The sequence below is a fragment of the Bos taurus genome, chromosome 3 (genome assembly GCF_002263795.3).
Source record: "Bos taurus isolate L1 Dominette 01449 registration number 42190680 breed Hereford chromosome 3, ARS-UCD2.0, whole genome shotgun sequence".
NCBI classification, from domain to species: Eukaryota; Metazoa; Chordata; class Mammalia; order Artiodactyla; family Bovidae; genus Bos; species Bos taurus.
The window spans coordinates 12,258,626-12,391,082 of record NC_037330.1 but is presented as its reverse complement, the minus strand read 5'-3'; the positions used below and the strand labels follow the sequence as shown (position 1 = coordinate 12,391,082).

Below are 132,457 nucleotides of genomic sequence, written 5' to 3'. Positions count from 1 at the left end.
GACCTGGGTTCTATCCCTGGGTTGGGAAGTTCCCTAGAGAAGGATATGGCAACCCACCCCAGTACTCTTGCCTAGAAAATCCCATGGACGGAGGAGCCTGGTGTCCATGGGGTCGCAAAGAGTCAGACACGACTGAGCGACTTCACATTACCCTATTCCAGCTTCATCCCTTTCTTTCTGCCCAGACTTCTGACCTACAGAACTGTAAGCAAATAAATTCATGTTGTTTAGAACTGCTAAGTCTGTGGTATTTGATTACACAGCAATATATCACTAATCTAAGGGATCTTGAGTCAGCAATGTAGCATCAGAGAAATGTGTGCAGGGTGAGCTTCTGAGAGTCTTTTTCATAAAGAAGACTCCACAGAGAAGAACAACTACAGCTCTCCTAGTTCAAAACATCCCCAAAGGCAGAGACCACATCTCCTGCCACCTGCGGATCCTTTCTGCCCACCCCACTGCCTTACCTCCAGGCCCCTACATTTCTCAGGTATTACAAAACTGTAAATTGGTTAAGGTTTTCAAGGCTCTCCTCTCCAGAGAACAGGCACTGGAAACAACCCAAGGGTGTCTCTTTAGAGGATTTGTTGAATAAATCATGTTATATCCACATAAGGAAGTACTATTAAAGTGGGGGGGAAAGGCAGCCACCTTTAGAGATATGAGGAAAATCTCCCGGCTATATTGTTAGGTGAAAAAAGAGAGGGGCAGAACACTGAACACCAGTGTCTAAGAAAAAGTGAAAGTGAAAGTCGCTCACTCGTGTCCGACTTTGAGACCCCATGGACTATATAGTCCATGGAATTCTCCAGGCCAGAATACTGGAGTGGGTAGCCTTTTCCTTCTCCAGGGGATCTTCCCAACGCAGGGATCGAACCCAGGCCTCCCACATTACAGGCGGATTCTTTACCAGCTGAGCCACAAGGGAAGCTGTCTAAGAAAAGAAGACTCTAAACTCATGCATTTGTATGGGCTTGTGAAGGCACTGGAAAGCAAATTAATCCAGTTCCCTATAAGAGATGGAATGCGGGGGGGGGTGGGGGGGGCGGCGGTTGGAGAGCAGGGATGATGAAGATGGTAAAAATGAGACTTCTCAATACATTCCTTTTTATATCATTCTTTAAACCTTTGAACTTATTCAAAATAAATTATTTAAAGGTACTGACAAGGAAAAAATATTTTTTTCTACTTCCTTAATGCTGTATCTATATGAGACGATGGATGTTCACTAGAACTCTTGTGGTAATCATTTCACGATGTACGTAAGTCAAATCATTATGTTGTACACCTTAAACTTATACAGTGCTGTATGTCAATTATATCTCAACAAAACTGTGAAATAAATGAATAAATTAAGGTACTGAAACATTTTGAGGGGAAGAGATTCCTAGAGGACCAAACAAACTGAAGAGCTGTGATTCTATGACAGGCAGCCTCCAAATTGAACAGAAAGAAGACTAGCCAGATATGATTTTGCAACCAGGAAGGTGATATTCCTGTGTGCTAGATTATATTAACTAGGATCTGTGTGACCAGGTACTTCTGTGAGGTCCTGAATGTGTTAGAGTAAAGTGAGGGAGGTGTTAGGATGTGTTTGTGGGGCTGTGTGTGGGAATGTTACAGGGTCCAGTCAGTCTAGGGCAACCTAGACAATCCTGATATCTGCAAAATTTGGTGGTAGACTGGTCTGGACAAGGAGGGTGGTAAGAGCTAGATTGTGTTCCCCAAAATCCATGTTTGAGGGTCCTCAGAATGAGACTATATATGGAAATTAGGCCTTTGAAGAAGCAAATAGGACTTCCCTGGTTGTCCAGTGGTTAAGAGTCCACCTGCCAATGCAGGGGACACAGGTTCAATCCCTAGTCCGGGAAGATTCCACATGCTTCAGGGCAACTACTTAAGCCTGCGCCCTAGCGCCCATGCTATGCAACAAGATTAGTCACTGCAATGAGAAGCCAGAGCACTGCAACTAGAGAGAGGTCCTGGATGTAACCAGAGAAAGCCAGGAAGACCCTGTGTGGCCAAAAATAAATATTTTAAAGATGTAATTAAATTAAAATAAGATCTTTACGTGAAAGTGAAGTTGCTCAGTCGTGTCCGACTCTGCGACCCCATGGACTGTAGCCTACCAGGCTCTTCTGTCCATGGGATTTTCCAGGCAAGAATACTGGAGTGGGTTGCCATTGCTTTCTCCAGGAGATCTTTCCAACCCAGGGATTGAACCCGGGGCTCCCGCATCGTAGGCAGAGGCTTTACCGTCTGAGCCATCAGGAAAGATCGGTATGGTTGGCCTTAATCCAACATGGCCGGTGTCCTTATTTGAAGAGATTAGGACACGCACAAGGACTAAGGGAAACCGTGGGATGGCCCGGGAGAAAAAAGGAGAGCTGCCTCAGAAGAAACCAGTCTTGCTGACACACTGCTTTGGGACTTCTAGCCTCCAGAGCTGGGAGAAAATGTTTACACCACCCGGTCTGCGGCAGCCACAGCAAATAGATACAAAAGGGAACTGGCCTGCGGGCAGGGAGGATAGCTTTGCTAAGGGGTGAGCTCAGAAGAGAAGCAGGGGCAAGGGGGTGAGAGGGGATGGTGCTGAGGGCGGCACAACTTTGGGGGGTCCTGGAAGAAAAGGAAGAGGGGCAGAGCACAGAAGAGAGGAAGGAGAAGTCCTGCGAGCCTGTGTGTGTTTGCGGGGTGGTGGGCAGTGAGCGGAAGGTACAAAGTCTCTCATTTCTCTCTCTTAAAATCCCATTTTCCCCAGAGCCAGCCCTTCCCCAGGGCCACACTCTCAATGTCCCTCTGTTCTGCTCGGGGAGCAGAAGGTTTGGCTCCGAGGAGGGCCCAGTGCAGAGCCGCCCGCCCCTCCCCGCCATCTGACAGCCCATTGTGCCCACGCAGCTTGGAGAGGTGACTCTGAGGGGCACTCTCCCCCAGCCCGGGAAGGTCTATGGCTCCCAGGGCTCCCCCGGTGCCGCTGGGAGCAGAGGGGACCGGCTGCCGGGATGGGGAGGGGACGGCGGGTGGGGGCTGGGCAGCCAGGATTGATTGCAGCCTCAGCTGGCGCGGTCCCCTCCCGCCACCTCCGCCCCTCGCCCCGCGGCAGCTGGGCGCGCGCCCTCTCCTTTCTCCAGGTCTTTGTGGCTCCAGTTTATTTTCCAGTTAATGAAGTGGGGAGGAGGCTGCGTGCTGGCTGCTGCCCCTGGAGACGCCGGAGTTCTGAAGGCATCTCCTCCCCGAGACTGCAGCCTGCGCCCCCACCCCTTTCGCGCCCGCCCCCGCCCCAGGCGGCCTGCGGGTCCCACCTGCCGAGCGTCCGCCGCCCGCGGCCTCACCCCGCCCACCCCGGGCCAAGGCCAAGGCCAAGGCCGGCGTCCGGGGCTGTGGGAGCGTAGGGAAAAGCCTGCGGCCAAAGTTGAACTCTCCTGCCGTCGGTCGGCTGTGTGTCTTCCAGCTTTACACTCAGCCGCTCTGAGTGTAAGACGAGCGGTGGAGTCTGGGAACTTAACTCTCCACTTTGGGGCCAGGGGAGGTGAGGGAACCAGGGTTTAGATCAGCGAATACAGGAAATAAGTTTCTGCGTTGTATCCAGGCTTTGCAGCCTGCCAGCTGAGCAACCTGGGGCAGGTTGCCTTACATCTCTGGGACTTTAGTTCCTTCATCTGTAAAATGGAGAAAACAAGTAGTTTCCAATGGGGGAAACAAGTCGTTATTGAGAGGAGTAAATGAGATAATTTCACAGTAAAGCACTTATAATAATTCGGGCACATAATAAACTTTAGGAAAAGTGTCACCATTCAGCATTATCTTAATAAAATACCAATGCTATAGACATAGATGAATCCTATTTTATGGGGTCAGGAGGTTGATGCTATTTTGCTTTTTTTTGGGGGGGGGCTTCATTAATAAAGGAAAAGAATACAAAATTATAAATGCAAAAGTAGGTAAGAAGTGAACATTTGTTTTAAAAATGAATAAAGGATTCATAAAGTTACAACATTTAAAAAGTTGGCAAATCAAAATCATTAAAATCCAGAAAAAAGCATAATCATTTTTATTCATTAACTGCCTGACACACCCATTAATATTTTTTGCTACTTTTTTGGCTGCATACCCTTTGATTGATTCCCCATAATAATTCTGTAATGTTTTTTATAGAGAGAGCAGAAGGATAATTCGGTTTTCTTCTGGCATGGTTGATCAAAATTTATCTTTTTATTATCAATAGTCTTTATAAATGTCTTTCAACTTTAAAATTGCTATATTAATGTATGCATGCATGCATTCTAAGTTGCTTCAGTCATGTCCAACTCTTTTCCACTTCATGAATTGTACCTACTAGGCTCCTCTGTCCATGGGATTCTCCAGACAGGAATGCTGGAGTGGGTTTCCATGCCCTGCTCCAGAAGATCTTCCCCACCCAGGGATTGAACCCACATCTCTTATGTCTCCTGCATTGGCAGGTGGGTTCTTTACCACTAGCAGCACCTGGGAAGACCATTATATTGATAATACCATTTATAATTTTAGAGTTGTTATTTTTGGAAGACAAAAAAATCTGTACATTAAAAAAAAAAATAATTGAGCTGTAAGATATCAGGACAGTTTGAGTTTCTTTATGTTGTTGTTGTTCAGTCACTAACTCTTGTCCAATGCTTTGCAACCTATGGACTGCAGCACGCCAGGCTTTTCGGTCCTTCACTATCTCCGGGATAGCGATTTGCACAAACAAGTGACCACTGAGTCAACGATGCCATCCAACCATCTCATGTCACCCTCTGTCTCACCCTTCTCCTCCTGCCCTCAATCTTTCCTAGCATCAGGATCTTTTCCGGTAAGTCAGCTCTTCACATCAAGTGGCCAAAGTATTGTAACTAATCTTAAATATTTGTTATAAAGGACACCAGTCATTATTAACCAGCTTGTCCTTATTGTAGCAATCTATTATGTTATCTTTATCAAATCACCAAGAAATTGAAAATTTCTCCACTGTAATCGTATGTGTTACTCTCTTTATTAATTGGGATATTGAAGAATCCCAGAGCCTTTAGAAAACTATTCTCTTCCTCTTAGCACAATATCTCTTTGGGGATAAACTGAGTTTTGTGTTACAATTCTCTTTCTAATGTCAGAATAATTTCTATCTAATCATTTCATATAAAATACACAGGAAGCATTTTTGTATGGCTTATTTATAATTTATATGCTACATCATTAGGCATATTCCTGACAGGAAAGAACTTCCATTTTGACAGAGCATCAATGAGAACCAAACCCCTCACTTGCCACGTTACATGTCAGGTGATTAGAAAAACTTTCTGTGGACTAGCTTTCCACGCCTCCAGGTCTGGGTACTAGAGGACACGTTCTCGCCACCACGACCCTCTTGTTCTGCATCTACATGTCCCGATGCTGCCTGAGTCAGCTTGGTGACCACAGGAGCATTCCTGGAATCTACCCTTATACCAGAGGGTTAACATAACCATACATGCAAGTGATTATGAGCTGTATTGCGTAAATACTTTCATCCAACCTAAATGGACTTCCTACTCAATCTCCCCTTAGCCAGGCCCACAGAATGTCCATGACCTCCTGACCTGAGGGAAAGTGGGGTGGAGGAAAGTAATAATGAAAAGAAAACAGCAGACGTAATCAACTGTGATTACAGTATCTTACTCTTGCATTTTTTATGCAGAACCACATGAAAGTACTGGAGCATAGACGGGGTGCCACCCGGGGCCTTAGAAGGTCCTGAGCAACCGAGCTTCATTAACTTCATGGGAATTCTCCCTCTGCTTGTAGACTATTGGGTGAGTTGTCATTTCATAGGCTCTAGAGGGTTTCTCTATAGTACCCCCAAAATGCCTCCTTACCAAGTATACACTGTCAGACATACGTTTCCTTGGTTAAAACATTGCCCCAGGAACTGCCCTGGTGGTCCAGTGGTTACAATTTATATATATTATATAATATCTGGGGTGTCAGGGGGAGGATATGGAGTCCTTCACATTTTAGCATAAGCTCATTCGCCAGGGAAAGTTTAGAGCAGAAAGAGAGCTCTCAAGATTGTGGAATAATGCTTCAAGAAAGATACCTGATCATCAAAGACAAACTTCTTTCACTTCACACTTTGTGTGAGGAATGAATGTGCTGGATTCTGCAGCCAAATATGGGGTTGCAAATAGCCTATGTGAGAAAGTGGAGCTGGGGGAAACACTTATAGGAACTCAGCATCATTTGTAATCACTTTTGGATTCTGAGCAATAATAGAAAAGATAAGAATTATTTGTAATATTAATAGAAATTTTTTAGCAAAATCACATTGCTCGGTAAATATTTTTTATTTTATTCAGTGCCTTAAGCCACATGCTGGTGACCTAGCTGAGCATGAGTTGGGAAGACACATACTTTTTCTGATTTGCTCTGGCTTGCTTCCCCCACAATCACCTGCCCAGACTTCCCAGTCTCTGCTTCCCAACCTCCGCTTGTCTAAGGTCATGACTCAGATCCCAGCCTATCTGAACTACACCACCAACACCCTACTCCCCACCCACCTTGGGTAATTTCTAGTTCCCACTTTCCCTGAGGTAAACATTTGATGGTTTATTTGGGAGAAAGAGAATCTCAGTTCACCATTGCTTTTCTTTCCTTTTTTTTGGCCCTTCTGCTAAGAATGTGGGATCTTAATTCCCCACCCTGAAATCAAGCCCATGCCCCCTGCATTGGAAGCACAGTCTTAACCGCTGGACCCCCAGGAAAGTCCCTGTTTCCATTTAGACTCTGAATAGAGGTGGTGGTAAAATCATCCAAGAAGATCCAGAAGCAGAGGAGGGGAGATGCAGAGGAAAGCCAGGGTCCTGGGCAGTGGGTGGTTTGGCTGCCAGGTGACTGTTTTTCTCACATTCTCTCTCCCTCTTAGTTTTCCTTCCCCCCACGTAAATGAGGTAGGGGAGGGGTAGGTCCCCAGGACACAAAAAGGCCCTGGGGCTTCTTCTTTCAAAGCAGTGATTTCCTGACAAGCCCCTTCAAAAGAACACTTCATTTGGTGGTCCAGTGGTTAAGAATCTGCCTCCCAACAGAGGGGACACAGCTTCGATCCCCTGTACAGGAACTAAGATCCCACATGCCAAGGGGCAACTAAGCCCCAGGGCAGCAACCAGAGAGGCCATAAGCAGCAAGTCTCAACTAGAGAAAGCCTGTGTGCGGAAATGAAGACTCAATGCAGCCCCCCAAAAAATAAACTTCATTCTGATGACTCCAGCACCTGAGTAAGTGACCCTGGAACCAGTTGTGAAGAGGCAGGTTATTAGCTGGCTGTGTGCAGTGCTTTTAAGAAGAGAATGCATATCCTGGGATATTAGATAGAAACCAGACTATAGACCAGACAGCCCAAGGTCTCCAGGAATAGGAAAAACGTGGTAGATTTTGACAAACTGATTGAGAATCCTATGGTCACACTACTTGCTGTATACCTTGGGTAAGCTACTTCACCTCTCTCTGCCCCAACCATCTTACACAGAAGAGGGGATGTTGACACCTTCCTAGTCATGTGAGGATTGAAAATTGTGCCAGTAGAGCTTCTAACTGGACATGGCTGCAGATGTTCAAGGGGGACTAGGTTCACAGAAGGAACAGATATTTGATAGAACAAACATTCTCTGTTTCTGCCATGTGGCAGGACCTGGAGCAGACCTTGAGAAAGGAACTAAGATGTGTAGGGCAGGGACTCACCATTTGAGTTGGAAACAAGTCATGTCTGGGTGCACATTTATCATGGTGAACAGGTGACCTCAAGGAGCAGAGAATGCAGAGTCAGTGGTGTTGGGAGGAGAGAACCGAATGGAAAGAATCTTGCACTGGACATCTCAGTGAAAATGCTGCATCTGCGTTGGGCCTAATAAAGGCGCAGTTTTGACTGGAGATTTCTAGTCAAAAAACACAACACATGGAGGGGAAAGCGTGAGCAAATACTTGGAGGGATGAACACCTAGGAGCTATTTGGGGAAACTCAATGAAGACTGGGAACCACATGGCGAATGTGGATAAAGCTGTGCTGTGCTCAGTCACGTTCAACTCTTTGTGACCCCATGGACTATAGTCCTCCAGGCTCCTCTGTCCATGGGATTCTCCAGGCAAGAATACTGGAGTGGGTTGTCATGCACTCCTCCAAGGGTTCTTCCCCACCCAGGGCCATACATGGAGCCCAAAGATAAGCAAAGGCCAAGGCGGCTTTGCATGTCTTAAGTGTCCACAGTTCATCAGTAAATGGGGAACCGCGGCAGATTTTTGAATGCATGGTTTTGGAGAGAACTCCCCACGCCTCAGTGCCCCCGGTACCCCCAAAACAGGGGCCTGGCCCAGCCATGCTGTTTCATGAGAAGAGCAGGACTTTGGCCACCATCGAACAGGAGGACGAGGGAGGGCAGGCAGGCAGGGAGAAGTACTAGTGAGTTACACCGTTATAAATACACTTTAGGGCCGTGTGACTTGCCCATAAATCGCCGCACTGTGCTCAGGTGATGTCACTCGACGCTCAGCTGTATTTATAGCTTTGTTCACTGCTCCCTGGGTTTGGTTTGTTTTTTTTTTTTTTTTTTTTGCACATCCGAGGTAATATGTGTCTCCCACACACACACTCACTCTGAACAAGAGAAGATAAACTAACATGCCATTTTTGCTTTTCTTCTGGTACCTTGCATAGATGATTTCCTGGAACTTGCTAAATGCCTACTTAGTGGGGAAGTTCCTCCTGGAGTCTAACTGCTGGCCCTCTGGCTCTACTTTGTTAAGTGGAAACTAGCCTCCTCTCTACTCCAAGAAATCCTTTCCAGAATTCAAAATAGGGAACACATCTCTTTCTCAGTCCTAACAGCCTACTATGTGCCAGGCACTATGGTGGCAGCAGTGAACAGTACTGGCAGGCTCTACCTGTACAGGGCTTAGGATCCAACGAGGGAAACAGACACTGAATACCTAATTACAAATGTGATTAATGCTGCCAGTGAAAATAGAGGGTGCTTGACGGCAATAATGAGCTGATCTAACCTGTTTGGAGGAATTAGAGAGGCTTCCATGCAGAAGTGACATTCAGTGTGAGGTCTGAGAGATGAGCAGGACTTAGTCTAGGGGAGAGGTAGGGGCAAGGGCCAGGGAGGAAAAAATATTGCAGGCAAGGGAACAGGACACGTGGAGGCCCCGATGATGACCCATATGTGGCCAGTTCCAAAAACTCGGAGAAGCCTGTCTTTAAAGGGGGAAGAGGGAGTGTCAGAGCAGAGAGGCTGGGAGGCAAGGCAGAGCCATCCCAGGCAGGGTCTGGTAGCTGATGGGAAGATTCTGGGTCTGATCCATGGGGCTGTAGAGTTACCAGTGAGTTTTAAGCAGGAGAATGAGGTGATCCAGTTTAAGCTTGAGTAAGACCACTGGGGATGCAGACATACAGAACTGCAGAGAACAGAACTGAGCGGACACCGAGAGGCTGTTGCTAGCGGTCCAGGCAGGAGTGGACCAAGGCAGTGACAGTGGAGGTGGAAGGAAGTGGATATAGCAGCCGAGAGGAATTGGAGACTGACTGGGGGTGGATGGGGAGAAAGAAGAAACAGTCAAGTGCAGCAGGTCTTTGGTTTAAACAACAGGATGGAAGCTGGTACCCATCCTTTTTCTTTTTTAATCACATTATGGAGGATGATTAACATACAAAAGCTGCACACATTTAATGGATACAACTTGTTGAGTTTGCAAATAAGTATACACCCAGGAAACCATCACCGTATCTGTGCCATAAACATATCTACCACCTCCAAAATTTCCTTCTGCCTCTTTTTTTAAAAACCTTTAATTAATTTGACTCTGCCAGGTCTTAGCTGTGGTATGGGGATCTTCGATCTTCATAGCAACATTCAGGATCTTTAGTCATGGCATGTGAACCCTTAGTTGTGGCTACGGGATCTAGTTCCCTGACCATGGTTTGAACCCAGGCTGCCTGCATTGGGAGTGCAGAGTCTTAGCCACTGGACCACCAGAAGGAAGTTCCCTTCTGCCTCTTTTTATGTATTATTATTATTTTGAGATAAGAACACTTAACGTAAGATTTACTGTCCTAGCAAATGCTTGAGTACAATATAGCATTGTTAACTCTAGGTACTAAGCTGTACAGCAGCTCTCTAGGATCACCTCCTTTTGTATCTGAAACTGTACCTTTTGACTAATGCCTCTCCTTTCCCCATTCTCATCCCCTGACGACAGCATCCTGCTCTCAGGTGGTACCTCTTGAAACACCACTAACGCAGGAGCCAGGTTTCCATTGTTTTGTTCTTTTTCATCGGTGGCAAACTTTTCATAGGGATTTGCTTTCCCCTAGACCGTGGGGCTTCCCAGGTGGGTCAGTGGTAAAGAATCTGCCTGCAATGCAGGTGACTCAGGTTTGATCCCTAGGTCGGGAACATCCCCTGGAGGTAGAAATAGCAACCCATTCCAGTATTCTTGCCTGGGAAATCCCATGGACAGAGGAGCCTTGCAGGCTTCAGTGCAAGGAATCACAAAAGAGTCAGCCACGATTTAGCAACTCAACAGCAACAACAAAAGACCTATTCCCAGAGCCTGGACTCAGGCTCTATGTTGAGAGGACTTGGGGATGGGGCTGGAGGAAGCTGAAGGCTCAGGGATGAAGGCTGTTGGAGGAGGGGCACTGCCATGCCTGCCAGAGGAAGACTAGGTGCCAGGGCCTTATTGCTGGCTGTGTCTGGGAAGCTGGAATAGAGGCACTGGAGGGACATTAAATCAACATTCTCCATCTGTCCATTTAGGAAATACCACCAAAACCAGCAGCCAGACCCTCCCTGGCAGCCACTGCTAGGCCTGTTCATTGGCAGAAGCTGGGAAGCTAGTGGGATCAGGGAGGAATACTTTGGCCTGGAGCATGGCTGTCTCACATAGGAAGGCCCACTGTGTTGTATGCAGGGAGTTAGGAGATGGGTCCCTGACCCTGGATCTCAGGAGGAATAGAAGCAGTTCTCAAACAGGGAGCATTTCTAGAACAACTTTATAGATGTCCCGATGGAACCTCTCAGCAGGCATCTCTAGGGAACAGCCTTTGCCTCCTTAGTATAAACAAACATTTAACTGTACTGCAGGGCTGTCAGAGCTACAGGCCCAGAGGCCCAGAGAGGGAAACTATCTTATTTAAGGCCCTATTTCAGACTTTGAAGATCCTAATTCTCAACTCTAGGAAACTTTACTTGGCATCTCCAAGTTAAGTTCAATGATTTATGCTTTGTACTCTTAAGGAAATGGGCATGTTTCTATCTCTGCACCTCCCAACTCAGTTGTGGTTATCTGTTGGTCTTTCCCACTAGACTGTGGCTTCAACAAGGGGTGCATTTTATTCATCTTTGTGTCCTAAGTGTTTAGCCTAGTACCTGGGCATAGAGTAAGCTTTTAATACATGTTTATGAGATGAAGAGATGGATGAATGGGTGAACAAACTAATTACTAATTAATTAATCTTAACCCAAACCCTTTGCAAGCATCTATTGGGGTTATGAGGGCTGGAGTGACTTTTTTTTTAGTGTTTTAAAATTTTTATTAGTTAAGATTAAATTGTTTAGCACTATTAATTTTCCCTTCAAGCACAGCTTTGGCTACATCCTGTCAGTTTTTGGGTTTTTTTGGCTGTGTTTGGTCTTTGTTGCTTTGCTTGGGCTTTCTCTAGTTGCAAGTGGAGGTTACTCTTCACTGCAGTGAGTGGGCTTGTCACTGTGGTGGTTTCTCTTGTTATGGAGCGCAGGTTCTAGGGCACTTGGGCTTCAGTAGTTGTGGCACACAGGGTCACTAGTCTCAGCAAGCTCGGGCTCAGTAGTTGTGGTGCATGGGCTTAGCTGCTCCAAGGCACGTGAAATCTTCCCTGACGAGGGATGTCCCCTACATTACCAGATGGATTCTTACCCACTGTGCTACCAGGGAAGTCCAACTTTGTTTTCTTTTTTAATTGAAGTATAGTTTATACACAATGTTAATTTCTGCTATACAGCAAAGTGATTCAGTTATACATATTATATATATATATATGCACTCTTTTTCATATTCTTTTCCATTCTGGTTTATTACAGGGTATTGAATATAGTTCCCTGTGCTATATGGTAGGATCTTGTTATTTATCCATTCTATATATAATAGTTTGTGTCAGCTAATCTCCAACTCCTAATCCTTCCTTCCTGGAGTGACATAGTTAAAAAAGTGAAAGTGAAGTCGCTCTGTCCTGTCCGACTCTTTGTGACCCTATGGACTGTAGCCTACCAGGCTTCTCCGTCCATGGGATTTTCCAGACAAGAGTCCCAGAGTGGCTTGCCTTTTCCTTCTCCAGGGGATCTTCCCGAACCAGGGATCGAACCCAGGTCTCCCGCATTGCAGGCAGACGCTTTACCCTCGGAGCCACCAGGGAAGCCCAACATAGTTAAGGGTTGTGCTTTAAAGTAATGAGTCCTCTTATAATAAGGGTAGGGCTTCCTTGATAGCTCAGTTCGTAAAGACTCTGCCTGCAATGCTGGAGACTTGGGTTCTATCCCTGGTTTGGGAAGATTCCCTGGAGAAGGGAACAGCTACCCACTCTGGTATTCTGGCCTGAAGAATTCCATGGACTGTATAGTCCCTGGGGTTGCAAATAGTTGGACATGACTGAGTGACTTTCACACACACATAATAAGGGTTGGGGCTTCCCTGGTGGCTCAGATGGTAAAGAATCCACCTACAATGCGGGAGACCTGGGTTAGATTCCTGTGGGCTACAGTCCATGGGGTCACAAAGAGTTGGACATGACTAAGTGACTAAGCACATAATGAGGGTTAAGTAAGCCTAACTGTATATTTCCGCTCGTGTGAACCTTATTCAACGTCACTCTTAAACCTACTATGTCGTTCAGTGACCTTAATATAACTTCTGACCATAATCTTAGCTGCCAGCTTGATCTCATGTCTAGCTTGAATGTAAACATAAACCATAACTCTCACAGCCAATCCTGATGCTAAATAGATCTAATGATGGGAAGTTTTAGGTCTTTGAAGAAGCACCAAGGAATGCTAAAAATGGGGAGACTGTGAACTTGGGGATAGGATCCAAGGAACTAAAAGCAAGGGCCAAAGGTAGACGAGAGAGACACTTCCTTTCTCCTTCATAACTCCCCCTTCTGCTTAGTTGAGTCTCTGATTTTCAGATACCGACAGGAGACCAGAGCTACGGAGCTATGATCAGAGTTGTTTGGACTTATGGGTTGACTTTACTGATAAAAGCACTGGAATGGATCTGGGGTGCAGGGATGGGGAGCTGAAGTTAACAAGATATGCACGCAAGTCAATCCTGGCCTAAGAGGCAAGAGACCTGGCTTCTGATCCCAGTCTTATCTTCCTCTACTATAATTTGTTTTGTCATTTCACCATTTCAAGGGAGAATGGGCCTCATGTTTTTTGAGGCTTCATATAGTTCTGGAGCTTGACATTTGAGTCATTAGTTGACATTTCTTTCCATTTTTTCCTAATTAAATCTATTTCCCACTCTCCCCTCCTCAATACCCACACCCCCACCCACTCCCCTCCTTCTGTGCCCCTGCCCAGGGCCCCTGAGCCCTGGCTCTCTCCTCTTTCTCTGAGCTGATCTCCTCAACTGGGCTGCTCATTTGAAGCAGGAATCTTCCAATCCCTGTGAGCTGAGGCAATGAAATCCTCATTAAACCTAATAAGAGATAACTGGTCCATTTAGCACAAATTGTCTCCCCATGTTGGAGCTGGGATGTGATGCAGTGAGAAAGAGGGGGCTGAAGTGGGTGGGAAGGAATGGATCACAGTCGCTCACAGGCAAGGCTGGTGCGTGGTAAACACACCCTGGGAGCCTGTCTTTGCCAAGGTCATTCTTTCTATGTCCCTGCCTCAGAGCAGCTTCAGCCTATCCAAATCGCCCCTCAAATATTTTAGACACTCCTCCTTAGTAGATGGTCCCTTCTGAAGTCTAGTCTTTAGCCCTTTGCTTCCGTAGCAGCAGTGCCCCCTCAGATAACCTCTGACACCCATGCCTTATCTAAGTAGCCCGATTCCTTGGTGCACCCTCCCCCAAGGGACCACTAAGAGTCGGTCAGAACACTTCAGCTGCTGTTGCTCTTCCTCACGCCCCCAGCCCCCTCCCACATCCCTCACAGTGCAGATCTGAATCTCTCCCCATCACCATTAAGCCTGTCCTCTGTCTCTGCTCCGATTTTCATACATCTCAAAGCAGGGTGACTGTAGCCGTGAAATTAAAAGACCCTTACTCCTTGGAAGGAAAGCTATGACCAACCTAGACAGTATATTAAGAAGAAGACACATTACTTTGCCAGCAAAAGTCCATCTAGTCAAACCACATGGTTTCTCCAGTGGTCATGGATGGATGTGAGAGTTGGACCATAAAGAAAACTGAGCACCAAAAAATTGATGCTTTTGAACTGTGGTGTTGGAGAAGACTCTTGAGAGTTCCTTGGACTGCAAGGAGATCCAACCAGTCAATCCTAAAGGAAATAAGTCCTAAATGTTCACTGGAAGGCCTGATGCTGAAGGTGAAGCTCTAATACTTTGGCCACCTGATTCAAAGAGCCAACTCATTGGAAAAGACCCTGATGCTGGGAAAGATTGAAGGCAGGAGGAGAAGGGGATGACAGAACATGAGATCATTGGATGGCATCATCGACTCGATGGACATGATTTTGAGCAAGCTCTGGGAGATGGTGATGGACAGGGAAGCCTGGTGTGCTCCAGTCCATGGGGTCACAGAGTCGGACACAACCGAGCGACTGAACTGAACAAGGCTGGGCATCGTAACGAAAAGGAGAACAAGAGAAAACAGACTGGTATAGCAGCAGGAAAGCCCAAGGCCTGGTATCTGGAAGAACTTACACTATTACCTAGGTTCTAAGACACAAAACAGGAGCAGGAGTGAAAGCAAGCCCCTTTGCTGGGGGGTACTTTGGAAGAAGAGGTGCTTCTCTCACTGTTCTGGGCTGTAGTCTCTATAGCAGCGGGAGAGACACGGAGACCTCCAGCAGCTCCTCACTCTTAGGGACTCAGGGTTTCCCTTACAGTCAGGATTACTTTCCAGGCTGAAAATCAGGATCTTGGCCTTTCCCTTTTGAGTTTCTGATAAGCAGCAGGAACACAATCCTCCACCCACTCTGGGGGGAAAGAGGACAATTTATAGAATTGTTCTGTTGTTCTTAGCCCTCATTGAAACAAAGAATTCATTTCCGTCTCTCAGGGTGGCTTCTGCTGCTGATGGTCATAATTTGCCTTCCTCTCACTCCATGACCTCTTGATCTCTTTGCTTTTGTGCTCAAAAAATTATTAATATTTCTCTTCACTCCATATACAACCTCTGGCTGCTTCTCTCCTTTTTTTCAGGGTGAAGTTGCATCCTTAGGGATTACTTCCTCCACCTCCACACCTGCACACTTCTCTGTGGGCAGGGCCCCTGGGCATGGGGATAAAGACTAATCCAGCAGGAGGAAGACTGGAAAGGTCCCTGCTTTGGGGACCTCCCAAATTGAAATTAATCACAGCTAGCATTTACTTCTCACTCGGTGCTCTGCACTGTTGTAAGAGCTATGTGGATATTGACCCATTTAATCCTCCCAATCACTCCATAAAGTAAGTACTATTATTATCTCTGCTTTCAGATGAAGAAATCAAGGATTAGAAGGGGGGGGGGTAAATAAGCTACCCAAGGTAACACGGAAAGTAAGGGGCAGAACCTGGATTAGGATCGCCTTGGGTGGTTTCTATGCTCATGTGTCTTGCTTTCAAATATTCTGCTGCATCTCTGCTGTGGAGAGGGGTTCCCAGCTTCTTCCTTGCCCCTGGGGAGCTCCAGACTGAGAGGACATGCTTAGGTCTTGCCCCAAAGGCCCGAAGTTTGATGGGGAGGCAGATATCCTGACCTGGGGAGGTTATGTCTAGTCTGATGGAAAAGACACAGGCTTTGCTTCCAGGACCATCCATCAGATACTGGAGACTCAACCCCACGATGTCCCCAGTTTGATGAAAGTTATGTGATTAAATTCCAGTAGACTCAGTTAATCCAATTAGAATTGTGAATATTAAAGAGAGATTAGAATGGAAGAAAGTTGTGAGAGCTTGACTGGGGTCCTCCCTACAAGGAGGAGAGGAAGAAGCAGGATTAGCAGGAAGCAAAACTGCTGGTGGAGGGAAGAGGGTACAGCACCCCATGGTGTGTGGCCTTGCTGAGGTCAATGCCTGGAAAGCAGGGGCTTGCTTCCTGGTTCTCAACCCTGGCTGCCCATCAGAATTCCCTGGGGAGGTTAAATCCTGATGCTTGGGATTCACTACAGAACAATTAATCTTTGGGAGTGAGGCCAAAGCACTGGTGTTTTTTAAAGGTCCCTCAGGAGATCTAATACACAGCTGATGTTGAAGACCCTTGGTTGGAGATGGGGTCTTAAACTTTGGCATCTGGAATGTTGACTGGCTTTTGTGGAGGGGAGTCTGCAGAATTGTGTTTGCTGTGAACAGAGCTTGTAAGAATCAGAGATTAAAGGGAGCAGGCAGGGTGGGAAGTTAAGGGACCAGGAGAGGGGAGTGAGATTACTATTTGGCTGTTAAGGACCTAGAGAAATTTAGCTTCTCTGTTGCTGGGGTTTCGAAGTGAGATAAAAAGCCAAGGGAAGGGTAAAGCTCTGATAACCTAGTCCCTCGTCACATTGAGAATCACCATCAAACCTGAATAGCAGAAGGTAGACAGGAAGCACTCACTAAGCGAAGAATATTCTCTTCCTTGGCTCTGGATTTTTTTCTTCAAAAATTTTCCTAAATAGTATTGCCGCGGGCCTCCTTTCCATGCAGAATAAAAAGGAGAAAAGGCTGTCTCACAGATGATATTCCAAGAGCATCCCTTCCTCAGGGCCCTTCTATTATACTTGCTGTTTCTACCTACCTGCTACAGTCTCCACTTAGATGCCTGCCTGACCACCTGTATCTCTCAGTTTCTTCAGGTATCTGCTTAGATGTTATTTTAGCAGAGCAGCTTTCCCTGACTCTGGAAAGAGTAGCAATTGCTCCTTTCCTTCCACTCCCTATTCATTGTATCCTGCTTTATTTGTCTCTCATAGCATTTACTACAACCTTGTGTTTTCTATTATTTTTCTATTGCCTCTTCCTGGTCTCCAGTATAGAATATTCTGAGGGAGGGACTTTGTAAAAAAAAAAAAAAAATTTTTTTTTGTTTGTTTTTTTCATTGCTATAGCTCCAGGGCCTAAAATTATGACTGGAACATAAACAAACATTGAAGAATGCAAGATGCAAGAATATCTGCAAAATGCAAGATTAATGATGAGTAAATTAAAAGCCCTTGTGTCTGCATGCTGATGTGCGGCTGTTTGTATGTATTTGTGATAATATTTATTCCTATTTCTCTGGGCTAGGTATACTCTTTATTTTTAAACTGTGTGTTTGACCGTACACATGTGTTTTAGAACATATGAAGGACCCTCTGGTCTGTGCATAGAATGCTTCTGAATGTGAGTTTGTGTTTCTGTGTCCTCCTATGTGGATGTACCTGGACCATTCAGCCTAGAGTCAGTTATCTGTGGAAGAAAGAGGCATCATAACTGCCTCAAACCAGCAGAGGGCACCAAAGAGCCATGAACCTTGGCTCCGGGGGCTGAAATCCAGAATCTTGGCGGGTAATGAGGGACCCAGGAGACTTAAGATCTGGGAGGAAAGAAGTGGAGACCTCTCTAGACCAATTTTGTAAAGTTGTGCAATTCCTGTGCGATTTCTGTTATGTATCCTCAACTCATTGCCTAGGACCCAGAGGTTCAGGCACCCCCGGACCTGTGAGCAGAAGCATCTAGTTAGGGGTTGGGAGAGAGGTTGGCTGTTAAGAAAGAGGAGACCCCTATTGAATGCCTTCATCAATCTCACCAGGAATTCCTTCTCCCCAGCACCCAGAACCCTCAACCCCAAAGGATCTCAAACTCTGTGCCTCCTGTGGCTGTTCTCCTCTTCGCTATTTGAAGCCCTCCAGTTGAGTACTTCTCTTTCCGGAGGGGAAGATAAGATGAACAAAGGAAGGAGTCATTTACTCCTGCCCTCCACCAGCTGAGGACTCCAACACAGCCTGGCCCCACTGTGTGCTGGGTGAGGCCCCCTGGCGGGGGCCTCAGACCAATCCAGGAAGCAGCTGGAATTCTCCAGCTTTTGCCTTTAGTAGGTGGGAAGAGGAGTGATTCCTTCCCCACCCCCAGCATTCCTAAGTCAATTGAGAATTCCCAATTTGAGAATCCAGAGGTTAGATTCTGGGTGTGGAATTAACAAGAGAGAGAGAAAGGAAAAAAAGGATTTTAAGCATTTTGATTCCATGAACCACCGCCTGCCCACCCCCTCCTCTCCCAAACACGCTTACACACACCCAAACACACACAAACACTCACACACCCTTCCCCACCACAGTCATCCCCTGGGCTAGAAGCTGATCCTCAGCCCATGCCCCGCCTCCCCAATCCACTGCCTAGTTCGGTAGCCTGGGACCAGGGCTGTGTATATAGATGGGAGGGAGGTGCGGGTGGGCAGGGGTCCCGCCGTCTCTGCCCCAGCGCCTGCGACTCTCACGTTGTTACCCGCTTTGCCCTCCACCGCTTTCTCTCTTGGCGCTCCGTCCATCTCAGTTGCAGCGAGGGGTGTGAGTGTGTGTGTGCGCGCGCACTGGGGGGGGCAAGGGGAGGGCTGTGGAGGGAGGCGCCGTCGGAGGGAGAGTAGACGTCAGGAGGAGGGACGGAGGGAGAGAGGGAAGGAAGACAAGGGGGGAGAAAGGGAGAGCAGAGAGCGAAAGAGACCCGGAGAGATAAAGCTCCAGGCGAGAAATAATAAAAGGGCGAGGGGGAAGGAAAGGGGGGCGAGAGAGAGGGAGAGAGAGAGAGAGACGGGACCGTGAGGAAGGAGAGATAAAAGAGAAGCGGAGGGAAGGGAAGTGAGTTTGTGCGCGCGAGTGAGTGTGCGTGTGAGTGTGCAGGGGCGGGCGCGGGCGGGCGGGGGGCGGGCTCCCGGGCTCCCCTCCTCCCCAGCCCGCTCCTCTCGCTCCCTCGCCAACTCCGGGCCCCAGCCGCGGGCGGGCGCACGGCGGAAGGACAGCATGCTGAGCCTCCTCGTCTGGATCCTCACTCTCTCCGACACTTTCTCCCAAGGTAAGCTCCCCTACCCCCCCCGCTCCGCCCGCTCCTGCCCTTGCTCCCCTTCACGCTTCCCCCGGGGGCCGGAGTGTGCGCCCCGACCCGGGGAACGCCGAGGGGCTCGGCAGCCAGCGGCCGGTCCCCGGGGGTCGGGACGCCACGAGGTGGGGGCTGGGTCCCCGCGCGGAGTAACGGGGGCTGCGGGGAGGAGTTTTCCGTTGATTTGCCCAAGTTGTTTCCTCTGGCTGCGCGGGAGAACCGAGAATCGGGGCCGCGAGGGCCGGGGGTCGGGGTGAAAAAGGGATCCGACCGCTCAAAGTCTTTTCCGGAGCCTCTGGCAGCTCTACTCACCTCCACCCTCTGAGACCCGGAGTCCGGACGCCTGGGTCCCGGCGGGAGGGAAGGCTGGGAAGAGGGTGGGATCTCAGATTCGGGGGACGGAGGTGCGCGGAAAGCGGGGGACCCAGGCTGCCGAAGATGTAGCTGAGGGAATCCCGGCCCTCCTTCAGCCTAGCCCCTGGCGTGGCTGAGTCTGAGCCGCGGCTCCAGACTGCCTGGGGCTGCCCCCTCCAGAGGAAGGGAGGGGTGCCTCGGGGCCTCTGGTGGGGATTTGAACCCTTGCCCGCGGAGGCTCCCTGTCTGGAGTGGAGTTCCAAAGGCAGCTTCGGGCCCGCTGGGTATGGAAGTGGCCATTCGCTGGGGCGGCGGGAGTCGGGGGCGGCTAACACCTTCGGGTCAGAAAAGTACCGATGTAGCTTTATTTGGGATCGGCTGGGAAGAGCCTGGGAGATGGAGGAGAGGTTGAGAGATGCGGGAGAGGTTGAAAGAGATGAGGATGTTAGTGTATCCCAAGGCTGGGCTGGCGGGGCGGCAGGGGAACTGAAGAAACCGAGGGCCCAGACTTCAGCCCCTACTGGGCTCTGTTTGAGTGGATTCTTGTCTCTTGGATCTGACTCTAAGGAAGACTTAACCCTGCTGAGCTAGCCGCCCCCCCCCCCCACTCCACCCCCGCCCCCAAGATGGAGCTGACACAGAGAGATTGACATACAAACACCAAAATCCAGTCCTAGACACCGAGACAGACTATTCACCTACGGAGACAGACATACCCGCGAGCATTCCCCACACGGAGACAGACACATATACACAAAGACACTGACACATCCGAGGAAGACAGATTCCTCCCCCATAGCAGCGTATTCGAGCACCCAAACACACCATAACTCACAGACACAGTACATGTATGCAGTTGGGCGTTTGCGAGGACACAATATGGACCCACACACAGAAACCCTTCTGTGAATCCCAACCCTCCAGCAAACAAAGAAACTTGAACTGGCATTCCTATAGGCAGATACCTATGGAGATGTTCAGGCAACAAAATGGAGGAGGTGGGCTCCTCTTGGGTGGTGGTGGGAGGGTGGATCTGGGAAGAGGAAAGTTACTGGGCACCGAGCACCCTCAGGCGAGGCCCTGCTACCGGTTCCCTTCCTGGCCTAGTGGGTGTGTGTTTAGGGGTGGGATGTTGTATTGGACCCCTCCCCTCTCCTCCCGGCGGGGCCCTCCTGCCTCTGAAGGCAAAGCCTGGCAGAGTTGGTGGGGGCGGGCCTCCCATCATGTCCCCTAAGGCTCCCACCCCCCTGGGTCACACACATGCATACTTAGCATTTGGGTAGGGCCCACGTTCATAGTGTGAGTGGGGTGGAAGTGGTGCTGGGGGAAAGGAGGCCTGGTCCTGAGGTTGGCAGGCCAAGCCAGCCACTTGGCAGAAAGTTGGGAGGATGACTTAAGTTCTGACTTTGTTCAGCCAGGCTGCTGGAGGAGGGGGAGGGGAGGAGGGCCCACCGCGGTGGGGGAGGGGTCAGCTGGGTCAGTACTGGTATGTGCTGGGGGCCAGCGTCTGTCTGCCCCTTTCCTGCAGCCTTAATGTGTCAGCAACATGGATACGAACAAGCTTCAAGGAACAAAAGCTGCAGTTCGCAAACAGGAGAGGCATGTGGACTGAGGCAGGATGGAAGGCTCCAAGAGAAGAGTGTTGGGTGCCTTTCTGTCTTGGCGGGGGAGGGGTCAGGGGTTAGCTGAGCTTCCGTCGCCCATCATCCTGCAAGGGTGAAAGCAAGACCTGATGAAAGTGTACACAAGTATTTGGGGGTGGGAGGGGGGATACCAAAGGGAGCAAAAGGGAGAGGATAGAGCAGAGGGGAGAGGAAGTCACTCCTGAGTGTTCCTGGGAGGCTGAACAGGGACTGGAGAGCAGGCAGGGTTGGAAGGAGTAGGGACCTGGGAAGACGGGGATGCTCACGGGACTGGGCAGGAGAGGAGGGGGGCGGTGGCAGGACCTCTCTCCTCAGCCTCCATCCTTAGAAAGAAGGAGTTGTAGGCAGGGACTGGGGCAGTGAGAGGAGAAACTGAGGGGGGTCGCCAGGCTTTTGAGGGAGGGTGATGGGCAAGTGCGGAGAAGGTGGGAGGAGAAGGCAGTTGAATTGAGGGGAGCGGAGAGGAGAGAGGAAGGGAACGTTCAGCCTAGGCAGAGAAATAAAAATCGCGTTTTAAAGAATTTCAATGGGCTTCATCAATCTTCATTTTTCACTAAATAATTTTCTGTATCTTATCTAAATGAAAACCATTATCCTTCCCCCCGTTTCCATCATGCGCTGGCTCCTCAGACTGATTGCGCCGAAAATTGAAATATTTATTCATTTTCTGGGAGATTTTCTCGCTCCCCAGTCTCAGGGAGGAGAAATTGAAAAAGAAAGATTATAGCTAATCAGAGCAATGTGGGATGACAGGCCGGCTCGGGGCGGGAGCTGCCTCCAGGGGAGGGTGGAGGTTGGGGTAGGGGAAAAATGTGTCCCTCCAGCCCCTAGACGTCCCCTGGGCATCCCTGCCACCACTTGGCAGGGTGGCGAGGAGTAATGGGAAGAGGCCCCAGGGCCTCCTAAATTCCCAGTATTCAACTGCCTGAGTACAGCTACATCCAGACAGAGAACAAGAGTCTGGAAAAAAGAGTAGCTGGGAATGGACTCCCTTCTCACCGTGCCCCCCGACCCCACACACACACACACACTTCAGATGGCCCACATTTCTGACCCAAAGCAGGATCTTGAGATTGGGGAAGAGCAGCGGGAGACACGGCAGAAATCAGGATACCTGGTCCCTCTCCTTGACCTTGATTGGACTTCTGCTCAGACCCCAAGAGAAGGGTGTAGACCCAGTTTTCAGGGCCTAGCACTACCTCCAGCTATCGCTCTGGACCCCAGAAGCTCCTGGATCAGGAAGAGGAGGAGAAGCTGTCTAGGCCTCCCACCTTCCGCTGGCTCCCATGGTTGCATGGTTGGTTGTCTCCTCTGCCTGTGGCTCTCTGGTGGGGTAGGGATGAGGCAGCCCAGCCTTGTCCCTGCTGTCTCCTCTGCCCGTGGCTCTCTGGTGGGGTAGGGATGAAGCAGCCCAGCCTTGTCCTTGGCTCTCACCCCATGTTGACCTGAGAACCAAGTGCTCTGATGAAAACTCCTTTAGAGCTTTATATCCTCTGGGACTAAGTCTTCATTTCTCTTTTATCCTTTCACTTTCTGACACAGTGCTAAGCGTGCAATGAGTGCCCTTAAATATCTGATCAATTGATTGACTCGATGAGAGCGCTACGGTGTTGGAAGGAGGCAGTATTAAATGGTCTTAAATCACAGACTCCTGTCCAGCTCCCTGGCTAAACCCCTTTCCCCCCAGGCCACTGGATAGTTGTGTCAGCTTGAACAAGCTGTGTGCTTTCTCTGTGACTCAGTTTGCTCGTCTGTACAGTCAGGATAGAAATAACATTTCATACGGTGGCAATGGCGTGTTAATCCACATAAGGTGCATGGAGCAATGTCTGGAAAGACATGCCCTGCCAGTGCTTCTATTAGGACTTCGTGGCTGGACACGGGCAGCCCAGTTGCTTGCTTCCTTTCCAGCTCCTCCTTCTCTTTTTGTTTTCTCACTCCAGCAGCCCAGATTCTTGGTCCTGGGCTCCAGCACCTCTGCCTTGTATCTTTTGTGGAGAGAACTGGGTTGTGGAGGACCCAGAAGGGGAGGCTAACCAGCCTTGGTTGGAGACCTCAGGAAGGGTTTGGGGAAGAACAGGACCAAGTGGAAGAGGGTGGCATTCTAGTGAGAAGGAGCCAAAGCTCTTATGAGAAATGAGGAACGCTAGCCCCGAGGTGGCAGCGTTTCAGAGTCTGGAAATCATACGGATCATTTATGGAGCCCTTGTGCTAACTACTTTATTTGCATTATCTAATTTAATCTGTACAACAGCCCCCTGAGATCGGCTCTGTAATTATCCCCATTTCATGGCTGAGAAATCGAGGTTTAGACAGGTTGGGTATCTTGATGGTGTTAATGGCTGGGGAATCAGCTCCTCTCAAATACTTCCCCCACCTTCCTTTGACTGGGATCCCACATGCCAGCAGGGATAGATGCTGAGCCAGGACAGGGTCCTTCCTGATCCAGAGCTGAAGGAAAACTCAGAGGAAAAAGGAGAGAGTGCTCATAAATGGAAATTCATTCGAATTCCTAAAACCATCTTTTATTCTGAGATTCTGTCCTACATTTTTGGGTGTTTAACGGGTTTTTCTTTGGTAATATAACAGTGACCATAAATGACTTTTAATTTTTTGCTTGTTTATTTATATTTTGTATTTATTTGACTGCTGCGGGTCTTAGTTACAACAAGTAGGATCTAGTTCCCTGATCTGGGATTGAACTTCGGTCCCTTTCATTGGGAGCATGAAGCCTTAGTCACCGGACCTCCAGGGAAGTCCCGTAAAAAGCGCTTTACTTGGCGAATGGAAAGGTTTGCAGCTTTGTGTTTGTTTCTAAAATTACACACAGCCTTTACAGGTCTGTGAGCCGCAAACTTGGAAACTACCCCTGCAACGTGCAAGACTGACTTGTGGAGAGTCAGGGGGTGGGGGCCCCACTGAGTGGGGGCCTGGGGAGAAAACCAAGACCATGAGCTTCTAACTCAGCCCCGTCCCTGGCAGACACAGAGGCTGGGGTCTGGTGTTCTCATCTGCTTTGGGAAGCCCTGCCTGCCCTAGGGTAGGGAAAAGTGACTGTAGAAGAGGTGGTCTCCCAACCAAAGCATCAAAATGACTTCTTGTCAAATCCCTACTGTGCGCTCTTCACACTCATTGTTTATTCCTTTTAACAATGCCCTTGTGAAGGAAGTGTTACCCCCATTTTAAGGATGAGGAAACCAAAGCCAATTTTAATTAACTTGCTCAGGGCCATCCCGGGAGTATTAGATCCCAACAGATTCAAACTCTTTGCTTTACTACAAAGCCCATGGTCCCCTGGGCACCCTTCACCGCAGAGGCACCTGTGCGGTGGCCTCCCTTCGGTTGAGGTGGCTTTGGAGGGCAAAAGAGGGCGCCTTCCTGCTCTTCTTCCCCACAGTGACACCGTGCTCCTCCTGGTGCCTGGCTCAGCCTGCTCCCCCAGGGCTCAGCCGAGATGCCTAGACCACCAGCATCTTGCTGTCTTGCTTGGATGACCATCTGTTTTATTTAGTAGGGATGGGAACTCCTTGTCTGTCAGGAGCAGGAGGTTTGTAATGCCGCAGATCTCGTCTTCCCACTTGTAGAGTCTTTTTAACTTTGTGTTGTTTAGTCACTAAGTAAGTTGCATCGGATACTTTTGTGACTCCATGGACTGTAAGCTGCCAGGCTCCTTTGTCCGTGAGATTTCCCAATCAAGAATACTGGAGTGGGTAGCCATTTCCTTCTCCAGGGGATCTTCCCCATCCAGGGTTCAAAGCTGCATCTACTGCATTGGCAGGTGGATTTTTTTTTTTCAGCCACTGAGCCACCTGGGAAGTCCTGTATTTATATAGTGCGTTCCAATTTTAGCAACTTTTTCACATGTACAATCTCATTTGGTAGATATATTACAACTGTCCTATGATACGAGCAGTGTAGTTATTATTTCCCCCATTTAATACATAATATAATAGTCTTAGAGAGCTGAAATGACTTGCTAAGGGGAGGTTGGACTGGAGGGAGGGGATAGGGGCAAATGCCTCCATCATCCCAATTTTGGGGATGGTTTCCAACCAAGGATAGGGACATCCCTGTCCATGCATCCAGAGCTGGGAAGGCTATGTCCCTTCCCCACCTATCAGCTCCTGCCTGGTTTCTTCTCAAGGCCTCCAGGCCACTTTACTTGGCCCTGTCCTGGAAGATGCTTTGACCTGGAAAGGGCTGGGATTGGGAGCGGGGGAGCGGCAGGCAGTGGTCAGCAGGAAAGAACAAAGAGGCTGCCATGTCCTCAATTCTGAAATGTTATGTCAAAGAGAGGCTGTCTCAGGAGTCAGGAAAGAAAATGAGTCCATTCTAAGTGAGAGAGAAGGCGGTTCTCTTCTGTGGAGAGCTTGCTTTGTGTTTTGCTTGCATTAGTAACTCATTTAATACCAACAGTAAGGACTTGCCAGGCAGTCTAGTGGTTAAGACCCTGTGCTCCCAATACAGGGGCCATGAGTTCAATCCCTGATCGGGGAACTGGGATCCCACATGCCTCCCAGTGCAGCCAAAAATAAAAATAAATTAAAAAAAATTTTTTTTAAGTACCAACAGTAACCTGTTAGGAGTTATCCCCATTTTGTGAGTGGACAAAGAAAAACAAAGAAGTTAAGCAGATTGGCCAACATGATATATTTAAGTAGTACAGAGCCAGGACCAGATCCCAAGCAGGGAAGTGGGAGTGGGAGGCAGGAATGATTCCAGAGGGAAGCCCCTGAAGATGGATGGGCACACCCACCCGTTCCACATTGCCGCCGCATGCAAGTCTCACTGTGCAGTGTGTGTGTCCACGTGCACACGTGTAGATTCCCTCGTGGTCGCCTGTGCACTTGCATACACAGCCGCTTCTCACCCCCATACGCCTATGAATAGATCTCTCTCCCTTTCCCCCGGCCCACCCATTCACCAGAGAATACAGGGGAATGTGTCCCATTCCCCTGCCAGCCATGGCAGCCATCCTCTGAAGAGTCTTTGAAGGCACGAGTTTTTGTCTTGTCTTGCTCTGAAGACGCACACACTACAAGGTTGTGAAAGTTGGAACCCTCAGGTTCCCCATTGTGTGATTCTGGTCTCTCTCCGTCCTGCAGCCCCTGCTCGTACACCTTCCCACCCACTGATTCACAGAGAGTGCAACCTGACCGAGTTCTTTGAGCTCCTGGGATGAAAGCTGACTTTCTTTTTTGCTGAAGATCGCATTTTTCTTTCTCCATCCTGCTCTCCCCCACGCTGCATCAACTTTCTCCAAGCTCCCAATTTCTCCCCCTCCACATTTAATTTCTCCAGCAACTTTTATTAACCTCTGTAGTCTCAGGGAGCTGAAGCCTCATTCCTCTCTGCCCTCCTTGAGTCCATTTAACAAAATTGGGATCATATTGAAATAAATGGGCCTTGTAGCCAGCCAGCTTCCTCAGGATTCAGGGTCTTAAATCCAGGGTGGAACTCTGTAGTACTCCCTAGCAAATTCCATTAGTTTCCCAGGAGATGCTGCTGCTGCTTCATTCCTCCAGGGGCCTGACTCTGGGAAGGTGATGGAAGAATCTCCCAGAAGGCCATGGGGACTGGGTTTGAGGCAGCAAGGGACAGCAGGTATCAGTGCTCTGCGCTGGCAGGGCTGTCCCGGTAGCCTGCCCTACTCCAGGCCAGATTAGAGTCATACATCCCTCTTCCCAACTGGCCATGTGATGCTTTTCTTCTCTGCCTCTTTTTTCCTTCTAAAGCAGTTGAGGGAGTCCATCCTCACTGTGTGGGAAGAGAATCCGGACTTGGTTCCTTTATCTCACAGAAATGTGTTATGTGCTTACACTATGTTCCAGGCACCAGTGTTGCCAAAAGAATAAAATACTACCTTTGCCTTTAAGGGTCTCGCTTTGTGATTTAGATGCAAATAACTTAGCTTCTGAAGGTGTCAGTTTACTCTTCCATAAAATGGGGAGAGTTAGTTTTTTTCAAGTCAGCAAATGTATATTACTATGTATGAAACGTACATTATGAGCTACCAGGGAAGCCCTGTGTAGGCATTATGGGGAATAAAAAAACCCCACGATATCATATGGTCCCTTCCCTTTCAGAAACTAAGATGTACAAATATATGCAAAGGTTCCAGGTAATGCTAGGCTTGGGTGTATTTGGCGCCAGGAGAGCAGTGAGCACAGTCAGAGCTGGGGAGCTTGCTGTGGGCTGAAGAGGCCAGGAAAGGCTCCATGGAGGAAGCGGGTCTAAGGATGGACAGGATGTGGATGTGGCAGGAAGAGGGAGAGCATTACCAGGCCGCCTGAACTTCCCGAGTCAAGGTGTGGCTGCTGGAATGCGCAAGGCCCATGGAGGCTGGTGGCAGTTGAGGATTTGGGTTAGGGAGAAATAATGGAGGTGATCCAGAACAGTAGTCTGGGGCCTGACCCAAAAAAAGCCTGGAAATGCCAGGCCTGAGACCTCCTGTAAGAAGGAAGAAACAGGGATTTCTGTTTTTAAAGCAAAGGAAGTGTTAAAAACGTTGTGATCCCTACTTCATTCTTCACCAAACCCTCCTCTTGTCTTAAACTCCTCATCTGTTGGAGCCACTATAGAGGTTTGTGTGCGTGTGTGCTCAGTCCCTCAGTCATGTCCAACTCTTTGTGATCCCCATGGACTGTAGCCCGCCAGGCTCCTCTGTCCGTGGAATTCTCCAGGCAAGAATACTGGAGTGAGTTGCCATGCCCTCCTTCAGGGGTTCTTCCCGATCCAGGGCTCAAACACCCATCTCTTGCGTCTCCTGCAAGGGCAGGTGGATTCTAGTGCCACCTGGGAAGCCCACTGTTGGGGTTTACCCACTGTTGAGGTTTACAGCCCCTTAAGTTGGCAAAAAAAAAAAAAAAAAGAAATGGGCAGATGGTCGGGCTTGACTGGGTAGAAGTGAGCAGAAAAACTTAAGAGAAAATCAGTTCGCCTTGGGAAGTCTCAGATCTGTGACCAGAGTTGGGGAGGCTTGAAATGATGAGACCTTTTTTCTCTTCGAATCCTCAGGTCTAATAAGATAAAGATGCCCGGAGGCAGAGTTCAGTGGTAAGCGCTGCAGCTTGGTGGATACCTAGGTTCTTTGTCCTATGTTCTCTGGGAACCTGGGCTGGGTCTGCATTCCCAGAATCTAGGGGATCCACCTGGTTTCATCAGAGGGCCAATCTGGGTTTATTTAGTCCCTGCAGGGTCAATCCTGGGCCATTTCCTCTGGTCAGTGGCCAGAGATGTGTGTGCATTTGGGAGCTGAGCCTAGGAGATTCTTCAAACGTCTTCAAGGAAGCCGGCTCTGGCTTTTCAAATGGAAACCTTTGAAGGAGAGTCCCACCATGGGAGTGAGCCATAGGGGTGCATGCCAGTGTCCCACTAAACTGGTGTGTTTTTAATGGCTGGGCTGGGCTGGGCATGCATGTAGGCACCAGAGATCCAAAGGTAAGTGAGATTTGGTCCTTGTCCTTGAGCCACTCTGGGGCGGGTGTGGGAGATGGATGCATAAACACATATTGACAATACTGTAAGATAAACGCTGGAAGAGAGGTATGTGAAAAATGCTGAAGTCTGGCTATCGGAGAGGGGGGAGTGGAAGAGGCCGCCTGGCAGGGGGAGGGCACAGCCACAGATGTGAGGCCGGGGCTGCGGCTGGAGCCTCTGGAATGCAGCGCTGTTCAAGATATCCCGGCTCGGACAATCCCTGATTGTGCCCCCTGCTCCGGATGGAAGGAGCTGAGGAATCCGAAGGAGTGAGCGAGGTCCCTCCCAAGGATTATGATTTCCAGGAACAAAGGCAGTTTATATAAAGCGTGCTTTCCCCAGATCTCCCAACCTCTTGTGTCCAGTTCCCTCTCCCCTATCTGTACTCCTACCCTACTGAGCTGATTTCTAAATTAACTTTGTCCTTGGTTGAGTTTTTTTTTTCTTCTTCCCCCCCCCACCTTCCTAAATTCTCCCAGGAACAGCCTGGGGCCCTGCTCGCTCCATTACCCAGCATTGTCAAGCCATGAGGTGCTTTTAACTGCTTCTTCCCATTCGATTCACTTAACTGGGAGGTTATTAAAAGGAAAGAAGCTGAGATGGGCAGATGGGGGCAGAGAGAGAGAGAGAGAGAGAGAGACAAGGGAGCGCGAGCAGGCAGACGGGTTAGGTGAAGCCCCAGAGAGAAGTTGGGGTTTTCTTCATTGGGATTCCCTGGTCGTCCAGTGGACTCCTGGGTTTTAATCCCAGACCCTGAGCAATTGATCTCAAACCCTGTGTGCTGCTCTGAGCCTCAGCCCCCACCTCCTTGGAAAGCTATCCGCTTGACCGCACTGTGGGGATGATTTGAGGGGACTCCCAGAAGCCCCTGAAGCCCGCTCCATCTTTGTCCACCACCTCTCCCACGCTCTCCTGCTGCCAGCGCTGACAGCTCTCCAGCCTCCATCCCCAGTCGGCTACTGCCTGGATGATGTTTGAGTCTACACTGATGTGCCTATCACCCTGCACACATCTGGGACTTCTTCCCTTACCAGGCCGTCGGTGAAGTGAGAATACAAATTCATTTTAATGTCAGTTTGAGCCAAATATAATTAGAAGGGGAAATCTGACTTGGCAAAAAAAAAAAAAAAGCATTGCAAAGCAAGTTGAAATGACTTCTGGATTATCTGCACTGCTGCTGCTCTCCATTTGTGCAGAAAATTGAGAGAGGAGCCCATATCTAAGGGATTTGGTTTGTGCATGTTGCCTTTGGTTTCATACCAGGGTCGTGTCCTAAGCCTGGTCTCTTTCAACACACCCTTGGAACTGGATAACCCCTCAAGTGCCCTGGGACCTCCTGACCAGAGGGCCAATGGGAAAGCCAGAGAGGCTGCCACCCGCGTGAGCAGGACCAGGTCATGTCACTGGAGCCTCAGTTTTCTCATCTATAAAATGGAGACAATAAGACCTACGTTAGAAGGTTGCTGTGAGGACTGAATGAAGGAATCGATGTTAAGGAACAGTATTTGGAACACAGTTGGTTTTCAGTAAATCATATTGCACAGTGCCTGCTGTTTTTTTACAGCTCATAGTCCAAGGCAGATCAGTAGGATGAGTGAAGAACAAATAATGGTGCAAATACAGATAAGTCTATGTGAACCATGCCAGTGATGTTGGTAATCCCTGAATTTATGGTCTCTGGAGTGCCGTGTGGCGGGAGCTTTGAGATGGCAGCAAATAGAAAGCACCCTGCTTTAGAATTAGGTCTAATCCTGGCTCTGAAGATTCAGCAGGCTCTTCATCTTTGTGAGCCTTAGTTTCCTCATCTGTTAAATGGAGTGATAGCAACCATTTACCTCTACTTTAAGCCCTGGGAAAGCACTCCTTGGGCAATGCACAGTAAGCAGGACCAGAAGGTTTAGGTTTAAATCCCTCTCTCTCCACAAGGTTTCAACTCAGGATGTTAGAACAGTGATTCTCAAACTTGAACATGCTTGTGAAGCACCTGGGGAATCTGGTTAAAAAGTGCAGATTCTGATTCAGAAGATCTGGGGTCAGACGGGATTTCTGTGTTGGCACCAGGCTCCCAGGTGATGCCAATGCTGCTTGTCCTTGGACCACACTCTGAAGTGTTAGAGGATGTGTTTCCTCTAGGGAAATAGAGCTTCAGCGTTCTAATGGGAAGCAAGAAAAAATAGAATTCATTTACCTGAATTCACTTTTCAGCTGGCTTGGTTGTGTAACGGAGCCTGGATGGGTCATTGATTCAGGACCATCGATGTGTTTGTTTTAGAGAAGCAGGTTGTGCGACAGGAGAAGGGGCAGTGCACGCTGGCCTGCCCATCTTCGGCCCCAAGACTAACCTGCCCAGCCTTATCCCCAGCACCTCCCACGCTCCCAGCCACCTCTACTGTACCCCACCAAGTGTTCACTCATGCCAACAGTTGCCGGCTGCAGAGTTGAAAAGCAACTAGCCAGTATGTTGGTGGAGACATGCCTCCATGCGCGAGCCAGTCAGTCCTCTCCTTTCTTTTTTTAAATGAAAAGAGTAACTCCTCATAACCCAGCTCTCAATTGGTGGGGTTTTGAGGGGAAAAACATGTTGACTGAGCTGCTAGCCAGGGCCTAGGCTTTGTTGGCTTTGGCTTGAAGGTATGATCATGAGCAAAGTGAGATCTGGGAAGGAAGGTGGATTGTAGACCTACTTGGGGTCATGGTTTTCAGGGAGGAATGGAGGACCACCCCTGGGCAGATCATTTTCTCACACTCATGTAGACCTAATGGTTTGTCAGGCAACGTGATGAGCTAACTCACTCTCTCCCTTCCTTCGTGATCTGGGTGCAGAGCCTCAGGCTGTCGAGGCAGGTCCACAGGCCAGAGAAGAGCACCTCTGCCCTCAGAGTTTTCTGATAAAACGGGTTGCTCCGTATATCTAGGGAATCCTGTCCACTAGGGGAAAGAAGAACCCCCAGAAAACTGACTACACTTTCAGCCATCTTCAAGTGCAAACTACACACATCCATCCTGAGGAGTTTCAGAGTAAACAAAGAAGGAGGTAGGGTCAGTCAGACCGGGCTTCCTAGAACACAGATCCTAGGGTCAGGAGTGAAGGTGGAGAGACAATTTTGGAAGAATCTGAACACCTTTGGACTCTCAAGATCTCTCTCTTTAGGCAGGACCAACTTGAATCAACCTGGATGCATCCATGTTTGTCCTTTTTCTGAAGAGAAGGGAATTTCATTTGCTCTCTCTGCCTGCTCACCTTCAAGTCAGTTAATCCCTGGCAAGCAGAAAGTTCTTCTTTGTGTCTAACCCCAATCCTTCCTGCTCTTTCTGGAAAAAAAAGAAAAAAGCTGTCTTATTGGAGACTATAACTGAGTAAGAGTCCAGAATTCTTTATGCCTGTAAGAATAACATTTCCCCTAATAGGTTCATTTTTCTCTCAGTGCAAGCCTAGAGAGGTCAGAGGTGACAGTGTCTTTGAGGCCTCAGTTGAGGTTGAGCAGGTTGTCTCTTTAGGGAGCAGGTCTACTTTCCAACAAACCGCCAAGGCTGTCTATCTTCCCAGTGTCCCCAGTCAGGGCCAGAACTGTAGTGTTCCCAGGAACCTGGCTGAGCCACCATGCCCTTCCTTGTCCAGTTTCCCCTTCTCAGTGGCTCAGAGCAGCTGGAGGCTGTCGGGCTCTGGTGTCCTTCACCAGGCCATTGTCTCTGGTGGATGGTTTGAGGGCCCCTCCTACCCCCTCCTCGGGGGCCAGGCTGAGAGAAGCTCTGGCATCTGGGGCAGCACTGGGTACCTGGAGGAGAGTGGGGCCTGCAGGGGAGATGGCAGAGGTGAGCCTAGGCCACAGTCAGGACCTGATCTAGCTTCAGAGCAGGAACATCTTCCTCTTGGAATTACATATTGTGTGTGTGTGCACGCTAAGTTGCTTCAGTCGTGTCTGACTCTTTATGACGCTATGGACTGTAACCATGAGGCTCTCCTATCCATGGGATTCTCCAGGCAAGAACACTGGAATGGGTTGCCATGCCCTCCTCCAGGGCATTTCCCGACTCAGGGATCAAACCCGTGTCTCCTGTATTGCAGGCGGATTCTTTACCACTGAGCTACCAGGAAAGCCACACAGGGATGTCCTCAACTGAGCTATCCATGCCTGGGTGGACAGAGTGGATCCCAAGTGACATCAGTGTGGGCAGAGAAAGAAAGGGATAGGGTGTCTGCCTTTGGAGATCTACTAATCTGATGGAGTGTGGACTAGGATACCAGACTGTATTAGATCAGTGCAAACTTGTAGCCCTAAGCTTGAACTTGAGGGCGGAGGCTTGGTTTCTGCAGCTCACTGTAATAGAGAAGACAGGTTGCCATCTTCCTCAGGGTCTAAACACACAAAGATCATCTAAATAAGCGGGGCATTTTGAACCCTGTTGTACATTTGCACAGGAGAAGATGGAAAGAGATACTGGAGCTGTGGGATCAGTTAGGGAAGGTTTCCAGGAGGGGACAAGAAAAGGAAAATGGACCCCAGTGGGAAGGACTGGTAGGGCAGGACCCAGTGGGAAAGAAGAGACTGTTCTTACAGGAGGGTTGGGTGGGATAAGAGTGGGAGCCGGGTGGGGGAGGGCTATCCAGCTAGGGCCCCGTGGGCTGCTGGCTCCGGGAGCTATGAGCTGTGGTGTCGCCTTGTCAAACTGTGGCCCCTGTAGCATTCGCACCGGCCGCGTGACATACTCCCACATGCCAAGGCGGGGAGAGGAATGGTGTTACAGTAGCTCCTGGTCCCTTGAGGACAGGGGAGAATGTGAGTCCTCGAAGAGGAGGAGCTGACATGTCTGGGGGGAGACAGGCGCCTGGCCCTCTGGTCCTTCTGCAGGAGACAGTGGGGGTGTTCCGAGTTGGCTCTGCTGTGGAGCCTGCCTGGGGGGCAGCCTGTCTTTGTCAGGCTACCCCTGTTTCAAGGGTAGCCACGGCCCGAGGGCCTGGAAGTGCTGCCTGGCGGCCTGGCACGGGACAATCTGTCCAGCAGCACAGACGCGCGCTCCACTGCGCAGGGCCTCTCCCTGCCCCCAGCTGGATGCTCCCTGGGCCCCTTCCTCCCGCTGTCCTTCCCTGTCTGTCGGTCTGTCACTCGGCAGGAGTGAAATGTGCCCTGCTCCTGGAGCATTTGGTGCTTGATAATTTGTGGATTATAGCTAACTCTCGATAAAGATTCCCCTAATTGCTTGGCTCACCTCAGGTTCTATCATCAAAGCAAAGCCGTGAGGCCCCCCTCTCGCCCTCCTTTTCTTTTTATTATCTCTTAATTAATCACTCTGGCTTTCACACTTAGCAGATAATTACAGTCTCCTGGGCACGCAGCTCATTTTCATAACCTCCTGCTCCAAGCCCGCAGCAGAGGGGGGAGGGGAGGAAGCGGGAGAGAAGGGGAGAGTGGGAAGAGAGATGCTGGAGGGAGGTGGGGGCAGCTGGCTGCGGGTGCTGAGACCAAGGGAGGGGAAGAAAGGGACCTGAGCGGGTGCGTGGAATGCTGAGCGGAGCACGGGCCCAGAACCCCTGGTCAGCCCAGCAGGCTGGTGGAGGCTCTGCTGGTGGTAGTCAGGAAGTATGGTCATGCTTCCTGGGGGAGGCTCCACCTGGTCTATCAGAGCTAGCACAGCCAGAGCTGCACATCGCTGGCTCCCTTAGCCTCCCTGGTTGTGGGGTGGGGTGAGGCAGGGTGGGATACAGCAGGAGGTGCGCGTAGGCTGGTGACCAGAACACTTGATGAGGAGCAAGAGATGGTCCCAGTGAAGTTCGTCAATCCTATGCTGGGAAGTGAAGTCTGCAGGGGTGAGAAAGGATGACAGGGAAAGAAAGGGCAGGGCCACCACCCAGTTAGGACCCAGGACTTGGTCTGGGAACATTTTCTGAGGAGAGCGGGACACAGACTCTGGGGCTGAATCCCTAAGTCACTTCAGTTGTGTCCAACTCTTTGCAATGCTATGGACCGTAGCCCATGAGGCTCCTCTGTCCATGGGATTCTCCAGGCGAGAGACTGGAGTGGGTGCCTATGCCCTCCTCCAGGGCATCTTCCTGACCCAGGGATCAAACCTGCTTCCCTTAAGTCTCCCTGGCTGGCAGGTGGGTTCTTTACCAATAGCGCCACCTGGGAAGCCCACTCAGGGAATAACCACTCCATAATGGTGATTGGGTGAAGAGGGGGAAGGCCTAGCACGTAGACTTACACCTTGCAGGCGCTGTGCCAGGAGTTGACAATATGCTCCATTTCACAGATGAGGAAAACTGTGACCCAGGAAGAAGAGGTAAGGGAGGGAGAGAGCACTGTTCCTGATGGGCCCTCAGCCCCGGCATAACCACAAACCTTGGGGCTTTCCTTGGGCTTCCAACCTGAAGATAAATAGCGAGGAGGATGTCCAGATGATGCATTTGAGAAGACTGAGAGACAGTAGAGTTTACTCAGAGGGTTAGACACAGAGCAGGACTGGAACCTAAAGTTCTGGCAACTCACCACTGTTTCCCACTGCTGTTCATCTTGTCTCTGAGGGCAGGGCTGCTGGTCTGCAGGACGTGGTGGAGAATGGGGGACGTCCATTCTTTCGCTCTCTGTATTGAATTTTCTTTCTTCACCCTAGCACAATGCTTGGTCTTGAGAAATAAAAGAATTGGATCCTATGGACTTTTTTGCCATTAACTAGCCATGAGACCTCGGAATTGTCATATAATCTGAGTCTCAGTTTCTTCATTGGTCAATGGGAATCTTGGAAAAACTGCAGATGGTGTATGTAAACAGAGTTCCTGGCATATGACAGGTGCTTAACAAATGGGATCTGTGACTGCTATTGCTATTCCTATTGTTATTACCACTACACATGGAAGCACCTAGCCCATGACCTTAGAAGCCACATCAAACAAGTTAATTTTTTAAAAAGCGGATGAAGGAGGGAGAGTGCTTTTGTTCACCTTCCTCAGGAAGAGACGGCACAAAATTTCTACACTGTGCCACTTCTGGGATGTACTGTTGAGCTGTGACAACCCAGGTCACTCTGTCCCGGTGCAGTTTTTCTTTTCACAAAGAAGTTGTCTGTTTGGGCCAGGGCTACTTCCAGCTCAGAGCTTATTGGCATCCAGCTCCAGGTAGGGTTGACATTCCCCCTTTGCTGACCTCCATGCCTCAGACTGCCCACTGCACCTGCAGCAGAGCCCCTGTGCCAAAGTGTTAAATGTGTCCAGTCTCACTCAGATGGTTTATAGCTTCTGTCTCGGCTCTTGGTTTCCCAGGGACTATGGTAGGAAAGTCGACATTCAGGAGGCAATATGGAAGGGGCACTGGATTGCGAGTCTAGCTGTGAATTTTAGCTCCATTGTGGTTGTTGGGAAGTGTGCCTTATGCGGTGACCTGAGCCTGTTTTCTTATCATAAAAAGAGAAGGGTAATAATCTCCAAGATTCTGGCTGCACCGTTTTCTGACTCTTTGCCATCCGGGGGGAGTTCACATAAAGGACTGCTTCTTCCTGAATGAGGCCCTGACTCTCTCTGATTTGGTTTTTGAGCCAAAACCAGATGTATTGATTTCAGAGAGCCAGCGTTGGGGTGCCCTTGGAGAAGCATTGCTTGATTAGGAACCAGGGTGGAAGCAAACTTTTTATACATTTTTCAGATCTGGTCTGGACTCTGGGTAAGAACAGAAGTACCCTTCTCCCTGCAAACACACACACACACACACACACACACACACACACACACATGCACAGAGTCTGCCGTCCTGGGAATGGAGATGATCCAGCCTACTCTGGGAAGGTTGGGGACCCTGGATCAAGGATGTGGGTGCTTGTGTGTGCCTGTTGATAAGAGTTTGTTCCTTAAGAAACGTGCTCTGATCTCACCCTCAACTTTAGCTTTGGTCTGTGAAAAGGTTTCGCAGAGTCTTGTGGGAACATAAACATTTGGCGGATTTCTTTCCCTGAAAGCTATTTCTTCTTTCTTTTTCTGGGAACTTTCGCCAGCAAGATCAAGGCCCCTCCACCCTCCCCTCCTCCCTCCCCTCTGCCTGAGACACCCTACCCCCTCTCTCCTCCTCTCCGCAATGAAAACAAAGTCATCTGGTGGGTACTGGGGATCATCGCAGAGCAAACTCAGCCAGAAGAAAAGAGTGAGGCAAACAGATAGCTCTCCCAAGAGGAGAAATTATAAGAAGGGAGGGGAGAGAGAGAAAATAAGCAAATGGCATCAGTGGTGAAAAGTGAATTCCAGGCATTTAAAATTCTTTTGGTTTTAATCATCTCAGAGGCCGACCAGAGCTGAGCTGTGGGGGGAAGGGAAAAAATGAAAACCAGGGCCCTCTCCTAGGAGCCAGAGCCCAGGAATTTCGGTCTGTAAAGACCTAAAGCCTGCGCTATGTAAGCTTCTCCATCCTCACCCTCCACCTCCCGCATCTGATTCTCAAAAGGGTTACCTCCTCCAAGGGCCTTTTCTGACGAACCCTCCCTTTATCTCATTTCACAGGCTCAGTTTATACTCAGTTTTAAAGCACTGACCTTTCAGTTTTCTACCAGATTGCAAGTTCCCCAAGGCCCTGGATTCTGTTTTGTTCAAAACAAAACAAAAAATAACAAACAACAAACCCCAGCCTCTTTCATAAGTCATGCCCGGGCCTTCTCGGGGAGGGTCAGGGCCCCCAGAGAAGCTTCTGGGCCTGCTTTCCTCATTTGCAAAATGGATTTGAAGAGAGGCGCTGAGCCTGGAAGAATCTCCAGGAGGAACTGGGAAGCTGGGAGGGAGCCTGGCAGGTCCCGGTGCCCGCTGTGTTGGGTGCTTTGGTCTCGAGGTCTGTCCTTTCTTCTTGCCCCCTCCCTCAAGGCTGGGGCTGGGTGTTAGGAAAAGCAGCAAGTGAAGCCCCTGGACACCGGGGTTGGGGATTTTGGGGGCGGGTCACAGATTCTAAGTTCTTCTTGTTCCCTGGCCAGAGGGACAGGGTTTTTGAAAAGGTCTGGATATCTTGACAGCCTAGCCAGCTGATAGGTGGCAAGGCACAGAGAGAAGCCCACCCGAGGTTTCAGAAAAGTGTTAGTTGCTCATTCGTGTTTGATTCTTTGTGACCCCATGGATTGTAGCCTGCCAGGCTTCCCTGGCCATAGGATTTTCCAAGCAAGAGTACCGGAGTGGGTACCCATTCCCTTCTCCAGGGGGTCTTCCTGACCCAGGGATTGAACCCAGGTCTCCTGCACTGCAGGCAGATTCTTCACCCTCTGAGCCACCGAGGCCTCCTCGTCTCCTAGGCTGGCCCCTCCCTGTGTGCTCAGCATCTTGCTCCTTTCTGAGCGCCCTCCCTCTCCTCTCATCCTCCGCTATCTCCTTCACCATCTGGAGGCAGCTCTTTCCTTTCTCCTGACCACTCACTAGGTGTTTCTCCCACTTTTCCACGTCCTCTTTCCCTTTCCCTTTCCCTTTCTGACTTTGTTTCTTATAATGCACCTCCCACTGCCTTCCCCCAACAGGACTATAGACATTGAGAGCTCGAGGGTATATTTGAGCTGATCTTAGATTGGGTGACCTGGATTTTCATCCTGATTCTTCTTGGGCAAGTGATATGCTATTTTGGAGCCTTGGTTTATTCAACTGTAAAACAAGGAGTCACTAGCTTCCCAGGTGGTACTAGTGGTAAAGAACCCGCCTGCCAATGCAGGAGACATAAGAGACCCAGGTTCAATACCTGGGTCAGGAAGATCCCCTGGAGGAGGGCATGGCAACCCACTCCAGTATTCTTGCCTGGAGAATCCCTATGGACAGAGGAGCCTGGCAGGTTACAGCCCATAGTGTTGCAAAGAGTTGGACATGACTGAAGTGACTTGGCACTCACAGATGATGCAGATGATGCTGCCCCGGAAGTACTCTTGAGCTTCTGAGCAAAAGGGCAGGATCTGGAGTTCAGACTGCTTGGGTTCAGATCCAGAACCTGCTGCCATCATGACCCTGTGCAAGTCCCTTCACTTTGGTATAGAAGAATAGCAGCATCTGCTTCGTAGAGTGATCATAAAGATTGAATTAAATAATCTGTGTAGAATGCTTCGAAGAGGTATCTGAGATGCTTTAAGTGGTATATGATAGCTCTTATTGCTGAATTGAATCCTAATATTTTGTGGTGTGGAGTGATGAGAAGGGCCCTTGGATTTGTAGTCTGAAGACCTGGGTTCAGATTCCAGCTTCCTTCCCGATTTTCTGTGTGACCTTGTGCAATTTCGTTTCAAGTTGTGAAGATAAGTTAATGAAAAGTCTTTGGGGACAAGGGGACCTTCTCTCTTGATCTTGCACCTGCTCCACCCTCTGTGCCTAGAAAGATGTCTGACATGGGCACTCAGGAAATGTGTGTGACCTAAATCATTGAGTATAAGGTACTAATCTATGAACGAGGACATTGAGGCTCTGAATGGGAAAATGAATTGATTGAGATAGATACAGCTAATGTTTGGTGTGTTTGCATGTGTGGGTGTGTTTGTGTGTGCGTGCATGCAGGGAGAGGGGGTGCTGTTGTGTACTGTAGGATGTCTAGCAGCATCCCTGGCTTCTACTCACTAGAGCCAGTAGCAACACACCTTCCATTCACTGGTGTGACAATAAAAGATGTCTCTGGACATTTCCAAGTGCCCCCTGGGATAAAATCGCCCTTAGAAAAAGTGAAAGTGAAAGCCGCTCAGTCGTATCCGACTCTGCGACCCCGTGGACTGTAGCCTGCCAGGCTCCCCTGTCCATGAAATTCTCCAGGCCAGAATACTGGAATGGGTAGCCATTCCCTTCTCCAGGGGATCTTCCCAACCCAGGGATCGAACCCATGTCTCCTGAATTGCAGGCAGACTCTTTACCATCTCAGCCACCGGGGAAACCCAAGAATACTGGAGTGGGTAGCCTATCTCTTCTCCAAGGGATCTTCCTAACCCAGAAATTGAACCGGGGTCTCCTGCATTGCAGGTAGATTCTTTGCCAGCTCAGCTACCAGGGAAGCCCTGGAAATCAAGTCTTCTGACCCCCAATCCATAGTTTTCTCTAAAATGCCAGATTGTTGTTTATTTCTCCCTTTACCCAAGTATTTAACCTTGACCCGTATCATACAATTAAGAGAGAATGGTTTATGTTGTTGAGGAGTAAGTAGAATATTTCAATCTCTAGACCATTTTAGGAATGATTAAGTCTCCACTTAAACCATGACTTACCAACAGAGGGGCCAGGGAATGACTGGGTAGCTGGCAAAGACAGCCACTTGGACAGTCCATTGGTGGGAAGTGAGTGGAGGCCCGGACTTTCTTTAGAAACATGTGATGAGGATTTCTGGGAGGTCTACCTCACCTCTGCCTTGAGCAGATAAAAGGAGGCCCCTGTGGTGCCAGACCGTAGGACTAGCTCTTTTGGGTCTCAGGCACCTGATTCACCTCCCACTTCCCTCAAATCCCCTCCTCCTCACCCTGGCCCCTACCCCCACCAGCTATAGCTGCTGAGACTTCTCTGATGTCCTTGGGCACCTTAAAGTACAGAAAAATCAAAGATTTAATCCAGCCCTTGAAAGTTGCCAATGAAAACCAAGACTCAGGAGTATAAGTGATTCACTGCCCCAGAGCAGATAGGAGAAGTTCCGCCTTCACCCTGCCCTGCCCCCCATCCAACACACACACACACACACACACACACACAGGCCACCCAGCAGTTTGGAAAACTACTGCTTTATCTCCACAGACCTCCCTGTCTCCTCCCCCACCATTCCCAATTGCACAGATCAAAAAGTCCTTTCTTGGTGCCTGGGGGTGGGGTGGGGAATAGATAAGGAATCTATTGCCCATTAATTGCTAGAAGAGTTGAGGTCCAGAGAGGAAGGTGGTGGTCCCCAGAGAATCTTGGGTAACACTGCTTCTGGGACTACCAATAAATCACCTCCCCACCACACACCACCCCCTCCCCAGCCAACTTCCCTTATCCTTCAACCTCTGCCCCCATCCCTCCTAAAGGGCCTTGTCTTGCTGTCATGGCAACCAGGGGATTAGGGCCATCTAGGAAGCCCAATGACAGGGGAGAGGGCTTAGAGGAGAGTCAGGTGGAAGGAGGAAATGAGAGAATGAGGTGATGATAAGGAAACCTAGTCTGGTGGGGGGAGAGCAGGGCAGAGAGGAAGGTGAAAGGAAGGGAGGGGATGAGAGAAACCTCATCCATCCTAAGAGAGAAGGAGGGAGGGGCGGGGAGGGAAGAGAGAGAGAGAAACCTCAACTTTTATTTAAAATCAGAGAGCAGTTGTACGCCTGGAGTCGTTGCCATGGCAACGGCAAAGAAAAGGAGATAGAGAGCTTGTGAAGCCGTGAAAACCCAATAGGGGTAAATGTTTAAAGCCAGGAACAAAAACCATTCAGAGATAATTAAGTAACAGGCTGCAGGTTCCAGACTCCTGCCCATTGTCAGGGGACTTGGCCTGAGATGCCAGCTTGCTCTACCTCTCCTCCCCTGCCTTTATCCTTGTCCTCACTCACCAAGAGGATGTCCAAGCAGCAGCTAGGGAGCCCCGACCCTCCTTCCAACCTTATTCCCTTTAACTGGGGACTGCCCCTCTCACTCCAGTGCCAGCTCCCTGGACCAAGGCTGGACAAGATTTCTGTCCTCCACTATTAGGAAAAATACAGTCTTTGTAGGGGAAACAGCCAAAAAAACGCTTTGGTCAGATAGAAGAACTTGTGGACGCTAAATTGCTAGATGGACAATTAAGTTGCAGACTTTATTCCCTTGGAGGACTTCGAGGTTAAGGGATGCAGATGTCACCGGCAGGCTGACCTCTGTGCTGACTGTCACCCTGTGGGTCTCTGAAATGCTGGAGTGCCTGGGCTCTTCCTTCAGAGGGGGAAGTCTGGGAGCTTTGCTGGGGCTGTTTAACTGTGTTTAATTCTACCTCTAATTCCTCTCTGAATGCTCCTTAGGATTTTTTTTCCCAGCAGGCTTAATCTTCCCAAGCATCAAGATGGCCAAAAGCTAAGCTGATATTTTGAGGGTTAGGTATACTCGGCAGAAATAAAAAAGAAAGAAAATGCCAAAGTACTTTTTTTGTATTTTAAAGGAGTCTCACTCATTCACCTCACTCCCACCCTAGACATCACAACAACTGGCTGTCCCTTTACCCCGTCTCCTCAGGGAAATAATCTTTTGAGTTCTGCCTCCCCCTACCTTCAGATGCCTCCCAAGAAATCCTGGATATCAGAGAAGACTGTGATGTTCTTTCCTTCCTCTCATCTCGGAATGCAGTTCTGAACTGAAGGCCAAAATAGCTAAGTTGCAAGAGTCCTGTTTTATATCGACAGCCTTCCCCCAGCCTGCCACCCACTGTTATCACCCACCTCCAGTCCATTCCTCCAGATACTCTCAATTTTATCCTTAGACCAAGCCAGCCCGTCAGAGAGTGGCAAACCGAGACTGAACGGTTTGGGCTCCTCGAAGAACTGCTTTTACTGAGCTGAGCCTCTGGCACTGTGCCATCAGCCCGCACTGAGGAACGTTCTAAGGGGCAGCCCTGTGCAATTCCTTATTTTATTCATGGTAGGGACGTTACCCAGAACATGGTTCTGCACATCACAGTGAGCCTTGTGTGGGGATCCACAGAAGAGAGTTCTGTAGTGGCACTTTCCTAAGGTACCGGTTAGTGTTTATTTTATGGGTGCTGTACATTGCATCACTAATTTTGAATTTTTTCCTCTGCACATGCTGCTTGGAAGCTCAAGGCTAATCTTGCAGTTCATCTCTGATGAGGGGCTGAGGATCTTGTGGCAAATATTTAATATATAACTCTACCTGCCCCTCAGTTTATTTCTCCAGTGCTTACTCTCTTTCCCTGTTTGCCTAAGTACCACCATCTATGCACAGTGTCTCATGTCACCTCTTCGTTTACTGTTTTTTTTTTTTTTTTTAATATTTATTTATTATTTGGCTGTACCGGATCTTAGTTGTAGTGTAGGAACTCTTAGTTGCGGCATGTGGGATCTAGTTCCCTGACCAGGGATCAAACCTGGGCCCCCTGCATTGGGAATGCTGAGTCTTAGCCACTGGACCACCAGGGAAGTTCCAGTTTATTGTTTACACAATTGACCCTGTGTGTGCTGCCTCAGGTCTTTTTTGTAATGAATAAATGAAATGAGTTAAAATATATAAAACGTATAACATAGTGCCTGGCACACAATAAGCTAGCAGCTACTGAAATGTCAGCTACTATTTTAAGTAACAAATAATATAAGTTGTCTGTAATCTTCCTTTTAGAGGTGCTATGATGATGGAGCAGAGGCTGTGGAGAGCTGAGTCCCCCAGATTAAAGTCTGTCTGTAAATACAGTTAACTCCCAATTGACCCAGTAGAGGGAGAGCCTTGACAGAGATAACACTCAGCCACCGTTTCTTTTTGGTCTTTTTTTTTTTTTTAACTTTGGGATGCATCATGGTGGTGCTCATGATGATAATAATCAGATTTACTTTGCTTATTAGAGTTGACTTGGATGGCTATTTAAATGAGTTTCTAATTCCCTGCTCACACCAAGACTGGCGACCAAGACATTCTGGGTGGCAAAAGGAATCAACCTGCCTGGGATTAAGATTTTTCCATGGATAATCCCCAGAGTGAGAAGCCTATATGCGAGTAATGGAGAGCTGATAGCGTTTCATTGGATGCCTGACGCCCAGCCAGAAGAGGGTGAGGACTAAGCCCAGGGAAGGTAGTAGGGTAAGACAAGGAGAGGTTGACAAAACGTGACCTCTGCTTATGAGCTTGGCGCAACCTGATCTCTGTCATGTGAGGCTGGCCCTTTTTTTCCCCAGTCAACCTTTCATTGAGTCCTGGAGGAAGAAGAAAGCACAGACACAAGCAACAAAAAACAGTCACCCATAACCAATTTGTTTTGTTCAGCCCTGCATTTATTGAGCATTTACTACATGCTAGGCACTGCTAAGTGCGCAGTATGCAAGGAGAGGAGAGTTCTCTTTATGGCCTCAGAGTGGGCTTCTGGCTCTTTCTGTTTCCTATGAGTTGGAGAAACTGTCCAGCGAGTACACAGTCCTGAAATGAGCACCTCCAATCACTCGTCATATTCCTCCTTCCCCCTTTCTGCGCATGCATTGCTTAAGTCCCTTTTAAGCTCTTTCTCATGTTTCTCTCCAGCCCTCCCTCCTTTTCTCTGTTACCGTTCCAGGGTCCTTTTCTCTTCAAAGTTCTTTTCACACTTTTCAAGATCTTTCTCTTTTGTTTCTATTAAAATAATTTATTTTAAGAAAGAAAATAGCTTTATATTGTTTTCCCCCCCTACCTTCTCTTCTTCTTCTTTTTTTTTTTTTTTAAAAAAAAAAAACTCTTTCCCAATTACTTGCAAGAGGAAAAAAAAAAAAAAAACCCAGCAGCCCTCCCAGTCTCTCAGTTCTTTTGCTCAAAAGACAAAAGATCCTTCAGAATTAGAGAGGAAGGGGGGAAAGCAAAAAAAAAGATTCCAGTTAAAAATCTTCATCAGGGTCAAAAACCTGACTGAAAAGCTTTGTTTGAAGGGAATGTGAAGCGGGGGGAGGAGGGAATTGGCAACTAGCAACTCTCAACCTCAAAAGGCAAATATCTTGAGGGTTGGAGGGAATCTGGAGATAGTGAGCATTCCCACTGAAGTATTGGAATAGCTTTGATTTCCTTTTTAACCAGAGAGGCTTCTCCTTCTGAGGCTACTAGAATATGCTGAGAAGAACTAAGGTGGCGGGAAAGAAAGAGAAGCTGGAAACTACCGTTTTAATGTCATCTGGTTGAGAACTGTCAAGAGTCAGAGTCGGGATGAGTGGAAAGAAAATCCAGGCCTTGAAATCTCAGGCCCCAAAGGGCTGCACTGCTGTTCCTGGACTTAATACTTTCTGAGAGCGAGAACAGGAAGAGAGTAAGCAGGGTATAGGCATTGGGGAGGACCAGGGGAACTTACACCGTGACAGCCTAGGAGAGATCTGTGGGCAGGTGGGCGGCCACAGGGAGGATGGAGAGAGACGGCTGCCCACCTGGGAATGAAACCTGAGAGGGCGTGTGCTATACGGAAAGAGATGGAGGTGGGGAAGCAACGTTCCAACTGATCATAACTTCTCCAGGACCTACAGGCATTAAAGATTCAGAAATGTCCTCTGAATTGAGGAACAGTGAAAGGAGGGTGACATGGGGCATTACTGAAGGAGTGTCACGAATGAGAAGACTAGAATGAGGAAGAAACCACAAAGCTGGACACCTAGACAAAAAAGAAGTGCAAAAAACACAGGAACCCATATAAATGCCTACCTTCTCTACGCTGATGCTGGTAGACGGGGCAGCTTGAGAACTATTTGTGGCCAGTGTTTAAATCCCAGGCTGCTTTTGCCTCAGCACCTGGTATCCAGCCATCGATGGATGTGTGACAAGGGAATATGAGCCCATTTTAATATTAGCCTGAACAAAACATGATTAGGAAGAGAAATTTGCTTCAGCAGTTCTGGCTGCTGCAGCAGAGAAGTTACATAAGGTTTACATAAATGACTTGAGACCATATTCCCCATTCCCATTCCCAGGTCTCTGACTTGAACAAAGAAGTAGAGGCCCAGAGCCTCCACCCTTGCCTTCTGAAAGTTCCAGAGACAGACATGCTGTCTGGGAGCAGAGCTAAGACCTTCAGCCTATAAAAGGACATTGAACAAGGGCACAGATCAAATAAGTCAGTACATAATGACATACAGGCAAAGGGGAAAAGGGGGAGAGGAGGGCAGGGAGGGGCAGATTGGAAGGGGAAGGAAAAATTGCTGAGGCAAAGTGTGGCTCCTGACTCCTCTCCTGTGATGGGGGAAAGCAAAAAAAAAAAAAAAAAAAAGAAGGAGCAGAGTTACTCTGGGACAGTTGCAGAAGAACAGGATGGATTTAGGAAGGAATTAACTCTATATGTCCTATGTTATTATGGCTACAATTTAAGGTGGGCCAAGGAAAGGAGGCGGAGCATTTTGGAAGGGACTCTTTAGGTGATTGGGAGGGACTGAGGGAGTCGATGGCAATGGGGATGACTCTCGGGGTGACGTTCCTGTGGTATGGAGACGTCCTAGACTGAGCTCCACGTGGCCCCCTTAGAGCGAGCTCTTCACTCAGGGTACTTCATATGGGTGGAGGAAGGCAGGAGTGGAAACTCCAGGCCTAATTGCTAGGTCTCTCTCAGCTCTTCCAGGGAGCACAGGGCAGGAAATTCCTCAAATTCCAGGCTTGTAGGATCATTGCTGAGCGTAACCGCAGAGCAAGGGAAAGAGGCAGAGAGGCAGAGAGGGCGTCCTCTCCATCTTTTTTCCTCCCCAGTTTTAAAGCAGCAGCAAATTAGAAGGGTTTAGCGGGGCTGATAGCTAAGAGAGAGGTCCCAAACATAACAGTCTCCTGTAAGGAAAGTTCCAGGTCTGGGAATCCCAGAGAAGCTAGACCTGGATTGAGTAAGTCTGAGGTTGAAAATAGATTGCTGTGGACTGGGACAGGAATTTTTCCCAGGGTGATTTTTTTTTTTTTTTTTCAAAGCTCTAAGGAGTAACTAGTGGAAAGGAACTTGCTTTAGTAGGGCATGAGCAAGAACTATCTTGTTGAAATAAATGATGGTGGAGCAGGGAGAACATTGAAAGAGATCTTGGGGATTTACAGAATTTCGTTTTGCTCAAAGGAGGAGGTCAGTCAGGTCTCCTCCCACAGCACTGGGTGGGGAGGGGAGAATCAGTGCTGTTCCTCACACTGTTCCCTGCACTGCTCATACATCTTCTCAGCCTGCGTGCTCATTCAAACCAGTGACCCCTCTTCCCATCCTGTGCCCTCTGAAATCTGGATTTGCCTCCAAGATGTACTTTTAGTGCCTCTCTCTTAAGTAGTCTTCTCTGCGCTCTCCAAAAATCTGTTCTTTCCTTTGAGCTTCTAAAGCAAATTGCTTGAATTTCTTGATGTGGCAGTTATATTCTGTCTTAATCATAGTGAGTTGTTTACCTCCGCCTGTCTCATCAGACTGGAGGATAGAGTGTGTCTTATTGCTGTTTGTAATTTCCCTCTTCTCCCCAGCACCAAACAGAGTGCCTCCTGCACAAGTCCACACACACACACACACACAGCTGTTGAATCAATATTCTGGTCATTGGCAGGTCCCCATAATGAAATTTTAATTCAGAATCTGGTTCCTCTTCCAGCTAGCCACTTCTGTTCCTCCCTATCACTTAATATGTGCTCAGAGAATGCAAACACTTTTTTAATATTATCTTCAGTAGAACATAATTAGGTGCCACTAAAAATTCATTATCATGCTTTCCAAAGCCAAAAAGAAATGACTTTCATTATCCACACCACCGGTCTTCCTCAGTGGTACCAAAAACAGACGCGAGTGTTTACACCAGTGCTGATGGTGGGCCCCCAGCGGAGGGCAGTGGCGCTCACTGGGGTGGCAGAGGCCGGGGCGTGGCCCTGGGCCGCTGTATGCCTGGCTTCTCAGTGGCTGTGTGTTCCGGGATCTGTCCAGGGCGCTTAGGGTTGGTGCTCTCGCCCTCTGCAGCAACCTAAAAATGGCCAAAGTGGGCTGGCGTCAAGGAAGTGGCTCCACCAAAACCTCAAAAATTCAGTCCAAAGTGGTGTACCCTGGATTTCATTCTAGGGCTGTTACATTCTTTCTTGGGACAGAAATAGGGAGCCTTTTTGGTGCTTCTTCAGACCCTCACGTCCCCTTTTGTTATCAGATCTCTTTCCTGGGTAGCAAGTGCAGGGTTTTCACTGCCCTTGAATGTGGATCCTCCACCAAACAGTTCAGCTGGCTGCACGGTGTCAAAATGACCCCTTGGTTTGGATACTTGTGTCAGCTGGTGAAAGGATCGCACTGCACAACGCATTGTGTTGGTCTCCTTCCTGATTGCTGAATGAGCTGTGTGACTTTCAACAAGTTGCTTAACCTCCCTGGGCCTCAGTCTCCCCTAATGTGAAGAAGAAAGAGGAAAGCAGAGGCTCTTTAGCTGTTGCTTTCGTGTCTATATATAAAGTTATTATGTTTTGAACTTTCTTCCCTTACCTGTGGGAAGACTGAGAGAGGGGTCTTTATGAAGGAGTTTTCTTTAGTCCTTTCTGTGCATTTCAGGGGTAAATTATACCTATACTCACCAGGAGATATATATATATATATATATATATATATATATATATATATATAAAAGAAACTACAGATAAATATAACGTAACCTGAGGCGTTAAATACTGAAGGGACTGGACATAATACTGGCTGTGGTTATAGATGGTGTCGTTTGGCCAGCCTTCCTTAAAAAGGTAAGTCTAGAGCAGGGCACAGAAGGAAGAGACAGGCTTGGATTGCAAGGGGAGAAAGAAATCCAGTCCAGGTGTGTGGGCGGGTGCCTTGGGGGTGGGGCTCGGTGGGCAGCTATTAAAGCCTTGTGCACCTGGATTCTCATAGGCAGCTATTGTGGGTTCTTGAGAAGTGGGTCAAGATAATGAAGTTGGAGAGGTTGCAGTCAGATCTCTGGGCAAATGGAAATGGGGAAAGTCAGAAGCAGGGAGGATGCTGAAGGGGCCATTATCATCCAAATGAGATCAGTGGGATGCCTGCAGTGTGGAAAACTTTGTAAGTATCTGGAGGAAGGCAGTCTCAGAATTATATCGGTTCAGTCATTTAGCTTGTGCTAAACACCTCCTGTGTTCTGGCATGTCAGTTCTGGAGGTGCCTAGTCCATGAACCAGGATACTGAAGATCGGATAAGGGATGGAACTAGTCCAGTGCCACAAAGCTGATTCTGCTGAAACCAGGGCTGGAAATCTCAAATGCTGATTCCCATTCCAGTGCTCTTTCTATGACAGCTAAGTACCACCCAAATTCCTTGAACTCAGTTTCCCTATTAACTTTGACATAGCTTCTGAGGAGTTCCTCTGAATTTAGACTATGTGACCTTAACACACCCCAGGAGCTCTGCAAACGATGGGCTGTCCCCAACAGTCAAAAGTCAGGACTTGCCCCAGATGCTTTGCCAGCTGCCAGAATCCCAGGCTCTGAGATTTAAACTCCCCACACAGCTTCCAGCACCGATTGCCCAATAACTTGATCGGAAGGGAGGAAGGGGATCCAAGTGTTCAGGCAAGTACTGCTCTGCTGGGTTCCTCTCCTGCCTGTCCACATCTGTATCCCTTTGAAGAATGTGAGAACATCTGCAAGCCTTCTGCTGAAATTCCATGGGCCCTGTTTCCAGGCTGCTTCTTCCTCCTGTGGATTCTAGTCCGGCTGTACCCGGTGGGGGTGCAAGTGAGGGGAGACCTAGGACTTGGTCCAGGAGGAGCCAGGAGTGACCGCCCTAGATGATGTTAGGGTCCACAGATGTCTTCTGGAGTTCTTTTTTGGAGCCCTGTGTGGCTCCCACAATTTCCTCTCCACAGGTTTGGCCTGCAGCCATGAAGTGGGCCAAGCAATTGCTAAGTTCCTGGCCTGGAAGTCCATGCCTTTCTCTTTTGGCCTTGGAAAACAGTAGAAGGAGCAAGTTGTACCCCTAAGTGATTGTTTTACATCCCCATTGTCTTTTGTGAGTGATAGGGAGTGACAGGAGGGGGCTGACCCCAAATGGACATGGCTGCGCTTTATCATCTTTGTCAACAGAAACCTCGGTCATCTTACTGAGGGTGAGGGCACCGCTGCTTCAGAGGGTCAATAGTGTGTTTTCATTTCAGTTAGTTTCAGTTCGTCAAGCAATTATTGAGTGCCAGGCCCTGTTTGGTGCTGAGGAAACAGAGATAAATACAGTATAGTTGCTTGCCTTCAAGGCACACAGTTGAGTAAATTTTTATTTAAGACCAACAACACATATCTCAGACAGAGCAGAGACTGACTACAGGGAAAGGTATTTGGGGATAGAGAACAAGGGACAGTTATGGAAATCCCCTACTAGCAGACCAGGCCAGCTATTCTGCCTTCTCTGAGGAGCCGGCAGCTTCAGGACAGAGGAAGAACACAAGAGGAGGAGTTAGGAAACGTGGGTGTCTTCTCCTTGCATCGCCATACTGTATGCACCAGGCAAGTCCTTAATTGCTCTGGCACTGTGTCCTCATTCTAAATTGTGTGTGTGTGTTAAGTCTCTTCAGTCATATCAGATTCTTTCGACCCTATGGGCTGTAGCCTGCCAGGCTCCTCTGTCCATTGGATTCTCCAGGCAAGAATACTGGGGTGGGTTGCCATTTCCTCCTCCAGGAATCAAACCCATTCTCTTGTCTCCTGCATTGGCAGGTGAGTTCTTTACCAATTCTAAACTGAAGGGCAATTAAATAATTTCTTAGGTCGCTTCCATCTTTAAGAGTCAATCCAGGAAAACTTCCTGGAAGAAGTGCAATTTCTCTGTTTGAAAAAGGGGGAGGGGGAGAGGAATATTAAGTTACTGTTCTGGAAAAGGTATCCCTGTTGTGTAGTATCATCTGGAAAAAAAAAGGTGGGAAAGGATGGAGGGAGCGAGAGAATGGAGACAACAGATTTTTTTTTTAATATATCTTTAAAAAATATTTATTTATTTGGCTGCACAAGAGACTTAGTTGTGGCATGCAAAGCAAGATCTTCAGTTGAGGCATGTGGGATCTAGTTCCCTGGCCAGGGATTGAACCTGGGCCCCCTGCATTGGGAGTGCAGAATCTTAGCCACTGGACCATCAGGGAAGTCCTGTGACAACATGTTTTGAACAGATACTGTGAATAAGTAGCAAGGGAACTGGCAGATCTGGAGGATGAGTGTGGAAAGGCTTTTGGACCCAGTGCTTAGATCATAAGGGTTTGTAGAGAGAAACTTGAAACAGACCTAGCAGACGAAATCCGGATGTTTTCCTTAAGCAAGTATCCCCTCCAAGGCGCTGCAGGGTCCGCCCTGACCCCAGAATAAAGGCAGCTCACCACCAGCTGTATTTTTAGGAGAGAGGGTGGTGTGGTGAAAACTAAGACAGTGATTCCTCAAAGGCTGGAATGACTTGCCCTCAGCTGAGGAAACAAGACCAAAAAAAGCGGTCCTCCCAGCAGCTGTGGGCAGCCCAGGTGTGGATGGCCGATACCCTGTCACCAAGGCGGCCATGGCAACTCCTCCAGAAAGCCCCTTTGTATCTGCCTCCTCTGAGTGGAGAAGACATCGTGGAGTTTCTTCTCAGTGGTCCTGCCTCCACAAGCTCTTCCCAACTGTGTTTCATGTTGGGAACTCCCTAGTGGGTTGTGAATGGAAAAGAGCACTTAGGATGAGACAGGTCATGAGTGTCCTCCCCCAAGAATCCCCCCATTCTCTCCTGCCCACCAGAAAAAGGACAGAACGTATACAAATTCCTCAAAACGCACCTTTCTTTCAGTGTGCTGGGTGCACTGAGTGGGAAAGGGGAGAGAGTGAGCCAGAATGGAGGGGCCCAGTAAGAAAAGGGGAAAGAGAGAAACAGGAGAAGTAGACCAAGAAAGGTGAGTGAGAAAATAAAGAAAACATGGGCTTCCTTGGTGGTTCAGTGGCTAAGACTCTGCACTCCTAAAGCAGGGGTCCCAGGTTTGGTCCCTGGTCAGGGAACTAGATCCCGCATGCTGCAATGAAGATCAAAGATTCTGAGTACCCCAGCTAAGACCCGATGCAGCCAGATAAATAAAGAAAAGAAAAGAAAGAAAGCAGAAGAAAGAAATGGAGCAAAAGAACAAGTGAAGTGACGTTAAAGTCGCTCAGTTGTGTCCAACTCTTTGTGACCCCATGGACTACACAGTCCATAGAATTCTCCAGGCCAGAATACTAGAGTGGGTTGGTATGCCCTCCTCTAGGGGATATTCCCAACCCAGGGATCGAACCCAGGTCTCCCTCATTACAGGAGAATTCTTTACCAGCTGAGCCACCAGGGAAGCCCACAAGAACAAGAGAGGCAAGGAAATAAGGCTTCTGAGGTTGAGCATGTAGCAGGAAGGGCAGGTGGCCCAGAGAAATCGGCTGAGACCGGAAGCTGGGAGGCCAGAATCAAGAGAAGAGGGTCTTGGGGGATGGGAGGAAGGAAAGGTCAGGGGGCAAAATAGCCAAAGAAAGAAGAGCAGAAACAGTGAGATGAGGAGGGAGAGGTACAGCCAAGAATGGTACAGAAGAGAAAAAGGAGAAAAAAGGTTAATGAGGAGGGGAGGCCAGAGGGGTGAGGGGACCGAAGAGGGACCCAGGAGCAGAGAGGAGAGGGCAGGGAGGGAGTCGCAGAAGAGGCACGCCTGGCTGGGTTAATGAGCCGCTCTGCCTCTCCCACTCCCCAGGAGAAGTGCACTAATTATGCCTCCATCCTCCCAGACAGGAGGAAGTCGGGAGGACTCAAGAAATGCCCTCACCCAGCTGAATGGCTGGTGGAGTGAAGGGTGGGAGGTGGCCAGGCTGGGGTCAGGGGCAGGATGGCAGCTGGTGCCCCTGCCCCGGATTAATCAGGCTTCCCCCGGACTGGTGGTGGGCGGGCACACTGCCAGACGTGGGTGGTGTGGTAGGAGGAGGCACACCTATCTCAATTGGCCTTGTGGACTGCTGTCCTCTTGGGGATGTGCTAAGAAAGCCAAAGAGCTCATGAGAAGAGGGGAGGAAGGAACTGCAGACAGGGGTTTCTTCTCCCCGGCATGGGATATTTTCCCCTGCCCAGGATCACTGCTGGTACTGATGCTCTGCCTCAAATCTCAAAGGCACTAAAGTGAATCACAGGCAGGTGAAACTCTAGCTTCAGGCTGCCCCAGTGTACCCCCTACTTCTGTTCTGCTGGGTATCAGAGGAGCCAAGTTTCATATACTAACACCTGGACTCACTTATCTGCACTCGTGTATTATACGCCCTCTAGGTGCCGTGGAGGACGAGGGGCAAATGGGAGCCTACCAATGTCCCCTGAGTGGTTTATAACCTAAACCAGGGAGAGATGGGGACAGTATACTTAGGGAAATCCAAGGGAGTGAAGCACTCTATGGAATTCCAGCTGTGTAGCTTTTAAGGTCTTGAGCAAATTTCTGAGCATCCATTCCCTTGTGCGTGAACCATGTGCCAGGCACCTTTCTGAGCAACATTAGTACATCTATGCATTAATGATCTTCGGTTGTCCAGGTATTTTGGCATCCCCATTGGACTGAAGGGGCTTCCCTAGTGGCTCAGAGGGTACAGCTTCTGCCTGCAATGCAGGAGACCTGGATTCGATCCCTGGGTCAGGAAGATCCCCTGGAGAGGAAATGGCACCCCACTCCAGTACTCTTGCCTGGAAAATCCCATGGACAGAGAAGCCTGGCAGACTACAGTCCATGGGATGGCAAAGAGTTGGACACAACTGAGCGACTTCACTTTCACTTTCACTTTCACTTTTGGACTGAAGAGGAATCTGAGACACAGAGAAGTTAGGTGACTTGTCCAAAGTCTCGCAGCTAAGACATGACAGAGTAGCTGTGATTGCAGTCCATCTGGCCTAGAGATCGTGCTGCCCACTACCTACCCTGCTCTAAGGCCTTTCTCTGAGATGGAGATAATGAACTGAGTGCAGGGCTGCGGGGAGGAGTGGATCAGTCGGAAGCATCTAGCACACACTAGGTCCTTGATACCTTTGTGTCCTACTGGAGCAAGGCAGTAGATGCTGTATTGCCCTGTGAGTAGCAGAGCCAGAAAGCTCAGAGCAAGGACAACTGACTTCATTTTAGGGTGCTCTGGGAAAGCTTGACCACCAAAGAGAATTAATAGGAGTTCAACCGTAGTGGCAGGGTAGGGGTACCCCCCCGGGAAGGAATGATAATCCGGAGACCACTTAAAAAAGGACCAATACTCCTGCCTTCTCACTCCACCCCCTTGCTGGTTTTACTAATTCAATTTCTTCCTACTCCCCTGCACAACCCCGCCCCCAACTATTGCCAAGTCCGTAACAGAAGGCCAGTTCACTCTTGGCCTCTAGGCTTGGAACAAGCCACCATTGTCACTACCTGGAATGCCCTCTCTCACTCTACTGCCTACCCTTGACCTTCACTGCCTGCAAAACCAGCCACAGCACTCTAGGAAGAACTGTGACTTGATTTGTCTGCTGATCAGAGTCTCTCCCGCCTGGGCCCCTCAGAGTGTCCTGCATGATCATCTGCACTAGTTGGTTTATTTTATTTTATTTTTTTTGTATTTATTCATTTATTTGGCTGTGTCAGACCTTCATTGCATCATGTGAGACCTTTCATGTGGTGAACAGATTGTCTCCTTGGGGTGCGTGGGCTCAGTTGCTCTCAGGCATGTGGGATCTTAGTTCCCCGACCAGGGATTGAACCAGCATCCAGGGAAGTCCGCTAGTTGGCCTATTGCTTGAACAATCCCTCCCTAACACTGGGGAATGTGTAGTTAACTGTGTGTATGTATGTCCCATCCAGAATGAGTAGAAATGGGTTGTTGGTGGTGGTTTTGTCTCTAAGTCATGTCCAGCTTTTGCAACCCACCCCATGGACTGTAGCCCAATGCAGCTTAAATGAATTGAGGGTTAATTTGGGCTATTTCTTTTAGCTGTTGCAAAGGTGGATAAAAGTCCAACTTATCACTGTAGCAACTGGCTATCGCAAAGATCTCTGGTGTATTCCATTTGCCAGTAATGTGCCAGGCCTTCAGCCAGCACAGGGAAGCCAGTGAACAAGAGGGTTTCCATTGCTGGGGGGCAGAAAGCATGGGAGGCGTTTTCTCCTGAGAAACCTCAGGGTCAGCTCAGATGACATTTTTTTCATTAATTTTTCTCTCTTTCTTTCTAAGTAGCAGATATATAACACCTTTCGGTTTACTGTTTCACAAACCCTTCTTTCAGTTCTCATTACAGACCCATGAAGTAGGTATCATCTCCATTTTATAGGTGGAGAAACTTACCAAGAGAGGATATTTACCTTCTCCGGAGCCAGGTAGAGCCGGGATGCAGATGGTGCTCTCTCTCCAGGTACTAGTGCGTGTTCCCCTGCACAGCACCGTCTCATAAAAATTACCCTACCTGGAGGCTTCATTTCTCTGTAAGTTAGAATAAATGACCTTTATCTCTGTGGTCATCTGCTCAAATCTTTATTAAGCACATAATTGTGTCTGGCTCAGGGTGGATGCAGTACAAAGGGGTACGTATGGCCCAGCCCCTGCCCTCTGGGGCCTGCAGTCTAAGCCAAGGCACTGACATGGATAAGCCTGTACAGGGCATGCAGGCAGGAGAATGAAAACAATAACTTAACATGAATCGACAGCAAAGTATTTAAAGGCTGTGCGAGGCAAGGATGAGTACGTTTTAGGGGTGGGACAGGATGAACAACTCTTGCCAAGCTGCCTGGGCAGTACTCCACAGTGCCAGACCATGGGAGTGCCTTTTCAATCCCCATCCTAATTCTCTCTCCTCTTGCTATAACAAAGTGTGTGTGTGTGTGTGTGTGTGTGTGTGTGTGTGTCTGCACATGTATAATTCTTTAGGCTGCCAGTGCACAATTTGGGTTGGTTGTAAGGCAAGTAGTTATGGGAGTCCTATATTTAGATAATGATGGGGAAACTTTTAGCCCTCCTGTAGCAATATAGTAAAATTTACTCTCCTTCAATATACATCAAGTTTATCTCTTCACACGGGCGCTTTTATGAGATGGAGTGAGCACCTGTAATGTAGGGAACAGAGAGAGAGAGAGGGAGGGAGGGAAGGAGGGAAACTGAAATCAGAAAGATATGAATTTTAATCCTCAACCTGCTAATATTTAGTCACATTCATGACACTGGGCAATTTATCTGAGCTGGCTGAGCCTCAGTTGCCTCGTGTGCAATTGGGAAAATTATCTCTGCCTTGCAGGGCTGTGGAGAGAAATAAGTGACATTGTGTGTATAAAGCACTCTATAACCTGAAGGCCAAACATATTTTTGTTAAATTTTTTAATATGTTTTTAGCAGATAATGCACATGGCACAGCATTTTTTTAATGTGAGAAGGTAAACTGAAAATCTCTTTCCCCTTGTTGCCTTCTAGCCACCATTTCCCTCTTCCTTGTGTAGTTTGATCCTCAAAATCTCTGTATAGTTGGCAAGACAGGGTTTTTTATCTGTATTTTTTAGGAATGGAAACTGAAGCCCAGAGAGGTTAAACAGTTTGAAAACGGTGGAATTAGAACCCAGGTCCTCCTGTTAATAACCCAGCTCGTTGTTCTCTATATGTTACACCAGAAGGCTTGGTCAGAGATGCCCCCGCAGGGTGCTGACTCTTGTGATTTGGGGTCAAAGACTCTTTCAAAAATCTTATGAAAATTGTTGACCTCCCCTGCAGTGCCATTCAGATTCTCCCATATAATTTTATGTGATTTCTGTAGAAGCCCTCCCCATAATGCCTTCCTTATACCCTCAACAAGGTGTTAGCTTCATGGAACTTCTCTGGAGAGCAATGGCACATGCCCAGAAACCTGCAAACAGAGACTGCTCCCCACGAAGCCCAGGGTTCTGGAGTCAGAAGATCTGGGTTCAACTCCTGGCTATGTATGCCTTAGTGACCTTAGACAAGTCTGTTAATTTCTCTGAGCTTCACTCTCCTCAACTATTAAATGAGGTTGGTATTCTCTGCTCCCAGTGAGTTGGCTACTGACACTTTAAAGTCATTTTGCAAACTGAAATTATACACAAATCTAAGTATTATTTCTCCTTGCAAGGCCTGGAGGAACTGCCGCAACCAGAAAGTAGAGTCATACTTGGAACTTCACCCACTGACTTGGAAAGTGCCCATTCTGCTTGGTGGAGGCTGTCTAGCTGTACTGCCCCCTATGGAGTTGGCACTCAGAATCGAGGTCCTTAGAACTAGGTGTGAGTGCTGACTCATGTAGCTCTCAGCATCCCATCATCAAATTTCAGCTCCATCTGCTTGTCCTGGTCCAGAATGAATGATAATCCCACTCTTAAGACATGTCTCAGTTAAGACATCTGTAAGATGGAGCCGCAAACAGCCTGGTAGACGCAAGGCTGCTGCCTGGGAAAGCTTCCCCTCCCCTCCCCCGTTCACTAATGATTATGGGAGGTTTTATTCCCCCCAACAAAAGTGTTAATTAGATATCATTCTGAACAGGGATATTACACAAATGGATTAAACTCAAACCAATCAACAAGCCAGTTCTGTGCTTCAGGTCTCCTGACTGTGGAGGGAATTGAAGACGGTGATGGGAAACAAACAGTAGGGTGTCTCCCGTAATACAAAATGATATGCAGGAAGGTTCCCTTGGCTTCCAGCGCCATGCCTTTGACAGCAGATACTTTTCCTCCTGCTTCCTTTGCCTTCATATTCCTTCCTCCTTATTCCTTTCTTTCTCCTCCACTCCATGTGCATATGCACACACACCGTCCTGGACTGCCCAGTGGACTGTGGTACTTCCCAGGTAGCCTAATCTTTAGGCTTGGGGCCAGGGTGGGGATGAGAAGAGACTCTGCTGCTGCTGCTGCTGCTGCTAAGGCGCTTTAGTTGTGTCCGTCTCTGTGCGACCCCATAGATGGCAGCCCACGAGGCTCCGCTGTCCCTGGGATTCTCCAGGCGAGAACACTGGAGTGGGTTGCCATTTCCTTCTCCAAGAAGAGACTCTACCTGACCCCAATCCTAATCCTTTCTGTCACTCATCATGTTTCAATGTGGATTCATTGATAAATCTTTTACAGCCATTAGTTTTCTTATCAGAAGATAGAGTACAGAATTTTTGAGTCCCATGGGTGTGCAGTAGGTACTCAGTAGATAGTCTGCTGAGTTGATAGTCTGCTGAGTTGAAAGGACTCAGCGCCTGGAAGCATTTTGTGGCCTCGCAGTGAATTCCTGGTTACTGGTCACTCCCTGTGGGCAGAGAGTAAAGAACCAGAAGGGAGAGTCCCATTTTGAGCATTCCCATTTGATTAGGCCTCCCTGGTATCTCAGATGGTAAAGAATCTGCCTGAAATTCGGGAGACCTGGGTTCAAGCCCTTGGCTGGGAAGATCCCCTGGAGAAGGGAATGGCAACCCACTCCAGTATTCTTGCCTGGAGAATTCCATGGACAGAGGAGCCTGGCAGGCTACAGTCCACAGGGTCACAAACAATCGAATATGACTGAATGACTTAACACTGATTGGAGGAACGATTAGAGAAGCCTGAAAAGTCTTAAGAACATGCAAATGAGAACAAGACAGGGTAAAAGTAAGTATTAAATACTTGGCTTGTAGTGGCAGCTGGGGAACTAGAGTAGGAAGGAGAAGTCAGGGGAGGGGGCAGGTTTTTTTCACCATGGGAAGAATGAATGAATGAATGTAAGAACCACCCTTACACAAGCCTGGAGAGGATTGGGGTGGAGGCTGGGTCTGTGTGGCTGAAAGCAGGAAGTGGGGACCAGGAACAGGGAGATGAGGTTGGTATAGCCAGGGGGCTGGTTGTGTAGTGGAGACTCTCTGAGGGCACCACTGACTTTCTCCCAGCACCCCAGTGCCTGATGAATAGTAGGTACTCGAATGAGTGTATGAAGTTGGATTTGGTGTGATGAACTGTTAGGGAATTAGGACCCCACCCATTATCTCTGGGATCAGTAGGAGTCAGAAGGGTACTGAAGACAGAATTTTTATATTGCTTTCCTTAGAAATGGGGTGCAAAGGGTATAGTGTGGAAAAGGAAGTCCATTCAGAGCCTTCCCATAATGTCTGAGGAGAGATGAACTCTGGCTATCCCTTGCTCTTTTTTCCCCCCCAATATTTATTTATTTATTTGGCTCCTCTGGGTATTAGTGTGGGATCTGTAGTTGCAACATGAAGTAAGAAAGTGAAAGTGTTAGTTGCTTAGCCCTGTCTGACTCTTTGCAGCTCATGGACTGTAGCCCACCAGGCTCCTCTGTCCATGGAATTCTCCAGGCAAGAATACTGGAGTGGGTTGCCATTCCCTTCTCAGGGGGGATCTTTCTGACCCAGGGATTGAACCCAGGTTTCCTGTATTACAGGCAGATTCTTTACTGTCTGAGCCACCAGGGAAGTCCAGCATGCAAATTCTTAATTGTTCTTAATTGGCATATGAGATCTAGTTCCCTGACCAGAGGTCGAACCCAGGCCCCCTGCATTGGGAGCACAGTCTTAGTCACTGGACCGCCAGGGAAGTCCCTGGATATCTCTTTCTTTAACTCCAGATCCATCTGCTCTACCAAGTGCAAGGGCCCCCCAGCCCCGACCAAGCACCCTTTCACTGGTTGTCCACAATCTTTACAAATCATCCCCGCCAAGGATAGGAGTTGGGGGAGGGGGGGTGGTCTGCTCCCTTTTTGGAGTACCTCATCCCTGTTCCTATAACTCCGCTTTACAGGAAGCATCATGGTTCTTTCTGAATGGTCACCTGCCTTCTTCTCTCACACCACCCCCCGATTCCAGGCCAGATGGTGAGCTTTTTGGTCTCATTATTCTGCCGTACCTTCTCTTTCTTGCTTTGCAGCTCATTTTATTGCTGATCCCTACCACCACCCCAATCAGCAAGTTGTTTGATCGTTGTCTCAAAGCCTGCTGTTGCAGGAAGAATCCATTTTCTCTTGTTTGGCCCTTGAAAAATGGTCATTAGGACTGTGGAGCTGATGCTCCAGGAACAGAATATGAAGTTTTTCTTCATCCTTCTCTTCTCTGCTTCTCGGAGCCTCAGATTCCCATAGATTTTTCCTCTCCCAATTTCCATTCTATTTCATAGCCAAGTGGTTGGCATTCTTCATGTCCATGAACCCCCAGGCTCTAATAGGATCCTGAGCAATGCCTAAAATAGAAGAGTGGTTGTCAGATCTCTGTTATCTAGCTACCTGGGTATTTTACTTTGTGGTACGCATGTGTGTAAGCATGTAAGTGTTATGAGTGCATGTCTTGGGGGTCAGGACATGTGGGTTCAAATTCATAGTCTCCTCTTACTAACTGTAAGACCTCGGGGCATCACCCTCTTGAGCATCAGCTTTCCAAGGCTGAGTTTTTGTGATTCAAAAGTAAAAAGAAAGTGATTTATGGATTATAAAGCTGTTCATCAAATGGAAGGGATTTTTATTTCTTGGTAACTTTACGTTAGTCCTGTTGTCCCTTATCCAGTCCATAGGGGTCAAGAGACCAGAGGCCTTTATGGATCATCCACAAGTTGGATAGTTAAAGAGCAAACATGTTTTAGATAATGCGGGGCTGCTTAGTTATTACTGCAGATCACCCCTTTGTTTCTCATGCTACCAGATATAAATGAGTATAGTTTTTCACTGAAGAAATTGAGGCACGTTAGGGTAAGTCAACATTAGATTCTGTGTTTTCTACCTAGCGAACATCTATATTGAACTGTGTGTGTTTTGTATTTAATTTTGCCTTTGTGTTGTTTTTCTTGCATCCTTTCCTTCTATCCCTTTATGTATTACCTCTTAGAATCTACAAACTGTAGCCATCGCCCCTGCCTCCTGGCTAGGTAGCTATTCAGGCGCCCTCCTTACCTCTTGTAAGGGATCAATTACTTACCATCCAGCAGTTTCTTTTTTCTTATGGAAGGAAATCTGTTTAGAACAGCTCCCTTGAGACAGGGGCCCCGGGCAGCGTGTGTCACAGAGAAGGGAGGTCTGTGTGGCTGATGTCCCGTTGTGTGACTTCATGCACACATGCTGACAGCAAGGACTACAGAGGGTTTGCCCCATCTCTGACATCCCTTGTCCATCAGTGGAGGGCCAAGGTTATCAGGAGGGAGACCAGAAGACCCTGCCCTTCACACTAGGTGGGTAGATACAGAGGAAGGAAGGAAATCAGGAAGAGAGAATTAAGGCATAATGAGTACCTACTCTGCACTAGACAATCTGCTAAATATTCTACTTACCCATTTCATGTAATTCTCATGGAGCCCTGTTAAGTAACTTTATTTTCTGGGTGAGGTGGTAAGGCCCAATTAGGTGAGAGTGGAGCTGGAATTCAAACCCAGACCTATCTGAGCCCAGGGTTCCTAGTTCTTTTGAACCGGTCCATCCTCTCTCAGGGCTTCTCTGATGAAGGAGACAGGTCCTGTCCCTACTAGATGGAGACTGGCTGATAACTGGAATGGGGTGTTTGGATGCTTTAGCCACAATCTGTATCCTGAAGCAATAGTGCTAATAATTTGGTAAGAACACACTTCTAGCCTTCAGACGAGATCGGGTGCGTTCAGGGTGGTATGGCCGTAGACCTAGCCTTCAAAAAGACATTTTACTACCCCAGTGTCCCAGAAATCTACAGAGCCCTACAGAACCACACACCGCCAAGGAGATCTGGTTTCCAGGGATAGATTTATGCTTTTACAGAGTGTACACATACACACACACATACATACACACCCACTGCCAGCCTGTGCAAAAATTTCAGAGACCCAAGGTGTCAGGAGATACTTCCCTGAAAGTGTTAGTTGCTCAGTCATGTCTGACTCTTTGCAACCCCATGGACTGTAACCTGCCAGGCTCCTCTGTCCATGGAATGGCCAAGAATACTGGACTGGGTAGGCATTCCTCTTTTCTAAGGGATCTTTCTGACCCAGGGATCAAACCCAGTTCTCCTACATTTCAGGCGGATTCTTTACCTCCTGAGCCAATAGGGAAGCCCCTTCTCTGTATAACCAAGTATAACCAAGGGATACTGGGATAATCCAAAAATGTTGTGGTTTCTTTGTTTTTATTGAAGTATAGGTGATTTATAGTGTGTTAGTTTCAGGTTTATAGCAAAGTAATTCAGATATATTTATATATTCTTTTTTAGATTCCAAGTTTGTTGGTTTCTTTTTTTTTTTTGATAGAGAAGTCGTCTTGGGCCTTACACTGCAAGACAAGGGGCACCAATAACATAGACTGCAATGCAGAGGGCTCCCCCTGGAGCACAGAATTGGAGTGCAGAATGTCAAAATATGTGTTCACTCGCTTATGAATCATTGTTCCAGACTTATTTTCTGGTTTGACTCATTGAGGCCGATGCAGCGTTGAACTTGTAGTGCTGAGTGTACATATCAGCTGGGGGTGTTGAGGGGCAGTGGCAGATAGTTTAGGCGGTTTGGGGAGCCACGTTAGGATGAAGAACGCACAGCTCCCTTGCAGACCTGGGCACGATGAAACATGCTTCATGCTTAGGTAACAAGGTCATCTGTTGGGTAACCCGTACTTACAAACGGTGAAGGGGTATAATAGTGTGCTAGAGATGCCGTAACAAAATACCTCAGACTGGGTGGCTTTCACAAGAGAAATTCATTTTCTCACAGTTGTGGAGGCTGGGAGTCCAAGGTCAAGGTGTCAGCAGGGTGGGTTTCTCTGCCTGGCTTGCCGAAGGCTGCCTCCTTGCTATGTCCTCACATGGTCCTTCCTTTGCAGGCACATCCCTGGCATAGCTTTTGCATATCCAAATTCCCTCTTCTCATGGGGACAGCAGTCAAACTGGATTAAAGCCCACCCTCATGGTCTCATTTTAACTTAATTACCCTTTTAAAGGCCCTGTCTTCAACAGCAGTCACATTCTGAGGTCCTGTTAGGGCTTCAACAGGAAATTTTGTTGTTGTTGTTCAGTCGCTCAGTCGTGTCTGATTCTTTGCGACCCCATGGACTGCAGCAGTCCGGGCTTCCCTGTTCTTCACCATCTGCTGGGGTTTGCTCAAACTCATGTCCATTGAGTCAGTGGTGCTATCCAACCATCTCGTCTATCGCCTTCTTCTCTTCTTGCCCTCAATCTCTTCCAGCATCAGGGCCTTTTCCAGTGAGTCGGCTCTTCCCATCAGGTGGGGAAATTCGGGGGATACAATTCAGCCGGTAACAGGGGCACAGAGAATGGAAACTTGCAAGAAAGAGAGTAAGAGGGTGCATGGAGCAGAAAATGGTAAGTTCTCCCACAGGAAGTGCAGCTTGTGTGAAGGAGATGAGTTCATGGAGCCTGGTGTGACTGCAAGGGCTGATGTCCTCCAGGTCCAGTGAGGGCTTTGTCTCATGATGCCGAGGACTCCTGATGGCTTTCATGTGCCCTGGTCTAAGGCTGGAAGGGGAGGAGAGAAGGCAATTTGAGGTGGAGAGCAGGCTGACTGGACAAAAAAGACTGGAAGAGCAGACCCATGAAGACAGTCAAATGAGCGCAAGGAGCCGGGGGTGAGGGTGGTGAAGGCCCCCAGGCTAAATGGTTTGGCTTTGATCTGTCATGTGTCTGAGGAGCCTTGGCAGGTCTGCAGGGGACCTCTGTGAGCACTGGACATTAATGGGTCCTGGGGAGGTACAGTCTCAGTTCTGCCCTTGAGAGTTGGCTTTCCTATGATAGAAAAGTCCCAAAAGATTCCATGGGGCCACTGAAGCATAAGAGACCCACTGGGGCCGTGAAGCCTGCTAATGACATGGGGCCTTCTGGTGACATGAGGTCTTCTGATGACAAGAAGCAGTGAATTCACTTCTGAAGTCCCTGGCACCTGGGTTCAAATTCTGGGTTCAAGTTACTTCATTTCTCTAAGCTCTGTTTCTCCACTTGTGAAAGGAGTTAATCATATCTCCTTCTCAGGGTGGTGTGAGCATTAAATGAATCGGTGCCTATAAAGTGGCTAGCAGAGTGCCCAGCATACATCAGTGTTAAAACGGACATTAGTTTAAATTGTTAGCTGTCAAGCCACTTTGCTCCTTCCAAGCCTTGTTTGCAGTATTCCTCCTCCAGGAAAGGCTCTCTGACTAGTTGCATGAGACTCATGTGCTCTTGCAGGCTGAACCTGGCAACTTTGGGTTCCCAGGTAGCTGTTAGCTTGTTGTCCTAAGTGTCCTAGAAACATGGTCTCCAGAGCAAGGGCCTAGCTCCTCTTCTCCCCACCTCTCTCCTCAAGGCCCAGAGCAGATTCCTGCCTGCCTGCGGGATGCAGGGCTGAGCCTGGGGGTGCCTGACTGATTGGCCCCCTGTGACTCACTCCCATTTCCTCTCCAGGAAATCATCCCAAGCTCTGTGTCAGCTAGACACCAGGTCAGACCAGCAAGCCAGCTGCTGGCAGCTCTGCTTGAATTGGGGGCTGACTCTGTGGCTGCAGACCTTCCTGGGAGGCTCTCCTGGGGCTGGCCTCCCCTCTGCCTGGCTGGCTGGGTGGGAGGCCGCTGTTTCTTCCTCAGGAAGGTGATGCTGCCTGAGGAGGTAGAGGTCTGGGCATGAGTCTCTGTTACATGCCTGGCGCTGTTCTGGGCCGTGGTGATCAGCAGTGATGAGGTGAGTGAGGCTCTGCCCTGGTGTGTCTGGAATGAGCTGGTTCATGGCTGTGAGAGTGAGTCCAATAAGTAAATTAACAAGAACATATCAACTAATAATAAACATCATGATGAAGAAAATTAATAGGGTGACACGAAAAAGGCTGACATCTTCCAGTCCTTTTCTGACATTCCTCATTCAAGGAGTGCTTCTTCTTGTGTAATAGGAGAAACTGTTCTCTCTCTCTCTTTTTTTTTTTTTTTGGGCCATAAGTGGCTTGTAGGATCTTAGTTCCCTGACCAGGGATTGAACTGCATGCCCTTTGGTGGAAGCATGGAGTCCTAACTGCCGGAATTCCAAGGAATTCCCAGGAGAAACTGCTCTTAGCTCTCAGAGAACTCACAAACTGAAAACTGAACACAAATAGGGTTCCACAGGGTCTGGGGAGAAGGGAAAAATCCTGTGTCGTGTGGAGCAAACAGTTAACTGGCCCACTTGATTTAAATACTCCAGGGGACTTTGTCTCCTTCATCGCTTTAACTTCACAATCTAGAGAAGTGGGATGCAGTAGGTTCTCAGGAAATACTGTCTGGCTTCAGGGGGCTGAGCCGGGATTAATGGAAGTGGACATTACGGGGAGGAAGAGTTTCATGTTGTTGTTCAGTCGCTATGTCATGTCTGACTCTGCAACCCCGTAAGCTGCAGCCAGGCTTCACTTCACTGTCTCCCAGAGTTTGCTCAAACTCATGTCCATTGAGTCAGTGATGCCATCCAACCATCTCGTCCTCTGTCATCCCCTTGTCCTCCTGCCCTCAATCTTTCCCAGCATCAGGGGCTTTTCCAATGAGTCAGTTCTTTGCATCAGGTGGCCAAAGTGTTGGAGCTTCAGCATCAGTCCTTCCAATGAATATTCAGGGTTGACTTCCTTTAGGATTGACTGGCTTGATCTTGCTGTCCAAAGAACTCTCAAGAACTTCTCAAGAGTCTTCTCCAGCACCACAGTTAGAAAGAGCTTCATAGACTGTTTAAAAAAAAAAAAAAAGTTTATGGCCAGAGCTGTCCAGCAAACAAAAAAAGGCTGCTTCAGGAGGCAGAGAGCCCCGCAACCCAGGAGGGTTCAGGATGAGCCAGGCTGACCACACGCTGGGCATACCAGACTGGGAACTTCTGATTGAGAAACGGTGGGCAGAGCGACCTTCACTGTCCCTTCCAACGCTGAGACTCTGCCATGCTGTCACTACCTCTCTCCAGGCCCAGCCTGCCCTGTCTTGCATCATAAATGTTTGGACTATGGTGACAATGCCTGTACCTTGCTTCAGTAGATTTGCCCACAAAGAGGAGTCCTGACTGCTCCACATGACAAGGGAAAATCACCTGAAAATAGACTTCCCTTCCCTGACCCTGCAGCTCTGTCCCTGTTTTACTTTTTCTGCATCAAACTGCCAGCAGTAAAATTGCTGGACGCACGGCATGTGCTGTTTGCTTCCTTTATGGCCTCTCATTCCCACCAGTTGGCCAGTGGAGAAAACAATTAGTGGCATTGGCCCGAGACACGGGCTGGAGGACAGGAGAGCAGCCAGTGCTGAGCGGGCTGTGGGAGCCAGCCAGGCTGGGGTGGTGAGGGTGGGACGAGCGTGCACTCACATCGCCATATGCCTACAGCCTTCCATCCCATGCCCACACCAAGTCATCAAGCTGTTTTTCCTCTGACCACTCCGATTGTTCCTGAACCCACTGTCTTTGCGCTTGTGCCTGAGTGCCGTGTTCCCTTGCCTCCCCACTCCTTCACGTCTCCTAATGGGCCAGTGATGTAAATACAGTCTGGCTCTGTATTGATTTTCTATTTCTAGGCCTCCTTTCCAAATGGCCTAGATGTTGCTACCTGTGTTGATGTGTCTGTCTCAGAGGGAGGTCCCAGAAGGCAATGGATGTGTCTGTCTTTATCCTTTATAGGGAGCCGTGCTTGTCACCTCTGGGTGTTGTTGTTATGTTTTTTGGTTTGTTTTGATGTGTTTGGTGCTTTGTTTTTTGGCAACCATGCCATCTCCTTGAGAGCTGATGACTCGCTCATAGAGCAGAACTCCAAAGAGAGGAGGCAGGTGATGCACAAGGGGTTCTCCTGATCAGAGCATGAGACTGGGTGTCCCTCGTGTTTCTTATACCCTGGACAGTTCCTCCATTGCTGCTTCTGCCTGGGGGAGTGATGTAATCCTCAGTTCATTCATTCATTCACTTATTTACTTCTTCAGTTAGCCATGGTAATGAAGACCTTCTAGGAAACCACTCCGGGGCTTGCAGAGAGTGAATGTAAATATAAGATCCAACCTCTAACTGCGCGTCTAAAGGGAGAAACAGAATTGTAGACAGTGTATGCTATAAAGCATAGGACGGAGACCCCGACAGCAGAAGTAAGAGGTGGTGAGATGGAGAAGACCAGAGATGGGGACTCAGATCTTGGCTCCAGCTTTTACTGGTTTTGTGACCTTCTTGAGCCCATGTTCAGTGAAGTGATAACGTCTACTTTCTAAGATTGTTGTGAGGGAGAATTAAGCTGAATAAAGAATCTGCCTGCCAATGCAGGAGACATGGGTTCGATCTTTTGGAGAAGGAAGGGAAGCTCTCCTAGAGAAGGGAACGGCAACCTGCCAGGAGCCGGTGAGAGGCACTCCACTCATGACAAAGGTCATGAGGAAGGAAGGAGGCTCGGCTTACGCAAAGGCGGGATCGAGCCTCAGCAACCCACTCCAGTATTCCTGCCTGGAGAATCTCATCCAGGATGAGCCCAGTGGACTACAATCCATGGGGTGGCACAAGAGCTGGGCATGGCTGAGTGACTAAACAACAAACAAATATGTAGTCAGAACCCTGTCATTATGGATCCCTCTTTTCCATGTCTGGGGAGAATATAAAAGGAATGTCTCACTTTGCCTGGGAAGTTAGGAGAGCTTCACAGAGGAGGTGGTTATTGAGCTTCATCTTACAGCACAGAGAGCAGTTGCCCAGGTGGAGATGGAGGGGAAGAACATTCCAGAAAGTGGGAACTGCCATTTCCTTAACTCGACCCTAGTAAGGAAAAGGCCTGGGGAATTCCCTGGCCATCCAGTGGTTAGGATTCTGCACTTTTACTGCCAAGGGCCCACGTTCAGGCCCTGGTCTGAGAACTAAGATCCCACAAGCTGTGTGGCATTCCCCCCTTCTTCCCCTGCCCCCAAAACAAACAAAGGCCTGGCGTCTTCAAAGAAGGAGGGCCAGAGTGTGCTGTGGGATCATAGCAGAGATAAGATGGGGAGGAGAGGAGGGATCTGGATTTGGATGGCCCTGGGTGTCCAGCAAAAGATTTTGGATGATATTGCAAAGAGCAGGGACATGATGGAGGCATTTAAGCAATACGTGGTATGAATTGCATTCATGTCTAGGGTAATAAACTTTAGGGGGCAGTATGGAAGTGGGGTGAGTGTGGGCCTGGGAGAGAATATATTAATAGTCATTCAATAAACATTTACTGAGCAGCTATTACGTGCCAGGCACTCTGTGTGCACTGGGATACAAAGATGGAGAGATTCCTGAAGGTGACAGGTAGATGGTAACACACCTTGTGTTGTGTGGTGTTGTAAGTTGTGGTGAGGGTTTTGCTGGAGAGCAGCCCTGGCCCTGTGGAGGCCTGAAGGAGGGGCAGCTAATCCTAAAGGCTGTGGACAAGGCCCCTCATTCACCTGCATGGATGTGCATGTGTGGCACAGTGCCCAGGGCCATCATGTACACAGACAACCACACCAGGTGGTCCTGGTATTGAGCTTGTCCACGAGAGCGAGAATATGAGTTAGAACCAAGGGAATAACAGCTCAGGAAAGGAGGCGTTTACTTCCAAAACAGTATTCTGGAGTTGGAATTGACCATCAAATTGAGGTAAGGATTGAGGGAGAGGGAGGAACCCAGCCTCTCTAGGGACCAGTCCCTCAGGAAGATCCCGAGGCTCCAATCTAAGGGGCAGGAAGGGTGGTAGAGCCCCTGGTGGGAGTGGCTAGAAAAGACTCCCCTTGGGCAGCAACTGCAATGTGGGGGCTGACATGTCTTCTCTTCATCTTGGAACCTAACCCCGGGGAATGTGGGCTGATTTCTCTCTACCTCCCTCTCCTTCCTCTTCAGATTCCTCATGTTAATCCTCTCCCAGAAGAACCAGATCACCTAACCATGTGCAGGACAGCAAAGAAGTCAACCTCCTACTGTGCTTTCTGTACATTATGAAGCCCTAGGCTGCTGTTAGGATTTTGGCCGTCATCCTTGTGGGTAGTAGACTGAATGGATGGTTGGAGGGAATGGGTTTGGAGAGCTGGAGATGGGATGGTTTAGGCAGTCAGTCAGTTTCAGAGCTTCTTTCGGGGGAAGGAAGGTGAGAACAAAGTTCAAGGGCCTTCACAGAAGCTCAGAGAATTTGCCGTACTACCCAGCACTCCCAGAGCTCCGGCTGCCAGCAGGAAGGTGTGGGGTGAGGACCAGGAAGAGGAAGAAAGCTCTTCAGAAACTCGAGACCAGAGGCAAGCCCAGGGCTGCGAGCGGATGTGTGATGGTGTGGCCCTTCCCCAAGGGACAAGTGTGTGTGTATGTGAACATGAAAAAATAAAAATAGTGAGTAGGGAGGGATAAATTGGGAGATTGGGATTGACATATACCCTCTATATAAAACTGATAACTAATAAGGACCTACTGAATAGCACAGGCAACTGTACTCAGTACTCTGTAATGGACTATATGAGAAAAGAATCTTAAAAAAGAGCAGATATATGTATAACTGACTCATTTTGCTGTACACCTGAAACTAACAGCATTGTAAATCAATCATACTATACTCCAAAAGGATTTCTAAATAAATAAATAAAATAAACATGGGGACACAATTGCAAGGTATCCTAGTAACCAACTGGCATCTCATCTACCCTCTCATAGCAGGAGGAAGAGGAATACTATCTCCAGGCCAGCACTCCCCGACTCCATGCTCCTGTTTACCTCCACCCTTTGCTTGGCCCCTGCTGCATTCCTCCCTTCCCCCAACCTGTGGCCTCCACCCCAGCCGGGATCAGATATGGCCTTTGTCTTTCTGCCTGGCTGCTCCCTTTCAGGGCATAAAGGCCTCTGTGTCTGGGATCTGGGAACACCGATAGTTCAGGGGAGCTCGAGGGGCAGCTTTGGGAAGTCAGACGGGGCTCCCCAAATACACACCTCCCCTCTCCACCCACTGCCCCTTCTCATGCTCTTCCCCTGGCCTGGATACCCCATGGCAGTGCTGTTCCCAAAGCTGTGGAGGAGGCTTCTGCTTTCCTGGGTCCCTGCTTAGGGAGGGGGGAGAGGAGGAAACAGAGCAGAAAATGTGCCTTCTGGAGAGCACTGAGGAGCTGGGGCTGGGAGCCACAGTACGGAGGGGAGGCGTCTTCCCCTGCACCACCCCCTTACTTCTGCCAGTACCACCTCTGGGGGCACCTAGGGGTCTGGGGCTTCTGGCAGCCCATGCTTGTTGGCCAGTGGGGGCTTCCTGTGAGGACCCCTTGTATTCACTCCCAGATAAGGGAAGGTGCCCATGACTAACTAGCTTAAGGTGAATGGAAAGCCACAGTGTGGATGACAAAAGGGCTAAGGCAACTTCATGTCACTGTAGAGTCATAACTGTTCCTAATAGCTACCATCTACATAGCAGTTGTATGGTTAAGCACTTTCTATGCTTTCAGTTCCTCTAATCTTTGCAGTCGTATTTTGCAGATAAAAGAAACTGAGATTCAGAGGGTGGCTTCACTCGTCTCCAGTTACACTGCCATTGAGGCAGTAGAGCACTGAGGTTGGGCTCCTTGCTCTTTGATGCCAAAAAGAGCCAGTGTTTAATTTTATTTTTCCATTCTAGCACTGCAGATTCCTAGACAAGTTAGGAATTAGACAAGTTACTTAATTTCTCTTAGACTCCACATTTCTGTCTGTAAAATGGGGTTAATGATATGTTTCGTAATGGTAGCTGTTGAGGATTCAGTGAGACAATCCACACAAAATGACAAGCTTGATGTCTTGAATATTCATTCATTCATTTAGCAGATGTGAACTGGGTGCCAGTTTGATTCCAGGGATGTGCTACATGCTCGATTTACAAAAGTGAGCAAAGTGGCCATGGACCCTGCCTTTTTGGAAACAAGCAAAGTCTGCAAGGCCTGATAAGTGCCATATATAGGAAGCATGATGTAAAAGGCAGGTATAAAAAAAAGTGGCAGAACAGGAGGTAAACCCACTTCTGCCTGCCTTGAAAGGCAGGGAGGTAATACCCCAGCCTACTGCTTCAGGGCTTACTGTCACATCTTCCGTGGAGGAGGGGACAGTCCTCTGCACCCACTGGGAAGTCCATGCCAGAAGAGCTTCCATCCTTTCTGGACACCCACTTAGTAGGAAGTGGACATACTGGGCTTCCCTAAGGGACAGTGGTAAAGCTTCTAGAAGTCATAACAGATTCATTTATCCATTCAGTATTTTTAAAGTACCAAGCACTTTTTCTAAAGGGTGAGGATACAGCAATGAACAAAACAGAGGCAAAAATTCCTGTCCTCATGGCCTTTATAAGGTTCATACAGGAAGAGACACAATAAATAAGTTAGTAGGTAAAATACATTGCAAGTTAGATATTGATATGTGCCATGGGGATAATAAAGCAAGAGAAAGGGAATCCAGAATGTGCCGGGGTAGTGGTGCAATTTTAAGTAGAATTTTAAGGGAAGAACTTACTCAGAAGGTGATAATTGAGAAAGATCTAAAAGAAGCAGTAGAACGCCCATACTTTTGACCAACTGCCTACAAATTCAGGGGTTCCCACAGCTCCTTCAGTTTCAATAATTTGATAGAGCTCACAGAATTCAAGAAAGTGCCATACTTACTTAGAGTTTGGGGTTTTATTTACTTATTGGCCACAGCAGGAAGGCTCTTAGTTCCCAGACAAGGGATCAAACCTGCACCCCCTGCAGTGGAAGTGTGGAGTCTTAACTACTGGACCATCAGGGAAGTCCCCAGTTTTTAAAGTATACAAATCAGGGCCAACCAAATGAAGAGACACACGGGGCAAGGCCTGAGAGGGTCCCAGGTGCAGACCTGTGTCTTCCACTTGTGGAATGAGGCCCTCACCCTCCTGGCAGAGGATAGGACACCCTCCCATCAAGGTATTCCCCAACCAGGAAGCTCCCCAGTGCCCAGAGTTTTTTTTGTTTGTTTGTTTACTATTGCTCCAGTCTTCAGCCTCATCCTCTCCTTGGAGGTGAGCAGGTCAGGTCTGGCTGATATCAGTGGCCCAAAGCCCCACATGGTTGGTCTTTCCAGCAAAACCAGCCCCATCCAGAATCAGTCACTTCATCAGCATAAAGCCAGTTCAGTTCAGTACAGTCACTCAGTCATGTCCGACTCTGCGAGCCCATGAATCGCAGCACACCAGGCCTCCCTGTTCATCACCAACTCCCGGAGTTCACTCAGACTCACGTCCACTGAGTCAGTGATGCCATCCAGCCATCTCACCCTCTGTCATCCCCTTCTCCTCCTGCCCCCAATCCCTCCCAGCATCAGAGTCTTTTCCAATGAGTCAACTCTTTGCATGAGGTGGCCAAAGTACCGGAGTTACAGCTTTAGCATCATTCCTTCCAAAGAAATCCCAGGGCTGATCTCCTTCAGAATGGACTGGTTGGATCTCCTTGTAGTCCAAGGGACTCTCAAGAGTCTTCTCCTACACCACATTTCAAAAGCATCAATTCTTCGGCGGTCAGCCTTCTTCACAGTCCAACTCTCACATCCATACATGACCACAGGAAAAACCATAGCCTTGACTAGACGGACCTTTGTTGGCAAGGTAGGGTCCAAATGCCCACTATGAATAACAAAGACTCTCCTATTATTTGGGGAAATCCCAAGAAGTTAGAATCCCTGTCCCAGGAACCCAAGACAAAGGCCAGACAGATTATTACAGGACAAGAACCTTGAAAGAATCCCAAGGACTTGGGTTTTTACTTTGAATAAGATGGAAAGTCAGTGGCAGGTTTCGGGCTGAAGTGACATGATATAATTTCTGTTTCAACAGGGTCACTCTGACTGCTATGTTAAGAGTAAACTATGTGAGGAAAGGGTGGAGACAGGAGACTCTTCAGGAGGCTATTGCAGTACTCCAGACACAAGATGATGGCTTGGCCAACAATGGTACCAATGGAGGCCTTGTGGAGTGGTCCTTCTCTGGAATTAGCAGGATTCGTGGCTGGATTGGGTGCAGGGGGAGAGAGAGAGAACAGAGTGCAGGGTGACTCTGAAGTTTGTCTTGAGAACCCAGAGGAATGAAGTTGTCATTTACTGAGAGGATTGGGTTTGGGAGTGGAAGATCAGGAGCTCAGTCTTGGACATGTTAAGTCTGAGATGCCAATTACACATCCAGTTGGAGATGTTAAATAAGCAGATTTGACAGGTGTGGCTGGAGTGTGAAGGAGAGATCAGAGCTGGGCAGAACTGCTAGAATACCAGTGTAGAGATGGTATTTTAAATTATATAACTGGATGAATTCACTGACAGGGGTGAATGGAGAGGGAAGACAGCCAAGGACAGGCCTGTGGGACTTTTGGTGACTCCCAGTGAAAGATGAGGAGTTACTAGCCAAGGAGGCTATGGATGGGACCGGGGAACAGGAAGGGAACCAAGAGAGTGTGGGGTCCTGCAAGCTAAGGGACGGATTACTGACTGTAATAATTGCTGCCGATCAATCAAGCAAGATGAGGGCTAAGAGGAAGATAAATGTTGGATGTAGCAACTTGGAGGTTGCTGGTGACCTTGACCAGAAAAGTTCTGGTGTGAGTTCATGACAGAGTGGGAAAAGTATGCATTACAGGTGCTCTAAAGGAGAGCAGAAAAAGGGAGCTGGGTATGGGATCCAGAGAGTTTTAAAAGGGGAGAAAATGTAGCCCATTTTTATCCTGATGCCCATGGAGAGAAAATAGCAGTTTAAGAAACTGGGGATGTTTGGTCATGAGAAGAGGAGACTCTGGGGGCATGTCATAACTCTTCACGTGCTTAAAGGACTGTCATATGGAAGAGAATTAGATTCATTTTATGTGACTCCAGAGAGAAGAGCTGAGGGTTAGAAGCTGCAAAGAGGATTGTACCATAGCCTCAATAAGAATTCTGTGTCCCCATTTATTTACTCATTCAAGAAATCAATGTTGAGCCTATAAGGGAAGGAAATTCAAAAAAGAGAGGACATACATATATCTGATATAGCTATAGCTGATTTACTTTGCTGTACAGCAAAGTAAACATTTTACTTTGCAACACTGTAAAGCAACTCTACTCCAATACAAATTTTAAAAATTAAAAAATATGAAAAAAAAAAATCAGTGTTGAATGCCCGCTTTGTGACAGGCACTGGCATAGGCACCAGGGAGGGTATGAGGAAGACTCCTTTGGCCAGTGGATGAGAACAACGCAGGCTGACAGTTGTAATAATATGTGTGGAAAGTGCTGACAAGGGCCCCTGTATCTGACTGGGGAGGGGTCCGGGGTAGGGAATGGGGGTTCAGGGAAAGGTCAGGCTGGGCAGGGGAGTCATAAATGATCGCGGAGGATCTTCTGTCTCCTGATAACTGAGAACCTATTTGGCCTAAATAAATGAGGCTTAAAAAGGTACTTGAGCCTCAGTTATCAGGTACATTTTCTGGATGACTAGGCCATGTAGATACAGCCTTAATAAAAATGATGGCTGATAGGTGGGTGGTGCTTTATCATTTACAGAGCACATTTAATCCTCAAAACAGCTCTGCCAACATCGTTCTGTTATCCCTGTTTTATCGTCAGGCTAACTGAGGCTCAGAGATGTGAGCTTTGCCTCAGGTTGCATAATTATTCTAAGGATGGAGTTGGGGCCAGAACCAAGTTCACAAGTCCCCAGTCCAATGTGCACAGCCTTCCCGGGGCTGCCAAAGGCTCAGCCATGCTGATTATAACCTGCTCTGACCCACGCAGGGAAGGGCTTTGGTGCCAGAGTTTGGGTCTCTTGTGAAATGTCTCATAACCCGTGCCCCCTCCCGTGATTTCTTGGAGCTTTCGGCAGTCTGCTTCCCACAGAAAATAATCTGCTCTGATTACACCAGTTTCCTGGCCTCTGCCCAGGACTTTGTCTCCTGTGGCTCCCCCCTGGCACTGACCCGTCCCCTTTTCTTGTTCTTGCATCATCATTCTCTTACTTCCAGGAGATCTCTGGGATGCAAGAGTTTGGCTTAAAGCCAGATTCTTTTGACTTCCTGGATCAGTGTCCTTGGGTTCTCTGGTGTTGAGGAGAACTATAGCATCCAACTCAATGGACTTGAACTTGGGTAAATTCAAGGAGATAATGAGGGACTGTTGTGCTGCAGTCCATAGGGTCACAAAGAGCTGGACACGACTTAACAAATGAACAACAGTAACAATAGCATCCAAACAATTAAAGAGGGTGAGATATCCAAAAAATGTTAGGATGGAAGGAAGAAAGTTAGGGTAAGGATAATAGTAATAATGGTGGTGATGATGATAATAACAACAGCTTACCTCGGGCTTACTACCTATGAGGAAATACTAATATTAATATTATCTCCGTTTTGCAAGTGGGGAAACTGAGGCACAGAGAAGGCAAGCCCGCTGCCCCAGGTTGAGCAGCAGAGTCCGTTACTGAGTCAACTAGTTGAGCAGATGTGCCCTACTGCCTCCCTTAACAGGAAAAAGGAGGAGAGAAATAAAGACTCAAGGACGCTTTCATTCAGCAGGATTTTTTTGAGGCTTCGTGGTGGTGCTGAAGCTACGGGGGAAGAAATAGATCTAGTTCCTTCCCTCAGTCAACTCACAGCTCCAGCCTCACAGAGCATCAGAGTGGGGAGGATCTCAGAGATGCTGTCCAAACTGGGACACGGGGAGGTGAAGCAAAACACTCCGAAGGAACAGGGAGCATGCACCTTTGCCCACATACAAAAATAACATAAAGCATACAAGTTGGCAGTTCAACACAGGCCCTTGACAACTGCAGCCAAGCACCTGTTGTAGGAAATTTGTGGCTGGGTGCTGCCACAGGCAGGGCTCAATGTCCTTGTCACCCTCAGCTGGAGGGGAGTTGCAAGGGTAAGAAATAGTATGATGTTGGCCAAGAGCATGTAAAGTGTTAAACTGTGAGAAAGAACAAGCGGTCCAGTTTGGAAGGGGTAGAGCTTACTTGTAAGGGAGAAGTAGAAGGTAAGGGAAAGATGCTAAAGGATGTGGCCCAAGCTGAGCCCCGAGATACCAAGAGAAGCAGTCAGGTGGGACTCCTCCAGAAAGGCTTCCTAGAGGAGGGGACCTTTGGGTTGCATTTGAGAGGAAGAAACGCTTGGATTAGCAAGGGATGGGGAAGAATGAATAAAATATTTGTAGGACAAGGTGGTGTGGGAAGTGGAAAGGGAGGAGAAACTTGCCTTTTGAATTCAACAGCTGTTAGTTGAGCATCTAAGAGCCAGACTTCCATGATCGTAATTAGGATGAACTAAAAACAAAGCATCCTTGGACTTCCCTGGTGGTTAAGTGGTTAAGAATCCACTTGCCGATGCAGGGATATGGGTTCGATCCGTGGTCCGGGAAGATCTCACATGCTGCGGAGCAAGCCCACAGGCGCTAGGGCTCTGCTCCGCAAGAAGAGAAGCCATCCCAATGAGAAGCCCATGCACCACAATTAGAAAGGAGCCCCCACTCTCCACAAGTAGAAAAAGCCCACACACAGCAACGAAGACTCAGCACAGTCAAAAATAAATAAATAAATAGAGCAGAGAAGATCTGAAAGATAACATCAACCACCCAAGAAACTGACAGTTATGAAACAGTACACCTAATAACTGAAGAATAAAAGTTCATTAAAATAAATAAAAATATAGTATCCTCAAGGAGCTTATAGTTCAGTGCTTCATGGAGTCATATGGTGCACAAGCAATATGGGAGCTCGGGGTGGGGTCTAGGCCCGGTTGAGGAGTTAGGGTAAGTTCCTGGGGGCATGAACCCTGAACCGCCTCCTGAAGGTTGCCGAAGAGTGAGGCAAGTGGTAGAAGGGGAGTGTGCAAAGGTGGAGAGCTGGAAGCAGCTCAGTGTGCAGAAACCTCTGACACCTGAGATTTCTAGATGGTAAAGTGCACATTGGAGAGAGCAGAAGGTGAGGCTAAAGTAAATAGCAGCTAGGTCAGGCAGGACCTAACCTAATTTAAATTTCATCTGAACTCACTGGGGAGTCACTGAAGGGTTTTACACGGGATGATGATACCAGATTTGTCTTCTGGAAAGATCATTCTAGCAACTGTGTGGAGAACGGATTTAAGGGGAGCAAGCTGGAAGCAGAGGAGCCAATTAGGAAGTTATTGCAATAGTCCTGGGGAGCAAAGACAAAGACTTCAACCAAGGGAGTCGGCATGGAGAGGGAGGGATAGGATTGAGACCTATGTAGGAGGAGTGTTCGCTTGTTATGAGCTAAGAGACAAGAAAATGCCTGGGATGAGTGCCTGGTTTAGATGAGGATGGGGAAATTGCAGGTTGGTGACCAGAAGGCCTGAGGAAATGAGACTGATGATGCCGAGATCACAGAGTCACAGCTCGCTTGTGACCCAGGGTCGGAGTCCACGGCTTATGTGGATTGAACTGGTCTCAAGTGCTGGTGAATAATTCCTAGAAATCCCTGGATGAAGACCAAGAGCTTGGCGGTTTTCAGGTTTAAAGCCACAAATCAGTTTCTGGAGGTGGATATTGGGTGGGGGGATTGTCTGTGTGTGTGAATGGTTGGAGAGCGTTTCTAGAACATTCGACCAGTGATTCCTGAGTTTTAAGGACTTCTGCATCTCAGGCAGTAGCACTGCCCTCCAAGGCACTGGCAGCCTCCTAGTGAGAACAGAGGGTCAGTCCCAGCTCCTTCCATCCCAGGCTTCTGCCAGAGGTCAGGAATATCAGATAGAGGACTTGGAGGCCCACAGAAATACAGGAGAATATTGCTTATGAAAGCAAGGAATCACTTAATCTTGAGAGGCCACTCAGCACTGCAGTACAGAGTGTTCAGTGCTCAAGGAATCTTTATGGTGACAGGGAACTGGGGAGGGGAAAGGTGGAGATGGCACCTGATTAGGAGTCTAGAGAGACCGGAGTTTATGTCCTGGCTTTGCTGTTGACTTTGGAGGATTCACTTCACCTCTTCGGGTCTTAGGTTTTTCATCTGTGAAATAAGAGGATTGGATTAGATCAGCTCATATGGTTTTTTCCCAGCTCTAAAATTCTGTGATTCTGAAGAATGCAGTCAGATAACTGCTGCCCATTTGATCCTTCCCTGGTCTCACTATCTACACTTTTTCTGAAATCTTGCCTTTTCTTGACTTTTGAAAACTCAAGAGCAGGAAGTCCTTCACATCTGCCCTCCGTTTCTCCTGCTTCAGCACAAACCTTGTTGGGGAGAATGAACATCTTCTCACTGTTGCTCAGAACCAAGGCTCCCTCCTCTCAGCCTTCAGTGTTGGCTGAAGAGTGTCCTCATCTATTCTGCTGATGGAAGGCCCTGGCGAGTGGAGAGCAAGGAGCATGTGGGCAGCCCCTGGCAGCTGTAAAATTCACTCACACACTAAGTGCCTTCTCGATCCTTCCACCCTGTGCCTGTGCTTATTCTGTTTTCTCCCCTTCCCGCGGCCTTTCCTGAAGCCAGGGGAGGTGTGAGAACCTGGCTCTCAGCTCCTCTTTTCAGCTCTGGTCGTCTACAATCACAGGTGATGAGCTTCTACTGTTTTTCGTTCATGGCCACTCAACAAATATCCATGGATGACAGAGTTGATGTTAACGAAATAATAACAATGACTAATATATTAAAGGATTTACTGTGTGTATATTTCATACAGGGGCTTCCCTGGTGGATCAGCAGTAAAGAATCTGCCTGCAGTGCAGAAGATGCAGGTTTGATCTGGGTCAGGAAGGTCCCCTGGAGGAGGGTATCGCAACCCACTCCAGTATTCTTGCCTAGAGAATCCCAAGGACAGAAAAGCTTGGAGGGCTTCAGTCCAAAGGGTCATAAAGAGTCAGACATGACTGAAGCGACTGAGCATGCACGCATACCTCATATAATCCTCACAATTATTGACACTGCTGCTGCTAAGTCGCTTCAGTTGTGTCCGACTCTGTGCGACCTCAGAGACGGCAGCCCACCAGGCTTCCCCGTCCCAGGCATTCTCCAGGCAAGAACACTGGAGTGGGTTGCCATTTCCTTCTCCAATGCATGAAAGTGAAAAGTGAAAAGTGAAAGTGAAGTCGCTCAGTCGTGTCCGACTCTTAGCGACCCCATGGACTGCAGCCTACCAGGCTCCTCTGTCCATGGGGTTTTCTAGGCAAAAGTACTGGAGTGGGGTGCCATTGCCTTCTCCAATTATTGACACTACCAATAAACAAATCATAGCCACAATAATGCCAACAACTAGGGTGCCTGTCACCCCACTTGACTTCTGCTCATCTCCTCTTTGGAGGGACATACAGAGTGGAGGCCGACTGTCTTCTCCCTCCCTTCTCCTAACTCATTCTCCTCTCTTGCTTACTCTTCCCATGGAGTGGATGCAAGAGTCATTTCCCTAAAATCTACCCTTCAGTGGCTCCCCATCATCAACAGTGTCAGGTTCATTCTCCTTAGAATGACCTTGGAGGTCTGCCAGGCCATCCTCACCACCCCCTGCCTCCACCAGGATTCCCATAATTGCCTTCACCTGCTGTCTGGTTCCCCAAGCTGAACATGGTTTCCCTTCCCCTTCCTTAGTTACCACATTTTCCAACCATTAAGTCCTGTTGATGCTACCTCCTTCATGTATTTCATGTATTTCAAATGTATTTCCAATCTATTCCATTACTCTTTATCCACTGTCTTGGTTTTACATCCTTATAATTTCTCTCCAGGAACAGGGCTGCAGCTCCCTGCTGTGCTACCCTCCCCAATGACTGGCGGAGTATTTTATCTAACTCTTCATTTACTCCTCTCAACCACTGCGTTAAAATCCAAAGTCTTGGTCCCGCAGGTAAATCTCTTTATGATCTGGCCCCAGCCTGCCTCCCTTGCCCCATTTCTCTTTCTCTCTTTGTTTCCCTTCCTCATCAGAACCACTTGCAGAGGGACTTCCCTGGTGGTCCAGTGGTTAAGACTCTATGTCCACTGCAGGGGGGCATGGGTTCGATCCCTCGTCAGGGAACTAAGATCCTTCAGTCACGCAGTGTGGTCAAAAAGAAAAAAAAGGACCACTTGCAGATCAGAGTTCACCAAAAATCCTTGTTTCTGAGCCCTTGCTAACCTCTACATTCTGCCTGGAGGAATTCCTCCACCCTCACCCTAGTGCCCCTCTTATCTGCTTTTAAGTGAATGTCACTCAGTTGTGTCTGACTCTTTGTGACCCCGTGCACTATACAGTCCATGGAAATCTCCAGGCCCAGAATACTGGAATGAGTAGCCTTTCCCTTCTACAAGGGATCTTCCCAACCCAGGGATCGAACCCAGGTCTCTCACATTGCAGGTGGATTCTTTACCAGCTGAGCCACAAGGGAACCCGTGAATACTGGAGTGGGTAGCCTATCCCTTCTCCAGCGGATCCTCAGGATCTGCTTGTAAACACCTCCCATTTTTCAAATCTAAGTGATATCTAAGTGATATCACCTCTGATAGTACTCCTGATAATCAACCTCTACCCCTCCTCATCCAGTCATGTCCAACTCTTTGTGACCCCATGGACTGTCAAAGTGTTGGGAATGGGTTGGAGCTGAGGGTGAATGAGGGTAGACAGCTTCAACTTGCCAGAAATTCTTCCAAGAAGTTATCAACAGGATTTCTCACCAACAAGTTGCCTGTGGATACCTATGGAAGCATCCTTATCGCTTTTATTTAATTTTTGATTATTCCAAACTGCATGCTGAGTGCTGAGCAATGTGCCAATGGCCAACCCAGACCCATGCCAGGAACTCCTCATGACATTTCCTTACGGTGGTTCTCAAGCCCACTCCCCATCCTCCTACCATCTTGGGGTTGGAGGTCTTCTTACAGATCTTCTGTCCAACACCTGCTCTTTGTAGATGAGGATTCGGGGGCCTGGACAGGAGTGCTGGCTCCACCACCATCTCCCTGGTTGTAAATGGCAGAGCTGGAGTTCAAGCCAGTTCTTCTGATTTCCAGCTGATGCACTCTTTGCTACTCCTTCTACTAAAACCTGCTCCCACCAAACTGCTGTGAGAGTTCCTCGTTCATCTATCTTCCTCCATTCTGTTCAATTCAACAAATATTTATTTTATTGAATTTCCATTCCTGCAGAGTAGGCCGTGCCAGGGAATATTGAAACGAGAGAGAGAGAGGGAGAGATGGGGAAGATGAAGTTCCTCATGCTGACAAGTTTACTGCCTAAATGGTGGGTGGAGGTGGGGTGCAAAGGAGGCGGATATACAGGGGGAGCTTCCTGCTGCCCCCTTTCCTGCTCCATCCACTGTCCCTGTTTGACCGCTGATGAAACAGGGGCTCTTATCTGGCACTCAGTGCAACCAAAGCCGCAGCGACTTGCCACTGTGCCATCTGCCTTTCCCTCTGATGAATGAGAAGGAGGGAGTGGGGAGGGGCTGGGAGTCTATTGCTGCCCCACCTGAAGAAGCAGGGAGCTGAGGAACAGACCACACTCAGGGAGAGGAGGGAACCGTTCCTGAACTGTGAGAACCTGACATTTGCTGTCATGCCCAGCAGCTGTTCACAGCACTGCAGCTCCTCTCGCCTCACCCCACCAGGCGCTTGTCCACTTCCTTCTGGAAGAAACACAACTTAAATTCTTTACGTTTGCAGCCCTAACAGAGCTGGGGGGAGTTCCAAGAGAGAGAAACTGGTCAGTCTGGGGGACCTGAAGAGTGGGCAGCTTTGATGAAGGACCGAGGAGGGGGTCTGTGTCAGCAACCTCGGCTCCTCCAACCTTCTAGGCAGGAGCGGCAGCCCCTCCTGGTGCCCTGGCCGTCCAAGCACCGTCTTGGGAATGCCAACATGCCATTAATTTGTGTGCCTTGCAAATACTTTATTAGCATCTCATGGTGTTGAAAGTCATGTAATTATGAGCAGAATTTATATGTCGCCAGGGCTGCCTGGGCACCCTCCCTTCATCTCCTTCCAGGCACTGCAAATATTGAAGGCTGCCTTAGAAAAGAATCAAACCCACCCACCTTTATATCTTTGCACCCCGTAGATAAGGTTTTAATTGAAAATCGGTTTGTCTGTTCCCCGTGCCTAATGACAAGCCGCGTGCATGGCTAATGGAGCACACCGGCAGGAGCCCAGCACCCTCATGGAAGACCAGGGTGGGTCCTGGGATGGGGGAATGGCAGTCACTTTGACATCTTCTCCCCTCCCACACTCACTTTGGGAGGTCCTCTGGTTTCTTACTGATGAGTAGGTGCTGGTCTTTGCAGGCAGGATTCCTCTCATCCCCCTCCTCCCCCCCCATTTCATGGCCCGTGAATCTCCAATAAGGACAGGATGCAGCTCACTGCCTGCTTCCTCCCTTCTGCCCGGGACACGCTCCTCCCACCCCCCATCCTGCCCACTCGTTTCTTCCCAGCCCAATTGGGCGAAACACCTCCCTGTTTGTCATCATGGCTCTCTTTTTCACCTCTGGGACTGCTGGGAGACCTCTCACCCTACCCAGGACACTCGTCCCAAACTCCTCATTGCACTCCTTCCCCCACCTGCCCTGGGCCCTCTTGTTCCATGAAGCCCCTGTAGTGATGACTTAGGGCCTGTCGTCCTTCTAGATCTGCCCCTGTGTGTCCATCCTGAGTACTTGCCTCATCCATTGGACTGGAGCATCCTGCACCCTCTGTAACCCCTCCTGCACCTGACGAGGTGCTCAGCATGTCCTGGGGTGAGGGGCTGGGTCACAGGCTCTGCCTTCTACCAGGGACTCCTGTCAGAGTGGTTGATCTGAAAGGTTGATCAAGTGGGAGAGGGAGGGGTCAGCTTGATTGCCTTGCCTGGGCATGGGTAGAGTGTTTGGTTCGAGGCTCCAGGTGGAAGAAGAGCCCCCAGGACTTGTCGGGCATGGGCGCCCATGGCCTCGACCCCCCACTGCCCTCTCTTGGCCCCTAGTTACATGTCACTGCTGTCACATTTGGCTCCAACGATCATTCCCCTGCCAGAGACCAGGAGGAAGAATTCATTTCCCAGCTTCAGCCAGGCGACTGTGAAATATGATTTCTAAAGTGTTAATAATGCATCACGTTTAGATAGCACTTTACATCTTGCAGAATGGCTGGCTGGGCAGGGGGGCTGGCAGCCTGGGCTTGGGGCTGTGGGGCTGGCTGCCGGCTTTCATTTCAGGACTTCTCATCTGGAATGCATGTCTACTCCTTGGGTGCCTTAGTTTCTCTTTCTAAAAGAGTCTTAGCCTTCTTCAAGGGTGTAGAAGTGCCCTCCCTTTGCCACACCCCACCCCCTGCTTCCAGACCTTTATTTATCATCTCATCAAAAGCCCCCAACACTTCTTTCTTCATTCATCAAACCCTGGTTAAATGAGTGTCGTGTGCCTGGTCTGGGGATGAAGAGATGTTATAGTCCCCAGGGCTCTTGGGATTGGATGGGATAGACATGTGAGTCCCCCACCCCCAGCACTGTGGCCTAAAGTGAAGGCAACTGAGGGTTTGACACCCACCCACCCTTCTGCTGGATTTTAGGGTTGAGGGAAGTGTGGGGTGCTCTCTGCAGACTGCCAGGGCTTCCAGCTTCCAGGGGAGCCCAGCTAGCTCACCACTGTGGACTTGGAGAGGAAACTCTACCTTGTCTCTGGTGGTCTGCTCAGAGCCAATAAACTTTTAGGGTCCTTGAACTCCTAAGGACTGGAACCATTCTGAGCTCTCACACATCAGCCCCTGTGCCTTTCACACGTGTTTAAGTACGCTCATCTTTTCATTCCTTTCCAAGGCATTTTATAGACCTCAAATATTCCCCTCTATCTATGTCACTAAACCCTTTTGTACCTATCACTGCAAGGGCTTGAGAAATCTCTCCATTTCCCAGCCCACATCCATAGCCACTGATTCCAGGAAGACTTCCTAGAATGATCCGAGCAAAAGAGAAGGCATATAATCATTATGATGGGTTACCCCAAGTTCTCCCATGGCTCCCACCTAAAAGGTAGCTTGCCTTGGCACACTGGAGTCCTAGGGTACTACCCTCTCTGTAGCAGTTGGCCCTGGAAAAATATATGGAAATTCTATTTTTATAAAATCATATTTATTTTTTGGAGACCCGGATCTCTCATTTCAAGGAGTCCTGCCCAGCCACCAACTGTCTTTGCAACCTCTTTGGACCTCAGTGTCCTCATCTGAAAAATGAGGGGAAGATGGTCACCAGGGCTTTCTCTAACAGTGTCTTTGATGACAGTCCTACTTCAAACAATTCCTTAATGAATTATTAGGTAAAGAGAAGGAGCCCTTTGATAAGTGTATAATTGCCTTCCAGCTGATTGACTTCAGAAATTAAGCAGGGGGCTGTGTTTTCCTGGAAGGTGGCTTGCCTGTGCTCTGCAGTGACTTCATAGACTGCTCCTGTCCTCAGCCCTGGCCGTGACCCATGGTTCTGGCCTGGAGTGGAAGCTCCCAGAGGGCCAGGCCTGGGGCTCTGTGACTCTGTTTGCACTTCACCCGGCACCACTGGCTGGATGCTAACTCAAAGCTCTGTGCAGCCAGGGATGAGGAGGACGCTTCTCCTCGCCCTCAGCCCTTGTGACTCCTCTCACTTCCCAGGAAGTCAATTCTTCACAAAGTTTTCCCAACGGGTTCTGCTGCCGCTGCTGTTGAGCTGACACCATAGCTGACGAGTTATTAAAAATCCTTCATTATTATTCTGTACCATCGCTCTCCCTCCTCCCTGCCTGCCCTGCCCCAGGCTTCCAAGGCCCATGGCTGTCACTGAGAAATGCCTGGAGGCCCCAGCCGCACAGAGGCAGGCTTTTCCACTCCCTCCCTCAAAGTGGCCCCCGCAGAGGCGGCAGCTGGCCGGAGGCACTGGGTCTCACCCAGGGCCGGGGATTCTCGCACCGGCGTTCCCGACCCGGCTTTCGGCAGAGCCCAGGGAGCTGGTGCAGGTGTTTCAGAGGTCTTTCTGTCAAGAAGTAGTTGGAGACGGATCTTCCAGGAATCTTGGTTAGGGAGACATCTCAGAGGTGTGCGCATCCCAGATGACATCAGGGACTGATGCTTCATCCCCTGGGGAGAGTGACAGGCTAACTCCATCCTCCCACTCCCTGAGCTGGGGGGTCCAAACCCAGCTCATCCGTCACACGTCCCGATAATCAGATTTGGCTGCAACAGGAGCAGAGTACTCAGCTCCTCTCCCAGGCACTGCGGCCACGGGTCCTGAGAGATGGAGAAAGCCTTGCTCCTTGGAGGAAGGATAGCCCAGAGAGAATTGTTCCCTGTTCCAGAGTCAGGGGGCCAATTGGCAAAATCTCTGGAGTGTCCTGGTGCCCTCCCAGCACCTTCCCTGCTGCGGGGCTTCCCATGGACACCCCATGAAGGCTTCCTGTGCCCTGTGTCCAGGCAGGTGACCCCAGGGTTGGAGATGTGAGCAGGAGATAGATGTTGGGTCTCCGCTTCCTGACCTGGAGCCCATTCACTTATTCTCTGCCATATTTCTCTCTGCTCACGCTGCCTCTTCAGATCTGACTCACTCCTCCTGGGGTCTCAAGCATTAGGCTCCTTTGCCCTGAACCTCACAGTTGTGTTCCATCCCACTTTGTAGGACCCTGGGGCAGAAAGTTCCAGGCAGAGAAGAAAACATGCACGGTTAGCCTGAGAATTCAGGGCTAGCTTCCCACCTTGCTTTGGCCTCCAGGTGGAGTTGTTGTCTTTTATTTGTCTCTACCCTTGATTGCCCAGATGAATTTGAACCACCTACCCAGAGGTGTGGAGGGAGAAAAAAAAAAGAAAGCAGATTATAGTTAATGAAGTGAAACTGTAGTTAAGAACATGGCCTTTAGGATTGTGGTAGGAAGAGAGTGAGAGCTGGGGCCTAGAGTTGACCAGTGCACAGCAGGGCACTGGGGTAGGCAGGAGGGGTCAGGCTTGGAACAGGGGTGACTGTTAAGGGCGGGGGTAAAGATTTGGTTTCTGTGTTCCTATATTCAAGAAACATCTGTTGATCACTTCTGCTGACCAGACCCTGAGGGAATCTGAGATGCGTTGGCTTCTAAAAGCTCATGTTCTAGTTCAGATTTGGTGTTAGAATGATTGTTAGGACAGGTTCAGATTGGTATGAATGTTTGGGTTGATGCTGGGTTAGGGGTTCTTGCTTGAGGTTAGTGTGGAAGGAGGAATCAGGAGGGTTGATGTGGGTAGATGTGTAATCGTACAGGTCGGTGTGGGGCTTCCTCCAAGGCTCTGCTCCTTGATTCCCCCCTCCCACTGCTTACCCGAGCCTGTCTCTGCTGTCTAAGGCATCCTGGACTTACTGGAATCCGTTTAATGACAGCAACCATCTGCTCTCCCTCCTGGCGATCAGCCCCTTCCTCCTTCCTCTTCGCCACCTCCTTCCGCCTCTCCTGGCAGGTGTCCTGCATGCTGCCTTCCTGGGGGCGGTGGGCCTGATACTCCTGTCCCCTCGAGGCTCATGTCCTGGGCATCTTCGTCCTTTGCCCCTCCTTCTCCATCTCCCCGCCATATGCGCCCACTCCACTCCTTTCCCCTGCACACTGCCCACCTAGCTCAGGCTCTCTCTCTCACTTCTGTGGGCACAAGTTTGGGACCCTCTGTCTCCAGTGGGTTCTTCTGGTTCTCTGGCCTTCCCTTTTTTCCCCTCTTACCCTGAAGCAATATTTCCTCATGACTCCCCTCCCTGCTTCCCTTTTGATCTATTTTCTAGGGTCCTGTCAGAAGACCCCTGCGGCTCTGATCTCAGCCTGCCCTTCCTTCTCTGTAGATTCCTTTCAGAGAATCTCCCACCCCATCCTTCCAACTCACTGCCTCTTGGGCTGGAGAAATTTCTTTTCATCTCCCCTCATCAGTCATGTGGGGCAGATCCCAACCAGGAGCAAATGGTTTTTGTTCAGGAAAGTCATTTCCATGGGACACAAGGGGTTGAGGAATGCTGGAGTGGGGGGCCTGGGGTCCGGAAGTGACTCATCCTCCCTTGTTTTATTCCAAGGTGAAATAGAGTGACTCCAGGGCATCCTTTTCCTCCCTCCGTTAGCCCCACACCAAGATCTAGAGGGTAGCTGGATGAAATGCCAGGGTCTCAGGTGTGGCTTAGGAAGGAAGTTCCAGAATTATCTGAGTCAAGGTCACACCACTCCCATCCCATCTCAGAAAAGCTGCACATAAGCTGCTGAGAGCCAGGTTTCCAGAGGCTTCTATTTATTCCCCATCATCCTCCTTGTCTTTTTCTTGCTCTTGGAGCTCTCCTGTGCTCCCATGAGAACCTTCTCCCACCCCACCCTTCCATCCTTCCTTCCCAGAGCTGTGAGCTTGATTGACTCTGATACCCAGGCAAGGCATAAGCTACTCGTTGGAATGCACGGCACCCTGTCCCCCTCACAGGGAGATAATCGAGGAGGAATATTGGCTCGTCCAGGAAACGAGGTGCTAAATTTGTTGTGAGATTGGTGTCACAAGCAATCAAAGGGCGCCTCTCCCCATCGAGGGCTAGGCAGCTAAATGAGAAATCATTAGGTTATTGCAGAGACCGGGGACAACAGAGGTGGAGGAAGGAGAGGACTCCCCCCGCTTCCAACTCTCCATTTCCCTGGGGGGCAACACAGGGAGATCAAAAAGGGAAAGAAAGAATCAGAGATGCAGAGAGAAAGCATGAAGGGAGAGGCAGGCTGCTTTCTCCAGGGTTTCTCCTGTATCTGAATGGATGTCTGTGCATCCATCAGGCATGTTCCTGGCTTCTCCTCTGGCATCTGGGCTGTCCTGAGGCTGACACAGAACACAGGACAGAGAGACAAGTGAGAAGGGCTAGGTGTCTCCAGGTCAGTGAAATTCTTACAAAAATTTTGTAGCAGAAAAGTTGAAAAGGGCACGAGCACATGGGAGAAGCTGATGAGGGTCCAGGCCAGAGGGGCTGGTTTGGAAGGGATGAGAGAGGAAGATCAATACTTTCTTCATAACCCCTCTGGGAAGACTACCTGGAGAATAGGAATTTGAAAGATTCATAGCAGACACTGAATGGGAGCAGATGTTGACCTGCTAGATGTTGGGGTGGCTGTACCTGTAGAATGCTCTCCCCTTTCTGCTAAATTCCTGCCTCCTTGTTCGAAATAAGACCAAAGAGCTGCTTTGGCTTTCACATACTTTGGGGAACAGTCCCCGGTGTTCATGGCCTAGAAGAGAAGATCTATCCATGGACTCTTGCCTTGGTCATCAGCACCAGGTCTTCCCATCAGTATTCTGTAAACTTCCAACAGTAGTTAGATGAATGATTTGGCTTTCCTGGGTTTCTCTGTTCTTGGGGCATTTGCGTTTCATTTGGCAGGCAAACTGAGTCAGGCAGAACAAGAAAGATCAGGAGCAGACAGAGAGACCAGTGTTCATCAACACTGAAGACCTACCTGTGGGTGCTCCCTCCCCTGTGCTGGCTGCTGCAATTGAATACCACCATATTGAGACCCTGCTCCTCCAGCTGTTAATTACAGAGCCTCCACTGCTGGGCTCCCTCAGCTCCCCGCAGCAAATTAACATTCCGTGCCCCTTGCACATGTAGGATGAACCAAGTTAGATGGATCGATTGAGCCGCCGGTCGGAGCTGCTTTTACTTTATGCTGGATTGATCCAGATGACCCCAACTTGGGGCCTCTAGAAGCGCCTTTGCGGGAAATCTTTTTAATGGAGATTAATTGGAAAAGCCCCGAATGTCCTAGTTATAGGCAGAAAGTGCCCCATTCTCCGTTTGGGTGGCTACGTACCAACACTGGTACGTAGATGTGCACTAACACACACAAGCTCACTAGGCACGTGAACAAGCACACACCGAGCACCCAGACTCACACACACCATCCACCTTCAAATAGCCACCTTGGTCCTTTTGATCCTTCTAAGCCCATCCCCAGATCTTACCAGGTGGACACAGGGTGAGTCTGCAGCCTGGATTAGCCCCAACTTCTACTTCTGTCTTCCTGAATCTGGACCTCTTTCTATGTCATGCCCCCAGTCTTTCTCAACAGCCTAGAAGTTTCTGGAGGGCAGAGACAGGAATGCCCAGAAGGAGAAACTGTTTAATTTTTAAAGAGATATGACCTTGGTTCTAATTTCTTTATCTGCTTAAATTCCCGCCACTTCCAACTGCTTGCTGGTCTTTTATGTCTCCATGACTTGGCTCATGCTGTTCCTTTTGTCTGGAATGCCCTTCCCCCAGCACTCTGGCTGTTGAAATCCATCCTGTCCTCAAGACTCAAGGCAGTTCTAATCAGTAAATGAGTGTTTACTGGATACTGTGCGCCAAGCAAGGTCTACAATGTTTAACCAGTACGATGTAGAAAGGACTGACGACAAATAAAGGGCAACAAGACAGGGGTCTCAGCCCAAGGGCAGACCGGGGTGGAAGTCAGACTTGGGAAAAATTCATCGATGTAACGCTCTTTCCTTGACATCACTCCATCGGGACCCTCATCGTGCCATCTTGCCCAGATATTTGAGTAGAAGCTAGGTGGTGGCAGGAACAGGTCTGTCGTCTTGTTCACTTTGCATCCCGGAGCCCAGGGCCGGTTGGTAGTAGACACTCCTAAAATGCTTGTTACATGAATGAATGAATGTCGAATTGAGTTGACGTCCTCTGGGTGCGGGTGCTTTATCCATTCATTCAGATCATCGTATGATAAACATTTATTGAGCACCTATTGTGTGCAAAGCACATTCTGGGACAAACACAACCAACATCATATCTGTCACCTCAAGGAGTTTGCAGTCTCTTCATGTGAATAAGGAGCGAGAATAAAATACAATATAGTTAGTTACAGAATAAACTGCAGGTCTCAAACTACACGAAACATTGAAGTTTCATGGTTATTTGCCATGGGACCAAAGTCTTACTTAAGCCTTGACTGTCAGCCTAGATGGTTTTTTGAACTGTTTTTTTTTTTCCCCCTGCAGATGGCTCTGTTCAGAATTCCTTCTTTTAAACTTCAGTTCTGCAAATCATTTCAGTCCACCTTGATCGAACTGTTACAAATTGATTATTTGATAGGTGTGTGTCCAAAGTAAGATATGAGGTGTGTGAATAGAATCATAAAGAGCCAGAATTGAAAGGGATCTTAAATATTATCCAGAGCCCTCTGGAACATTGCTGTCTGGTGGTCATCAACCCTTATCTTGAATACTTCTAGTGACAAGGAGCTCACTGCCAAGTGCTACTAGAAAGTTCTTATGTGAACTAAAAAAATCTGCTCCCCTGGGAGCCACAGTCATTAATGTCCATTCTAGGGGTTTGTAAGGAAGGCTCAGCGATGGAGCCTGGGGATTCGCCTTTGTTATGGGCGTGATGCATGTCTGCCAAGGCAGCCTTTCTCAGAGGCACTAGTGCGGAGCCAGAGCCAAGGTCAAGGCCACTCGTCAGAGCCCCATGCCCTCCCAGGTTAGTTGCTCGCCTGGCTCTCAGAGTCAGGTAGTCCATCTGGAAGTGCTGGAGAATCTGCAGAGTCCCCTGTGCTGAAGGGTTCCTGACTCTAGGAGGCGATTAAGGTCTAACACCTGGATCTGACCTGCTGCTATTTCTTTCTTTCTTTCTTATTCTTTAACTTTGAGGTGGGTGGAGTATGAGTTGATGCAAAAATATAACAAAGCTTATTAAACTTAGCAATGGAGAAGTGTCCGCAAGAGGTCCTGTCTGGTCTCTGTGCTGTGCTTAGTCACTCAGTCATGTCCGACTCTTGGCGACCCCCGGTAGCCCGCCAGGCTCCTCTGTCCATAGGGATTCTCCAGGCAAGAATGCTGGAGTGGGTTGCCATGCCTTCCTCCAGGGGATCTTCCCTACCCAGGGATCAAACCCAGGTCTCCCACATTGCAGGCAGATTCTTTACCATCCAAGCCACAAGGGAACCCATGAATACTGGAGTGGGTAGCCTATCCCTTCTCCAGGAGATCTTCCCAACCCAGGAATTGAACCGGGGCTCAGAAGACCCATATTTCCTTCTGGATCTTTTGGTTTCCGGTTAAAGAGGAGAGTACCCTCCTTTCTGCTGCCCCAGCCCTCATGTTTCTGGATTTCTCAGAGTTAAGGCTATTTATTCTGGCAACTTGTTGGCTCAGATGGTAAAGAATCTGCCTGCAATGCAGGAGACCTGGGTTTGATCCCTGGGTCAGGAAGATCCCCTAAAGAATGGCATGGCAGCTCATTCTAGTATTCTTGTCTGAAGAATCCCATGGACAGAGGAACCTGGGACACTACAGTCCATGGTGGTCACAGTCCATGGTGGTCCCAAAGAGTCGGACACAACTGAGTGACTAGCACTTTCACTGAAAAGTGCCAGAAGACGTCTATGGAGACGGTCTGGGGACCAGCCTGCATTTCTTCCTGGGCTTCGAGCCTGCCAGGGGGCTTCAGGGGTACAGTGCTCGCTACTTTCAGATTGTATTCTGAAGCCGTATTCATAACATGGTAACTAAGAATGTTAAAGCAAGCGAGGGAGCTTTCAGAGTGGAACTTGTAGGGGCCCCTGTGCCTCCCTGCCTGAAGGGGGAGCCAGAGGGAAGTGGTTCAGGGTGGGAAGAGGGAATGGGGTCAGACCCGAGGATGGACTTTCTTGTTTCCTCGGGGTTGGTAGGTGGCTGACAGGTGACACGCTGGCTTCCCTCCTGGTGGGCACACTGCTGCCCAGGACAAGAATGCACTAGCCCTCTGTGGGCTCCTATGGGAGGGGGAGCAATGACTCGGGCCCCCTTTCATTTGTGGGTAGACACCAGGGCCTTCCATGGGCTGCCTTAGGAATTACCGCAGATCCAGCCCACCTCATCCGCTCCTCCTCCCCCACCTTGGCTAATCCTTTCCAAAATCCCTTCCATTTCTCAAGGATTTCACTCCTTTACTTTGACCTAAATGCTCAAGACCTTCAGTTGAGGCCAGAGGGTGGTAATCCGCCCCAGATCTCCCCGCCCATCTGCCTGCACAGCCCCCAAGGGCCTCTGCTGGCCCCACCCCTTCTCCTCCTCGGTTCCCTATCCCAGATGGTCCTGTTCCCTCTCCCAGATGGTCCGTTACACCTTTCCTGACTCTCACTCCCCATTTACAAATGACGTCTTCCCAGCTTCTCCCTTGCTGCTTCCCCAACTTCTTTTAGGGAAGGCAGGGTGCCCAGGTAAAGACTCCTGACCACCCCCCCCCCATCTTGCCCCCATCATCATCGCAGGATGAGGAGATCTGGGGCTGCACCCTGACCCTGGGGGAGAGAAGCCTTCTGTAACTTGGAGGCTGCCACCAGAATTGTGGGGGGGGCATGCTTCCCCCAAATACCTTTTCCCTTTTACCGACCCCAGGGTTCTTCAAAATAAAGGTTCTGAACTGGTGATTAAGGTCCTTTCCAGCACCAGCCTTTAGATTCTCTCTCTAAGTTAACATTCTCTTTCTCTGTTCTGTCTCTTTGTCTTGTCCTCTGTCCCTTCTCTGACTTTGCGACTGTCCTCCTCGGCTGTCTCTTCTGCTTCCCTCTCTCTCCCTGCCTTTTGCTGTCTTTCTCCGTCTTACCCTCTGTCTTCTCTCTGAGCGAAGTCCTTGCCGGCCACCTGCCTCCTCTCTCCTGCACTGCCCTTCCCTCGCCCACTGAAGCCAGGTTGAAATTCAATTTTTTCAGTAGACCATCCACCACCCCTGCCACCCTCCCCACTTTCTCCTCCCGCCTGTCATACCTGCTCCAGCCAACCCCACTTGGGCTTGCAACGCTGTTGTCCTTCCCATAGAACATTCTCAGGGTCCCCTGCCAGGGTGCATTTGCATAAAGTTGTCAAATCAGGTCTGGCCCAGGTGCCTCAGGCTGGCAGGGCAGAGGGGGCTAGACAGCCAAATACAGCAGGGTGGGGGGAGTGTTCCCAGCTGCACCTGCCCATCTTTTTTAATTCAGGAGCTCGGACATCCTTGTGAGTTGGTCTGGGCTGGCAGGTCACTTTGGAGACCCAGGATTGCCTGCCCTCTTATCCTCTCTTTTTTTTTCCACCATGAACCTACTGGAAGGGAACCAAAGACTGGCCTTTCTCAGCTACTGTCTTAATGTCATAAACTTGCAGCCTTCCTTCCACATGCCTGCTGGAAGGAAAGGCCAGGATGGCCCTGGGTGTGCCAACTCTCTCACAGTCTGGAGCACTGGGCTGAGTCCTTAGAAATGTCAGCAAGGTCCACCTGAGGCCCCGGAAGAGCAGCAGATGCAGTAGAATCTTAGAACCTCAGAGCCAGAGAGGTCCTTCAGAGCCTAGCACTTTACCCCCTGCTCGTTACAAAGAGCTGAGACCCAGAGAAGTGAAGTGACCCCTCCTCCCCACCCCGCAAAGTCCTGCTGCTGGGTGGGTTGGAATCAAGACCGGAAAGCCCCTGCCTCCTGACTTCTGGCCCATTGCACTCTGTCCCTCCCGGCAGGCAGTGATGGGCCAGTTCCCCTGGCCTCTTTCAAGGTTCTGTTCTGGCCTCTTGCAGTGACTAACACGCTGGCCCAGACCCTAAACTCCTGTGTCCTGTCACCATGAATACCAGCCCTGCGGCCAGTCGCTCTGGTCTGTTCAATGCAAGGAAACCAGGCCAGATTGTGGCCACTTATAAAAGCCCATCTGGTCCCTGGAAAGATTCCCCTTCAGCTGTCCCTACCAAACCCCAGCCTTGGAGATAGACATCAGGGTGGCTTGGCCAAGCTGGTTGAAGGGAGGGACGGGAAACTGGTTCTTCTGCCTCTGGCTTTGACCTTGTGGGGTGAGAAAGGACCAAACACGGGAAGAGGGTGAAGTTGGAGTTGAGGCGTCTGTTCCTCAGGCCCGTGCTGCCCACTGGGTCTTTTCCACTTCAAACTGTGATGTGCAGGCAAAGTACTTTGGTATGGTAAATGCTGGTGGGTAGCAGGGTCGGGGAAATAATAGTCTTTGAATGCTTAGTAACTTGTCATGGGGGCATCCATCTGATATCTATATCACCAGACCTCTACTCACAGCCAAACCCGAGATTACCTGCTGGAAGCAAGTCAGTGCAGCTTTCTGACTCCTGACCCCTGACTCGTCCAAGAAGAGGCCTTATAGTCACTGGGTCACATCACATTTGGACACTTGAATTCTAGGCTGGGCCCTGTATAAAGCAGAGTCTACAGACCCACAGCCCTCATGCCAGTCAGCTAGATGGAGTGGTACTTTCCTCCTGGCAGCTTCTCTCCCAAGGGTCCTGAACCTGCTTCTCTCTCTGCCTCCATGTCTCCACTGTGGGGCAGCCAGGATCTCTGTCTTTCCTCCTAGGTTCCATGTCTTTGCCCCACCAGCGCTTGCTCTTGCTTTCATTTTCTCTCTCTGCAACCCCCCTTCCTCCCTTCTCCCCCCTGCCTTCTCGCCTCTATCAAAAGTGCAAATCTCTCTTTCTTCTCTCCTCTCCCTTTTGCTGGCCTAGCCCAGAGAATCTCAATCCTCTTTTCTCCATGAGAGAATCCAACCCAGGGGAGGGGCCCTCTCTGGCTGTTGTATTTTTCATAGAGAGGGAGAGGGGATGGCTGGGGAGGGGGAGAGAGCCTGAGGGAGGGTGGGAGAGCAAAGATGTGAGGGCAGAGAGAGAGAGAGGGAGGGTGGCAGGAGGAAGAGTAGAGTGTGCAGAGATTTAGTTCCATCTGAAAGCTGTCGGTGCGAATCAAAGGCTTCCCTTTGAACCAGCAGCGATCTGGAGTGGTGAGCATGGGGACTGCTCCGGCCCAGGGGGTTCATTACTGCTCGTTTGATAAATCCGGGGAGACAGGGCTTGGCCTCCGCCACCCCCATCTCCTGCAGCCCGGCTTCCTTGGAGGCTCCTGTGCTTGGCCCCACTCCCTCTCTGGTTCCCAGCTGGCCTGGCGGGCAAGGCTCCGGGAACATGACCACCAAGGTCCATGTGCCAAGGCACAAGTGCCGAAAGGCGCCTGTGCAGTGTATTTGAATGCAGAGGTGTAAGAGGGTGTGTGTGTTTGTGTGTGTGTGGGCACCAGTGAACATATGTGCTTATATGTACATGTGTGCACAAGAAGTACACAACTGTGTCTGAGGATCTGTCAGCATTTCCAGCCTCTGTATGGTAGATGTAGAGGTCACTTCCTAGTTTTCAGTCAAAAATGGGATTCAGGGACTTCCCTGGTGATCCAGTGGCTAAGACTCTGAGCTCCCAGGGCAGGGGGCCTGGGCTCAACCCCTGGTCAGGGAACTAGATCTCACCAGTGCAGACAGGTAAATATTTTTTTTGAAAAATGGGATTCAAGGACTTCTCCCAGTGGTTCAGACTCCTCGCTCCCAAAGCAGGGGGCACAGAGTTAGATCCTTGGTCAGGCAACCGAGATCTCACAGGCCACATGGGTTGGCCAAAAAGAAAATTTTTTTTTTAAGGGATGGAAATCTCACTGTCTTCACCAGGCTTTTGTGGAAGCCTGGTCCCCAGTCCCGGGAACACACCCCTGGGAGCACATGTGTTCACACGCAGAGGTAGGGACAGGTGGCCTCTTCTGTGCTGTGCGGAGGAGGAGGAAGGTGGAGAGCTAGCTGGGCTGGATAGCAGTGTCGCCCCAGGACACTCAGGGTGGGGAAGGAGGGGTGACGTGGTGCTGAGAGACAGGAGAGAGTGTCCTAGAAAGGGGACCCTGCCAAGGGGAGACAGAGAGGCCCCAGTCTGCACAGTGGCCAGAGTCTGAGCTGAGAGGCCCGGGGGATGGTGAGAGACCAGGATGGAGAGATGGCATTCCAGGGGAGCCGGGTGTCCTGGCCCCTCACTGTGCTTGCTGGCCCAGACTCTTCCCAGCTGTGTGCCTGGAAGGAAGCTGCTTATCTCTTTGAATCTTGTGCCCTTGTCAGGGCTAATAATGGTACCTACCGTATCAAGTTGTCGGGTGCACTGAGTAAACTAGTCTCAGTGCGGTGCCCGGTACAGTGACTGGCACGCCATAAGCAGGGGCTCTACGAGCCCCACGACTCCTACTAGGGTGTTGGTGGCTTAATAGATGGCGTTTTGTGATCGACTGAAACCTCTAGGTGCTGGTAACGGACCTGCCAGGCTTTGGACCCGCTCTCCGTTCATGTAGGAACATTTACCCAAGCCTTCTCTGATGGATGGTGGCTGCATGTGGGGCAAAGCCTGAGCGGTTACAGAGTATAGGCCAGATCTGAGGAGGGGACATTGCCCTTCTGGGAGGTAAACACAGTTAAGATGCAGGTCTGAGTGTAGAGTGGAGATCAGAATAGTACATGAGTGCAGGGGTCGGGGGCACCAGAATTTCTCTGGGGTGGTTGTGGTGGGTGGGAGCGGAGGCGGGGGGGTGGCATGAGTCCCATACATTCAGGAAATGCTTCTTGGATATTGTTACGGCACAGCATGGTACCAAGAGCAGGGTGTGTGTGTGTTAGTCATTCAGTCTTGTCCGACTCTTTGCAATCCCATGGACTGTAGCCCACCAGGCTCCTCTGTCCATGGAATTCTCCAGGTCAAGAGTACTGGAGTAGGTTGCCATTCTCTTCTCCAGGGGATCTTCCTGACCCTGGGCTCAAACCAGGGTCTGCCGCGTTGCAGGCAGATTCTTTACCGTCTGAACCACCAGGGAAGCCCCAGGGAGTATACTGCCTAAAAGTCCTGAGTTCATCCCCATCTCTGCCGCTTCCTTATTTCCCTTTACTCTAACATGGAGACCATAACCACCACTGTGCCGGGAACAGTGTCTCTGAGGCATGGGCAGCAGCGCCCAGTACATAGTCAGCGTCTTCTAATCGGGAGTTAGCATTACTAAGGAACATGGCTAGCTCTGAAGGAAAGGAAAATTCAAGCATCTCTGTTCTCCAGCGGCTCCCAGGAGACAGGGAGAGGCAGAAACGCACACACATGAGTAACTTTTAATCCAAAGCAGGCTGTGATAAGTGCTAAGATGAGAAGCCCAAACAATGGGGAGGAAGAATAGGGAGGAAGCATCCCAAGATGAGGGCCAGAGGTGCTTTGAGCTGTGGGGTAGGGTGGTGAGGCCCAGGGTTAACTCGGAAGGAAGGAGGGCTGGGGGGGCATCAGGGAGGAGCCCAGAGGCCTCTGCCCTATGGCACCCCGGTTTGCTCTTCTCATTTCTCCCCAAGGTCCCTCTGTGCTCCCCTTGCCCTCCCCACCCCGTTCAGCTCTTCACCTGCCTGCAATCCCTGCCTGAGCCTCCTTGGAATCTCCTGTCCTAGTGACAATACTGGGGCGGGGGCACCTGGTGTCTGAGATGCCCCAGCCTCCTGGCAACATGTCTAAAGGATGGAAACAATCTGGAGATGAGGCCCTGGCGCCCTGTGACCACACTCACCATCACCTCCCTGCCCTGCTGTCCTTGTTTTTCTCTGCGTCCCCATCTGCCTGCTATCCTCAGCCTGCCTTGGCCTGGGTTTCTGTGGCTCGCTGGGTTTTTGTATCACTAGATCTTTGCTGGTGCTTGTCTCTCTGTGTCTCTGCCCTGGGCACGTGTCTTCTTTTTTCCTGAGCTCTTTCCAACCAAGATCTTCTCTTCCTCTTCCCTTCCTGCTTCTCCTCCATCCTCTTTTCTCTCCCTCTGCCGGGTGGGTGTCTGTCTTTACCTCTGCTTCCCAGCGTCACCAGCGCCCCTGCCAGGCTCCCTGTTGGTCTGTGAGTGTGCGAGCTCCCGTGCACCCGTGTGCAGCACACTTCCTCTCTGCCTGCCTTCACAATGGCTGCTTGAGCGCTCACCAACATCTGCCAGTGTCTGAAGACAGGGAAGCAGCAGGCTGAAAGCAGAAGGGAATTCACTTAGACACACACATGGGGCTTTGCACTTGCCCCAGACTGGAGCTGCCAGACAGGAGAGGCTGCTTATTCGAGGGCCCTGCTTTTGCTTCCGAGGCTGGTCTGTTGTCAGCATTCTGTTTGTGCTCAGGCCCTTCTTGATTCCCCTCCCACCTGGCTCCCCATCCCACATAAGACCATTCCCCTGCATTTTTAGTATTTCCTGGAAGTAGCGTGTAGATGTGGCAATGGGGCTGACATTTCACCCCCATGCCATGCAGACTCCGTTCTGTGTCACATATGTCACAGCCGGTGGAAGACCCAGGCCACCAGGACTTCCGAGGCATGTGTGTGTTCTCTGATTTGTGTGTGTGCTTGTGAGGCCGCTGGTACCAGTTCCTGGTGCCTTCTTGACACCCAGTACCTCCTTTTCAGTTGTAAAGCGACCTCTGCCCTTCCTATTGTGCCTGTTGCTGCCTATATCTCTCTGCTCACTTTCTAGGCCTTTTTTCTCAGCAGTCCCCATATCCCCTCTTCACTCACCCCCATCATTGCACCAGAACCTTCCAGAGTTCTGTTCCCCTTCCTATCCCAGCTCTGCCCCACATTCCCTGCTTCAGGGAGCCCCCCAGGCCTGCCCCCGGCATTCTTACTCCTCTGCCTGCAGGGAGAACCCTGTCCTGCCCTCCCACTCTCCTGCCCTGCCTGCCTTTGCCGCAGTCCATGAGCCTGACCAGGAGAACGGGGTATCTGCCTCTTTCCCTGATGGGGTTGCACGGGCAGGACTGTTTATTCAGGCATTTGCTCATTCTCACTCCATCAATCAACAGACTTATTCACAACTCCTTTGTGTGCCTGGCAGTCAGGCCCTGTGCTGGGTGATGGGGCAGACGCTCTGAGTGACACAGTCCAGACGCAAGGAGTTCTCCCTGGGCAGGACAGGGGTGGGTAGTGCAGCAAGCTCTCGCCCACTAGCAGAGGTGGGAAGTGGGTACAGAGGGCTCTGACAAGCAGGGAGGACTTCACAGGGGAGGTGATTGTTTGAATTCCAAGGGAAGGGGAGGGAGCAGTGTTCTGCTCAGGAAAGGCCTGTATAAGGACCTGGAGACAAGGACAGAAGCCTAGGGTGTGCAAAGAAGAGTGAGTAGGCCTTGGCCGTGGCACAGCAGGCTTAAGGCTTTCTCCTAATCGCGATCCAGGTCAGGACAACCCACGGGCATCTGGACTGTGCTCAGATACTGTCTTGGCTGCAGAGGCTGTTTGGGGGTCAGCAAACACTGCCTGTCACTTTTGCAGGCTCAGGATCCACAGGACCTTTCCATTGAGTTAAACTCCTGAGACCCTTTGTTTCTACTCCTCTCTGGACTCTCGTGGGAGTCAGTGCTTCCATCCCCCTGTCTCCAGACTAAATTGCTTCAACCAAGCCTATGCCAAGAGGGAACTGTATTTCACAAACCCCAGAATGACAGATGTCGTCTTTGTCATGTCACTGCTCAGGTTTCCATCCGTCCCTCTGATTATCTAACTGCCCAGGATAAATAAGCTCATAGCTACCATTCAGAGAGCACACTCCAGGGAAGGTACCAGGCAAATCATCCACCTCTTCCCATTTAACTCTCCAGCAGTCCAAGGTAGATGTCATTGTCCCCCAGTTCACCAGTAAAGAGTATGAGGCTCAGAATAACTTGGCCACAGTCACACTGGTAGGAAGTGCGTGGCAGAGGCACTATGCAAACCAAAGTGTTTCCTAAACCTCTACTCTTCAAAGGGACTTTGCAGTCCTTGGCCCAGACTTGTCACTGTATAGGTGAGCACACGGAGGAGACCGAGAAGGGGCAGTGACAAGGCCAAGGTCACACCACTCCCTCTGGCGAGACGCCCACCCATCTCTGACTCGAACTCCCAGGGCCTCCCGCCTCCATCCTGCTGCCTCCTTGACCTACCAGTGGACAAGGAACCAGCTTCTCACTGTCCTCAGGAGACTTCAACAGGAGACCAGGGTGTCCAGGCCCCATGCAGGAAAGCTGTGAATATAAATTCCATCTCTGAGCCAGGGTGCACAGGCCACTCTACCCGGGAGCCCTTGACTTGGGCTCCGGGGGCCGTGGGAAGGAGAAACGTGCGTGTGGAGAATTTGCAGCCTGTAGCTGCACTAGAGAAATGTGCAATGATATGAATAAATTTGAATAATAATGAGGGCAATGACTGAATTAATAATACCGGCTGCTCACCTGACCCACCTCTCCCCCAGGATATCAGCACCTGCCACCCTAATCCCAGGAAATATGGGTGAGCCTTTTCCTTTCCCCTTAGAAGACATAGATGGGCTGTCAGATCAGGAGAGTTGGGGAGCTGCTGTTTTAACTTCCTGACACCCTGAAGACCCAAAAAACTGGATTTACACACTTAACCGAGAGAGGCTGCCTGGTCGTAGTAAATCATATGCGGGCCATCAGTCCACTCCTAGCTCTGCCCCTTTCTCACTTGGTCTCCTTGATATGCAACGACCAATGTGGATGCCAAATGTCCAGGGAGATTCAGAGAGAAGAGACAGTGTGGGCCTTGGCCTTGCGGAGAGGTTCCCATTCTAATGGAACAGGTGAGGGGGGCAAAGACTGCCACCCACAGCCGCCCTCTACCCACAAACAAAAGCATGGAAGTAGCCTCTGATAGCTTGGGAGAGGAAATTCCATGGATAGAGCTGTGACAGCAGGGCTGAAAGGTGGGACAAGCTGTGTTTGCCTAGGGAACTAAAAGATCAATCTAGGAGGACTTCCTGGAAGAAGCAGGAAGGTGAGGCAGTTTCGGGAAGGTGAGAAATGGAGCTGGAGGAGGAAAAAGAAGAAGGGAGGGATGAGAAGAGTCCTGTTCCTGGTGAATAAGAGGGAGGTCTTGGAATGGGCAGGGGACCATTCATTTGCATACTCGTAGGAGTGATGGAGGATCAGAGAGATTTTGGAAAGCTGGGTTAGGAAAGAGTTGGATCTGAGGACTGTGGTCTCTAAAAACTTGGAAGCTGGGGAGAGAAAGAGAGGGAGGAGTCCCCAGAGTTCCGGGAGAAAACTGATTTGGGTTACCGAGTGTGACAGATTGGGGACGTGCGTGGGAAGCCCCAGACCTCTCCCTGTGCTGTCCCACAGCCCTTCCATCTCCTGGGGCCCAGCGCGGGAAGCTGACAGTCACAGTGCAGTGCCCAGGACTGCCCACCGCCAGGCCGACCAGCGGTGGCTGGAGTTGGGGGGCGGGCAAGGGGGAGAAGAAACCTGAAATCCAATTCCCTGCTCCATTTAGGCTCTGCAATTAAAGGCAATTACTCTGCAGTTCTCTAATCAAATGCTCCCGGCCGAGCTGCCAGCCGGGCAGCCATGTGTAGCTCCGGCAGCCAGAGGGAGAGTGGAACGAAGTCACGTGGCCCTGTCAGCTCCCACGGGGCGGGAGGCTGGGCGTGTGCTGGTGTGTCCATCGTGTGCATGCACTCATGCCTCCAGAGCTCGGGGGCAAGGGGTGAACACGGGACCGGACAAGCGTACAGGAAGTGGGTTCAGAGCTACTTTGTTTGGGATCTGCCACCAGCCACCCAGGAAGCTTATTTATACACATACAGGTGGATGTGACTGTCCCACAGAATATGTCGTTATGTCCTTGCTGGGTGCATCCCAGGGGGGATTGCAGTTGGTGCAGTTGCACTCGTGTGTCACCTTACTTTGGCTCGTGTACACAGGTCCAAGCGGGGATATGGGAGGATAGTCACCTCTCAGGGGTTTCGGGCAACCGTGCTATCAGCAGCAGCCTGTGTTCTGGATTCATCACCCAGTGATGTGGGTGTGGGGACGGGTGAGCCCTGGTCGCGGTAGCTGAGGAGGAGCCCAGGACCTGAAGTGCTTAGGCTCAGGTTTGCATCCTGCTCTGTCCTTAACTCGCTGGGTGCCCTTGGGAAAGTGACTCTCTCTCCTCAGTGTCCTCGTCTGAACGAGGAGAGGCTTGGACTAGCTTGGTCTCTGAGGCCTTTACATAACACTGCACCACTTTCTATGCTTACTGAGCGCCTCAGCTTCTGAAACCCAGTCCCATGGGCCATGGAAGGAAGGAAGAATCAAGGGCCAGCACATGGCTTCTTGGAGGGAAGGGTTTGGGGCTGACGTGGGGTGGGGACCAGAGGGTCCAGCTTCCTGGCCTGCGTCTCTCTCTCGGGCCACCGCGGGGTGGAAGCGGAAGCCTGGGAGGCACGGCCTCTTGTGCAGCCCTCTCCTCACTCATCTCCTGACCCCGTGCCAACTTTGGCTTTGACAGGGACCCAGACCCGCTTCAGCCAGGAGCCAGCCGACCAGACCGTGGTGGCCGGACAGCGGGCCGTGCTCCCCTGCGTGCTGCTCAACTACTCGGGGATCGTGCAGTGGACCAAGGATGGGCTGGCACTGGGCATGGGGCAGGGCCTCAAAGGTGAGTGGGGCAGCCCAGCACCTAGCCTACCCATCTTGGCCTCCATCCTCCCACCAACAAAGAGTACTGGACTCAACATCCTTTCGTTCCCCACCACATTCCTTCTCTGGGCTGTAGCCTCCCCTCTCCCACTTCTGTGTGAGTCGGTCTCTGTGCCTGTCCCAAGCTCTCTCTCTGCTGATGTCCAAGCTCCACAGCTCTGCCTGTCCTCCTGGGTTGCAGACTGGCTCACAAAGGGCCAACGGGAAGCCCAAGGAATCAAGGGAAACCAATAGACCTTTACGTAGGACAGCTTTAGACAGACAGACACCACGAGAGGAGCCGCAGGCAGCCAGGCCAAGCAGGAGGGGCTGGGAGGCTCCAGAGCCCCCTGCAAGAGCCAAGGGAGCACATAGCAGCTTCTAGGTCCTGCAAGTGTTTCCTGCCAGCTTGGCTTTGCTCCAGCCTCTCTCTTGCCCCCTGCCCAGGCAGTGTCTGTTCTGTGGCCACAAATTCATTGTAATTTCAGCCTAAGCGCTTATTTATTCATTTAACAAGCACTATGGAGCCACTTCGGAAACAAACGTAATGTGCCAAGGTGGGGACAGGGGGAAGCCTCCTTTATTCCAAAGCAAGTAAAGATACTTCTGGAAAGGCCGCCTGGCAGAGTGGATGGGGGAGTCAGAACCCGCCTCTGCTGCCTTCCAGCTAGGTGACCTCAGGAAAGCCACTTCACCTCTCTGGGCCTTAGTTTACCACTGTGTAAAATAGGCATAGTAGTTGCAGTCTGCCAGCTTTATAAAAGTGTTTGTGAGTTTGGAACCAAATGAGAAAATATGTGAAAACACACTGCTCGCTGTCAAGCAGTGTAACGGTAAAAGCATGGGAGGGATTATGCATTTTTATTCTTATTGTTATCCAGGGCTTGAGACTATTTGCTGCGGGTTCCGTGCATTAGAGCAGGTAGGAGAAATTTGTCTGTATGGAGCAATCTCTATGAAGGAAGGAGAGGGGCTGGCGGATCTATTGATGATGGAAAGAGAAAGAAACTGGGAGAGAGAGAGAGATCAATAGATATGGAGTGAGAAGAATCGATAACCTCTGAACAGAGGGAGGCAGTGGGAGGGAGTTGAGGGCAGGGACCGCGAGAGCTGACAGAATGTGAGGGGTGGACGAGAGCCTGGAGGCAGGAGGGAGAAGAAGGCTGGACTGGAGAAGCACAGAGGTATGCCTGCCCACAGCCGGGCGAGGCTCCTGCAGGTGAGGGGCTCCTTGGGGTGCGGGCAGGACCCTGCTTCTCGCATCCCTCCCTTGATGAGTGAGGGTGAGACCTTCGCCCGCCTTGGGCTTCCCTCTGGCCCCAGTGAGCTCATGTCTGAGCTGCAATGGCCTATATTTCCTAGTGCCCACACACCCTCCCCTCTTCCTCTCCTTTTCTCCCTGCTGTCTGCCTTTTTTTTTTTTTTTTTTTTGCCTTTTCTTTCCTATTATTATGAGAGACATTTGTCTGCAAACAGCTTCGGAGATTTCATCTGCTCCTGCTCAGCTCCCCCTTCTGCTCTCCCTCATCTCGTCCTGCTTTGTGGCTCCCCACCTCAGCGGAAGAGGCTGTGACATCGCAGTGTCTGCACAGGGACCTCATCCCTGTCGAGGGCCCCCTGGGCCCCAGGAGAGGGTGGAGGGAGGGGTGCTGGCTCCCAGTGAGACCCCTGGGCCCTGATGTGGGGAGAGGATGCACCCTTGGGGGCAGGGCGGTCCAGGCGAGCCCCAGGCTTGGGCTCGGCTCACCTGGGCTAGCCCTTTCTCTTCCTGCAGCCTGGCCACGGTACCGCGTCGTGGGCTCTGCAGAGGCCGGGCAGTACAACCTGGAGATCACAGACGCCGAGCTCTCTGATGATGCCTCTTACGAGTGCCAGGCCACGGAGGCTGCCCTGCGCTCCCGGCGAGCGAAACTCACCGTGCTCAGTAATAACCCCCAACATCCTGCATGCACCCCCCCTCCACCCTCACCGTCCCGTCACCTCCTACTGTCTCTTTCTCTTGGTGTCCTGGCTGTCCCCCGCTTCCCCAACATCCTCTTGCATTTCCCAGTTCTCTGTCTCTGATCCTGGCCTCATGTACTGTTCTGACTATCTCCCTTGCTTTCCCTCCCCCAATCCTTTAAACTCCTTCCAAAGCCAAGTTCAGATAGAAGAGAAAAAAAATGGGCACGTGGGCACCCATTCTGGACACGTGGGCTGTGTGAGCTCTGGCATCCTCTCTGCCCCTGCCTGTGCCCAGGCCTTGCGGGGACTGGGCTCCGCCTTCAGGACATAAATTGCCCCTGCCAGACTGGGGGCATGGCGGGGCAATGGAGACCAGGCCTCTCCTGGCAGATGGGCTTGTTGGAAGCTTCTCCATTCCTCTCCCTTGCAGCTGCCCCAGAAACTGCTCCCTTCACTCCTTTCCCTCCATTCAGCCCCTCTTCCCTTCTCGGCCTCTGTTCCCGTCCTCAGCACTCACCCCACCTTCTCCACTTCACCTCCAGGCCTCCTCAGGGAACTGGGGAGCAGAACTGGAAGGATCGGGCCTTGAGGGCTGAGAAACGGGGAGGGGGTGGGGCAGGGGTCCTGGCTGAGTCTGCAGGAGTCACTGGAGGGGGGCTTGTCTCTGAAGAAGCCTGCTGGCTGCCGCCCACAGGGCACAGAGCAGATGTCCCTCTATGGTAACACCCGGGGCTATTTGCATAATGAGGGGATCCTCTCCTGCATGCACCAGGCAGGCAGGACCCAGTACCGGAATGAGGCCAGCTCTGACACGCCCTCACCCCCCTGCCCCCCACCTCCCTGGCGGCACCTCCAGCTCCATCCATCTTTCTGTCTCCCTCAAGCTCTGGTGCTCTGCCTGGGCCTCTGACTCTGCTCCACTTGTCTCCGGCTTGGCTCCGTCTGCTTGTGACCCTCTTCCTTCCCTTTTGTCATCTGCTCCATCCCTTTCTCTTTGCTGCTCCCATCTGATCTGTCCTGCCCCCTCTCTTTTCTCTCCCTATCCCCGAAATTGTTGAAGTGGGGGAATCCCCCCAGAAGGGATGGGAGGAAGGAGCGGGGAGCTGAGCTAAGTGAGTCTGGACACAAGGAAGACTCTTAGCTGGGGGAGAAGGGTGAGGACGAGACAAGTCATCCGAGCGTGGCGGGAAGAGGTAGGATGGGAGTCAGGAGACCCAGGCCATTCTGGCACCGTGACCCTGAAGAGGTCGTGACCTCCGGTCATCTGTTTTCTCATCAGTAACATGGCATGATGATGCTGGCCTTTTCTTAGCAACTGCCGCTTTGCTGCTCCCTGAGTGGGGAGTTTTAAACTGTGAAGGTCTGGGCAGATGTGAGATGTCAGAATAAGTGAGCACCAGAGGGACCCAGCAGTCTGTTTCTCTGGATGTAAAGGCCCTGAAGGACTAGGACTACAGGCTGGTAGATGACTCACTTTTCCTCTCTGGTGAAGACACATGGGGAGAATTAGCATCGAGCAGGATGGAGGTTAGGGGGCAGGAGTTAGCTGACCACCAAGGGTAGGTGTGGAGTGCTAAGGCATCAACTTCCCCTCCTCACTGGAGAGGGTATGAGCCCCCATGCTGGACCAGGCATTCCAAGGGAACACGAGATACTTACGAAACTTTATCTCTTCTTTTCTCCTCCCTAACTGCCTCGGCTTAAGTCCTGGAAGATGCTACTTCCAGACTGGAGACTGCCATTTGAATGAAGGGGTCCTGATACTGTTCCTTCCCCCTCCTGCCCCAGCATAGAGAGGGAGAAATATCGAAAGATGGGTAAAGGCCAGCCAAGACCCTAGATATATAACAGGAACTTAGTAATGACATCCTGCAACTTGGTTCAATCAAGGAAGGCTTCCTGGCAGAGGAGAATATCAATGGGAACTGTTGGTGGAGAAGTATCTTGTCTAAAAGCTTTCGAGTCAGTGAGGGAGGTCTACACGAGCAGGGAGCTGGCTGGCTTATCTGGAGGGTGTTGAGGATGTGGATCTCTGTAGCCTATTTGGGTGTTTCAGGTGGATGAGGCCCCAAGAGTAAAAGAGATGGAAGATGCATCCGTCTACTCCTTTCCCCTCACTCTGTCCCTTCCTCGTCTCTCTGGAACTCTCACACCCCCTGCCTCCTGCAGCCACATGGAGGCAATGAGAAGGCAGGAAAGTTTGTGCGGCTTCCTCTGCTCACCTGCCTAGACACAGCTTTTGTTCATTCGGGGCTCAGAGACTGGGCAGGACCGAGTGGAGAGCGTGCTGTGTTCCGTGTGTGGAATCGGCCTCCCTGCACATGGCCAGCCTCGTCACCTCCCCTCTCCTGCAGCTATAACCCTCGGTGGTCAGCCCCCCACCCCAGACCAGCCCAGGCAACAGAATGGCCTTGCAGAACTCTGAGCAGCTGCCTCCCACTCCCTGGCAGACAGACACAGACATAATACAGATCTACAGACCCACGGCTCCCTCATTATTCACAGCAATAACCTCGAGTGCAGTGGTGATGAGCACAGCTCTGGGTCGGCAGGCCTAGAACTCGTTCCAGCCCTGCCGCTGAGCTCTGAGCACACTGGCCTGACCTGTCTGAACCTCAGTGCCTTGTCTATAAATGGGGGTTGGGGGGCAGTCAATGGTATTTACCATGAAAGGATTAATGAAATATACTCTGTGGTGAAGACGCAAAGAAATCCTATGCACGAAGTGCTTGAGCTGACACCTGGTGAGCGGTCAGTGAGTGGTGGAGATGTTGTCGATCATGTTACAATTTACAGTCGGTTTCACACCCTTGATCTCCTTTCATTCTCCCAATAGGAACTGTGGGGAACAGATGTCAATGTGCTTTTTGAAATTTTACAGACAAGGAAACTGAGGCCTCAGACACGTAAATATTGATATACAAATTTAAGTTTCAAATCCTAAAAATGTGCTCATAAACACACTCATGGGAACCTCCCTGGTGGATCAGTGGTTAAGACTCCAAGCTCCCAATGCAGGGGGCCAGGGTCCCAGCCCTGGTCAGGGAACTAGATCCTGCATGCCACAACTAAGGCCTCACTCACTGGAAAAGATGGAAGGCAAAAGGAGAAGGGGGTGGCAGAGATCAGATAGCTGAATGGCATCACCAAGTCAGTGGACATGAATCGGAGCAAACTCCGGGAGATAGTGAAGGACGGGGGAGCCTGGTGTGCTGCAGTCCATGGGATCGAAAAGAGTTGGACATGACATAGAGACTGAAAAACAACAGCCAAATAAAAAAAATAAATAAATAACCACCTGGACACATGCTGTCTAACTAAGCTTAGTAGACACCTCAACGGCCATATTTTCTTCTCCTCAGATACTAAGGTGCGCTAGTGACAAAGGTGGGCGGTCTTTCCCTAAATAAAGGGTGAGGACCAATGTTCCAACGGAAGGGAAAGCTGATGGGAGAAGAAGCTTTCCCCTCTTCTGCCCAACTAGGACTGTCCTCCTGGGGTATGATAGCGCTGTGTGACCTCAGAGGGCCCCCCACAGACCAAGAGAGCCTGAGTGGCAGCTCCATTTCTCTCTGCCTTTCTCTCCTTCCCACCCCGTTTGCCAATCTGCATCCATCTGCCATTGGACCCATGTACACTAGTGAGCAAAGAGGAAGAGCCCGGGATGCAGCAAGCAGATCACTGGCCAGCCAGGAGCTAGAGGCACTGCTGGCTCTTGTCCGAGCACTAACGTGAACACGTTGCGCATGTCACACGTGACGGCCCCTCTTCCGCCCTCGTCTGGCCTGCGTGAGGCACTAAGTGAACACATTGCGCACGTCACACGTGACGGTCCTTCTTTCGCCCTCGTCTGGCCTGCGTGAGGCACTAACGTGAACACATCGCGCACGTCACACGTGACGGCCCTTCTTCCGCCCTCGTCTGGCCTGCATGAGGCACTAACGTGAACACATCGCGCACGTCACACGTGACGGCCCTTCTTCCGCCCTCGTCTGGCCTGCGTGAGGCACTAACGTGAACACATCGCGCACGTCACACGTGACGGCCCTTCTTCCGCCCTCGTCTGGCCTGCATGAGGCACTAACGTGAACACATTGCGCACGTCACACGTGACGGCCTCTCTTCCGCCCTCGTCTGGCCTGCGTGAGAATCCTGGGGATGGGCATCGTATGTCCCTGTCAAAGAAACTGACCTGGCAGCGTCACCCGCGGTCGCTTAACGGATGAATAAAGGCACCAGGACTTGAAACCAGGGCAGCCTGCTTCTAGATCCTGGGCTGGCCCCACCCTCCCACTCTGCGTGCACCAGTTGAGCAAAGTGCTGGGATGGGCTACAAGAGGTTCCTCTCCCTGGAAACCCCAAAAATGGAGACCGTCATCTCATAAATTCCAGAACAGCCCTGCCCAGGACTGGCCTCATGGGTACCCCAGGGTCTCCTCTCAAGGGCTCCCTTGGAAAGAGCCTTCTGCGTTTCTCTGGTCTTCCTGGCAAAAAAGCAAACGATACCCTTTCACATTGCTGGCTGGTGAACATGAGGTATACCAAATACCAAAATTATAATAAAAATCCTTCCATCTTTATCCCATCAACTACTTATTCCGCTAATAGCCCCAAGGATGCGTTATCAACCAGCCTCTGCACTAGATCTTAGGGCTTTAAGAGAAAAAAGTAGCCCCTGCTCCCAGGGAACTTGCAGCCTGGTTCACCTGAGTGTTCCAAAGCCTGTGGGTATAGGACAGGGAACTATTTCCTGTTAATTCAAACATCTGACTGATTCGATTCCTTAAGCATTTAGCCAGAGCCTGCTTTGGTCATGTTCTAGGCACCGGAGACTGTATAAATATTAATGTGATGGAGTTCCTGCTTTTCCAGGGATAACGGTTTTGTTGGAGAGGGGACATGGATAACCCTCACAAGTAACCCAAAGACAAGCTATTGATAGATGGTGCTCAGAGCTTCGAGTGACTGCCTGGGAAGCACAGAGGCGGTGGTTGAGGAGGGGGATGTGGCGGGGAAGGCCCTGTGCAGCAGCTGGGATGTGAACAGTATGGACAGCAGTTCAAGAGAACCTGTGAGGGAAGGGAGCAGAAACAAGAAGAGGAAGTGGGAAAGTGCAGGACTTGACCTGGGGAACATTGGTCGCAGGTCAAAAGGCTTGCAACTCATGCCCGTGGCAGCTGGTAGACATGGAAAGTGGTTGAACAGGGAAGTAGTACAGACTTGGCTGATCTGTAGAGAAAATAACCTGCCAGCCGTGATGGATGGGTTGAGGCCAGCAGGGGCTGGAGGCAGGGAGTCCGTTTGGGAGGTTGCTATGATAGACCCACTCATCCAGCTGCACCAGGGCGGAGGAGCAGACAGGAGGGAATGGATGTAAGAAGCTACGTTGGAAGCAGCCACCTTTCTGTGCCAGGTCCCCCAGACCACAGGAGCAGCAGATTCAGTGATCGTGAGTTAGGGGGTAAGGATGGCACTGCCCCACCAAGGGGTGGACGTTCGGTAGGAGAGATGCCTCCAGGGGCAGGGCTTTCTGTCCTCAGGGCACTGTTGGCCACATCCTGGACTGACTCTGCTCTGCTCTTCCCCACAGTACCCCCAGAGGACACCAGGATTGATGGCGGTCCTGTGATCCTGCTGCAGGCAGGCATCCCCCACAACCTCACATGCCGCGCCTTCAACGCCAAGCCTGCTGCCACCATCCTCTGGTTCCGGGACGGGACACAGCAGGAGGGTGCTGTAGCCAGCACGGTGAGACCCTGCCTGCTCCCCCAGCTCCTCCAAGGCTGCCCTCTAGGTCACCTTCCCTTTCCCACATGAATCTGACCACAGACTAGTGGAGAACACAGATGTGGAAAGCGGCCTTAGAAGTCATGTGGTCCGATCCTCTCATTAAATAGCTGGGCAAATTGAGGTCCAGACAAGAGAATTCTCAGGCCCTTCAGTAGTTAGCAGAGACTAAGAATAACATTGAGAATAGCTACATTAATTAAGCACCTATAGTGTAGCAGGCACTGTGCATGCTAAGGTCTATGGACAGTCTCTCTTAATCCTCACAGGGGTTTCATAAGTTAGCTGTTAACTTCCAATTCAAAAAGAGTGAACTGATGTTTAGAGAGGTTGGGTGACTTGCCCAGGGTAACACACAGCTGACACGCAGCAGAGCTGGGGTTTATACCTGGATCGGACTGTAGTCTCTTGCTAACGGTCCTCTCAACTTTCTTCTCCCAGCTTCTAGTTGGTGCATGTCCCCAGTAGGCACAACTAAGCTTGGGGAAGCAGCGATTATATGGACGTTTTACAGATAAGTAACCTGTTGCGAGAAGGACATCAAATGACTTGCCTAGGATCACGTGGCAAAGTTGCGGTGGAGCTGGAGTTAGAATCCAGATCTCCTATTTGGAGCTCCTCTTGCCAGCTGGGGACAGGCACAGGTGTACCCAGCCACTTGCTAGATGCTGCAGGAGGCACTTCTCATTGAGGGGAGAGACCTTCCACCTGTGCGGCCCCAGGGACTGGCTGGATTTGCTCCGCCCTGGACACTCTGTGTCACCTCGGACAGTTCACATCTCTCTGGCCTTCAGTTCACCATTTGACAAACAGTTTGGCTTCGGTGGTGCTTAACTTTCTCACCACCAAGAACCCTGTCATTTTTCCCCTCTATGGTTACATGTTTTGAAATATTTTGGCAACCATACAAGCCGATTGGTCAATGGCCATTTGTCATCTACTGCCCCTTCTTTTTTTTTTTATATTTATTGAAGATGGAGCTTTGAAGCAGCAGGAGGAAGCCAGTGTTACTGCACTGGGCCGGTACCGCTCCAGTACCGCGTCAGGCCTAGTAAGACGCTTGTACTGCTGTCAAACTGTGGGCCGCCACTTTGCCTAATATTATGGTTTCCCCTAGGCAGTGTGCAAACAGCCTTGGAAAACAGCCCAAGGGTCCTATGATCATGTCTCATGTTGGGTATCATAGAACCATTATGAGACTTTGAGCCTGTGAGTCCCTTCCCTGCCCTCAAGGAGTTTACGTTCTAGCTGGAGAGACCCATGCACAGCACAGTGCCTAAGAGGCAAGGCGGATGTGACCAGAGCAGTGTGGAGGACAGATTGCCTGTGAGGGCCACACGTTCAGTCTTGGAGAGAGTCCTGAGAGCTGGGATTAGCAAAGGAAGACTTTCCAGAAAAGGACAGGCTTGGGTTGGACTCAGGGTATTCCAGGAACGAGACTTAAAACCATGGGGTTAGTAATAGGGTATCAATGTTGGTTCATTACTTGTTTTATGTATCAGGTGTAACATGTATCACACTAGTGCATCATGTTAATAATAGAGGAAACTGGGGTTGGGGAGGAGGATATATGGGAACTCTGTATTTTCTATTCAACTTTTCTGTAAAATTAAAACTTCTCTTAAAAAATAAAGTTTATTAGTTTAAAAAAAAAAAAAAACCTAAACCTGAGGAAGAGGTAGGGGCTGGAGGAAGGGCAGAGCTTCAGGTTGAATGCCCCTCCAGCAAACCTAGCTCTGTGTGGGTCACCCCAAGAGCAGAGGAAGGGGCTTTTAGCTTGACCGTGTCTCCCACCGTTATTCCCCACCTCATCCTCCCGCCCCAGGAACTGCTGAAGGATGGGAAGAGGGAGACCACCATTAGCCAGCTGCTCATCAACCCTACAGACCTGGACATTGGGCGTGTCTTCACCTGCCGTAGCGTGAACGAGGCCATCCCGAGTGGCAAGGAGACGTCCATTGAGCTCGACGTGCACCGTGAGCAGGGTCCCGGGGAGGGCGGTGGGGGGCGGGGGGGGGGGGGGCAACGTGCACCCTGGGGGGCGGCACCCTTTGGAAAGCACAGAAGAATCCCCCAGGGGCCCTGGGACAGATGCTCCATTTCTTTGTCCTCTTCGATTCCCTGCTTTGAACCATAGGCTTTGAGAGCTGGCACAAGAGACATCAGCTGTGAGCCAGGCAGTTCCCGGGTTTAAACCGTGTGACTTTGGGCAATGACGTAATCTCTCTGAGCCGTAGTTTCTAATTCTGAATATGTGCAGAAAATAAAATGCAGGCCTACAGCTCCTTATCGGAAATTCCAAACCAAAAGTGATTGGGTGGCAAAACCTGAACGGAAGCTTTTTGTAGTCTTTTATTTAATAACTCAGTTGGAATAGCCATATATTTCACAGCAGATATATTAATGTGTTTCTATGGGATGTTGCCCAGATTCTTCTGGGGGTCTTACACAATAAATGGTCTGTGGTCACCATAACCTTTCTAACATTTGAAAAATTCCAAATTCTGAAACACATCTCATTCCAGGGGTTTCAGATAAGGGATTGTGATGACCTATACCTGCTTCTCAGGGTTGTGAGCGTTAAGTGAGATATAGTGTAAGAGCATCTCACATGGAGTATGCTACTGGGTAAGTGCTCAATAAATTCCCACTGCCCAGAAGAGTGGAAGTGTGGGCAGCAACTGGAGAAACGCCCCACCCCCATCCTGGCTAGTGAGCCTAGCGAACCCACACTGACGCCTAGTGGTCACAGTTGGTCACTACACCGTCTGATTAATTTGTCCCTTTGGTATCATCCTTGGTCCTCACCCTAGCCGGCCCCTAGAGGCTCCTGGAATAAAGGTGAGGAAAGCTTATTTACTGGAGCTGGTACACTGCAAACTCAAATTCCCAGATCACCACATGGGTGAGGTCTCAGTGTATGTGCTAGACAGAGAAAAAGAAATTTGAGGGACAGAAAAGACCCTGACCCGCCGTCCTCTGCTTTGCAGACCCTCCTACAGTGACCCTGTCTATTGAGCCCCAGACGGTGCAGGAGGGTGAGCGCGTCATCTTTACGTGTCAGGCCACGGCCAACCCGGAGATCCTGGGCTACAGGTAGGAGGGGAGGGGCGGGGCAGGGGCACACCCTGGGGAGGGATACTGGGAGGCCCTTGAGATCCGGAGTGGGGGACTGGGGAAGACAGGCCTCTGGATGTGGGGGAGAGAGCTCCAAGGCCTGACCCTGCTCTGTGTTGCCTCCTCCAGGTGGGCCAAGGGGGGCTTCCTGATTGAAGATGCCCATGAGAGTCGCTATGAAACCAATGTCGATTATTCCTTCTTCACGGAGCCCGTGTCCTGTGAGGTTCACAACAAAGTGGGGAGCACCAATGTCAGCACTTTAGTCAATGTCCACTGTGAGTAGCTGCAGGGGCAAGGGCTTTAAGGGACCTGGGGTGGGATGGGGAAGGCTGTGGGGCTGAGGAGACAAGGCAGGAGGAAGATTGGAATTGCCCCTCCCCTCCCCGCCCCGATGAGAGCAGGACCCTGATGATCTGTTTCTCCCTTTCTACCTCAGTTGCCCCTCGGATTGTAGTTGACCCTAAACCCACGACCACAGACATTGGCTCTGATGTGACCCTCACCTGTGTCTGGGTTGGGAATCCCCCCCTCACCCTCACCTGGACTAAAAAGGACTCAAACATGGTAAGAAGCTCTCCGCCTCTCCTGGACACTGGGCGGTAGGAGCCTGGCCACTGGTTGGGAAGAGGGGGGCGCAGGGGGCACAGCATTCTTTTTCAAGTTGAACCTGAGATATTCCCAAGTTCTCTGGATTTGGAAGAGAAGGACGGTGCTTGCAGTCAACCCCACCCCTCCTTGGCAGACAGCTAGCTGCTTCAGTGGCAGTGAGAGGGACAGTGACCTGTGGGTGGGAGGGGGAAAGGGGGCCGGAGTGGAGCCGCTGCTGTGGCAAGATACCTGGTCAGTGAATGCTGCACAGGAGGGTGGAGTGGCTGGGGTGATGCACTAGAGAAGGCTGAATTCTACAGCTCTGCAGAGACCTATCGGAGAAGGCACTGGCACCCCACTCTAGTACTCTTGCCTGGAAAATCCCATGGACAGAGGAGCCTGATAGGCTATAGTCCATGATGTTGCAAAGAGTCAGACACGGCTAACTTAGCGGCAGCGGCAGCAGCAGCAGCAGAGATCTATATGGGACAGTTTGGGCCAAAGTTGCAGAAAGGGATTTTAGAGCAAAACTTCCTCATTTGGCAAGAGAAGCACTAGGAGAGACCACCAGCAGTGGCTGCATCCTCTTTAAAAATCAGGGCAGCTTCACCTGCCCTCATGCACCTCCACCCAGGTCTGCCCACTCTCACAGAAATGCTGTGTCTAAATGCTAACCTCTTTAGAGTCAAGGGATGGACCAGATAAGATTCGGGACTCTGCTTCCCTTCTGGGAATTCACTTGTGGCCCTTCCTGCTTTCTTTCCAACGCCTCCAATGTGGGGGCCCACATGGATCTAGGGGCCCAGGCCTCCTGGCTCCCCACCCGAGGCTGCTCTCTCTGCCCAGGTCCTGAGTAACAGCAACCAACTGCTGCTGAAGTCGGTGACCCAGGCCGATGCCGGCACCTACACCTGCCGGGCCATTGTGCCTCGGATCGGAGTGGCCGAGCGCGAGGTGCCACTTTACGTGAACGGTGAGGGGCCTGAGGAAGGCAGGTGGGGGGGCCTGGGGGCGGGCTGCTGGAGGTTCCAGCTGGCCCTGACCCTGTCCTCTTGCTTGCAGGGCCCCCCATCATCTCCAGCGAGGCCGTGCAGTACGCCGTCAGGGGCGACGGTGGCAAGGTGGAGTGTTTCATCGGGAGTACGCCACCGCCAGACCGCATTGTGAGTGGGCCAGGCCTCGGGCCAGCCGCTTATTTCCCTACCCACCTCAGCCTCCCCTCCGGCCTTCCCCAGGCCCTTCCTATACCCTGCGCCTTTCATCCCCTGACTCTGTCCCTCTCCCTGCTCACACGCCACCTCGTCTCTTCCTTGTTGTGTGACCCTGAGCCAGTTACTTGGTCTTTGGAACCTCAGTTTCCTCATCCATAAAACGGGGGCAGTGATCCCTACTGAACAGGGTTGCTGTTGCCTTAGTGTGAGAGGCCTGGTGAAGTCTCCTTGGATGCGCTGCCCATTCCCCTGGGCTTTCACTCCTGCTCGCCCCTGTCCCTCACCTCCTCCTCCTCCCTCAGCCTCCCCATCTCTTCCTTGCCCACTGCTGTGCCCTCCGCCCCAACCCTGCCCCATCAGTTCCACCCCACCCAGCCGCCCACTCCCCTCCCTTCTCCTGCCTTCCTCCTCCTACCAGCACCCCGCCCGCTGCTCTCCACCCCCTCCCTCTCCCTCACACCACGAGCCATTAATTCCTTCCGTGACCATTAACCGTCAAACCCCTCATCACATTTAATGACCATTTGGCTAACTCCAGGGCTGCCCAGGGACACTTCATTACCACGGCCGCCTGGGCAGCAGGCGGCTCGGCTCCCGGGGGGCCTCGCTTTTAGAGCTAGGAGGACTGATCCCTGGAAAAGAGCCAGTTCTCGGCGGCTCCCTCTCCCTGGGGCTCCACTCTGAGGGAGGGGACACAATGGAGGGGGCATGCCCCAGCCTGGGGTACGGGGGATGGAGGAGCCCGGGAGAGACTCCTCCTGGTGACAGTTCCCACTCATTTATAAGGGTCTGTGGATGGGTCTCCAGAGCCGGTGGGTGGGTTCCTGTGGGGCTGGCTGTGGGGTGGTTAAAGGCAAGGCCAAAGTTATGTTTAGTTGAGAGCCTCAGACTATCAGAGCTGGAGGGAAGCTGGAGCACTGTCTATCTAGCTTGGTCCTCTCCTTTTACAGGTGAAGGAAACTGAGGCCCAGAGATGGGAGGGGGCGGCCACCCAGGGCTCAAAGGAGGATCAGGCCGAGAGCCCAGGGTTCTTGGCTGTCCGTCCAGGACTTGTTCCCATATGTTGGTTCATTGGATCAGCTGGGGTTGTTACGAAAATAGAGATTCCCAATAAGAGAAGCCTGAATTCTAACTTGGGAATGATGTGTCTTTGGGACACTGGTCTACCATCTTCCAGGTCTACTGGCTTCCCGAATAAAATTGCTCTCCCTTGCCTCAAAAACCACCACTACCAAATAGAGATTCCTGGGCTTGTGCCCTAGAGAGTCATATTTAGGAGCTAAGCCTCAGGAATCCTCATGTTAAAGAGTGTCCCTACGCTTATCTGAATGGTCACAGCAAGTGTCTTGAGCAAGTCTGGGAGCCGCTGCTCCTCTTAGACGGGAGGTTTGATGCCAGGGTTGGAGGCAGCAGGTGTGGCTTAGGCTTGTTGTAGGGTGAGCATGGATCTGGACTGAAGGGCACACGGGGTGAGGCTGACTGTGCCTTGTGGTGGGTCAGGTGTTTCCACCACCTGCCTCTTCCTCATCCCATCCTGCCCTCCCCACCCCAGGCCTGGGCATGGAAGGAGAACTTCCTGGAGGTGGGGACCCTGGAACGCTACACGGTGGAGAGGACCAACTCAGGCAGTGGGGTCCTGTCCACGCTCACCATCAACAACGTCATGGAGGCCGACTTTCAGACCCACTACAACTGCACCGCCTGGAACAGCTTTGGCCCAGGCACAGCCATCATCCAGCTGGAAGAGCGAGGTAACCTCGGCACTGGCTGTGTCGCCAGGGCACAGGGCAGCCTGGGGACTCCGCTCCCTCTTCTCTCCAGGGGCATGGCTCAGAGACACTGCTCTCTCCTGGGCCCACCACAGCCTGGTCTTGTGCTCAGCTGGGAAACCCACTCACTTTTTTAAACATTCATTGAGCATCTGCTATGTGCCAGGCCCCGCACTAGAAGCCGCAGGGACAGATGTACATGAACACAGTCCTTGCCATCCGGGAACTTTCAGTTTAGTGGAGGACCTAGAGAGTGGCAGGAAATGACTTCAAATGCAGAAAAATGAAATGATCTGTAAAGGCAGTAACACTCCATACTTCACTAGGTTGGTATGAGAATTAAATGAGACGATATTCATGGAGTACTTGGCATAGAATAGGAAGCTTTGGTTCCCCCGCCTCTTCCCTAGTGGTAAAGAATCTGCCCGCCAATGCAGGAGACACAGGTTTGATCCTTGCGTTGGGCAGATCCCCTGGAGAAGGAAATGGCAACCCACTCCAGTATTCTTGCCTGGAAAACTCCACGGACAGAAGAACCTGGAAGGCTGTAGCCATGGGGTTGCAAAAGTTGGACATGACTGAGTGCACCCACACGCGCACACATACACACACCTTTTCATAAATCCTTAGTGTGATAGGAGACACATATTCTCTCCCTTAAGGCATTTCTAGCCTGATAAAAGAGACATAATACTTTTGAGTTTCTTGGAAGCTCCCAACTCTGATGAGGAAAAAAGATTTTTTTTTTTTTGTAAGAACTAGCTATTTGATGTGGGAGATGGGGAGAAGTAACCATGGGGGGTGGGGGAGGGGGTCTGTCTTAGCTAAGGGCACCAGCAAGAGCAAGGAGTTGGTGGGAAAGAAGAGAGCAGATGAATAAGGAGGACTCTGCAGGAAACACTTCTGAAAGGGAAGAGCCCTACGTGGATCTGATCTATCCAGGACAGACAGGAAGGGAGAGAAGACTGGAGGCAGGATTCCTGGGTCCTTCTCATCTCCAAGGAGCAGGGGGATCCAACCAGAACTGCCTGAGCCCTGGGAGGATAGGTGCAGATGGAACAGTCACAATGGTGTGGATGAGGAAGGCAGTGAAATAGGTGGAAACACAGGTGCCAGTGGGAAAGTCTGGGGACAGCCAACCTCAGACAAGAAAAGTCTCCCAGGCAGGTGGGCTGCAAGAGAGGGACAGACAGACCACCACGGCCAGGGTCAAGTCGATCCCAACTCTGATGAAGTTAAAGTGAAGGTCTAAATCCAAACACAATGCAGACTTCCTCTCAAATCCCACTTTGACTTTAACTGAACTCAACTGAAACATAACCCTGTGCGAAGTCCAGGGGGCCTGGAGCTCGGCGGTTGTGAACTTCAGCCATCACTGAGTTCAGATCCCCCGTGTGACCTCATCCTCACCCTCCTCCCTTCCTTCCCACATCTGAAGAGGTGTTACCCGTGGGCATCATCGCCGGGGCCACCATTGGTGCAGGCATCCTGCTCATCTTCTTCTTCATCGCCTTGGTGTTCTTTCTCTACCGGCGCCGCAAAGGCAGTGAGTATGGGCCCTGCTGGGGCCACAGCCCTCCTGAGGGTCTCTGACAGGCAGGGCTTGGGAGGGGCGAGGAGGGATTGGCAGCTGCGCTCTCCAGGCCAGGTAGGTCCAGGCTGCGGCCCTTGTCCCCAGGTCGCAAAGACGTGACCCTGAGGAAGCTGGACATCAAAGTGGAGACCGTGAACCGGGAGCCACTCACGATGCATTCTGACCGGGAGGACGATACTGCCAGCGTCTCCACGGCGACCCGTGTCATGAAGGCCATCTACTCGGTGAGAGTCCGCTCCTCCCTGGCCTACCCTCTTCTTCACACTCTTGGGACCAGCCCCACTCCAGGTCACTGAAACTGCCACTCTCTGCTCCCTCAGTTGACCTACTTTGGTCCCATCCCCTCCCCGCCACACACTCTCATACATACAGACACAGAAAATGCACACGCTCCCCAGGCTAATTTTCTTCCAGCAGAGGACAGGCAGGTGGGACCTACACAGGCTTCCTTCACCCCATTCTCCCTGCAACAGCGTGTCAAGAGTTTTTTTGACCCAACTGTAAGTTCTCTGGCCCAACTGCCTCAGCGCTCAGATGAAGAACAGCCCCAGAGAGGGGCAAGGACATACTCAAGCACTGCACATTATCACAGAATTGGTGCTAGAACCCATATCTCTGGCCTCTTCCCACTACACTCCAGAGTCTCTGCGGGGAGAGGACGGGACCTCTGCCCCTGCCCCAGACCCTTCCTCTTAACAGGCAGCCTCTGGGTGTGGGGATGGGTGGGCAAGGCGGGCGAGAGCAGGCGTCCATCTCCTGATGCCCAGCTCTTGCTCCTCTGCAGTCCTTCAAGGATGACGTGGACCTAAAGCAGGATCTGCGCTGTGACACCATCGATACCCGGGAGGAGTATGAGATGAAGGTGCGGACTGGGGAAGGGCCCCCTGGAGGGGCACGGGACATGGATCTCGGGCCCCAGGGGTGGGCAGAGCGGAGGTGAGGGCAGGTGTGCGGAGGAAGGGTCAGGAGATTACTGAGGGAACAGAAGAGATGAAGAGAACCCGGGCAGAGCCAGAGGAGGCCCAGAGGGCCATGATGAGACTCCACACCCCTCCCCAAGAGGACCCACCTCATTCTCTTCTCTCATTGCCACCCAGGACCCCACCAATGGCTACTACAACGTCCGTGCCCACGAAGACCGCCCGTCTTCCAGGGCAGTGCTCTATGCTGACTACCGTGCCCCCGGCCCTGCCCGCTTCGACGGCCGCCCCTCCTCCCGCCTCTCCCACTCCAGCGGCTACGCCCAGCTCAACACCTACAGCCGAGCCCCGGCCCCCGACTACGGCCCTGAGCCCACGCCCCCTGGTCCTGCTGCCCCCGCTGGCAACGATACTGCCAGCCAGCTATCCTACGAGAACTATGAGAAGTTCAATTCCCATCCCTTCCCCGGGGCAGCAGGGTACCCCACCTACCGACTGGGCTACCCCCAGGCCCCACCGTCCGGCCTGGAGCGGACCCCATACGAGGCATACGACCCCATCGGCAAGTACGCCACCGCCACGCGCTTCTCCTACACCTCCCAGCACTCGGACTACGGCCAGAGATTCCAGCAGCGCATGCAGACGCATGTGTAGGGCCGGCGCCTGGCCGGGGCATCTCTGCGGGGCAGAGGAGAAGGCTCTCACAGCTGTTCCCTGATATTCAGGGACATTGCCCGTTGTTGCTCCCGTCCTGGACCGGCCTTCCTCCTCCCACCGCGGCAGGCAGGGAGCAGGTCTCCCGGAAACACCCCGTCCCGAGGATGGTGCTCTGCGCATGCCCCAGCCTCCTGGGCCTGCCCTTCCCTCTTCTTCGGGAGGATGTGTCTCTTCTGACCTGCACTCTTGCCTGGCCCTAGTCTGGGGACTGGGAAAGTGAAGGTTGCGGAGAGCAGAGGGGCCACTTTTTAGCATTCCCTTTCTATGCCGTCCCTCTGGTCTCACATGAGCGTGATGGGGGCGTCCTGTGGGGAGGAGCAAGCGTTGGCCCAGGGTACACCGAGTGTCGGGGTGGGTGGCTCTGGTACAGATAGATTGCCTGGCCCGTCCCGTCTGTTCTCCGCATCACACCTTGGGTGCATCTCTCCCGCCTCGGGACTGCAGAAGGGACCTTGGATTTGTTTTTTTAGCCCTGGCACCGAGTTCAGATCCAGCCCTCGTTCAGCTGGGATTAAAATGCCAAGTCATCTTGGCTGCCCACTGTGGACCCCTGTCGCTCTGCCTGCAGAGGGATCCAGGTATCTCTCCTAACGCTGCCCTGTTCTCCTCCTCCTCCTCTGTGCTGGGCCAGCCGGATAGGTCAGGGGGGTCATGATGGAGAAGGATAGGTCAGGAACCAACCACGTCCTGAGTCACCAGCAAGACATCAGCGTGCTACATAGCAGTTTCCAGAACCCACGCTAGAGGGAGCCCATCCAAGCCCCCTCTCCTCCCCAGGAGGCCCCACGTCTGCTTTAATGAGCCTGCCTGCGGAGTGGTGGTGAAAGTGGGCATGCTATAGGCTTTTTCAAAGACAACAAAACACAATTTAAAAACAAAAAAAAAAACCTCACTTGGGGTAAAAATATAAAAAGAAGCTGTAGGGAGCTCCCCACCCAAGTACAAGTCCCAGTGTACTGGGAAAGGGGGAACCTGTTCTCTATCAGATTTCCAGTACCTTCCATTACTCTTTCAATCTCGAAGCACTTTGAATCCATTTTTAAACATTCAGGTGGTGAGACCTGTCACCCGATGGGCTCTATAGGACCAGAAGAGGGCCTGGCTGTCAGGCTCTGCTGTCCTACCCCAGAGCTGACCAGCTGGTTAGAGAGGCCACTTTCTGGGGGACATCTGTGGGAGATGTTCTCTTTAGACGGGTTTTCGTTTGTTACGTATCTTTTTTTTTTTTTTTTCCCCTGGACCAATCAGATTCTTTCTTCCACTTTCAGTGCCTTGAGTGTCCTGCTTTGGTTGACCGGCCCTGTGTGGGTGGCTGCACAGGAATCCGGTACGGTCAGCGCAAACTCACTGCCAAGTGTTGCAGAGTTTAGGGGATAGACGGGCGAGGGGACCTAGTAAGAGAAAGGGCTGACCCAGTAAGGTCACGCGGAAAGGCACTGCAGGCAGCCGCGGCCCACGAAGTCTCCCATGCCCAGCCTCACCTCCATACACACTCCTGCACTCACGCCCACATACGCATTCCACATTCTCAGCCGCCACCTCCTGACCAAAGAGAACGGGCGCTCCAAAGAGAACTCACTCCTCTGCCCCGACCTTCCCTTGCCAAGAAGCGTGGTCTGCTCTTCCCTTAGCTCAGCCCTAACGGGAGGGTCCTCTGTTACAATTCCCAGAATGCGTTTTGCCCTTTCTCGTGGTCGCCATTCATTAGTCATGTTCGCTTTAATGAGTTACATGCTCATCAGCCACGGGCCATCGCCACCTTTGCAGATGGGTCTGTGGGGTGACATTCCTCGCCATCCCCTGGCAGTAAGGACAGCGCATACCCTGTAGCTCCAGTTCTGGCCTCTTCAGGCTGCATCTGCATCCTCCTCCACTTCAGCACGGGCAAGTCCCATGGACTGGCCCTTTCAGAGGCCTCATACAGGTTCACAGCGTTATTCCAGCCTTACCCCTGGAAGCTGACTCCTTCCTGCTCAAGCCTTTTCTGTGAGTTTGGTGACGTGGTCCAATAAGGATGCAGGTCCCTGTGCAAATTCAGGCATATTTTGATGGTTTTCACAGAAGCCACGGGGTAATCTAAACAGTTAAAATCTAAAGATGGTAGCTTTTTAAACAGGAACATTCCAAATGACTTCTGTTTGGCCGCGTTCTCTTGTTCCTCCTTTTTGGTTTTAGTACTGGGTCCATTCTGTTGGTGGAGAGGAGGAGGCCCTGAGGTCACGGTAACTCAGCTGACACTGCAGGGAGCATGAGAAGTCTATTGGAAGCCAGATAGACTTACTTCCCTGTGAACACCGTGCAAGGCACAGGGAGGTGTCAGCATTCAGGACTGCCTCTACCCTCTGCAGTGTTTACTCTAGGCTGATCAGAGTCTGAGTGGGGACCGACCTGTTAAGCCAATGGAATTGCCTTTCTGGGGCTTGGCAGATGCCCTTGAGTTTGGGCGGTTGTTACCTAAGGCTGGAATCCCCCAGCACGGGGCCTCAGCCCTTGATGTGGTCACTTTGGTGATTCTGACTGCCTTCGACGTTCTAGTGCTGGTGAGAAGAGCAAGGCATCCGGAGACATGGGACCCAGTTCTGAAGCTGCCATTTACTGAGTGACCTTGGCCTAACCTCTAGGTTCATTGCCCACTATTTTCTAGTCTTTAAGATGAGGAGGGAGAATTGTACAAACCTCAGATTGTCCGACTCTTGCGTATTTTCATTTGGTGAGGTGGAAGGGCCTGCCATTCCTGGCAAGGATTTGGTAACAGCGGGTGGATGGGTGGGGGGAAGTTGAAAGGTTCTTCTCTTGAAAGAAGCTTTCACTGTGGACTTCATCCTCTTGTCAGAAGTGTTGTGAATGAGTTTCCACTAAAAACCCCTTGATCTCAAACAGCAGCAGAAAGAATATCCTAAACCTCAGTGAAATTGATGTGGGATTATCCTTTGGACATTGTGCTGCTCCCCACTCAGAAGGCTGACAGGTTTGCAAAGGTGTCTCTGGCCAAAGCAGGGCATGGTGAGTTTCCTTCACTGTGCCCCCAGGTTGCAGGTAACCTCTGTGGGGAAAAATGGAAGCAGCCACACTCCGCCCACGTCCTCTGGAGCACTCCCATGGCCCAGAAAGCTGGTCTCACTGAGCAAGGGGAAGCCTGCAGACTAAGGCGTCTTGAGCTAGAGAGCAAGGTGTGAGAACAGCTGACCTGTCTGTTCAGGAGCAGTTCAGAAGGGCAGGTGGTAGTGAGGAGGGAGTCCAGCAGTTATTGACTTCAGTTCTGCGTCTTCAGGAGGTGGAGGTTCTTGTGATTCTGGATGACCCACAGTCTCCTTGTGGAGGGTCCAGCTTGCATCCTAAATTGGGATCCCCCACCAAAGTCTAGCCACAATATTTGCATGAAGCAAAGTCCAACGTAAGTCAGAAAGGAAGGGAGGTCTATGCTCTCACAGATACCGGGATGAAAGAGATTAGTTTGATCTCACCCCAACCCTTCTTGTCTCCAAGCACTGCGCACCCTAGTCCAGGTGCTGCCTTTCTGGTAATTTTGAGGGCAGCCTTTTCTGCTTGACAAGATGGAGAACACTGCCCTGGAGTCTCTTTTGCCCTGGTACCCTCTCATTAAATGGGTGGCTGTCTGTCAGGAGCTACACGTCCCGGGCTTTCTCAGATGGAATCAGATGGCGTCTCAGTGTATTTGGCTCATGTGCGCTGCCATTGTACATGTGTCTCTCGGGTTTGGAGAAAGCCGTGTTAAAGCCGAGGCCTACCCCAGCTGTACTGAACTGGCTCAGTGACATCACTTCCTCAGTCTTTGCTGAGAGGGTGATTCTGTCCCCACTGCTGTATGCAAAGCACCCAGGCTGCAGAAACCCTGGCTTCTCTGCCAGTTTGGTGCTGCGTGCCATGAGCCAGGTCACCCGCTCTGTGCCTCTCCAGGCCCTTCTGCATGGCGGGGAATCACTTGAAAGGCATCAGTGAAGCTTCTGACTCTGGCGGGACCAGTGAGGACGTGGTAACAGACCACTGAAGTGCGCAGACCAAGGGATGTAATTGGAAAGGCATTTATTTTTGTGAAGAGGCTATAAAATTAGCATTTAAATATCCCATCCCCTTCTCCTGGCCTTCCCCTTACCACTGTTGCTCCCTTTCTGGAGGCCAGCCTCTTTCTGAAAGGCATTGGCCTCACTTATCAGCTGGGTCCTGACACTCCACCTCTGGGCTTCTGGAGAGGATGGAAGGATGTGTGGCTCGGGATGTTTCAGAATTCGGAAGATGGGTTTGGGGGGGGTGGGGGGTGGGAGGATCACATTTTCTTGCATCACTGTGAGTGAGTTCCAGGCCCTGTCCCTGGAAGAATAATTGCTGCGCAGAAGTCACAGGCCATACTGGGCGATTCTGGTACAAGCTTGCCCTTAAAAATAATAACAGTAATGATAATAACTCTGTTTGCATAGAGCTGTCTGTCACTCATTCCTACCATCTCCTGTCCCCTAATCCTGGCTTTTTGCTGTCCCCAACAACTGGCCTTTGCAAGTGTTGGTGGGCCAATAGGGGTCTTCTTCATCTGGAGATTTTTAGATGCTGTCTCCTGGGAGTACCCCTGACTCTGGGGAGAAAGCAGCCAGGTTGCCAATACAATCAAACTCTGACACAATCTTGCTAGCAATAGTGACCCAGGAGATTTGGCTGCCTCCAGTCACACCAGAATGAGGTCCAGGGCTCCCTGTGGTCACGTTTTCTAACCCCACTCTTCTTGGGATTACAACCACCATTTCTGGCTCCAGTTAAATTTTCTCCACTCAAGCCCCAATAATAAATGGGTCCATGATGATAATTAAGAGGAAAAAAATATTATTTTTGTTAGAACAGACCATCGTAGATTTTTAGCAATGTGTATCTGTGTCCCTCACACTTTTCCTATTCTGCCTTTTTTCATTTTCCTTTTTTTTAAATATTATGTACTATATTTTTAGTCTCAAACACACTATATATTATATATATTTAATTTTTTTATATATATAAATATAAATGTTTTAAAAAGTACCATGTTTTGTGGTGTTTAATGTACAAGCAGCTCTAGTTACTTAAAAGCTTGGCTGATTTGGGGTGAAATGACCTGAATTGGAGGAGAAGATTGATTTTGGGATTGAGATGGCAGAGACTATCTATTTGTGTCACCTCCAGGCCGTGGGGCAAACACGTTTTATTCACCAGTTTGTGAGTGTCGCAAAAGCCTGAGGCCAATTGTGGCAGTTCAGGGACAAACAGCCAGAGGCTCCCTGCTTTTGGAACACAGCATCCAAATGTTCAGTGCCAAATTTGATTATGGGAATAGGAAGGGGAGACTGAATCTGGGATCCAAATCCCAAAGGATTTGGGAGTGTGAGGGTGAACAGGACTGATTTCATTTATTTTAAAATGCAGTGGTTTGGGTAAAAATTCAAAATTGCCGGGTCACCAGCCCTTTGAACTTGAAGTGAAACAATGAAAAAACAGATGGTCCAGCAGTACACACACACGGGCCATCCTGCTGAGAAAGTCTGGATCCCCAAGTTTAGTAGAATTTGCAGAGATTTTGCTTTGCTCTTTTCACAGCAGTGTTAGAGGATAACTGGCAAAAAAAGGAAAAAAAAAAAAGAAGCTGCTTTCAGATAATGTTTTTGAAAACTATAAATCACAAAAGAAATACAAGGGTTTATTTCCTTCAGCCAGGCTTCCCTAGTGGCCTAGACGGTACAGACTCTGCCTCCAATGCGGGAGACCTGGGTTCAATCCCTGGGTCGGGAAGATCCCCAGGAGGAGGACATGGCAACCCACTCCAATCTTCTTGCCTAGAGAATCCCATGGACAGAGGAGTCTGGCAGGTTGCAGTCCATAGGGTCGCAAAGAGTCGGATATGACTGAGCAGCTAACATACACATTTCCCTCATCCGGTTAAGAATCCGGCAAACCAAAGCTGGTCCACAGCAGCCTATTTGTACTCAAGGGACATGAGACACAGTCATAGACAGATAGGACGTAGGAGCTGAAAAAAATATTTGAGAGATAATGCAGCCCATTTTCAAGAAGACTAGAGCACGACCAAGAGTTTCTACGGAGGGAGGGGCAGGATGCAGTGGGGACTGCAGTTTAAGTGCGTTCTGGACCATGAGCCTGTAGGTAGTCCATGAGGCGTTCAGTGATAAACACCTGGATGAGGATGAGAGGCCCATGCAGTGTGACTCTAAAGTCTTCAGCCAGGTAAGTTGAACTGGCACAGGTAAAGTATGGCATGATAGTTGAGATCCAGAAATGAACAGAAGAATTGAAAAAAAAAAAAACAAGAGAAGAAGCAAGTTTATGCAATCATGGAGGCCCAAGTGCATTCTGTTAGGCCAAGTAGCATTAGGCAGGGTATCTCCTGTGCTGTGCGTGTGCTTGGGATGCACTTTATTTGTCTCTGCATCCCCAGAGCCCAACCCCAGGGTCAGCAGGCACCTGGGGGCAAGTCTGTGAGCTGTATAGGGTGCCACATGCTGCTTGTCACTCCAAAGTTCGTGCGCCCTAGGTCCAAACTGAAACACTGGAGTTTGGAGCAGAGAAAGAAGACCAACCAAGAAGATGGGAGACGTAGGTTTGTCTCAGGTTCATCTTCCAAGCCAGCTGAGGTGTAAGATTTGGGGGGAATGAGGGTGGTAGGGGGCATGACCTCCTTTTTGGTTGGTGGTAGATGACAGTGTGGTGTTTCAGGAATCTTAATCATCAGCCTCCTGGTTCCAACCAGTCTGGGGTCTATGGATTTGTGGTCAACGTGTAGTCATCATCCTCCACCTGGGTGGGGAGTCTTAGTTCCCACAGAACAACTCAAAGAAGTGTGTCCGATTATTAGCTGTGTCCCTCAAGAGGAACTAGGACTCTGTTTCATCACTGAACTGTTGTTTCTTGACTGCTTTCCCTGTGTTTGTAGATCCCCTCACTTCCCTCATTAGTAACTGCTAGAGTCTGCCCTTCGGAACTCAGAGAAGGCCTAGGACAAATAAGAAATGGGGGACACAGGGCCCTAGGAGGGTCCTGCAGGGTCCTCTTCAGTTTCAAGTCCCCCTTTTCTTTGATATTCTTCAGTCCTTAAGGGAACAGGGGTGGGTGGGACAAGAAATGGAATAAGGTTTTAGATGGTGAGATTAATCATAAGCTTGGCACGGGGACTCGGTTTTAGGGGGAATCCATTCATATCTAGGCCACAGGAGCCTGTCTCCTGTATTAGACCTATTCCTGTGCAGGGGCCCAGGCCCTTCTTCAAGTCACTTCCAGCCTGAGGGCAAGTAGTAATGACACCAACAGCCGCTTTAGCACCACTGTCTGCAGAGTTTAACAAGCTACTCTCTCCTTGAGAGTGCTCCTGCCTCACAACAGGAGCCCTTGCCCTTGGTACAAACCTGCTCCTGTCTGTACTTTCACACCGAAAGTGTGAACTTCAAAGTCCTCCAAGATCACCTTAGATCACTCGGCCCTCCCTTTCACTCACCCAACATTTCAACACAGTCTAACGGAATCATGCCTTGTTTTGAGTAACCCCTGCACTTTGCTGCCTCTATGCTTTTATCCAGGCTCCTTTTTTTTGCCTGGAATGCCCATGTCCTTTGACTTTCTTATTGCAAATTTTACCCATATTTATGGGCCAGCTCAAAGGCCATCTCTCCCAGGAAGCCCTGCCTGATTTATCACGTACTCACAACAGGAGCTCTTGTTGTGAGCTCTTCTCTCCCTCCTGTGAAGTCTTAGGACAGGTGGCTACATCTCACTGATTTCATTTGTGACTGATGCTTTGATCACAGGATTTTGTGTATAACACATCAGTATTTTCCTCTTAAAATAAGGGCATTTGAAGGCAGGGATCCTGTATCTTTTTGTTTGTTGGTTTGTTTAGTATGCTCATCACCCAACAGACTCCCTGGCACATAGCTGCTCAATATGTGCTAAAGGAATACAGGGATGGAGAGAAGGGAATCAAGCGCACCAACATAATGCATAAAGGAGATTTACCCTGGAGGAGTCCATCCCTGATGAAGTGGGGCAGCATGGTGATTAAAACATGGGCTCTCAAGTCAGTCTGCCAGGCTGACAGACATTACCAGTACTCACTAATATTGAGTCCTCTATTTGAGTCCCCTGGCTATTGGGCAAGGCCAGCCTGACTAGTTTTGGCCAGTGTTCTGTAAACAGAAGTGACATGTCACTTCCAGACCAAAGCCTTTAATTGCTAGTGAGACCCTCCAGCTCTTTCTTTGCCTGCCATAGCAACGGGAGCTCATTTATTCCAGATGGTATAACTTCAGTGGAAGTCCCTCTCGGCCTGGGTCCCTGAGTGGTAATGTGAAGCAGAACCCTTTTGCCAACCCACGATGAACATGCAGTTTGAAGGAGAAGTGAATCTTTGTTTTGTTAAGATACTGACGTTTTGGAGCTGTTTGTTACTGCGACATTGCTGTGCCCTATCCTGATTGATACACAGCTTCATTGTTTGCTCCTGCTTCATCTTGAATAATGTTGGGGATGAAGAAGTTTTCTTCTACCCTTCTAGGTTCTTCAAACTTGTTTAAGAATTAAATTGACATGAGGCAGATTAATAAGAACAAATCACCCAGAAATTAGTAGCATGTATACAGGGTAAAGATCCAGGAAAACTGAGTAGCTTACTTGATCAAAGCCCTTTCCTTAAATACCATCCTCAGCTAAAGACAAAAGAGGAGGTTGAGGGTGGGGAGAGTCAGTTATGGGAAGTTATAGTCACCCAGTAAACAAGGGTGATTATGATACACGTTTAAGTTTTTGTCTTCTTCCTTGGTAAGAACTTCTAGAGATTTGGTCATCCTACTCTTCCCAGTGCAGGGAGGGAGACTCTCTGATAAGTGGAGGTTTCCCTTAGAGGTGTAAATGTTTCTTGTTCAGTTGCCCAATCCTGTCTGACTCTTTGCGACCCCATGGACTGTTTCTTACAATAGGGCAATTCCTACTTCCTTTAGAGCCCGTCCCAAGTCTCCTGTTTCACAGAAAATACCCAGATTAAAACAATATGCCAAAAACATATTTTAGGGTGACAAATTCTGTTCCCCTACATTAAGTTACTTTATCTCTCTGCATCTCACTCTCCTCCCTGTGAAATGGACTAGTAGTTCCTTTTCCCATATAAAGTACTTAGCAGAGTTCCCAGCAAGTGAGTATTCAGTAAATGTTAGCTTGTATTAGCCTGGAGAAAGGGGAGCAGTGAGCATATACCTCTTTCCCCTCTGCCCCTTTTCCTTAGAGACATCACAAAAGATGTCAACAATTGCCAAAGGTTATGAAAAGACCATGGCCTCTGGAATGAGAAGATTTAGGTTAACATCCCAGCAGTGCCTCCTGAAACTCTGATTCAGGGCAGGTCAGCACATCTTTCTGAACTGCCTTTTCTTTATCTGTACAATGTTGTGAACACTCAATGAGATGAGGTACACAAAAACCCTTTGTAAATTGCTAAAAGGTATTCAAGTGTGAGTTGATTACTTGGGTCTATTAACACTCTAGCATCCCACTCCCACACATCGCCACTCTTTGCAGCATGCATGCCACACACCTTGCTCCTACAACCATACCCCCACCCCTACCCTTGCACACAAGATACTGGCAGCTCTAACAGTGGCCTGGTATTGATAGAATGTTCCCATCCAGCTGGGATGACAGAGACCGTCTTTATGGTCCCCAAGGTTCTAAAACCAAAAGACCCACTCTGCAAAGCAGAAACCTGGGGGAGGAGAGAGATCACTTCATGGCACTCACTTTCCCATTTCCTTTACTCATTGTAATTAACTACACAGAGGCGACCTCCTGGGGAGAGCAGAGCCGTCAGCTCCCAGAACTGAACCAAGAGCTTTGTCTTTTTGTTCCTCTCCACATAATACTGCTCTCTTGGTGGTCGCTATGCAAACACATCCTGCATTCATTTGCAAACTGGGGAATATTTCATATTTTGAGACTCAGATAAATGTTCCATCTCCCCAGAAGAGACACAGGTTGGGACTTCTTTGCAAATAGTCTCATGTCAATCCTCCTAGTCTGGCTGCTCAGTGATATTGTAGCCTGAGGGATGACCAAAACCTTGCTCTTCTCAGAGCCCTCACAAAAATAGATGCTTACCTGTGGAGAAGAGAATCTCAAAAATTGAAGGCATCTCTGGAGCCAACTACGGACCCAAAGGAGGAGCCGCTATTCTGCCTCAGAGACAAGGCTTTGCGTCAGGGCCGTCAGGGGACTGGAAAACAGGGTGGCTTTTTATGGAGTCTGGGCTTTGGAATCTGAATGTTTGGGCTTCCCTCCAGCTTTCCCAGGCACCAGCTTGATGCCTTTGGGAAACTCATTTGACCTCTTTGGGCCTCGGTTTTCTCGCTGATAAAAATTATTCCTTCATTCATGCAAAAAATATTTATCGAACATTCCCCATATGTCTGGCATTATTTCAAGCCCTGGGGGCTACAGCATGGAACATTGCAAAGTCCCTGCTCTTGTGGCACTTATGTTATAATGATGTGAGAGGGACAATAAACAGATAAGTGTGTGTCAGATGATGGTTAGTACTCCGGAGAGACACAGAGCTGAGTACAGGGGATCATGAGGGATGGACTGTGTTGGGTGGTCAGAGAAAGCCTCTGTAAGAGGACAGGTAAACTTGGAAAAAGAATATTCCAGGCAGAGGGAACAGCAGCTGTGAAGATCCTGAGGCAAGAAATAAGGAATCTGTCCAGAAAGAGTAGAAAGAGGTGGTAGGAGATCCTATTAGAGAGAAAGATGGAGTCAAACAGATCCATGAGAACTTGTAGGCCATTGAAAGGACTTTGGAAATTATTCTGAGATGGGAAAATGAATGAAATCAAGCCATATATGATTGCTGTTTTCGTAGATCAAAAATGATCGAACATCAGCGATTTTATATGGTTCAACCTAATAGATGTAAAACATTGATGTTGCTGTTTAGTCGCTAAGCCACGTCCAACTCTTTTCAACCCCATGAACTGTAGCCCGCCAGGCTCCTCATGCAGTATTGTTAATTTATTATTACTACTTTTTTAAGAAACCAAGTTTTTCTATTATTTCAGCAGGATTAATTAAAAGACATTTCTTCCTTCCACTGAGCACGAATCTGCCTCCGTGCAGTTTTCCCCAGCGCTGTAATTCTGCCTTCAGGGCACTGCTGTCTGTAGTCACCACCCCCTTTTCCCAAACAACTCTTTTGATATTGAAATACAGTTGTCAAGATGTCATGCTTCTTCCCAGATACCTCTTTTCCAAGTTAAATAATATTTCTGATTCTTCATTTTCTCTTATGATATGGTTTCCTGACTCTTCCACATCTGCCCTTTTGAGTGAGTTTTGAACAACTGCTAGAAAACAACCTCACCCACTTCACCCCACTAGTCTGAAGGATCATTCCCAACCTCAACCCAGTAAGGTTCTCTATGTTCCTTCACCTTCTTACAGTCAATAAGTACAGACAGTATCTTCTGACTCTTCCCCAAAAGAGAGTGGAGGTCCCTTAACCTTCAGTGACCCTGAATACTACCCCCTCCACTGCAGTGAGAATACCAGATTCTCAGACAATAATCCCTAGAAGATGGAATAAGAGGGGTTCCCAGGCCTGGCACCTCAACCTAGATTCTTCAGGGTCCCCCAAGACTTGGAATGCTCTGTGTGGAATGGCCTACTTGGAATTTTTTAAGGGCTAGCATCACAATGTTTCAGACTTGGCTTCTAGGATTTAAGATCTGTTAGCTGTCTGGTTTCGAAACCGTGCAACTCAGATTGGGACTTGAACCCACGGCCTCTTAACTGAGATCACACACCTGGTCTCAGGAATTAATGAAGCACAGATTCTTGATGTCTCCTTACAGAAAGAATTCAGAGGCAAAGTGATAGGTAAGAAGTGGGTTTATTTAGAAACACTCTGCAGACAGCGTGTGGGCCAGACCAGAAGGCGAGAGCAGCGCCAGGGCATGGGGTTGTGTTTTCATAGGGGTGGGTAATTTCATAGGCTAATGAGTGGGAGGAGTGTTTGAGCTATTTGGGGGAAGGGGTGGGGATTTCCAGGAATTGGGCTACCACCCACTTTTTGACCTTTATGGTCAGTCTTGGAACTGTCCTGGCACCTGCGGTGCATCAGCTTGCTGATGTGTTAAAATGAGTATGCACTGAGGTTTAAGGTCTAGTGGAAATTGACTCATCTGCCATCTTAGACCTAGCTGGTGCTAGTCAGTTTATGTCATGTCCTTGGGCTATGTCTTTTTTTTTTAAAGGTTGTGCTCTGTCCCCTTCCTTTCTGTGTTCAGTTTGAGAATCAGGAGATATGGGTTCAAGTCTAGTTATGGAAGCTTTCTGAGTCTCAGTTTTCTTATCCATAAAATGGGAATAATGATCCTATGTCATCAGCTGAGGGAAGAGCTAGCACAATGGGATATTAAGTGAGCATGTTTCCCCAAACCCACCATGAGGCCTGGCCTTCACTGCTATCCCCTAATCGGTCCTTCAGCTCTGCCCAGACCTCTGCAGTGCCTAGATGTTTTCTCTGTTTCCATTCTTTGTGTCCCTAGATTCTGTTCTCCACAGCAGGGCATTGATAGTGATTCCCTAGGGGATTGTTACCCTGGGTGCATGTATGTGTGGTCAGTCATGTCCTACTCTTTGCAACCCCATGGAGTGTAGCTTGCCAGGCTCCTCTGTCCATGGGATTTCCCAGGGAAGAATACTGAAGTGGGTTGCCATTTCCTTCTCTAGGATATCTTCCTGGCCCAGGGATCAAACCCAGGTCTCCTGCATTGCAGGTGGATTCTTTACTACCAGGGAAGCCATTGTTACCCTACTTGGGGAGAAAAAGAATCTCTTCTTAGTTTCACCATCAGTACTAAAAAATTAGACTTTAACTACAATTATGCAACCTGAGTAATCATTTTAAAATGTAAATCATATCACTTCACTGCTTTGCTCTGGGCCTCTCACTTCTCATTCCACCTAGAATAGAATCCACTCTCACCTCCAACAGGCCCTACCTTACCTGGCTCCTGCCGACCTCCATCCTCAACTGGTCGCTGAGCACTCTAGTTCCACCAGCCTTGCTTTCTTGATCCCTGGATCCCTTTCTTCAGTGAAACTACCTGAACTGCGGTGGGGTACTTCTGGGGGACCAGAAACTACCTGGGGTGCTTTTAGTATAAGGAAAGGAAGTGTTGCTCAATTGTGTATGACTTTTTGTGACCCCATGGACTGTAGCTCACCAGGGATTCCATGGCTTTCTCCAGGCAAGAATACTGGAGTGTGTAGTCATTCCTTTCTCCAAGGGATCTTCCTGACCAAGGGATCGAACCCTAGTCTCCTGCATTGTAGGCAGATTCTTCATTGTCTCAGCCACCAGGGTAGGGAAGAAGCTAACATTTATTAAGTAAATGTGCCAAGCACTTTCACAAATGTGATTACGTGCAACGTTCAGAAGAATGGGCCTTGGAAGCCAAGCCTTAAAGGGAATTCCCCATTCTCCATCCCAGGTCCCATGGGGCCAACTCAGAAAAGCTCAGCAAATAAACCCAAGAAACTTCCAGCCTCAGAGCCCCCAGGCCTCCAGC

General features: G+C 50.0%; 1 protein-coding gene, 2 long non-coding RNA genes and 1 other non-coding gene across 6 annotated transcripts; 2 read left to right on the top strand and 2 right to left on the bottom strand.

Moving 5' to 3' along the window:
- The first annotated feature begins 19,124 nt into the window (after positions 1-19,124).
- On the top strand, positions 19,125-123,878 carry KIRREL1 (kirre like nephrin family adhesion molecule 1). Of its 3 annotated transcripts, none has more exons than XM_024989893.2 (15): positions 19,125-19,208; positions 101,034-101,183; positions 102,978-103,127; positions 108,738-108,895; positions 110,760-110,910; positions 111,925-112,030; positions 112,181-112,329; positions 112,491-112,618; positions 113,489-113,615; positions 113,705-113,805; positions 115,406-115,604; positions 117,061-117,168; positions 117,301-117,440; positions 118,001-118,078; positions 118,314-123,878. In XM_024989893.2, exons 1-15 carry the CDS (start codon positions 19,157-19,159, stop codon positions 118,788-118,790), a joined length of 2,274 nt encoding a protein of 757 aa, XP_024845661.1. In that variant the 5' UTR covers positions 19,125-19,156; the 3' UTR covers positions 118,791-123,878. The 3 variants fall into 3 exon arrangements, with proteins under 3 accessions (XP_024845661.1, XP_024845660.1, XP_024845662.1); XM_024989892.2 differs by having other exon boundaries at positions 113,441-113,615; XM_024989894.2 differs by lacking the exon at positions 102,978-103,127 and having other exon boundaries at positions 113,441-113,615.
- Positions 50,294-50,366, bottom strand: TRNAG-CCC (transfer RNA glycine (anticodon CCC)). Its single transcript has one exon. It is a non-coding gene; the product is annotated as a tRNA-Gly (tRNA).
- On the bottom strand, positions 59,083-60,287 carry LOC112445934 (uncharacterized). Its single transcript, XR_003033928.2, has 2 exons — positions 60,131-60,287; positions 59,083-59,402 (listed from the first exon to the last, which is right to left on the bottom strand). It is a non-coding gene; the product is annotated as an uncharacterized lncRNA (long non-coding RNA).
- LOC132344826 (uncharacterized) lies at positions 60,227-68,077 on the top strand. Its single transcript, XR_009493842.1, has 2 exons — positions 60,227-60,380; positions 67,958-68,077. It is a non-coding gene; the product is annotated as an uncharacterized lncRNA (long non-coding RNA).
- Positions 123,879-132,457: the final 8,579 nt, after the last annotated feature.

What these genes read in the sequence shown, in the direction of transcription:
- KIRREL1 (XM_024989892.2), top strand. Translation starts at nt 19,157, where the DNA reads ATGCTGAGCCTCCTCGTCTGGATCCTCACTCTCTCCGACACTTTCTCC. An exon ending in CCGGAGATCCTGGGCTACAG is followed by an intron (nt 112,031 to 112,180) that starts GTAGGAGGGGAG and finishes TGCCTCCTCCAG; the next exon opens with GTGGGCCAAGGGGGGCTTCC. An exon ending in TCATGAAGGCCATCTACTCG is followed by an intron (nt 117,441 to 118,000) that starts GTGAGAGTCCGC and finishes GCTCCTCTGCAG; the next exon opens with TCCTTCAAGGATGACGTGGA.